Genomic DNA, 110,158 nt, shown 5'->3' with positions numbered 1-110,158 from the left:
CCCCCTCCGACCCCGCTTGGCTTCCTGAGTCGGCCCAGCTGGGAGTGCCGGTGGCGGCTCCCCTGTCCCCAAGCGCTGATGTCCCCTCTGCCACCTGCAGTGGGGATGCTGGGGGTGCCACCCCCGCCGTGTCCCTGTCCCCAGAGCCCAGGTGTCCCCATGGAGGGTGGCCCCTCAGCAACATGGTGTCCCCACTGCAAGGGAGGAGACACACGGTCAGACCACACAGAGCGTGGGGACCCTCCGGCACACACACCCGTCACCGCCGCCTCGGCGCAGGCAGGACATGGCCCAATTAGAGGTGACAGCGGTGCCCAGGGCCACCGGCTGCCTCCTGAGCGGCTGCGGCGGGGTCAGAGAGCGGGAGCCATTGGGGACACGTGGGCAGCCTTGGGGACAGGGTGCAGGGATGATTACCCCTGCCAGGCCCCGGCAGGTCCCTGGTGCTCGTTCCTCAGCCCTGATTATTGGGGACAAGGTGGCGGCCGGGCAGCAGGGGCTCGTTCGGGCCGGGGCTGTCAGCTCCCAGCTGTGAGGAAAAAGCCGCCACGAAGGCCTGGCGTGGCCACAGCCACCCACGCTGGCTGGCACCAGGGGGGACCCTGGGCCCCCTAGCTCCCTCGGGCCCTTCTCCGGGCTCTCTCCGCTGGACAGCGCTTGTGCCGCCGGTCCCCCCCGCCCTCAGGGGGCCGCCCCGGCCCGTTGGCCACGGCGGGGATGGGGCAAAGATGGCGGCCAGCCCGGGGCACGGCGGGACTACGACTCCCGTGAGGCACCGCGCCGGACGGGTGGGGCGCGTGGGGCGGGGCAGCCAATGAGGGGGGAGGTTTGAAGAGCGGCCAATCAGAAAGGAGGGCGGGGCCTGCCGGGACGTTTGAAAGCGGAGCGGCGGAAGTGGCGGGTGAGCGGTGTTGGGAGCGTCGGGGCGCTGGGGGGGCCCGGCTTGGGGGGGGCCCGGCTTGGGGGGGGCCCGGCTTGGGTGGAAGGGCCCTGGGCGGAAGGGCCCTGGGCGGAAGGGCCCTGGGCGGGCTATAGGGACTTGGGGAGGATCGGGGCTGTGGCGGGTCTATAGGAGCTCGGAGGAGTGGGGGAGAGGCGTGAGAGGGTCTATAGGGACCTGAAGAGGGGGTAGCAGGGCTATGGAAGGGGACTGTGGGAGCCCGAAGGGGGATGTGGGGTCGTTGGGAGGGGTCGGAAGGGGGATGTAGGGCGTGGGGTATTGTAAGGGCAGCAATAGGGGCACCTGTGGGGGTTAGGGAGGGGGTGGGAGGCCTTACCCAGCCTTGGGCTCCCATTCTACTGCTTCACCCCCTGGCTGACCTGTTCCTCCCCTCAGAGCATGTGAGGCCACCAGTATGTTCGAGCCCAGAGCCACGTCCTCCAGCTAGCACCGTGCCCCCCCCCTCAGCTCCATGCCTCACCATGGCGCTGAGCTCCTCGTCCGAGGAGGGCACTGTGGCCGTCATGGTGCGCGTGCGGCCCCCTGCCCCCTGCGAGCGAGAGCGGGCCGTGCACCCCATCCTGCATGTCATCGGCCAGAACATCCTTGTCTTTGACCCTGAGGAGGCCAGTGGCCCCCCCGGCAGCGTGCTGCCCACCCGTGGGCCCAAGCACCAGGGCAAAGACCTGAAATTTGTCTTTGACCGGGTTTTCGGGGAGGGGGCCACGCAGGAGGAAGTGTTCCAGTACACCACCCGTGACATGTTGGACAGTGTCCTCAATGGCTACAACTGCTCAGGTAAGACCTGGCAAACCCCTTCAATCCTTGCAAGAGCTCCTGCCCGATCTGCTCCTGGGCTGGGTGGGCTTGGCAGAGCTGTGGATTTATTTTGGAAGCCCTCAAGTAATTGGGGAGAGAGGGGAGACAACAGCAACACAGGAACGAATAGCCTGAAACTTGTTGGTGGCACCAAGCTGGGGCAGTTGCAAGAGTGGTCAGGATGGGGAAGTTCTTGACATGGAAATGTCAACTAATCTCAGCAGGTAAATGAGGGGAAGCAAAACATGAAGTGCCCTTGTAGAATCACAGAATTGTTTGGGTTGGAAGAGACCTTGAAAGATCATCCAGTCCAACCCCCTGCCATGGGCAGGACATCTCTCACCAGATCAGGTTGCTCAAAGCCCTGTCCAACATGGCCTTGAACACTTACAGGGATGGGGCACCCACAACTCCTCTGGGCAGCCTGGTCCAGTGCTTCACTACTCTCACAGTGAAGAGTTTCTTCCTTATGTCCAATCTAAACCTGCCTGCTCAGTTTAAAACCATTGCCCCTTGTCCTGTCACTACAGGCCCTGGTAAAAAGTGTCCCTTTGTCTTTCTTGTAAACCCCCTTTAATATTGAAAGGCTGTAATGAGGTCTCCCTGGAGCCTTCTCTTGTCCAGGCTGAACAGCCCCTACTCCCTCAGCCTTCCTCCACACCAGAGCTGTTTCAGCCCTTGGATCATTTTCTGGCCCTGCTCTGACAGGTCTGTGTCCTTCTTGTACTGGGGTCCCCAGGGCTGGACCAGGTGGGGTCTCATCCTGTCTTGTGGGAGAGGGTTTGCAGAGCAGGTGGTGAGAGACCTGGCCAGGCTGGAAGATCAGGTGAGCAAGAACAGTATGAAGTTTAACCAGATGATTATGAAGTCCTGCACCTGGGATGGAATAACCCAGGAGCCTAGTACAGCCTGGGGTCTGTGTGGTCGGGGAGCAGCCTTGCTGGGAAGGACCTAGGGGTCCTGGTGGACAACGAGCTAAATGGGAGTCAGCAGTGTGCCGTGGTGGCAGTGAATGCAAGTTGGATCTGGGGCTGCATCCACAGGGCTGTTTCTAGCTCAGAGACGTGGTCATCCCACCCATGCTGTGTCCAGCTCAGGTCCTTTTAGTCAAGAAGGATGTGAACAGAGTGGAGACTTTCCAAAGAAAGGCCATGGAGATTATCTGAGGGCTGGAGAGCCTGCCCTAGGAGGAAAGGCTGAAGGAGTTGGGTCTCTCTTCCCTGGAGAAGACTTGGGGGAACATCATCAGTTTTTGAGTACTTAAAGGGCAGCTACAGAGAAGATGAAGGCTTTCTGGTCACCTGGAGATAAGGCGCAACAGGTACACATTGCACCAGGAGAGTTTTCATCTCAATATAAGACAGATTTTTTACGGTGAGAACAAACACTGGAACAACCTCCCCATGGACATAGCGGAGTCCCCATGGCTGGAGGTGTTCAAGACACCACTGGACAGCGTGCAAAATAATCTCATCTGGGCTCCCTTTCCCAGAAAAGCTTGGACCAGATGGTCTCTCCAGATCCCTCCCAGCCTGTTCTGTGGTTTCATGATAACAGGGGCTACAATGGTGCTCGCGCTTTAGATGTGATGTAGAGGACAGAGGTGGGCATTATGGTAGAAAATGAGGCTGGGCAGGGGTTTTCCAGGCATTTTGAGGGATAAGAATTGCTTGTTCTCTGTTCTCCTGGGGCAGGAAGAATGGGAAGAAATCAGGTGCATCCATGGCATGAAAAGCACCTTGGTTGCACCATCCCTTCCTAGCCCAAATTGCTGTGATGGGCAGAGCTTTGGGAGGATGCTGAGTTTTGGAGTGAGATCTGGGATGAAGCAGACATGTCTTGGGGTGCTTTGGGGGCTGCTGTGCCTCTTGCAAGCTTCTCCCAGGCTGGCAGCACTGTAAAGCTGGGTCTGGAAAGCTCCTCGCCCAACGCTGCAGACCCTCGTGCCATTCGCAGGCTGTCAGCAGACAAGCAGCCTAACGAGCACATCACTTCTGCGAGGCAGGCACTGAGCAGGAGACGACCGCTCTCCTGTCTAATCATGCGATGGGCCGGGCAGTGGGACCGGAGGATGCTATTCCTGGCTCTCCAGCATGCTCTGCGAGCTGCTGAAGACTGCCTCTGTCACCGTGCCCACCTGGCAGGCACATCTCCTGTCTCTATCAGCATAAAATAACTCCAGGATCCTCATAAGAGAGAGTCACGAAGCACCGAGTGCTGCTAATGGGGAGAAGGGCTGAGGCTCTCTAGATTAGTGTGTCCTGCTCTGATGGTGATGCTTAAAGAAGGTGTTGAAAGATGGGAGGGAAAAATGAGATGAATTACAAGGTCTGGAAGAAGAAACACCTTCTGGTAAGAGGCGGGGGAATGGGGCTGCTTGGCTTGTTAAAGGGAAGATTTGGGGTGACTTGAGCATGGCCTCCAAGGGGGTGATGGTCTGGGGATTCGTTCTGAATGTCTGCTAAATTAGAGAGGCTGAAACGAGGAGAAAAAATATTGCACTAAAGGCCAGCATGGGGGGTAATTAGCTTCGCCTTGTCTCCATGAAGCCTGCAAGCAACCCCCGCTGCAGGGGTTGCTGCGGGAAGCTCTCTTCTCTGCAAGGAGTGGACGTTACACTGCTTCCATTAATTAATGATCATTTCAACCATCCACCCTTTCTCCTACCAGTGTTTGCCTATGGCGCGACTGGAGCAGGGAAAACCTACACCATGCTGGGCTCAGAGAAAAGCCCTGGCATTATGTACCTCACCATGGTGGAGCTGTACAAGAGGATTGAGGCTAGAAAGGAGAAGAAGAGCTGTGAGGTCCTAGTCTCCTACCAGGAGGTATGCTGGGGCTGAGCCATGTCCCCTCTGGCCTTGGGTCACCCTCACTAAGATTTGGGGTTGATCCAGACCCTGTAATGCCACACTTGGGGTACCTGGTGTGCTGCCAGCTGTGCCTGGTGTCAGGGCAGCCCTGGAGCCTGACTGGAAGCAGGCTCACCCACCCAGTTTGGTGAACTGGTGCTGCTGGTTTCTCCCATCTGGAGCCAGGGAATTTTCCCTGACATGGATGGGAATTTTTCTCATAGCAATGAGGGCTCCGGAGAAGCGGTGGTGCAGTGACTAGCCCGTAAACCCCTCCGGAGCTGGCCTCTGCATTTAAAGCACCGTCAGCCGCTCAGCATAACAAGGTCCCAGAGGCGGTGTTGGGGGTGACACCAGATTGAGTGTGATCCTGGGGTACAAAGCTCCTCTTCCTGCTTGACGCTGGGGAACCAAACCTCAGCCTTACATCGAGTTCCCTGCTCCAGGTGTACAATGAACAGATTCATGACCTTCTGGAGCCCAAGGGCCCTCTGGCCATCCGGGAGGATCCTGAGAAAGGAGTCGTGGTTCAGGGTCTCTCCTTCCACCAGGTGGGTATATAAATGGGCACAAGGTCTGGGCAACGCTGGGCCTACACCAGTTCTGAAAGCGATGTGTGTCCTGGGAGCATGGGTGCATGTGAAGACATGGGGGTGCTGTCTGTGGGGCTCCTGGTTGGTAGCAAATGTGACCCCAAGCTGGAACAAGCCCCGCAAAGCTGTGGGAACTCTCAGCCTGAGTCGCCATAGCTGCTGGTGTCAGGCTGTCTCATTGCCTGTGTATGGGGTGCCCTGATATGTCCCCTCTGCCCATTCTTTCCCAGCCTGTGTCAGCAGAGGAGCTCCTGGAGATGTTGGCCAACGGCAACAAAAACCGGACGCAGCATCCCACTGATGCCAACGCCACCTCCTCCCGCTCACATGCCATCTTCCAGGTGAGGGCTGGTGGTTGCGGTGTCGTTCAGGATCTATGCTGAAAAGGGGGCTAGGGAGGGACCCGTGCCAGGACCAGCATGGTGGCATTCCTGCTGCTGCTCCTGGTGTGCCCCAGGGACAATCAGGAGGGTAGTGGCTCTGAAAAGAGAGGTACGGGACTGGGGAGGCCACTAGCCTGTGCTGCAGTGGGACAGCATGTACTGGTCATGCTGGTGGCCATGTCTCCTGGATGGCCCTGTGCTCCCAGCTTGGTGTTACATCTCCCAAGGGCTGAAATTTCACTTTGTGCTTTTGACTCTTGTCGATTTAGCGTGTGGGAGCCGTAACTGAAACCTGACCCAGGACAAAGGGGATGGTTATTGCTGGCTTCTTGTGCCACAGGCAGGCTGCCTCCTCTGTCGTGTCCCCCTCAGCACTGAGCCAGGAATTATGCTCCCCTGGGGGGTCTGTAAATTTGTGCCCCTGATTTCTCAGTGCTCTCCTAGGCAAACCTGCCAGGTGATTTCAATTCCAGCCAGGCCCTTCCTCAAATTAGCAGGGCTGTCATAGCTGTGTGGGGAGACAGGGGGCTCTGACTTCAATTTCCCTCTGAACCTGGTGCTTTGCCTGTTGCTGCTTGCAGGGGGGAAGTCCAGGTGTCTGGATGCTTTCCCAGCCAGCTTCCCAGCTGGGCTTGTCAGTGGGTGCTGGATTCCTGCCTGCTGCAAGTCCATTAGCTGTGCTGGAAATCTGCCCTTCCTGCTGCTGGCTCTGTCTCCCGGCAGACAAATCGCAGTCTGGTGAGGATGCAGGACCAGTTACCAGCCTTGAGCATCAGCATGGCACCTCCAGTCCATGCAGGAGTTCCTTCTAGGAGGCCAAGGGTGTTAAAGGGTGGTAGGGGAAGCGTTTGCTTCTCCTGGGAGATCTTTAGGGATGCAGAAGGGGAATTTACAGAGTGACGCTGCCAGGTGAGTCTTGGGGGCTGTGTCCCTCCTTGCCCGCACCAGCCAGGAAGTGAGCTTGGTGCCAAAAGTCCTTGGGGGCACTACTAGATTGTGCCTGGGGGCTTGCAGCCCCCACTGGTGTCTGATTTTGCTGGCAGAATCCAGTGTCAGAGTTGGGGCTGGGGCTGCCGCCATGTGCAAGCGCTTCCCTGGTCATGCCGGGGCTCTGGGTCGGCGTGTTGCCCTTTGGGGACCTGACCAGCTGTACCCTGCTCGCTCACCAAGCATAGGAGATGCTGATTATTTTCCGTAGCTCTGTCACTTCTGGCAAGATCCCTTCCATGGCTTTGCTACTCATGTCATTGCCCAGCTTTTGGCTTATCTTCTCAATGTGCTGGGCTCCTCTTTTCCCCCTGCTCCATCTCATGGCCTGTGTGATCCTCTTTGCCGTCCTTTGATAAACATTGAAACTGGTGATGCTGGCTCCAACCAACAATGCTGTGTGCCTTGTTGAGCTGCAGCCTCACCGATCTCTGTCCCTTCAGATCTACGTGAAGCAGCAGGATCGCACTGGCAGCCTCACTTGGGATCTGCAAGTGGCCAAGATGAGCCTGATCGACCTGGCAGGCTCGGAGCGAGCTTCAGTCACCAACACCAAGGGAGAGCGGCTCCGGGAAGGTGCCAACATCAACCGCTCGCTGCTGGCCCTCATCAATGTCATCAACGCGCTGGCTGATGCGAAGGTAGCGCTGTTTGCGTGGCCCTGCTGGGCTCTGGCTCTCTGGGTGGGGTGAATGGGAGGGGTGTCATCAAGTGGTAGTGTTGCTGGTGCTGTGAGGACGGCAGCCTGGGCTGGGCTCTGAGAGGTGCCGTGGGATGAGCGTGGCTGTCCCCTTGCAACACAGGGTTCAGAGCTGAGTGCCTGAGGGCCAAAAGCTGAGCATACCCTTGATCTCTTGGTACAGAGCAAGAAAACCCACATCCCATACCGGGACAGCAAGCTCACACGCTTGCTGAAGGACTCCATTGGCGGCAACTGCCGCACCGTCATGATCGCTGCTGTGAGTCCCTCTGTGCTGGCCTACGAGGACACCTACAACACGCTGAAGTACGCCAGCCGGGCCAAGGAGATCAAGCTGTCGGTGAGGACCTCGCGTTGCAGCGGTGACCTGTCATGTGTTTGGGAGCTGCTGGGGATGTAGGAAGGAGCCTGGTGGATGGTGTGGTAGATTAGTGGGTGCCTCCCTTTTCCAGCTTGAGTTTTCCAGCTCTTGGGGTGCCACTCTGGGCAGAAAGCAGCTGAAGATCCTACAGGTGCTGTGTGCCCAGGCTTCTGCTAAAGCTCCTCAGCCCAGTGTCCAAAAAGGCTCATGTCTGGGACAGCAGGCCCCTGAGCACTGATCACGTCCACTGCAGCCATCCTGGGGCTCCCTGGGGACCCTGGAGCCTGGTGGAGGCTGAGTAGCTGCACCGCTCCAGTGTTGGGAGAGCAGTCTGTGCTGCTCCAGTGCTTCTTTAACCTCTTCCTCGTCCCTGTTTCTGCAGCTGAAGAGTAACGTGCTGAGCTTTGACTGCCACATTAGTAAATACCCTGCGATCTGTGAGCAGCTGAAAGCAGAGGTGAGGTGCTGGTGGGGAGGCTCTGTCTTCAGCTGTGATTTGCTTTGGATGCAGACCTCTGAGCTCCCAGGGGTCATGAAACCATCCGAGCAACATGATCCTTCCTCGCAGGTGGCAGCTCTGCGGGCAAAGCTTCGTGCCTATGAGAGCGCCGCCCGGGAGGCAGGGAACCAGGCGCTGGCGCTGCTGGGTCCCTTCAGCTTGAGCCCAGGGGGGCTGCCCAGGTGAGGCTGGTGGGGAGGAGGAGCTTGGTGTGACCTCCTGGTGTCCCCCATGTCAAGGAGTCTGCAGGGTTTTAGGGCTGGTCAGAGTCTAGGTGTCTGACAAAGCAGATACGCTTCTCTGCTGGTGCGCACCATCATCTTGACTGTGGTTGGGTGTAGTTACGAGCCTGATGCACCACAGCACGCAAGCACCGAGGGAAGCTGGGTTGCAAAGGCCAAATCCTCTGTTTGATCTGTCCCAAAACTTCTTATGCAAAATGATAGATTCACCAGAGGTTCCCTGGCTCAGTGGCTTCATCTCTGGCTTCTGTAGATTGGAGGAAGCTGTCCCGAAGACATGCTTGGCCCTGGATGATCAAAGGGAGAGTGATGGAGAGCAGCAGGAGCTGGAAGTTGGATGGCCTGCTGAGCTGCAGCTGGAATTGGAGGACGACCAGGTGAGAGAAGGGGTGGGCAGTGCAGGAGGGCTTGGCGTGACAAGCAGGGCCCAGACGAGGCTGGGGGGCTCAAATACCCTTGTGGGGTCCACTGGGCATGCTGGGAGAGGGCAGGAGCTCAGCCCGTCCATGGGGTCCTGGCTCAGCATGTGCTAGGCTGTGGATTGCTAACGAAACCCGTTAACTTCCCAGCTAAGGGGGATTTTGGGGACCAAACTCAGCTCAAATATGGTCTAATCCTGGTCTTTTGGGTGATTGCTCCAGGCTCCAGAGGAAATGCCTCCCAGCAGCCCCAGAGCAACCCAGCAGACAGATGCCCAGCTGACACCGAAGAAACTAAGCTGCCTTCTGCAGGGGTTACCCAGCAGCCAGAGACAGAGGTGAGTGTCCTCGTGCCATCCCCATGTGCCACTTCCTCTTGTTTGCCCGCGGAAGATGGGTTGCCTGCCCTCCTGTGTTGCATGTAGCCATCCTAGGGATGGTCTAGATGGATGTGAGACCAGGTCTTTGCTTGCAGATGACTGCCTACCCTGTAAAATAAGGGATTTGGGTCCTGGAGATCTAATCCCATGGTATAATCTCTCCTGGAAATGCCGGTAATAAAGGTTTCCAGGCACAGCAGCAACTGTGTGAGCCTTAAGTCCTGAAATTACCTCAGCAAAGTCTTTCCTCCTGCTTCAGCTCCCCCAGGTCCTGCCCTGGCAGGGGTCCCGTGGCACCATCTGCTGATGTCTCTGCCCCAAGCATCTTGGCAGAATGAACCTCTTTAGAAAGGTCTCTTGAGGGAGGCTGGCCTTGATGTGTGCCTGGATCTCTGTCTGCCTCTAGCTGAGCTAACGAGTGTCTGAGACCCAGCAAAAAGTCTGTGGATGCCGTTTGGTCCCTTGTAACCAACAGGTGAACACAGCTCAGGCTCTTCAGTAAGAGGCTTACAGCCTGGGTACCTCACAGCTTCCAAGTTTGCCCCTCTTCCCCCAGAACTCTGCTAACAGGCTCTGCCCCACCTGAGGAGGTGTCTCAGAGGTGATGCTGGTGGTGCTGAGCCTCTGGTACTGGTGGCACTGGCTCAAGCTCACCTGCTAACTGGGTTTTGGGTCTGTCTCTCTGTCCCAGGCTCATAGCCACTATCCTGAGCGTTGCCCGAAAGCAGTATTCCCTCCTGAAGGCTGCCAACCTCCTAACTCCTGACATAGTCTCTGAATTTGAGGAAATGGAGCGTCTGGTCCATCAGGAGGCTGGTGGAAGCCGGGAGCAAGCCATGCCTCCAACCAGACCTGCAGAGGCCAGTGGGGCCACCGCAGCCCAGAAGATGCAACAGGGCTGTGACGGTGAGGATTTGGGACAGTCAGTGCTGTCGCCTCTCCTTTGTATTGGTGTGTGCTGGAGGAGCTGGGGTGGGGGCAGCTCCCGGCTGTGGGCACAGGGCAGAGAGATGAGTTTTTCTTGATGTGGTGGTGAGCAGGGCATGCTGAGAGCGGCTCCAGCCCCACTTTGTAGAGCGATTCAGGGTAGCCAGCATTGCTGGCAGCCTGGGGCACGGCAGGAGCTGTGAGCAGCCCTTGTCTCCAGGGAGCTCAGCGTGTGTGTGCAAGTCAGCTTAAACGTGAGTGATATTTCTGCTCCAGGAGACCAAAGCAGCAGTTCTGATCCTAATTTTTTCTTGTCTTGTTTACTCCTCCATGGTATATTTGCCCAAGTCAGCCCGGCTGCAGCCTCCCAACTGGCAGCCTGCGTCTGACCAGGGCTGAGCTCTCCCTCCTCATCCTCAGTGCCAACGCATGAACCCAATAGTGAAGCTGTGGGCTCTGCAGACCCTGTTTTCTGGGTACAGAGCAGGCATTGCCACAGGGCACTTGCTTTAGGACTGCTCCGGTTCCTTTAGGCTGTCAAGGCGCAGGATTATTTGTGCTGGTTCTTTTCTTCTGGGTTTAATGCGGCTTGATGGAAACACATGCTAGCAAACGGCTGCTGTAGGGCTCGCTGGGCAGACTTCTGCTGAGCTGTGACAGGGGCAGAGGGGGATGCCCCAGGGTTTGGGAGTGCCTGGCAACTGCAGACAGGGAGGTGACTCTTTCTTCTCTGCTCCTGTAGCAGAGGTGTCTGTTGCCGTGCCCAGTGCCCCTGTGACACGCGCTGCCCTGCAATGCTTGGAGGAGCTTGCTTCGCTCTCCAGCCCCATGCCGATGGTTCCCAGCCCGACTAAAAAGAGGAGGAGGTCTCAGATGGACAGCGCTTCCCAATCAGGAACTCCCTGCAGCCTCAAAGCACAGATGAAATGCCAGCACAGAGGTGGGAAAGCAGCAGAGACTCCCAGGGTGACACAGAACCCAGGCAGCCCCTGTCTCGAAGAGGCATCCCAGCCACCCCCTGTCTCCCCGGTGCCATCGTGTTGCACCCCCAAAATCTGCCCGCGGACGGTCACCAAAAGCCGCGTGCCCCTGGCAGTGTCGGCTGCCCAAAACTGCTGCACCCTGCCTGCTCTGCCCATCCATGATCTGAACGTGACTTTTGAGATCTGCGAGGACAGCGGTTCACCCAGCCTGGCCAAGCCAGCTGCCTTCAGCCTGCCGGAGTTCCCTGTCTGCGAGAATGTCCAGAACCTCCTAAACAAGCAGGTTGGCCCCTTTGTGCCCAAGTAAGTGCTGCCCTGGATGGTTTATCCATGTTTGGGGGGATCTTCCCTCCACGGTCTTGCTGTCTCGGTGAATCCTTTGTGGATCACTGCAGCTCTGCTAAGAGGGGAGACGGGGCAGAAAGACACTGCCCCCGGACGGGCAGCCAGCAGGCTGAGCTCCTGTGTGAATTGCTTGCAAAGATATAAAAAACATTCCAAGAAAATCTATTTCTTCTCTCCTTTTCCCTTTGGACATGGAGGAACATCCTCCAGATAGCTTCTGGAGCCCCAGGCGCTGGGTGGGAAGCAGGCAGGGCATTGCCTGTCCTCCCAGAGAGGTTGGAACAAGGGTCAGGATTGCGCAGTGTGGGGTTTTTTGGGCTTTATTTTTTTTATTGCTGGTGCTTCAAAGAGGCTCTGGCTTCTAGAGAGCCACATGAATTTGGGGTACTGGGGAACAGCCCAACCACCTTACGGAGCGGTGCTGCCCAGGTAGCTGCTGCCACCTGTGTGGATCTCCTGAGGGTTTATCCCTGTTGGAATCATTTTCCCCTACAAGACTGCGCAGGTTTCCTGTGACTTCTGTTCCCTGCAGGTGGATGGTGTTGGCCCTGTTGCTTCACAGCCTTGTGAGAGTGGGTGATCAGTATCCAGCCCTGGCACTAACCCTCTTTCCTTGGCTGCAGAGCCAGAGTCTCAGTGTTTGCCGTGAAGGGTTCCTCCATCCCCAAGCCCTCCATCTCCAAAGGACGTGCACAGAAAAGGAGGCGAGTGGAGAGGTGAGACAGCTGCCAGCAGGCCGTGCCCCAGAGCAATCTGTGCAGGCAGCAGGGGCTGGCAGCTCCTGCCTGTGCTCCCCTCTGGGGCTCGAGCCCCCATCCCTGCCTGTGTCAGCTCTGCCCCACCTGTGACATCTGGGGATGATGGGGGGCCTCCACCCTGAGCCTCAGGGTTTAAAATGGCCCCTTTCTCTTTTGCAGCACTGCTTCCCCCTACCTGAGTGGGCTCCAGAGCTGCAGCACCCACGTCCTGAGCAACAGCCAAAGACCTGCACAGCCCTCCCGCATCCCAGGTAAGCCCAGTGCCCCTCCATGCCCAGCCAGGTGCCTGGAGAACCCCTCCCTGCAGCTGCAGGAGCGACCCCTGCCTTGGGGCAGGCAGCAAACTGGTGCTGTGCCAGCCCCATTCCAGTTGAGGGGGGGAAATACCTGGAATCGGGACATTTGGTGCTGGTAGAAGATGCTGTTTGCTGCTGCTTGGCTGTAGCCACAGCCTTGGGGAAGGGCAGTAGGTGCTTGGAGAGGGGCGGAAAGGAGGAGGGAGGTGGCAGTGCCTGGATGACCGTCAGGAGGGGATCTGGGTTTGCTGCCTCTCCCCAGGAGCTGCCTCATCTGCTTCTCTCCTCTTTCCATCCTCAGAACATCCTTCGAGCGCTCTCACCAGGAAGGGCAGGAAGAGGACCGCCAAAGGGCTCGTGGCACTTGGTAGCGCGCCCCCTGCTCCCACCCCCCAGCCAATGAAGCTCTTATGCTGATTGCTCCACCATCCACCATCCCTCCCAATGTGCAAACCCAGGTGCCAAACTTCTTCCTTTCTTTGGGAGCCCTCTCCCTCCCTTCCTGTAGCCCCACAATGCTCCCCTCAAGCCCTTCTACCCCTGAAGTCACCCCCAGCCCCTCCTGCCCAGGGTCCTGGCTGCATCCCCCAGCGTGTATACCCCCCTCGGTGCAGCCCTGTGTGTTTTTGCAGCAGATGGATCATTGCTGTTCCCTCTCAGCCCCTCTCTAATCCGTGCCGGGGTGTCGAGTGCTAACAGATGGGTGATGCTAAGAAATAACACACTCTTTTAATAAATTCTTTCGTTTCAAACCAGAGGGGCGAGGGGAGACGTGCGGCTGTTTCTTCTCGCCTCCCCCTCGCAGGGGGAGCTGGGGTTGGGTAGTGGCTCCTGTCTGAGCAGCCTGGAAAAGGCCTTTGCTCCTGGGGCTGGGCTCTGCCATGGCTTTCCCTCTTCACCCCCCATCCCCTGCCATTATGGAGGCCCTGTGGGTGCCTCCTGCCCCCTTTGCTGTGCCTGGGTGTTCTGGGTCACTTCCTCGGTGGCCGAGGGTGCAGGCAAGGGGTGGGGGAAGCTCCTGCCGCTTTGCTTAGAGGGGGGAGAGTGTTTCTGAGCTGTTTCCCCCTGCTAAACCCTGTTGCTACTACCCTTGTCTCCTTGTCCTTGTGGGATTCCCCCGTCTGGCTGCCTGTGAACGCCCAGTTCTGGGGCAGAGAGCTCTGAGCATCCCTACCTGGGCCGGTGACTGTCCGTGGCACTCCCAACCCCCATCCTGGTATGCCAGGGCTTATTTGGGCACTGAGACACTGCCGGCTGCCTGCACCAGCACCTCGTAGGCCCCATCAGCAGTGACCCAATGCGGCAGGAGTGGGACGGGGAGGGTGGACCCCCCTTCGCACTCCGGGTGTGCTGCTGTCCCACGGGGCCCAGGGTCACCGGCTCCTCCTGCTCTACTTTCCTGCCTGCGAGCGGCAGATCTCGCCTTTGTCTTTTCAGAGGCTGGAAGCTTCTAATTAAAACTTCCAGCCTGCTCCCAGTTCGTTTGTCTCATTAAGAGGGGGCCGGGGTGGAGGAAGAAGGGGGAGAGCCCAGCTCTGCCTCCCTGCAGCTGCCGGGAGTGACAGCTTTTCATGCTTTGATCCTGGCTGCGTAGGAGCTGGGAGAGAATAAATCTTTGGGGAGGGGTATGGGGGCTCACACAGGACCCCAATACGCCTGTTCTGTCCCCCCTGCCCTGCAAAGGCTGTGTGCCCCAGGGGACTTCAGAAAATATCGAGGGAGGGAGGTCCCTTGTCACCATGGGCTGTCACGCAGCACGTGTCTCCAGGGATGTAGCTGTTCTGGCAGGCTGGGGCTGCCAAACATCGTGCATGGGGTACATGGGTGCCCCAAACCCCATGTTTCTGTGGGGGAAAACCCCTGGCCCCTGTGGTGACACTAGCTGGGGACAGCTGGTGAGACATGGGAACATCCAGCATGGGCATGGAGGGTGGGTTGGGGGCTGGAGCTTCTGGTGCCTAAAGGGGGATGTGGCAGTGAGGGGTTGGCCCTGAGCGCTGCCCTGGTGCCACCAGTCCCACCTGTGTGTCCTCTCCAGTGGCTCTGGGTCCCCACACATTGCACCCACAGGGGCAGGGCTGTTGCCAGAGCCCTCCTGACTAGCTGCTGGTGGTGGCCCAGCAATGGTGGCTGTGGTCCAGCGGGGCCTGGGCACACGTCCCTGTCCCCGAGCGGGCAGGGAGCCTTTCCCAGCCATCGGCTGCCATCTAGCTGTCAGCCGGCAAGACCAGTCCCCACCCCTGTCCCCAAGGCATCCCCACTGGCACCCCAGGAAGGAACCCCTGTCCTCTGGCTTCATCCCTGCTGCCTCTTAGGGCACCCATCCTGATACCACTGCATGTCCCTTATGTCCCTTTGTCCCCAACAGCCCTGTCCCCCGCCTGGGCTGTGCCTAAGGCCAGGCTGTACCCCAGTTTGTGGCCATAATGGTGCGGCTCGGAGGGGACGGTGCTGGCAGTGGCCCCGTGCCCATCACCGCTGCCATGCCTGGATCCGTCCCCCTGCTTTTCCTGGCAGCGCGGTGCCGTGGCACAAAGACACCCCACGGCTGTGCTGGGCAGCGCCGGCTCCGGCCTCACACAAAGCCCCTTTCAGCTGCTCAGGGAAAGCCCCTGGCACCCTGCCCCTGCCCAGGGAGGGGTCCCAGCCCCCGGTCCCCTCCTGCCACGGGACAACGGGGGGCAAAGGACCCCCCCAAACTCAGTGCACGTGTGGCCAATGATGTGGCCGTGCACATGCAAAAGCCAGGCCCCCCGCGCAGGGAAGGGAACCCAGCGCCCTGAGCCCCCGCCAGGCTCCGGTAGTGACCAGCCAGCACTTTTGCAGACCCACTGGGGTGGAAAGGACTTTGGAGGCTTCAGCCACTTAATTAGCAGCCTGCCTTAATTAGCAGCCTGCCCGCGCTGCCGCACTGCCTGCAAAGTGCCTTGGCCTGCTGGGGCGAGAGGGCTTTGGTGGCTGGTGCTGAGCTGCTTGTGCCGGGGCTTGTCCCGGGGGATGCGACACGGGGAGCAGGGAGCAGGGTGGCCGTGCGTGTGCACGTCGTGTGTTCGTGGAAGGGTGGATGGGCGTGTGTGTCTCTGTTCACGTGCATGTGCACACGTGTTCAGGGAAAGCAGCATGTGTGTGCGCATCTGCGCATGCTGTGTGCATGTGTACACACATGTACGCAAGGGTAGGCTTGCGTGTGTGTGTTGCGTGTAGCGTGTGTGTGCACGTGAGCGTGGAGGGACGTACGTGCACGTGTGGACGTGGGTAGGCATGCATGTGCACCCCTGTAGGACGCCTCCTGTTGGGTGTGTGCACAGGGTGGCGTGGGGTGTGTGTGCGTGCAGACCCCCACCAGCAGCGTGCATGGGGTGTGTGCGCGGCAGGGGCTGTGCACACGTATGCAGGCATGTGTGCACAGGGGGTGGCCGTGCCCACCCACACCCACGCCTGCCCAGTGTGTGTCTCTGCCCTGAGCACCTCAAGACACTGCTGTGTCCAGGGTCGTTGTGGCGATGGGTCCCTGGGGCGCAGGTACAGCCCAGGCCCTTGCAGCGGGCACCGTTTGACACTGCACCCGGCCTCGCACCCGGCACCCATGGTGCCCCATGGCATTGCACCCAGCACCCACCCACAGGCTGCCCCATGGGTGCCCGTGGCCGCCGCTCTGCCTCCCACCCTGGCGTGTGCCCCAGGCTCCCCCCGGGCCCTGGCGGTGCCTGCCGGGGGGGGCAGGCGGTGGGCAAGGGGCCGTGCTGCGGTGCCTGGGCTGGGTGCCAGGGCGCATCCGCCCCCGCCGGGCGCCACAAAGGCCGGCTTTTGTGCTGGCCCTCTGGCTCCCTGGCTGGTGGCCAGCGCCGGGGCAGCCAGCGGGGCCAGGGGCCCCCGGGCTCCATAAAACCTCCCGGACCGGGCACATCGTGCTCACTCCTACGGCATGGAGAGCCAGCGGCCGTCCTCCTATGGCCGCCGCTTCGGCCCCACCACCCCGGTGTACCGGGTGCTCCCTGCCAGCCCCCCAGCCCGGCTCCGGGCCCCCCGCAGCACCCAGCCGGCTCCCCGCGTGGGTGCCCGCCTGGGGTTGGGCAAGATGGACTTCTCACTGGCCACGGCGCTCAACTCGGAGTTCAGGGAGATGCGCACCAACGAGAAGGTGGAGATGATGGGGCTCAACGACCGCTTTGCCAGCTACATTGAGAAGGTCCGGCTCCTGGAGCAGCAGAACAAGGTGCTGGTGGTGGAGCTGAACCAGGCACGGGACCAGGAGCCCTCGCGCGTGGCCGACATCTACCAGGAGGAGCTGCGTAACCTGCGGCACCATGTAGAACAGTTGGCCACCGCCAAGGCCCATCTGGAGGTTGAGAGGGACAACCTTGCTGAGGACCTCGGCAGCCTCCAGCAGAAGTAAGGCGCTGCCCTGCTTGGGGTCGTCCTGGGGATGAAGGTGGCCACCAGGAGCAGGGTGGTGAGGAGCACCAGCGTGGTGATGAGGACCAGGGTGGCTACCAGAACAGGACTGAGAGTGACCATTGGGATGGGTGTCACGGTGACTACCAGGACCAGAGTGGCAGCAGGGACCAGGATGGTGATCAGGGTTGTCCTGGGGACCAGGGTGGTGATGGGAGCCATGGTGGTGGCAAGGACCAGGGTAACCCCTGGGACTAGGATGGTGACTGGGGTGTCCCCAGGGATCAGGGTGGCCACCAGGACTAGTGTAGCCCTGGGGACCAGGCACTGATGGTCACCAGGGTGGTGACGGGGACGTGGGCTGCAACAGGGACCAGGGTGACCCCTGGGAACAGTGTGCGACAGTGGTGGGGGGGTGTGGGGTGGGCACACAGACATGGGGTGCGGGTGCTGGTGGCGTGGGGCTGTGTCATCCTGGGGGGGGTGTGTGTGCTTGTGGGGCTGAGAGTGGCAAGTAACAGTGCCTAATGAGTAACGGTGCCTAACGAGTAATGATGCTAATGAGTAACGATGCCAGAACGAGTAACGGTGCCTCTCTGCTCCGGCGCAGGCTGCAGGACGAAGTGACCCTGCGGCTGGAGGCCGAGAGTAACCTGGCTGCCTACAGGCAGGTGAGGGCAGGGGCCGGATCCTGTGTCCCCCATCCTGCACCCCAGGGGCTCAGCCCCCAGCTCAGACCCGTCATGGAGGGGCAGGGACGGGGCAGGGGTGAGGCAGGGATGGGCATGGACAGATGGGACAGGAATGGGGCAAAGACGGGCAAGGACAGGGCAGGGATGAACAGGAGCAGGCAGTGAGGGACTGGGGTGTGTTATGAATGGAGCAGAAAGAGGCAGGGATGGGCAGAAAGAAGCAGGGATGGTCATGGGTGGGCAGAGCAGGCAGCTCGGGAGGGAGCAGACCCGAGTGGCCAGCACTGGAGATGGTCCCTCCTGTCCCTCACGGTGGCAGGATGTGGATGCTGCCACCTTGGCTCGTCTGGACCTGGAACGGCGGGTGGGGACCCTGCAGGATGAGATCGCCTTCCTCTGCAAGGTCCACGAGGAGGTAACCCCACGTGGGGGGGGGTCCTGGGGCTCTGTGGGGCCAGGCTGACTCCCGCTGTCCCCCCAGGAGCTGCGGGAGCTGCAGGAGCAGCTGGCCCGGCAGCGGGTGCATGTTGAGGTGGACGCAAGCAAGCCGGACCTGACAGCTGCCCTGCGTGACATCCGCAGCCAATACGAGGCCATGGCTGCCAGCAACGTCCAGGAGACTGAGGAGTGGTACAAGTCTAAGGTGTGATGGGAGCCTGGCTGTCCTCTCCTGGGATGTCACCTTCTTGGGGCTGGGGTTGGATGGCTCTGCTTGGTGGTGGTGCGTGGGGTTTGGCATGCCCACTGTCCCTGCTCACGTCCCTTGTCTTGGTTTGGTCCCCGTGGAGAGCAGGGATGTGTCCCCAGTGGTGAGTCCTGTAGGCACAGTCCCTAAGGAGTTGTGTTCAGTGACGTGGCCCACGCGCACCATCCCACAGGAGCAGGGACGTGTCCCCCGTGACATCCCACAGCTCACCCCTCCCACCCGCAAAGCAGGGACATGTCCCCAGCAACACCTGCCAGCAGGGATGTGTCCCGTGTCCACTGTCCCACCGCCCCAAGAGAGCAGGGACCTGCCTCCAAGACACATGCCATCAGCCATGTGCCCCACGTGCACTGTCCCTTCCACCCATGAGAGCCGGGACGTGTCCCTAGCACCACGTGCCTTTGGCAGCACATCTGTGTACGCTGTCCCTTCCTCCTGTGGGAGCTGGATGTGCCCCCACAACACGTGCTGCGGGGGCCACAGCCCTCCCACGGGAGCTGGGATGCGGCCCCAGGACACATGCCTTTGGGGATGTCCCATGCGTCCCTTCCTGCTGTAGGAACAGGGATGTGTCACCAGCGCCACATCAAGTGCCCATCCCATGTGCATCGTCCCCCTCCTGCCATGGGAGCAGGGACGTGTCCCTGGGGACACAGGGCACTGGGGGCACATCCCATGTGCGCTATCCCACCACCCTGCAGCAGCAGGGACGTTTCTCCATGCCACGTGCTACTGGGGCCACGTCCCTCCTGTGGCGCAGAGCTGGCCCATGGCCCCACGCCGTGTGCCACCGGGGCACACCCCTGCTGCCTGGTCCCATCCCACTTGTCCCCCCCACCAGTTTGCCGACCTGACGGACGCGGCCACCCGGCACGCGGAGGCCCTGCGTGCAACCAAGCAGGAGGCCAACGAGTACCGGCGCCAGCTCCAGGCCCTCACCTGTGACCTGGAGGCTCTGCGGGGCTCGGTAGGTGATGGCTGTGGGGTGTAAGGCGGGGGGACATGGTCTCGGGGGGCTGCCACCACCATGGGGTTCCCTGGCACCCATGGGGGCCACCACCCAGTGCTGGGGGAATGGCTGGTCCCCACGGATGGGAGATGGATGGACGCTCTGGAGAGCTCCGAGCTGCTGGGAGACAGTGACTGTGGAGGGTGTCACCCCCCCTCATGGACCCCCAGAATGAGTCCCTGGAGAGGCAGCTGCGGGAGCTGGAGGAACGCTACGCCCTGGAGACAGCCGGCTACCAGGACACGGTGGTGCGGCTGGAGGAGGACATCCGCAGCCTCAAGCAGGAGATGGCCCGGCACCTGCAGGAGTACCAGGACCTGCTCAACGTCAAGCTGGCCCTAGACATCGAGATCGCCACGTACCGCAAGCTGCTGGAGGGCGAGGAGAGCAGGTGATGGCAGAGCAGGGGCTCTGTCCTGCCCCTCTCCCCATCCCAAACCATCCCCAAGCCCCCGTGGTCCCTCTGGGATGTCCGACCTGCTTGGGGACCATCGTCCAGCCCTCCTGCCCCAGCCGTGGGCAGGGCTGAGCGGGTGTGCAGGGCAGGACCCTGATGCTCTTTCCAACACCCCCATTGCTCCTGCAGGATCACTGTTCCTGTGCAGAGCTTCTCCAGCCTGCAGATCCGAGGTGAGGCCGTGGCTACGCGTGGGGTGGGGGGGCTGCGATGGTGGCACAAGCAGGGGTGGCTTCTGGGGGCTCAGTGGGAGAAGGTGCCATCTTGGCTGTCCCTACCCCATCCAGATAGACCAGGAGTTTTTCCTCCAAATCTCAAGGAACCAGGACTGCTGGGTTCTCTCTAGATGGGGGGAGGAGTGTACCATGGCCACATCCCCAAAGCTGAGCGTGTCCCCAAGGCCAATGATGTCCCTAAGACTGACTGACCACATCAACACATCCCCGGTGCCAACCACATCCCCAGGGCCAACGACGTCCCTGAGGCCAATGACATCCCCAAGGCCAGTTGTGACCCCAGTGCCAACTGTGTCCCCACAGACAACCCTGTCCCCAAACCCAATCACATCCCAAAGCCACCTGTGTCCCCATGGCCAACCACAAGCCCAACGCCAGCCATGTCCACAGTACCAATTGTTTCCCCCAGGCTAATCACTTCCTAAAGCCAGCCACATCCCCAGTGCCAACTGCATCCCCAAGGCCAACCACATCCCCAGCTGCATCCCCAAGGCCAACCATGTCCCTGAGGCCAACAGTGTCCCTAAGGCTGGTCATGTCCCCAGGGCCACCATCTCCTGTGGTTCAGGGTTTTCCCACCCAACGTGTTCCCTTTGGGCCCCTCCACCTGAGTGCAGCTGGAGGAGCCATACCCCAGGCACTGGGTCACTGCCGTGCCCTGCCCATGTCCCCTAGAGACCAGCCCAGACACTAAATCTGTGCCAGAAGCCCATGTGAAGAGGAACATCGTGGTCAAAACTGTGGAGACCAGAGATGGAGAGGTGAGAAGTCCTCATCTGTGTCACCCACGCTGCCTCCCCTCCACCCCTGCCTCCCCATGGGGTATCCCCAAGGGGGGTCACTTGTCATGTGCATGGGTCCACCATCCCTCAGCCCCGGGAGCGGCCCAGGCAGGGAGCCAGTGATCCCAGTGCCCTGAGAGCATGGCACGAGCCGGCTCTGGACCATGGTGGAGCTGAGCCTGGCAGCTCACAGAAAACCATGCCCCTCCCTGTCCCTGTCCCCGCCCCTGTCCCTGTCCCGAGGCTTGTTCAGACCCCAGGCAGGCTCAGCTGGGGAGGAGAGCCCAAGCCCGGGGTGATGGCCACTCTCCCTCTGCCTCCAGGTGATCCAGGAGTCCAAGCAGGAGCGCAAGGAGGTGGCGTAGGGTGGGCGAGCTGCAGCAGCCGCATGCTTGTAGCCGTAGCTCCGTAGGTCCCATCCGATGCTGCGAGGGAGCCCTGTGGCCGGGCACAGGCCGCAGGAGAAGCCAGCAGTATTTCAGCGGGGGCTGACTCCCTCCCTCCCACTCCTCGCCTCTCCCATGTCACCCTGTGCTCCAGGGACCACCGACACCCTGTTCGGTGCTGGCTGCTGGCAAAGCACCCGTCCGATGGGCAATACCCGGGGAGGTGAGCGGTACCAGGCAGAGCCAGGATGCTGCCGTGTTCCCACAGCACGGAGGGACCAGCAGTTTTGGGGCCGTGCCCCTGCTCGCCCTGGGTCTCCAGCTCACCAATGCCCAGGGAGAGAGTCCATCCTGTTTCAGTCTCTGTGCACCAGTCGGACAAGATGATGGTGCCAAGACCATCTATCTCCGCATCCCACCTGGCTGCCCTCTCTCTGGCCTGGGAGGTCACCCTGAATCTCCCCAGTGCACCCAGGCCCTAAGCACCTTTGGGGGGGCTGCAGGGGATGAGGTACCAGCTGGTGAAGGACATTCCCCCGTCGCTGAGCATCGGGTGGGCTTAGCCAAGAGGCACGGGCAGGAGAAATGTGAGGATGCAGAGGCAGGGTGCTGTGAGGATGGTGTAGAAGGGTGATGTAATGGGGATAACGAGGGGTTCCCAGGGATGCTGGGGTGTCTGGGGTGGTTTGTGGGTCTGGAGCAGTGGTGGGCACAGCAGGCTGGGTGGCCTCATGGGCTTCTCCTGGCACAGTGCCATGGAGCTGTCCTGGCCCCCACTGGGTGTTCCCCACCAAAGTGTCCCCATCGCTGTGGTGGGGAAAAACAGTTCCAAGGGGCTCCTGACAAGGGGTGACCCACGGCCATGCAGCTCACACCTCACGTGGGGGGTCCCATGCAGGTGAAAATGGAGAGGAGGGGAGTGCAGAGAAGGAGGAGGAGGAGGAGGAGGAGGAGGAGGGAGTTGGGGCACCCATGGGTGCTCTCACAGCAGGAGGTGCCTCCTGCAACCCAGAAGTGATGGGGGAGGACAGACGGAGCCACCCTCATGCCTGCCCCACCCCGGGCTCACACTAGGAGCCAGGGGGCCAGGGACTGGGGCTCTGCCCCACCACAATCCCTGCCACACATGGAGCCAAGCCCATCCCCTGCATGGGCATTCAAGATGGGGTTGGAAGTAATCCCTTGTCCCTGGGCCCCACGTGGCCCTGTCCCCCCATCTGTCCTCCTGTGCTCCCCCCAGACCAGTGCATGCCACTGGCCCACCCAGGGCCATCGCCCAGCCTGGCGCTTGCCCGCAGCCCCTGTCCCCGCCTTTGATTTAGCTACTGACCACAAGCGAAACCTGCCCTGGTGCCACCTAACATTGGAGCAACAACCCAGCAGCGCTTCTCATACCCCATAAGCCCTTTGGGATGAGTGCATGGCATGCCACTTGGATGCCACCCCTCTCATCCCCTCTGCCCCCCTCGTCCCCTGGCTCCGGTGCTGAGCATGCTTTGCAGCTACTGGCTCTGGAAAGGCCACTCCTGGGGCAGGAGGTGTTATAAGAGGAGACCCAGGTGCTGCCCAGGTTTGGCATCTGGGGTGGGATGGCGGTGGCCGGGGGCTCGGTCCCCTATGAGCAGCCTCCGGCTGGAGCTTTGCAGCCCACCTCACTACTGAATTAATGCACTAACACCTGCGGCAGCTTGAGATGAGAAATAAAGCTAATGCAAGCTCTGTGATTCCACGGTCATGCCTGCAGTCCACCTCTCCCAGTGCCGGGGGTTATCTGGGATTAGCTGGGGTGGCAAGGCCCTTCGGGAGCCCAAACCAGGCTCACACTTGCTGGGGGACACAAGCTTAGCGCTGTACCCCATGGCATGACCAACGCTTCATGGGTCAGCACCCGCAAGGGATTGCAACAGAGGGGAGGCAGGTGCAGGATAACCCCCCCAGAGGTGGCAGCCAGGCAGCAGGGTGGGAGAGATCCCCTTCCCGGGAGGGAGGGAGGGAAAGAAGGGACCTGCTCGGGGGTCTTCAGCCCCAAACCCAGCTCCTTCCCCGCACAAACCCAGGCTGCGGCTCCTGGGAAGCTCCTGGGACCGCTGTAGCTGTCAGGACCGATGGTGGATTTGAGATCCTGCACATCATCTGTGTGGTTCAAATGCCTCAGCCCTGCTGGGACCCTCAAGGCTGCCCAGCCTGCGGGTCAATGGCATTTCCCCGGGGAAAGCTGAAATCCCCCAGCCACAGCCTTGAGAAAGGAACGGAGATGAGCTCCGTGGGGAAGCCCTGCTCTATGCTGAGGAGCGAGTGAGCGGCCACCTAAACCCTGCAGAGATGCTATCCTCTTTGGAGGACATCTTTTGTCAGGCATAAATATCAACTCACAAGTCTGTGCCGAGACAGGCAAGTGGAAAAAAAATCCCAAACCAGGGAAATTTCTGAGGAACTCAATCGGACTCATTTGGAAATGTCTTTTCCCCCTTCAAAAATGAAAGATCTTTTTTAAAAATGGGTTTTCTCCAGCTAAGGAGCTCAAAGGAACATTGAACATTGTGAAATGTTGGCACTCAAAGTTCTCAGCAATGAAAAACAGTTTAAAAGGGTAAGAAAAGCAAGAATTAATTGGATTTAAATAGTTTGGTGGATCTTTTTAGCAGCCTCTTTGAAAAACAGCTCTAATAAATCACTGATGCTGTTCGAGATGTCTATAGAGCTGGGCCAGAAAATCTTGCAACAACTCCAAGTACTCTTTTGAAAAGGACTGTATTGAGCTTAAAACCCCACTGCAAGCCAGCGGCAGAGCCAGGAACAAGCCATGGTGGTGTGAAAAGCCCGCCCGTCCCTACCAAGCCACACCAATCTGCAGCTCGGGGAGTTTTCCACACCGGTCCTCACCATCACACTCTTGACCCAAAAGGGAGGATGAGCAGCTGCTGGCAGAATTTGGTCACATTGATTTCTAATGGTCAGAATATTAGAAATTTCTAATAAGAAAGATCCAAGATGTAAGAGTTACCCGCCGGGGCCGTGGTGGAAGTGCTGTGTCCTGCCAGGGCACCTGAACACCCGCCAGCAGCAGCGGCACACGTGGATGATGATGAAGATGATGCTGATGAGGATGTAGCTCATGCCAATGGCCTTGACAGCGTAGATTGTCTCGGGATCTTTGAATGTCCGCCTGCGCCGGTGCTGGTAAATCACGCTGAGACGGAAGCCGGCCACCATCTTGCCCTCCCGCCAGCAGAAGTAGGTGCCTCCATCACTGATCTGGACCCGCTGCATGTGCAGGTGGTTTCCGTGGTCAATGAAGACCCGCATGCTCTTGTTGACACCTATAAGGTAGCGGGAGCGGTAGAGCCGGACGGAGTCCTTGTCCCAGGCCACGGCATGCTCAGGCCGGGCTCCTGGGCACGCGATGATCAGGTCACTTCCAATGGGCTGCTTGTGAAACTGCGTGGGGACACGGGGCAGCCAGGGCTTCTCACCCAGCTTGGAAATGACATTGGAGATGGCCTGCACACCTTCCTCGGGGACCTCTTCCTTCGGGCAAGGGGTCAGGCAGCTTCGGATGGCCACCTCGGGTCTCCGGAGGCGGATGGGGCGCTGGAAATGTGCGGGAACAGCCCTTGAGCCGCAGGATGTGACGTTGGGCACAGCAGTACGATAGCGAGGGTGCAACTGGGCACTCTGCACGTAGCAGAGCCCGATCCGCCGCTGCTCGCCTCTCACCCCACAGCGATCGCATCTGGTCCAGTCCCAGAAGGTGGTGAAGAGGCTGAAGCGCTTCTTCGTGTAGTCATCCTGGACGTGCTGGCCCTTGTCCACAAAAGTCACCGTGATGTGCTTGGTGGGCTGCACGTCTACGTCATAGCCATAAAAGAAGTCTCCTTTCTTAGTGCCACACAGGTAGTGTCCCGAGTCCATCACCTGGGCTTGGAAGATGATGAGACTGAACATCCGAATACTGAAACGCTTCAGCACGTCACTGCCCGCGTGGATATGGCCCGAGTCGACCACCACGGTGCCAGCAAAGTCTGTCAGGACCGTGGTTTTGTCACTGCCCGTGTTCTTCTGGAAGTACCAGACGACAGAGAAGACCTCTTCAGGCTTGCAGTTGCAGGGGAGCTCAAAGGTCATGTCAGCCAAGTACGCGGCATTGTCAAACAACAGGAAAGCAGGACAAGCCATCCTCTTGAACACATCTCCTTTCTCTTCAATCGCAAAAGCGTGGAGAGTATCTACCAGGGAGAGGAGAAGGGCAGCTCCCAGCAGCCTCCTCACCATCGCAGCAGGCGGTCTCTGCGGTTGGCAGAACCCGCGCAGGGTTCCATCCTCAGCAGGGATGGCAGGAACCCGCGCGTGGGGTTAGCAGTGCCCGCATGGGGCAGGGATGGAGCACACAGCAGATAGCTCGCCAAAGATGGGGTTTGCAGATGATCTCCTGCCTGCAGTGTACGTGGCTGACAGCAGGGGTCAAACAGTGACTGAAATATCCCATCTCAGCCGAGTATCTGCTGGGAAGCACCCCGTCCTGCCCCGGGGCAGGCTGTCCCCTGGGACGCGGACTCTAGAACCTCTCCTGTATCCCAGCTGCTCTAGAGTGTTGGCTGTGCCCCGGACAACGAGCATGCCGGTCATTTGTGCAGCACAGCTGCAGAGGGAAGACACAGCGATGGGAAGCATGATGGGAACAAGGGAAATGCTGATGTCTTCTTGAAAGACTCACGTGCAGTAGGTGTTGAGGATTGCTCTGATCCCTTGAGAGCAACGAACACAAAGAAGAGCCTCCTCCTATGGCAGCTGACCTCTGTAGTCCAGAACAAGAGGTTTCAAACAGGGTATTTAGACTTCTACAGCCTCCCTGTTGGCTTTCCAAGGATTTGTGACTGAAGCCCCTCTGCCCAGGTAATGTCTGAGACTCCTCCTCTCCAAGTGATTGAGCAAGGCTTTTCATTCAAATCACCCTTGCCTGAGCTAATGCTGGAGCCAGTCCTGGAGGCCTTAAATGTACCTCTACCATGGTGAAGGTGAGCTATTTGCTTCCCACTGACTCCGGCCAGACCTTCAGCTCCCCTTTTAGCACTTGTTGAGCAGATGCTCAGCTTAGACCATGAACTGATGGATTGGGAAACTGATCCCAGTGGGTCTAAGAGCCCATCCTCCCAGGGTCTAACAGCCTGTCCTCCCATAACCATTCACACAACCTCTCCTGTACTTCATTTGTCCTGAGTCTTCTGACCAAACCATGGGGATTTTGCCTTTCCCCAAGTGACGGGGATGCAGGAGGCCGCTCCCATCACCCAGGACACAAGTGCAAGCCCTGAGCCTCCAGACTGCTGAAAGCACTGTGCCTGTTCCAACCAGAGCTGTAACTGTCGTGCCAGGGCTGCTCTTGCACCAACATCCTCCATCCCCAACTTAGGAAACTCCAGGATCTTTGTTGTTTTGTTTAAGACTTCAGCTCTTGGCTTTCTGCTAGTCCTCAGGTTTGCAAGTGTTATGCAAAGGCAAGAGGAATGGCACCCACAACACCTTGCAGGGACAGGGATGTCCCCAAGATAGATGCCACAAAGCCCAGCATTCAAGTGCCAGACCTCAGAGGATAATCAGTTAGGTGCTGTCCTGGTTTCAGCTGGGACAGAGTTAACCTTCCTAGTAGCTGGTACAGTGCTGTGGTTTGGGTTTAGTATGAGATAATGTTGAAAACACACTGATATTTTAGTTGTTGCTGGGTAGTGCTTGCACTAGGCAAGGACTTTTCAGCTTACCTTGCTCTGCCAGGTGCACAAGAAGCTGGGAGGGGAGGGGGCACGGGCAGGACAGCAGACCCAAAGTGACCAAAGGGATATTCCATACCATACGACGTCATGCCCAGTATATAAACTGGGGGGAGTTGGCTGGGGGCAGAAATCGCTTCTGGGGGCTGGGCTGGGCATCAAGTCAGTGGGTGGTGAGCAATTGCATTGTGCATCACTTTGATGATGTTATTATTATTTTATTATTATTATTTTCATTTTCATTTCCATTTTCTGTCCTATTAAACCATCATTATCTCACCTACAAATTTTACTTTTTTTCCCCCAATTCCCTCCCCATTCCCCTGGGGGGGCTGTGAGCAACGGCTGTGTGGTGTTTAGCTGCTTGCCAGGTTAAAGCACAGCAGCTGCCTGGTGGCGTCTACAGAGAAGGTGGGAGAGGGATGGTTATAGTCTGCCAGAGTGGCTCTACCTTTTGCTCCTCTAGCTGGGTTTTGCAACAAAACGGACCCAAGAGTTGTTTTTGAACTGAATTGAAGTGAGTCGGAGCACTGTAACGTAGGGAGAAGCTCAAGGATTCTCCCAGACCAGAGCTCCAGGAGATCTTGGTGGGTAGGTGCTGACCTGTGCTGTATGAAGGCCCCTCTGGTAGGCAGCCAAAACAGAAGTGCGACTCAATTTAGACACAGTATTAGGCAGTCCTGGAGAGTCTCTTTGTTGGACTGTTGCCTGTCAGTTCCTTCTAAATTTCAATTTATGTGGTATTTCAGCAAATCAGATAGTGTCTGAGATGGTAGGACCATGAGGTGACAGGACCTCTGAGGTTTACCCCATGCCCTGCTGGTTGGGGTAGAATAACAATAAAATAGCTGGTTGGATAGTCCTCGATATACCGTGATATCTGCACCTCCATCAGCCCATTCTAACTTCAGTGGCTGCACAGTTAAACATTGTCATTGGTTACACTTCTTAAATCCCCTGAGTGACAATAGGCAGAGATGAAAAAGGGAAGGGACTATTTGGGTTTTGGGTTCTCCTTCAAAAACACCAGCCTAGTTTTATCCTGTTCTCCTCATCTAAGAGATTCTCACAGCACCTTTCTGTGAGGACACCCTGCCCCAGAGATCACAACACAGTCCTCGCTGTAACTAACCTTTATTTGTGCAGAACTATTGCTCTGGGTGGCTCCCAGGTACAGAGAAATGGAAGGAATGCTCCAGACGTATCTGATTTAGCCATCTCGCAAAGTGATGCCAAAGTCAAGCTTTGAGCTTCTTTGGCACTCTTTCTGCATGACCTTGGTGTTTCTGCTCCTTCAGTCAACCTGGTAACATTTCATCAGCTCCATCACTATCCTTTCCTCCTCGGCTTCCTTTTGCAGGCTGGGGTCCATGATGTGGGCTTCCCTCTCAGCTTCGCAGCCGGCTGGGCCACTGGGATGGCCAGCGGTCCGATAATCCCTGATCATGCTCTGCAGCTTCCTAAACAAGTCCCTGCTGCTCTCCTTCTCTGACTCGCTCAGAAGATCTACATTTAACCCGAAGCGCTTGGTGCGCGAAAGGCTCTCTAAGATCTGAAGGATGGCATCTCTGTCTTCCTGACAGACATGCTCTGCCAGCACTGTAAGGAACTCACCCAGGAGGCCAAAGCCCAAGTCAGCCTGAAACATTCTGCCCAAGGCCTTCCCTCCGAGTTCAAGCAAAAGCTGGTATTTTTCTTTTCCGCTTTTTAAGCATCTGCGCCAATCTCTGTAAAATTCGGCAGAGGTTCCAGGCAGTTGATCCAGTTCCTGAAGGAAAAAATAGTTACCAGTTCCTTTTGTTTTGTTCCCACTTGAAGATTTTTACTCCTCCCCTTCCCTGCCCAACCTGTGGATGGCTGAATTGTTTTTAATACAGGCTTTGACAGCACAAAGGGCTGCATAAATCTTGTGAGGTGCAAAACATAGAGAAAGACAAAGAAATATCGGGTTCCTCAAGCCCTACAGAAACCAGCCAACTTCAGGGGAAAATAATGGAAGAATGGATGAGGCATGAAGCCCAGCATGAACAGAGACCAGTAGTGGAGTAACCCCAATCCTAACCAGAACCAGTCACACTGCCCAGTCTGGATCCACCATCACAGTGTGGGAAGGGGTCTCCTGGAGGCCAGTGTAGCTCAGCATAAACCTCTACTCCATCTCGAGCTCTGTGAGGCAAGTCAAAGGGGTGAGGAGATAAAAGATACAAGATGTAAACCCCAGAAAATATGCAGATGGCCCTAACACACCGTCTCATAACACATGGCATTCGTACGGTCTGTGGCAGAGAGCTTGCGCTAAATGAGAGCCAAGCTCAATGTGGCACCTCCAGATAAAAGGAAATCCTGTTTTATACAATATGTAATTGAACCGCTGAACTCATCAACGCTGACTTAACTGATGCACAGACTGAAGGAGGATTAAAACATTTAGGCTTTTAAACAGATAGCAAGAACAAGGCACAGCAACATCAGGCTGTGTCTAAACACAAAATGGAGAAGCCCTGGAGATCAGAGCCCAAGTGCTAATGGGATTAGGAACAGAACTTGCTCTGGGGACATCATTGCTCAGTGCAAGCACATGCAAAGCTGCCTAGAAGAGTTGCAAAACGATCTATAATAAACAGGCAAATGAAATTCAGTGTCAAAAAATCCATGAGAAATATCTAAGGGAAACATCCCTGGCTACATATCCAGTGACTGGGACTATCTGGCATGGGCAGAGTCCACCAGAGGGGGCAGGACAGATGTCACTCAAATCACAAATGACGTGGATAGAAAAATGTTTAGTCACTATTTCCTACAGCTGAAGAGCTACGGACCAGACAGTGAATTCATCAGGCAGCAGGTTTAAAACAAAATAGCATTTTTCCATATAATGCATAATTAAACCGTGGGGTGAAAAAGAACTGGCTACATTCACAGAAGATCTGCGGCCTGTGGCTATTAAACGTGATGATCCAGATGCTCAGCCTTGGCTCTTGGTCTCTAAACTGCAGCCAGCTGGAAGAGTGCAGTCAAGGGAGGGCAGTCTTCCCCAAGAATCTGTTACTGGCCACCATCAGAAGCAGGGTACTGGGAGCCCTGGTCTGACGCTGTGCAGCTGGTCTTAGGTTCCCACAGGGTTGAAGCAGACTCTTCTTGAAGCAGCTGGTGCAAGGACTTACCAGACACAAATTAGGGGCCAAGAGAGAACACTGTGATTATCTAAACACCAATGTTCCTGGGGACTTTGAGGGCTCGCTCACATGTAGAGATATTTCTGAATAACTCTTGCATTTTAAAATAACACCCCAATTATCTGGAGTAATTTTTAGATGTGGACAAAGTCCCAGAAAGCGCCTCCCTCACCTGGGGTATTTCCATGTCGCTGGCTTGCGGGGCCTTGGTGCGGGCTGCACGGGGATTCCACAGCACGTTCATCCTCTTACCCATCTTGTCCTTTTTCTCTAGGGGCTTCAGGTGTGATGCCAGCACAATGTTCCTGCAAGCAACAAGAAGGGGATGTGATACTTTGCAAGATCAAATATATTGAGGCTTCGAGCTGCTTCTCTGAGGCAATTTCTGAGTTGGGGCTGTATGTATAATCCAGAGGCACCTGGAGCAGCCCCTGTGAAATTCAGGAGGTTCAACAAGGCCCAGTGCAAGGTCCTGCACCTGGGTTGGGGCAATCCCCAATATCAGCACAGACTGGGGGATGGATGGATGGATGGATGGATGGATGGATGGATGGAGAGCAGCCCTGCCACAAAGGACTTGGTGGTACTGGGGGAGGAAAAGCTGGACATGAGCCAACAATGTGCGCTCGCAGCCCAGAAGGCCACCTGTCCCCTGGGCTGCATCCCCAGCAGCGCGGCCAGCAGGGCGAGGGAGGGGATGCTCCCCCTCTGCTCCACTCTGGTGAGACCCCCCGAGCCCTGCACCCAGCTCTGGGGTCCCCAGCACGAGACAGACATGGACCTCTTGGAGCGGCTCCAGAGGGGGCCACGGAAACGGTCCAAGGGCTGGGACAGCTCTGCTGTGGAGAGAGGCTGAGAGAGTTGGGCTTGTTCAGCCGGGACAAGAGAAGGCTCTAGGGAGACCTTATGTGGCCTTCCAGTGCTTAAAGGGGCTTACAGAAAGAGAGAGGCTTTTTTATCCGGGCCTGTAGTGACAGGACGAGGGGCAATGGTTTTTAACTGCCAGAGAGCAGGTTTAGATGGGACATAAGGAATAAATGTTTTATGATGAGGGTGGTGAGGCACTGGAACAGGTTGCCCAGAGATGTTGTGGATGTTGGAAGTCAGGTTGGACGGGGCTTTGAGCAACCCGATCTAGTTGAAGATGTCCCTACCCATGGGGGACATCCAGTGGACTGGATGATTTTTCCAGGTCCCTTCCAACCCAAACCATCCTGTGATTCTGTGTTTCTATCAAACAGATTGGTATTCAAATGAGATCATGAAGCATCAGAGATGGGTCAGAGGAAAACAGATTATATTGCTTGGGGCACTTAATAGGCACATCCTCCTCACACACTCAGTGTTAGCCCAATTGCTGGGACAACAAGGCAGGAATTCCCTGCAGGCTGCAGCACCGTGGTTCCTCCCAGCAGGGAACGGCTTACTCCCCAGGAGCTGGGCATTTCCACCCGACAATTCCTCCAGAGCCAGAGCCGGAGGAACTGGCAGGACATTGTTTCCTCCTGCCTTTTTCTTACAGTATGCTGAAATTTCTGTGGTTTTGGGTCTTCCAGAGGAAAGACCCTAAATTATTACAATGCCTAGGTTTGTAGCTTGCAGCGCGCTGGGTGGGTATGTTTTTGTGGACCAATTTGAATACAGCATCTTATTACACTGACATCTGCGACTGACTACAGCAGCCCAGGCTCAATGGTCCACAAGGTTCCTCTCATCCCGTGGGATGAATCCCTGTAGTTCGTCTTTCCAATAACAGGCAGATCCTTGAAGGGGTCCAGGTCTCTGCTCCTATGCTAGTGTGGGCTATGCGAGTGAAGATGCTGCACCCACAGAGAGAAGCTGCTCCGTTACCTCCCCCAGATCACTTCTACAGTTACCAATACACTGATAAAACAGCTTTAAATCACTCAGAAATCCTTTTATAGGGACTGGCAAGAAGGTTGGGGGAGAAAACACCATTTAAAGTGTTTTTGTGCCTTTCAGGGATCAGATGGCATGACTGAATGCAGACAGAGATGAAGCCAGAAATGGAGTTTGATCTAGTCCTGTATAAGTTTACCAAGGGGTGGTCAAAGTCCTGGATCCACCTACAGATCCGTCTGTGGATGTCAAGGGACAGGGACTTCCCCAGACGGATCTGTAGGTGGATCCAGGACTTTGGTAGGCGTTGGGAGTGCCCTACGCTGCCTCTGCGGAGCATCCCTGCCACCCTTGACCCACAAACCAGCTCCCAGTACACCTCAGACAAACCAGTGACGGGTTTGGGAGCATGAACACGCCGGGCTGGGTGCACAGGGACATGCATCACCCTCTTCTTCTGCATCCCCGCTGCGGCATGGGCTGTGCGGGGAGGACAGGGAGGGCAGGGCAGGCCAGCGGGGCTTGGACCATGGGTGCTGCAAATGGGGAGAGGGGACAGCATGCTGAAAAAGGGACGGTGCTCCACTGAGAAGGCCCTGGGAGTGCTGGGGGGCAGCAAGGTGACACTGAGCCAGCACTGTACCCTTGTGGGCAAGAAGGCCAATGGTGTCCTGGGGGACATTCAAAGGAGTGTGGCCAGCAGGGCGAGGGAGGTTCTCCTCCCCACTCTGCTCTGCCCCAGTGAGGCCACAACTGGAGTGCTGCGTCCAGTTCTGGGCTCCCCAATCCAAGGACAGGGAACTGCTCGAGCAAGTCCAGCAGAGAGCTACGAAGGTAATCAGGGGACTGGAGCATCTCCCATATGAGGAAAGGCTGAGAGACCTGGGCTTGTTCAGCCTGGAGAAGAGAAGGCTGAGGGGGGATCTCATCAATACCTATAAATATCTAAAGGGTGGGTGTCAGGAGGATGGGGCCAGGCTCTTTTCAGTGGTGCCCAACGCCAGGCCAAGGGGCCACGGGCACAAGCTGGAACACGGGAAACTCCACCTGAACATGAGGACAAACCCCTTCCCTGTGCGGGTGCCAGAGCAGGGGCACAGGCTGCCCAGAGAGGCTGTGGGGTCCCTTCCCTGGAGACATTCACCCCCCGCCTGGACGCGGCCCTGTGCCCCTGCTCTGGGGGTGCCTGCTCAAGCAGGGGGGTGGGACAGGATGAGCTCCAGAGGTCCCTTCCAACCCCTACGAGGCTGTGATTCTGTGAGCCTGTGCCACCCCACTGCTGGTCCACACCTTGGCCACCATGAGGACCTGCCCTGGCGCTGGCTGTTCCACACAGGAAGGGCTGAGGTCTCAGCCCACACGTGTCAACCTGATGATTTTTGGGGGGCAAATCCTAAACAAGGCTGAATTTCTGTCCCACCAGGGCTCTGTGCCAGTGGGCCATGGCCTTTTTGGGAGTCCTGAAGCCAGGTTTGCTGTCCTGTCAAGCCACGCTCATGGTCACCTGGAGCAGAAAGCACAGCAAATCAGCTCAGTCCCCACTCAGAGCAAGATTTGAGCTCAAAACCCGCTGGCTGACCTTGTCTCTTAAGAAGGCCCAAAATCGGAGCTCCAAAACTCATCCCTGCAGGTGGGTCGACCCTGTGGCAGGAGCACCTGGCGCCACACAAAGCCTTGGTGTTGCCAAAGCCCTTTGGGGTAGGGAAGGACCCGAATCCGCCCCCTTGCCCCGGGCGTCCCCCGCTGGACCTGAACTCCTCGTAGGAGGGGACGCGCTGGTGCAGGGCCCGCAGCTTGGCGTCGTTCTCCCTCTCCCGCCTCTCGTCAGCCGCCACTGCCGCCCGCAGCTCCCGCTCCAGCGCCGCGGCGTCGAGGGCTCCGTCCGCCTCCATCCCGGCCCTGCCACTGGCCGCGGGCACGGGCAGGCCAGGCTCGGGGACCCCCAGCGGGGAGCTGGGGCCTGTGGGGACGGGGGGGACAGGGCCACCTCTAGATGCAGGGTGACCCCTCTCCTGTCACGACAGCCCTGCCAGGACTGGACTTGGGCACCCCACTCCTGTCACAACTGTCCTGCCAGGGCTGGCTTCAGGTACCACACTTCTATCGTGATAGCCTTGCCAGGGCTGGCCCTGCGGACCCCACTCCTATCGTGACAACCCCGCCCTTACCCTGACAGTCCTGCCAGGGCTGGCCTTGGGAACCCCACTCCTGTCGTGCATACACCACCAGCCCCAGGGACCCTCACTCTTGCCGAGACAGCCCTGCCACGCTGTGGGCATGGATGGCAACTAGGAACCCTGCTACTATCGCGACGGCCCCTGGGCCCCCTCACTCTATCGCGACAGCCCCGCCGCCCCCAGCCGAGCTCCAGCTACCGCCGCGCGCGCCGGCGCCCCTCCCGTCGCCATAGCGACAGGGCAGCGCGGTGCGAGGCCCCGGCGAGGCTGCCCCGAGTGCGCCTGACAGAACCGGTCCGCCGCCCCAAGCGGCGCTGCCCAGCCCCACCCGCGGCCACCGAGACCCCGCCGGGACCGTCCTCCCGGCCTCGCCCGCTCTGTCCGCCCCTTCCCCCGCGAGCGCGGCGCCGACGGAGGGCACGTGGGGGGGTTCTGTCGCAACAGGCAGCGCGGGCAGCTCGGGGGCCTTTCGCGGCGGTGTCGGCGGCGCCGGCGGCGAGGGCAGCGCGGCAGGTGGGAGCGGGAGCGGGCCGGGGCCGGGGCAGGCCTGGGGGAGCCGGGGCTGGGGCGCTAAAGGTGGAGGTGAGGGCGAGGGGGGGGCCGCAGGGAGGCGGAGGGCGCTCGGCGGGCGGGCCGGGGCCCTCGGGGCGGTGCAGAGCTCCGGGGAGGGCCGGGGCCAGGCCGGGCGGGGAGGGAAGGGAAGGGAGCCCCGCAGGGAGCCCGGTAGCGCTGGCTGCTGTGGGGGGCTCGGGCAGGGTCTGCACACCCCCCGACGGCCCTCCCTGACCCCCCCGATCCCCTCCTTGCCCCAGCATGGACACCGACCTGTACGACGAGTTTGGGAACTATATCGGGCCGGAGCTGGACTCGGACGACGACGACGATGAATTGGGCAGAGAGTCCAAGGATCTGGACGAGGTGAGCGGAGGGGACGGGTGGAGGGGCAGCATCTCTCGGTCCGGGCCTCATCCTGCCCCGCAGTCCCTGCTGGAGCAGAGGCTGAGCTCTGCGGCCTTCACAAGCTGCCGGCAATTCCTTTTCCATGCCAGGCTCTGGTTCTGCAGGGAGGCTTTGTTCAGTGGTGACATTTGGCTCCTGAGGATCAGAGTGGATTTGGTTTTTAAAGGATTCAGCAAAAGTTGCCCTCCAGTTGCTGTTGTAAAAGGAAAGACAAAGTGTCCTCTTGAAGCATGGTTAGAACAGGGAGCTTCTGTAGCTCAAGCTGGTTTTGGCTTTATTTGTGTTCAGTTGAACAGAGGATCTGTATCCATTCAGTGAGGTTCTTAAGGCCCTTAGTAACATGTGCTAATGCCACAGCAGTATTGCAAGGAGCTTAGCTCCTGGATGGTGAAGGCAGAGCAGGGCTCCACAGGCACTAGAGCAGAGTGACTAGGGCAGGGAGGGCAGCAGAGGCTGCTGTGCCACAACAGGGAAAGTGTTGGAGGACCCAGGGAGCCCCTTCTAGTCTCCTGGTCCTGCAGTTCATCTGAAAGTGGTGCCCGTGTGTGATCAGGGTTGTGGTGTGTCTGTGAGCGAGGGGCGGGAGTCGCTGCAAGTGCTCTTGCTGTTTGTTTTCAAGCTGTCCCGCAGCAGGAAGGGGTGCGTTGCTTACAGAGGGCACCTCTGCAAGCTGCTCTGCTGCCTGATGTGAGGCGCTGGGGCCATGCTGGCGGGTCCCTGGCTGGGCTTGTAGCTCTATTGCGGTGAATGGCGTCAATCCTGTACATTCTGGGGTGATTGGTGTTTGTAAAGCACTTTGGTGCTGGCAGAAACTAAACATGAGCGTTGGCTGCAGCTCGAGGATGATGATGATGATGACGATATGGGGGACCACGACGAGGACCACCCTGGGATGGAGGTGGTGCTGCACGAGGATAAGAAATACTACCCCACCGCCGAGGAGGTCTACGGGCCCGAAGTAGAGACGATCGTACAAGAGGAAGACACGCAGCCTCTTACTGGTGAGTGGTAAGGAAGCAGCAAGTTGGGTATGCAGGGAGGAGACGACTTCATGGATCCTTGGAGAAGAAAAAAATAATATTCCCTTCCATTCTCCTCTGTTGGTTTTAATGACGCTTTCGAATTCTTTCTCAGCCCCAGGAGCGCATAGTCTCTTGTTTGTCTAGCAGTGCGCAGATTTTGGCACTCGAGTTTATTACAAATGCCAAACAAACTATTTCAGTGGATACCAGAAAGATATTTAAGGGCAAATGAAAAATGCATTTAAGTCATCTTATTTGATTCTTATGTAACAAATAGAATAGTTAAGTTGGAAGGGACCTAGAAAGATAATCTAGTACAACTGCTTTTATAAAAAGCTAGAGAAGCTGTCAGCTTAAAAATTGTGGTTTTGTGTGAAGAAGTCCCTGTTCCCTACGACCATTCCTGTGCCTTCTGGGTTCAGGGTCTTTGGTAACAGCGTTTATTGTTCTTTTTCTTGTTTTCAGAGCCTATTATTAAACCTGTGAAAACCAAAAAATTCTCTCTGATGGAACAGACGTTACCGGTCACTGTCTATGAGATGGAGTAAGTAATATGTAGGGGTTTTAAACGTGCACCTTGGCTCAAGCCATCTGTGCTGTGATTACTTCACTTTTTGTTGTGTGCAGGCAAAGGTAGGGAAGCACAGTGGTGTGTACTATGTGGAGGAGGCAGATTTCGAGGGGCATTGGCTTTGGTTCTTACTGATACCAGCAACAGAACTGAGTGCAGCTGTTTTGCAGATTTTGAACCAAAAAGAGGAGGAAGAAAGTACCAGACTAACCATTTTACAGATATTTTCCCCTCCATGTAATGCAGTGCAGTGCATAGTATTCTGACACTAGAATGCGAATCTTACCTTGATAGCTGATACAAAGCGTGATAATCAGAAACCCTCGTGGTGCAGATTTGCTGAAAGCAAGTTTTCTTGACTGGCTCAAGAAATATTTATATGGTCAGTGTGTGGCACACCTTGTACTGGGACATTTTGGGCTGATCCCAGTGACCGTTGGCCTGCTGCTGTCTCAAATTATTTCTGTCTGTCCTGGACGAGTTTCCTGGGGGGAATTTTATGCCACCGGTCGCACGCAAAGTTGTAGGTCAGCATACACTGCAGGTAGGTTGTGCTTCTGCTGCACTTGGTGGTGTCTGCTGGTTGTGCCCTGCAAAGCAGCCCCTGGGACACCAGGGTTGGGAGAAAACCCTGGGAAAAAGTCCAAACAAATTTGAAAACCGAGAGATAATATCTCATGCAACTTTGGAAAGGAATGAAGAGAGTTTTTTTCTTTTGCTATTAAAAATATATCATCTTAGTATCAACGCCTCTAGTCGATGGGTGGAGGGGCTCTGTATCCTCGCGTGTGTAGTGCTTCTGTATGTTGTTCTCTATTTGAGGATGAACAGATTGAGCTGCGTGAGTGTCTTGTTAGGCTCATCTTTCCATGCGCCACTTCACGGCTAGTCAGAGCGTTTTCCAATTTTTAATAGTTGTCTTCAAGTGCAGCTCCCAGAACCAGACGCAGGCAGAGTAGCAGCTCCCTGTGTGCCAAACAGACCCCAACGTGAGCAGTCCCTCTGCGTGTCGTCGAGGAACCTGTTATTTTCTGGCAACAAAACTTCACTGGAGTTTGTATTCAGTCAGTTGGTTCCTTGGATGCCCAGGGCCTTTTTGGAACAGCTGCTTCTCAGGGCTGTCCCCTGATACTGCCAGTTTCGCCGTGTTCATTGATCACAGAGGTTTTTGGTACAGCCAGATACAAACCAAAGAGCCAGCTGGGTCTTGTTTTCCTAAGCAATCCATTTTGCTCTCAGTCAATGACCTGTACTTTTCATTATCTACCACTTTCCTGATCCCCGTGTCCTCTGCTTGTTCCTTCAGTAATGAATTCCTCTTCATCCTGTTTGTTGATATAAATTATTAGGATGGGGCTGGGAGAAATTCCCTGTGGGACTTACTCAGAAACCTGCAAGCTTGATATTGATTTCCCATTTAGCCTTATTTTAAGACAAATAAGCAAGCTTTTAATCAGTATTATTATTGATTTTTTAATTTTTTAGCTCTTAATCAGAATGTTGTACGTTAAGAAGTCTACCACATCAGTGAAAATTAAATCTTTTTAAAAAGGAGATTAGTGGACAGCACTTGTTTTCTGCAGACCCATAGCAATGGGTACTCGCTTTAGAGGCTCCCATTATTTTTTAGAGGAGTTGGTAATTTAGGATCTCAATTATATTTTGGCCAGGGTCCACGCAGAAGTGACCAGCCCATCATTAGGCAGCTGAGTTGCTGATTCTGAAAAGATTTAAATTCCGTGACTGTTTCCTTGAGTCCCTGGGAACGTCACTGTTTTAAGACCTGAAAATCATAATTAATGGTCTGTGGAGCCCCGTGGCTACCTTTTAAAACTGTGTGGGGTGCTTGTTATCCATCTCTGTGATTTACTTGACTGCCTGCCACTGTTTGAGTGGAAGCATTTCATCATCTGAGTACATGGATGTGACTTTTGCTCTAATACTGACTAGAAGAGAAGAAAAATATTCAATAATATTCCATCGCTGGCAGTTTTACCAGCTCCATATCCTCCCACCCACTGCCATCTGTCTAGGACTCCAACTCTCTTGTCCTCCCCATCTGTAAAGTGGGATTCTTCCTCCGCAGGGCATTGGCAGAATGAAACTTTGGAGAGGATTCAGGGGGCACCTTGGATAGAAAGTGTAGCTGAAATGGCTCCTACTTTTCTTAGACATAGCAGGAGCCTCCAACAGTCTTTTGTGTTTTGTTCCTCCAGTTTCCTGGCAGATCTGATGGACAACTCGGAGCTAATTCGAAATGTGACTCTGTGTGGGCACCTGCACCACGGGAAGGTAGTGTGAATATCCAACGTGTGTCGGGTAGTAGTAATGATCTGTGTGTTGCTTACTTTTACCGTTGCTCTGGATCCCTCGATCTCTGCAGCAGCAGTCTCTTTCTGCTCCTCTTGCTAATGCAGTTATTTGTAGGTTCTCTTTCAGCCACATGGAAATAATAACATGCCCAACTTTCTCTGTACTGGAGGGATGGGATGGTGCTTGTAACCTCCTTTCTCTCATGGTCTGATATTTTTCAGACATGTTTTGTTGACTGCCTGATAGAACAGACACACCCAGAAATCCGGAAGCGCTATGACCAGGACGTAAGTATCCCTGCCGGGGAACATGGGTTGGCTCTTATACTCAGGGGGAGCACGACTGTATGTGGGGAAAATGTGGTTTAGTGATTAGAAAGTAGGATTGGAAAGCCAGAGCTCAGTCCTAATTCTGCCTCTGTCACTTACTTGCCGCCTTGACCATGTGGGAAGAGTTACTGTGCCCTGCTTCAAACCTAATATTTTATACCAAAATGTGATACTCTGCCTTTTGTTTTGTCTTTGCAGCTTTGCTACACTGATATATTGTTCACAGAGCAAGAGGTGAGTGAGTGTCGTTGAACACTGATTTTTATGCAGTTGTCTCGTGCTTTACTCATAGTTACTTACTGTAGGCAGTTTCCTCTTCCATTTAGCAGCTTTTCATGCCTTCCACTTTTTGATTATTGTCTTTATCAATAAGATGATCTGCTCCTCTTGTTTACCTCAGCAAGATCTCTAGTTCAACTTCCTTCCATTTCCTACAACCCTCGTCTCCACGTATGATTTTATTTATCTGAGATGATAACCTGTGTAACGATGAAAATCTATACCGGAGTTATCCCAGCATATGGGTAACTCCTATTTTCTTTGAGGGAAAGAGGTGGAAGGGGTTTGCAGCAATGACGGATGGGGAGAGAAACTGATTTCAAAATAACCCTGTTTCTCTCGTTTCCTTTGACGGGAGCTCTTAGCTGGGTGCTCTGACTCCAAGTGGTTGGGCGTGAATGGGAATCTTTGTCCTACTTGCTAAGTATTGTAGTGACCAGAACAATCCTATGAAGCATTTTCATTCTCTTCATCCTAATGCTCTCCTTTGTACTCTGGGTGATCAAATCTTACGCTTTGAGGTATAACTTGATAGCAGCAGAAGAGCAAAAGCACAGAAAAACACGCATCTTCTGTCTCTGGTGTTGCGTGTTACACTTCCTGAGCCGAAATGAGGCATGGACTGTGCAGTCTGAGCTCAGACTCACCAGTCTGAGCCAGTGTGGATGGAGGAGCTGCAGCAATCCGAGGTTGTTCCTCCCAGGGAGTAACAGGATGTCCTGGATGGATGTTTACTGCTTTCCTTTTCTTTGGTCATCTTCTACATCTTTATATAGTGATGGTTTTTTTTTTTTTTCTTTCTTTTAACTGATAACCCTGGTTTCCTGTCTTTCAGAGGGGAGTTGGGATCAAGAGCACACCAGTGACTATTGTTCTGCCAGACACCAAAGGAAAGTCTTTCCTCTTCAACATCATCGACACTCCAGGTGATTGTGTAATCCTGAAAATCCTGTTTTGGGATGCCCTTAGCTAAAGGTAGCTTGATGCGTGGAGCAGATACGTGACTGTGTGAACCAAGGTTTCTCTCATTAATAAACCCCTTTGGTCCTCGGGATAGTGCTATTGACAGGAGTAGAGCAGTGAAAACTCGTACAGTGGTGGTTAACGAGGGCCTTCAAAGAGCTTTTGTGTTCGATTGCGGTGGGATTGTGTAGCACTGGCTCTCAGAAAAACAAAGAAAGAATCTATACCCTGAAACCTCACTGATTTATCTGGAAATGTCACTTAGGTGCAATGAAACCCAGGGAAACTTTCTTTCAGAGATGAAAACCCTTGTTTTGTTTTGTGTTTTTTCTAGATGATTCCAGCTTAGTCCTGAGCCTTTAGCTAAATTCATTCTTCTGAAATCACTTCCAGCACTAACGACTGTGCAGCTGGCTTTTAGTGAGGCTTGTGTTTCTGATGAGCAGGCCTGACTGAGGGCTGATGGGGCTGAAAGTGGGTTTCACTCAAGCATATGAGAAGCACATATAGAATTGGATTTTCCAGGTATTGTGCACGGTGTGGACTGTGCTTTTCTCAAATGCTGTTGCCCCACAGTGAGACTCGGCAAGTTCTCTCGAGCCTCTGACAAGCTCCTGTCGGGGAACATAATTATGGATCAACTTGTTGTAAGAAACCAAGGCCAAACTTGGGGAAACAGGGTCTTGGGACACATCTGTTGAGTTACAGCTCAAGATGAGGGAGGTTAGAGCGCAGGAGGAGACTGGAGGGAGAGGCATCTGTTGTTCTTTGCTGAGAAGTAATCTTCCTCCTTTTCCTGAAGTACTTGCACAGAACTGTGAGAAAAACAGTAACAAATGTGAGGAAAAGTGCCTGTTAAATGAGTTGTGTTTATTCTCAAAAAATAGCATTAAAGCTGAAGCAGATCCCTATACGGAGCTCTGGCAGCTGCTCCCAGTCCCTGTCTGAGGAGGCAGCCGTCTGTGTTCTGCCTCGCTGGGTGCCAGTGACCGGAGCAAGCTGCAGAGCCAGAGGGATGGCTTTCTACCCTCTGTGCTGCTGGTGTCAGAGCTTACTCTGGTTCTCACTACCATTTTCTGTTTTTGAAGGTCACGTCAATTTTTCTGACGAGGTGACAGCTGGCCTTCGTATTTCGGACGGCATTGTACTCTTCATTGATGCAGCTGAGGGGGTGAGTGCCAGGTTCTCATAGGGGTTAACTTCAAAATCTCTTCCTATGGAGTCTTTGATCCTGGCTTAGCATGAAGGCCTGGGATGGCCCAGCTTTCTGGGGTGAAGGGCTTTTGGAGGACAGTTTGGGAAGTGATTTTCCAGCCAAAACAGGGAGTCAAGCCTCTGGCTTCTGTGTTCAGGGCTGGCTCATGTAATGCGTGTGTCCTGTAGGCTGATTATCTAACTTGTTGGCATCTCCATCCCCACGATACCTAAATTGAGCACGTTATTTATATCAGAGATGTCCATGGGGTAGGATTCAAGGAGTTCGGTTGGGTTAGCACTGAATTCTAAATTTCAGGAAGATTAGCTGATTGCTGCTGCCTGAGCTTGGGTTTTTCTGTGGAGTTGCAGCCCTGTGTGTAAGGGTCGCTGCTTTGTCTGTCACGCCCTAGATAGCATTTTGTGGAGGGCTTTTTCTAGGGGTGTTTCTGCTTGTTATTGCCTGCAGGTGATGCTGAACACAGAGAGGCTGATCAAGCACGCGGTGCAGGAAAGGCTCGCAGTGACCGTGTGCATCAACAAGATAGACCGACTGATCCTGGAGCTGAAATTGCCCCCTACGGATGCTTATTACAAACTCCGACATATCGTAGATGAAGTTAATGGTCTGATCAGGTATGGGTGTTTGGGATGATGTGCCGTTAGTGCTCGCTGTCCCTGTTCCATTGCAGGTGCTTTTCTTTGGCAGCCTAAAGACTCATGAGTTTGTCTCTTGGTATGTTGAATCATAGAAAATGGGACAGGAAGAACCACTGGAAATTAATCTCATCCAATATATTGAATGATACAGGAAGGTCCAATCCTGTGTGAATTCTGACAAGCTTCATGGGTTCAGCTCTTTTTCCCCCATTCAAAAGTAGGGAAAGCGGACATATGACTGGAGCAGGGATCTTTTGTGCTCCCAAATGCCTTAGATACACTGAGGTTGTCCAGGCTGTATGCCAAATTGTAGGCTGAGATGTCTCAAAGCTCCTAAATATTAAATTTTGCAAAACTAATAGGAACTTGCTGTCCCAACCCCTAAGCAGAGACTGGTATTGCTGTGGTCAAATCTTGGAAGACCATGCCCAGAGAGGGGAGGGACATCTTCTCTAGCTTCCACAGTAGCAATGCATCATTTCTGTGGGTTCATCTGCCTCCAGGTGATGCTCTTAACAGCATTTGTCCCTTCACTGTGTGGGTGTCTGCACTGTAGCTGATGTAACCCCAAACCAGGCTTGCACAGGAGCTCGCTTACGTGTGTCTCTGTTCAATTGCTACTTGCATCAAGCGGCTCAGAGCAGGATAGTTTATCCTGTCTAGCGTGCTTGTGAACTCATTAAAACTGTTTCGATTCAATTCTATTTGCCTTGTATTATCTTTTCCCTTGCTTCGTTGACCAACTTTGCCTTTTTTTAGGGGCAGAAAAACTCTACCTGACAAAATATACAAAGCACCTGTGCTCGTAGTGTTTTAGTTCCAGGTCTTTAAATATTTCTTTGTACACTAATGCTTTGAAATTTATAGTCACAAAATGCTGCTGACCCTGCAGTTCCGATGGCAAGCATGCTGCAGCCCCTTTTAAGACGCTGTTCGGCAGTGTAGAATCCTTGCCTATCACATACTGCTGTTTGGTGTGGGAAGCAGATTTAAGTGTCTTCCTTGGTTCATAGCACTGATTTTTTTTTTTTTTTTTTCTCTTTTCTCTAAAAACTGTCTCCTCTCAGCATGTATTCCACCGATGAGAACCTCGTTCTGTCTCCCCTTCTGGGAAACGTGTGTTTCTCCAGTTCGCAGTACAGCATCTGCTTCACGCTGGGATCTTTTGCAAAGATTTATGCAGACACATATGGTGAGGATTATCCAGAAACCTTGTGCACTTTAACATCTCTTTTCCTAACCAATTTTGTTGAGGCTTTCTAAGCCATTCGGCTTTGGCTTTCACTGCACATATATGGCCAGTATGTGCGCTCTTGAATTTCTAGGAGTTGAGAGTTACTGCAGATCTGAGCCCTGGGTGATGGACAGAAAAAATACAGTTCTAACTTGTTTTTAGCTAGATAGTTTCTCTTGATAAATGTTTCCTGAGTCAGAAGCCAATATTTTATACATACCCTTAAGCAGAAAAAACAAGTCCTGCTATGGCAGTTGAAGGCAAGTGTGTGTGTTGTGCTTTGTCTCCTTATCAGAGCAGCTCAGAAGCGAAGCAGTTAAGTTCTGCCTGCCTTTTCACAAAAGCCTCCAGAGTCTGAGACTCAGCTGCAGCCGGGCACAAGCTTGGCCCACAAGGTTTTGCACTCTTGCCCTCTTTCTTTTTTAAGAAACTGTCTTTTTCTGGCTTTGATTTAATTTTCTGTTCCCCAGGTGCCCACTCAAGGCAATCTGCCACTTGTAAAAGTGGGCCTTTTGCTTGCATTAGCCAGCTGTACAGCCAAGACTTTTGAAGTCTTACTCTGGGGAATTCGGGGTGATCTGTAGGAGCTGTGAGCAGGGGAAGAAGGATGCTGTAAAGCAGCTGGCCTAGCTCTTGCAAAGAAGTTAGCCTGAGGGAAGATGAAGTTGTAGAGGTCAGGGACTGATGTGTCAGGACTATCATGTGTCCTCGTGAGTTTGGAGAAATAAATGAGTTCCGTGGGCGTCACAGCATTAACTCAATGCCTGCGAGGATGATACCCCTTCTTTGGGGGACTGATAAAGATGCAGGCACAGTCGGTAGGAGATGCCATCCGTGTGGGGCAGACATGAGCCGAACAGGTACTTGAAGTCAGTAATATTCAGTTGTGGCCACCAGGGATTTTATGTGCAGCCACTACACTTCAAAAAACATGAGTTGTAGTAGTTTAACTGTCAAAACCGCAGCCACCGTGAAATTTCTTATGCTTGCACATCTGCCCACAGCAAAAGCTTGTTTGGAAACTGCTGTAAATTATCACTGCTGTCTTATTATTTGTAAATTCACCGTGACAGCCAAGCATTACACTTCCTTCAGCACTTGGGTATTTGGCTCTGCGCTTAGTGCATCAGCTGAAAAAGAGGAAAGAACCTGGAGATGTTCTGCAAGGCAGAAAATGCTTGTGATAAGCCTGCGGGGCAGGTAGGGTATAAGCCATTCCAGCACCTTGGCACTACGGCGTCAGGCTGCAGCGTTAACGTTTGGAAAATGAAGCAGATGTAACTGGGTTCCTGCAGCGTGGCGTCTGGCAGGCCAGGTCTTCTCAGCTCTAACCTTGTGTGTAATTGAGAGAGTTGAAATGTTCCTGAGAAGCAAGTGTGCCAACCCACGGTGTACCTGGGCTGCTGCTGTCATCTGCAGTGGACTGTGTCCTGCCCGCCTCTCTGCCTGGTCTCCCCAGCTGAGGACTTAGTTGTTTATTCAGAATTGGGACCAAGCGTCACTCACCAGCATCGGTCCAATAAATTGAATCCTCAGGGTTATTTTAAAAGCCAAAATAAAAGATTTCCAAGATGAGAGAAATACAGTGATATCTGAGAGACTTTTGTAATTTGTTTTTTCCCTTTAGGAGATATCAATTATCAGGAGTTTGCAAAGCGGCTCTGGGGTGACATCTACTTCAACCCAAAGACGTAAGAAGCCTGTTTAAATGTCTGTTAGTTTATTTGATGGCTTTTTACCTGTAAAATGTGGGCTAGATGACCACCCAAGGTCTCTTCCAACCTGAGTTGTACTATGGTCCTGTGATGGAGTAGTATCTGGGAAGGGTTGAGTCAGTCCTGTGAATCCACGTGGTCCTGAATCCCGTAAGTGGGAGCGGAGAGCCTTTTCTGGCCTTTGTTTGGAGCAAGCAGGACTCCCATGTCCGTGACTGCTTCTGGGGAGACTGGGAGGGAGAACATAACCTGGGAAAAGCAGAGGCTATGTTTGCAGCAGGGCTGCTTGCAGGCTGCAGAGTGCTGCCGCCTCATGTCTCCTTTTGTCCCCCAACAGCCGCAAGTTCACTAAAAAGGCCCCAACGAGCAGTTCTCAGCGCAGTTTTGTGGAGTTCATTCTGGAGCCCCTGTACAAGATCCTGGCTCAGGTATGTCATGGTTCATTCTCCTTCCCACAGTTCCAGGTAGGGGGAGCCAAGGCTGAACACTGGGTGGTGGGTGTCTGGTGCGTGTGGGTCTCTCCTGCCCTGTTACACAGTGGCATCTTCACAGACTGCTGGGTTTGGGGGTGCAGAGCAGTGGTGAGCAACTCTGAAACAGCTGCTCCTTGCAAATATAGCCCTATATTTGCAGTTAATAGAACTGCATTTGCTCTTTCTGTATGCTCTAATATCAGCCAAGTGTTAACTTAAACCAGCCATCCAGTTCTTGTGTGAGCTCTAATCCAGAGCAGGTCCAGAGCCCTGAGGGTGGTGGCCAGTGTGTGAGGCTGTACCTGGGAGTTATTGGCGTGGACCCCTGCAGCAAAGCAGAGAGTGGTGCTTTTTGTCTTGCAGGTGGTGGGGGATGTGGATACGACCCTGCCCAGGACTCTGGATGAGCTTGGCATTCACCTGACCAAAGAGGAGTTGAAACTGAACATTCGGCCCCTCCTGCGGCTTGTCTGCAAGAAGTTCTTTGGGGAGTTCACAGGTAAATGCTGTTTGTCTTCCCCTCCACAATCTTCCCAATACCCTAGCCTCACATCAGCAGAGGTAAGGGCTGTATTACAGCCATGGAGTGCTCGCTTGCACAGATTCCTTCTCAGCTTTCCAAATATAAAATATTAAGCCATTTTTCCCCAAGGACAGCTTGAGACGCTGCTCCCATCTTCCCCGTTGCTGTGGGTGCACTGCAGTCAGAATGGCTTTGCCTTGTGTTTATTAGAGGAAAGAAATGGACTCCATGCTGCTTAATCATGTTCTCATGAAATATTACTTTTCCAGGCTTTGTGGACATGTGTGTGCAGCATATCCCCTCCCCAAAAGTTGGAGCCAAGACGAAAATCGAGCATACCTACACTGGCGGTGTCGACTCTGACCTAGGGGAGGCCATGAGTGAATGCGACCCGGATGTAAGGAAACTCTTCTGCTTTGCTCTGAGTGTCCAAAAGCGTGGCAAATATGCCCTCCTTTCACTGCCTTGACAGGGCAGCTGCCTCCTAGACAGCCATCTGCACAGATTTGACTTCCAGCGTTTTGAAACCTCTCATCCGATACTGAAACAAATCTCTTCACTCTGAGAAACTTTAGCTGCCTGCCAGGGCAGCCCTTGAGAGAAAGAATTGTTTGACAGTGTTCAGAGAAGAACAGGACTAGGTTAGGACTTCAGGGCACATGGGAACTGCAGGGTGATTTTGTGTCCTTTTGCTGTCTTTTTGTCCCTTTCCCTTGAAGTTTGATTCTCTCTCCAAACTCTGAGAAAACTGATCTGAACTATACTGATAAAAATAACCCTACATTAGTTAGTCAGCACCTTTCCTATCAAAGCCTTGCAAAAACCTTCCTCCTCAAACAGCTTGTACTGAGCTGTCATTCAGAGTTGTCTAGAGCCACCAACGCCAGCCAGCAGCTAGTGAGGAATTTGCCCGTGACTTTTGCTCTAATGTCTGGAGAGAAAATGAATCGCTTGTTTTAATGAGTTGTGATTACCCACACAAAACCGTACAGTGGTGACTGTTACCGGATCAGCAGTTGTGGAGCGACCTTATGGGACTGAGAGCTGTGATCTGTGGAGGCTCGGGTGCTCTGCCCTGAGCTGGTTTGCTGGGTAGCAGATGACGTTTCTTCTCGTGGCCTTGTCCTGGCTGGTATTTACTGGTCCACAAGAGGAGGGAGGATTGCTCCAGAAAGGTCCACCGTAGTCGTTCCAGATGTCTCCCTACAGGGCAAGGAGATGTAAGGCTTCTAGTGCAAGGAAATTAAGGACTTGGCAGTCAAAAGAAGCATTTCTAAGTTTCAGCCCATTAATCCCTATGTATCCATGAGCCTTACCAGGTCTGTGTCTGTTTCTTGACTTTATTTTGAAAGAGGCTTATTTCTCTCTCTGTCTCTCTTTCCTGAAAAGGGTCCGTTGATGTGTCACACGACAAAAATGTACAGCACAGATGACGGTGTTCAGTTCCACGCCTTTGGCAGAGTGCTCAGTGGTACCATCCATGCTGGGCAGCCTGTGAAGGTCCTTGGAGAGAACTATACCCTGGAAGATGAGGAGGATTCCCAGATCTGCACTGTCGGGCGCCTCTGGATCTCGGTTGCGAGGTATGGTAACATGCTCCTTTGGGAGAGGAGTCACTTGGAGTCATTGCTGCCCGGGACAGGGAGGACAGCGCTGCGAGGGGCCTGCGGCTGGCAGTAGCGAGCACCGCAGTGATGCTCTCCTGCCTTTTAGGTATCACATTGAGGTAAACCGGGTTCCTGCTGGCAACTGGGTGCTGATAGAAGGAGTAGACCAGCCCATAGTGAAGACTGCAACCGTCACAGAGCCTCGGGGAAATGAGGAGGTACTGTGCATAGCTGGTATCGCTCAGTCAAGGTGGTGGAGTGCATCCCAAAAGCTCCAGTGGTGAGGTTAAAGAAACCTGCTCTGCCAAGGTGCCGGGCCACAAGAGCCCCTAAGAGAAACAGAACAGCTTCAGATGCTGTGTCTAACTCAAGTGGCCATTTAATGGTGCAGGATTTCATCTCTTTGTCCTTATCTGGTTTCAGGCTCAGATCTTCCGTCCTTTGAAGTTCAACACCACATCTGTCATCAAAATCGCTGTAGAGCCGGTCAACCCCTCAGAGCTCCCCAAAATGTTAGATGGTCTCCGCAAAGTCAACAAGAGTTACCCCTCGCTTACTACCAAGGTATTTCTGGTGTATGTATGGCTGTTCTCAGCTCGTGCTCTGGCCTATCTTGTAGGCTGATGTTCAAAAATTTTTAACTGAAGGTTGTTTTGGTGTATGTTTTCTGATGCTGTTGCACTTGATCTCATAAATCACACGGAAACAGCAGAAAACTGTAAATCCAGCGCAAAAACACATGCCTTGCTGTTCCAGGGAAGCAGCTTTCTGCAGAGCGCATCAACACTTTCTGCTAGGAAAGGCTGTGGGAGCTATCCTTGGGGTGCTCTGATCCTAACCAATTTATTTAAAGCAAATAATTGTGTAGGAGCCTGGAAGGCAAGGGCCTGTGAACGGCAACGCTGTCAGTTGAACCCCTCTCTTACTTTTCAGGTGGAAGAGTCTGGGGAGCATGTGATCCTGGGGACGGGGGAGCTCTATCTGGATTGTGTGATGCATGATCTACGGAAGATGTATTCAGAGATTGATATCAAGGTGAGGAAATGGGAGGGATTTTCCCAGCTGGGAAAGGGGTTTTGTCCCCCTATCTCAGAAGAATGGAAAAACAAACCTAACTGAATGTACAGGATGGGTTTTGTCAGGTCCTTTTAAAAGGAAAAAAGGGCTGTTAGGATGCAAAAGTAACTTTTACAGCCTGTGTCACACCATTGTGATTGAGGGCCTGAAAATCAGCTTGGAGAGGCTTGTGTGACCATGTTGCAGCCTTTTCCTGTACTTCAGCCGTTGCCTGGCTAGCATCAAATAAATAAACTGAGCAGAATTTTTCATACCTGGAATTACATTTAAATGTTCCTGTCTTGTTTGAAGGAAGGCATTAGTAACGCTGCCTGTGCAGGCCTCAGTGGTTCTTACTCAAGGCTGATTAAAACTGGCAGATGAATCAGTTTTTTCATGTAGGTGTTCAACGGTTTCGAACAGTGTCTTTAACAGCAGAAAAAGTACTTGGAAACCGTACAAACCTGTTGTTGTTGTGCCAGGTCGCCGATCCAGTTGTGACATTCTGCGAGACAGTGGTGGAAACGTCCTCCCTAAAGTGCTTTGCTGAGACACCCAACAAGAAGTAAGAGCCCATGGGCAAGCTGGGCATTGGGGACAGGCAGATGGAGGGGTTTGCTGGGGACTAGGCTTCGTCCCCTCCAAGGGGTCAGTTCTTGTGGCTGTTGTCCAGACAAGTGGCGCATGCCTGAGCTGGCAGTCTGCCCTCACAGCAGCTCTGCTGAACTCCTCAGTATCACGCTTGAGTCCCAGGGATGCTTCTGTGCTTTGTAGGAACTCTCAGAATGGGGGGAGTAAAGACAGATCCACATCCTCCTCTTTTAGCCAAATTTCCCACCTTCTCAGCAGTTTTGTGGCATTTCCGAGCCCAGGAGATGTATTGGGATCCTAGAGCAGGTGCCAAAGAGCCCGGTGCTACCTTCAGTAACTCCACAAATAATTCATGAGCAAGAGCTTTGTCTTCTCTTATTAATTCTTAATCTTGAAACAGATTTTTTCCTTCCTGCTGATGCACTCTAGTCTTACAGCCTGGCCTTGTCTTCTTCCTCCAGCAATGCATTGTGAGATACACATGTTTGAAAGACAGAGACCTGGGAGGGGACATAGGCTGAATAACCGGGATGAAATCTGGGAGCACAGGACACTTTAATGCCTGAATTCTCAGGGAAATCATGATCTGTCATCTGCTGAAGATCGCTTTCCTTTGTTCCCCTGTGGTTTCTGGTTCTTCTTGCCCTCTTTTATTCTGATATGCTCTCTCCATGGTTGGCAACTTTATTTTTGGGAACAGAAAAGTTCTAGGCTTAGATATGTGGGTGTGTGGAGTGACCCGCTGTGGTTACTTGCATTGGTGAGGTTCTCCAAGGCGACATCCTGTGTGTCAGACACGGTGAGTGCTGGCTCTGATAGAAGCATATTGCCTGGCCCATGGGCTGCCTTCTGCAGCCTGGACTAGGGCTGGACATCTGGCAGGAGGGATGGAGCCATGCTGTCCCTCAGCAATCTGCTTCTGGAGATGAGCAGACTTTGGAGAGCAGTTGTTAAGCGCCGGGGCTGTCTTTACAAGCAAGACAATAACAGCAAAGGACACGGATGGCTTCTTCTCCCTAGTTGTATTCGAGGCAGTGCACAGTCCCTGAGGTCCTGCCAATTACTCCCATTTCCATCGTTCTGCAGACTAATTGCAACTGTCTCTCTTCTCAGGAACAAGATCACGATGATTGCTGAGCCTCTGGAGAAGGGACTCGCAGAGGACATTGAAAATGAAGTGGTCCAGATAACGTGGAATAGGTATGATTAATCTGGGGAGAGCAGGAATCCACCTAGAATCAAATAATTGGAGATAAACGGGAATGGTGGGATCTGCAAGGTGCACAGTATCAGCCAGTAGCCTCTAGGCAGGGTTCCTGGGTTCAGTATTGCTACCAGCTAGTCCATGAGCATCCCTGCCCCAGCAAATGAGTTGCCCCAGATAAAAAGCTGAGACCATTTTATGCCTGAAGGAAACAGGGACGTAAATATGTTGTGAGTGCAGGTTGGATACTTGTTTCCTAAAGTTTCTTCCCTTCTTCTTTCAGAAAGAAGCTAGGTGAATTCTTCCAGACTAAGTATGACTGGGATTTGCTGGCTGCCCGTTCCATCTGGGCCTTTGGGCCAGACGCCACTGGCCCAAACATCCTCGTAGATGATACGCTGCCCTCAGAGGTGAGAAACACAAGCGGGGGGTTGTTTCAGCGAGACGTTTGTCCTGTGGTGCCAAAAGGTGACCGCTCTTTCCAGGACCTGCAGCAAGGTCCTAATGCTGTTGCAGTGCTTGTTGGTTTGCCAGATGTCAGATCTGCTGTACTTTCTCAACCAGACTCCAGACCTGGCTAGCAAATCGCCTGTTACTTCTCAGGCACTGCTATTTGGGCCAATGTCCTCAAAATTGTCAAATAATTGGCCTGCCTCTTAGAATTACCAAAATATGGACTCTCTTAATTTATAGCTGTAGATGCCAAACTCTGAAGCTGATGCTCCTGAGCTGTAAGAGGGAGGGATGAACATTGGAGGTATTGGGGCACATCGCTGCTCTTCTAGGAACGGGCTTTTAAATACTGGGGTCTGTCTGTTACTGCCTTGTGATGCAGAGTAGGTCTCTGAAGCAGTCTGTCTGTCTGTAGGTGGACAAGTCGCTGCTGGGCTCTGTGAAGGACAGCATTGTGCAAGGATTTCAGTGGGGGACCAGGGAAGGGCCTCTCTGTGATGAACGTAAGTAGGACCTGTGGAGAAGTGGAGCTAACAAGATCAATTAAATTATTCCATCACCAGCCATTCAAGTGATTTTAGTGCAGACCCTCAGGAGCCAGTTCCCTTTTTGTGGTGACAGCTCTGGGGGTGGGTGACAAGAGAGATAACAGAACCTCCCCCTTTTTCCCGGCTGCAGATGCCACCCAGGCACCAGCACTTGCTTGTCTACAAAGTAGGGCCTGTTTGCTGGCAAGCTGGCTTCCCCGGACCTTGGCTCTGCTCCTCATGTAGTTCAGGTACAGATCACTGAGCACCCTGCAAGATAGGCCGCTGAACTGTCTGTCTTGGAGATGCAGGTTTAGGACACGGTGATGTCTTCCCTGGTGGAATTAAATTTAGAACTTCTGGTGGCTCTAGGTCGTTGCCTGGGTCTTTACTATGCACACAGGGTCTCTGGGGATGCACGGTTGGTGCTGGTAGGGCAGAGAACATCCCCCTCGAGTCACTTGCTGTCATTTCTGCCCGCCCTTAGTGATCCGCAACGTGAAGTTTAAGATCCTGGATGCAGTGATTGCTCAGGAGCCCTTGCACCGGGGTGGAGGACAGATCATCCCAACGGCCCGGAGAGTGGTGTATTCCGCTTTTCTGATGGTGAGGACTACACTGTGCGTGACAAAGACTGAGCCTTGCACTGCCCCAGCTCCTGTGGGCTGGGGGAGGAGTGCAGGTTGCACGTGTGCTGCAGTATCTGCCCCAAGGATGTTGGTTTAAACTGACTCACTCATCCATTAATGTTTTCAGCGCCCTTGTGGGCTGGCAGATGGGTTTTACAAGCAGTCACGTTCCAGTCTGGCTGGAAACTTGTGTGTGTCTGCTCTCTTTCCCCTTTTTGCTACTGTTTGCCTTGCTAGGAAGGGTGAGTGTGGGGGAGAGGGAAGCATATGACTCATGGCCAGAAGGAGAAAAGCTCCTTTCAGTGTTTGACGTTGGTTTGGGCAGCCATGGGGCAGCAGAAACCTTTTCATCCCCAGTCAGGCACTGTGTTTGACTGGGGTATGCCAGTCCCTGACTCTTACTTGAACCAAATTCTGTTGGCGCTGCTGGAGGCTCAGTGGCTTGTGTCCCTTTCTCCCCACAGGCCACCCCTCGCCTGATGGAGCCCTACTACTTCGTGGAGGTGCAGGCTCCTGCCGACTGCGTGTCTGCAGTGTACACGGTCCTGGCCAGGCGGAGGTGAGCTGCTCTGACCAGCTGCCATCACCTTAGTGTCGCAAAGCAGCAACTGCTCGCTTGGGGTCTGGGTCGCTAGAGACATTCGCAGTCCTAGCACTGCTTGTAAAGCCAGGGGAGGGGGTGAAATCTGTGTGAAGTGGCAGCTGAAAGCTTCCTTGGCTGCTCCCAGCCCCTCTGCTGTGTGGGGAGGGGATGTCCAGGATTACACGCAGCCTTTGCCTTGTAACTGGCTCTTCCTGAGTGTCAGGAGAATATATAAAGGGATATGAGACCCCACCTGGAGTACTGTGTTCAACTCTGGGGGCCCCAGCATAAGACAGACACGGACCTGCTCAAGCAGGTCCAAAGAGGGCTGTGAAGATGATCTCCAGGCTGGAGTCCCTCCCATGCGAGGACGGGCTGTGAGAGTCAGGGTTGTTCAGCCTCAAGAAGAGAAGAAGGCGCTGGGGAGACCCTCTTGTGGCCTTTCAGTATATAAAAGGGGCTAATAAGAAAGATGGGGAGGGACTTTTTATCAGGGAGTGTAGTGACAGGATGAGGTGTAACAGTTTTAAACTGACAGGGCAGGTTTAGATTGGACATGAGGAACATTTTACTGTGATGGTGATGAGACATTGGAACAAGTTGCCCAGAGCAGCTGTGGGTGCCCCATCCCTGGAAGCGTTCAAGGCCGTGTTGGATGGGGCTTTGAGCAACCTCATCTGGCGGAAGGTGTCCCTGCCCATGGCAGGGGGCTTGGACTAGATGATCTCTAAGGTCCCTTCCAACCCAAACCGTTCTGTGATTCCATGACACATAGGAAGACTAATGTTCTGATGTGTTGGCAGAGGCCATGTGACGCAAGATGCTCCAATCCCAGGCTCCCCTCTCTACACCATCAAAGCCTTCATCCCAGCCATTGATTCATTTGGGTTTGAGACAGACTTGAGGACCCACACGCAGGGACAAGCCTTCTCGCTCTCTGTCTTCCACCACTGGCAGGTAAGTCCATGCCCTGGCGAGACTGGGAAGAAGGGCACGGTAGGGTCGGGCACCAGGTAGCGGCTCTCAGTAGGGCTCACACAGAGCTGGACAGCTCTGTAGAACATCTTCAAAGGATCTTGAGTTGGGGAGGCTTTGTACGCTAGCTGTTAAGTGTCTGCCAGAAGCCATCGGCTTTGTTCCAAGTCATATCACCCTTTGCCCTAGCGAGGAAGCGCTGCGTGCTGCTGCTTGCTGAGCGTAATGGTTCTTTACTGCTTGGAGAGAGGGCACCCTCATCAGGGAGAAGGGGAGCTGTTCTGGTGCGCTCGGTGCCCTGCAGCTTGGGGAGCAGAGGGCTTGGAGCAGGGCTCGGACTCATTGGCCTGCTGTAAGACATGGATTGCCACACTTCAGCTTTGCCTCTCAGAGGAAGCTTTTTAAACCTATGGGAAACAGGGTTTGGGACAAAATACTGTCCTCCTGCTACTTACCCGTCTGGGGCAAATCAAGTCTCGTGGGAGCTACCCCTGTGAGCCTGCAAAGTGCACAGCTACTTGTGCCGCAGCCAGGTAGGAGCAGCAACAGCAGCAACTGAGCACCAAGAGCTGACTTAAATGCCAAGATGTACAAGCCTGAGGCTTGACTCTGAAAAGAATACGTGTGCCTGATTTCTAGAGAGGGTTGCACTGACTGGGACCCACGTGGGTTTTTCTGGTTAGCAGGTTTTTAGAGGTCTTAGGGTACACCGGCAAGTGGGGAAGGTGGGACGTGTTCTTGGCTTGGGTTTGCAACACTATTAGGGACTTCTTGCAGGAATGATCACCAGTAGGGATGTGACAGTTTTTCTGTGCCAGGAGAACAGATGGGGTGTTGGGGCTGTCACACCAAGGCTGGGGGTGTCTGCAGGGCCCAGGGGTGTTTCCTGTTGCAGTTCAGGCTCTCCAGGAGGCTGAACCAGCCCCCAGCATCACTGTCATGTCCTGGCCCTGTGTTTCAGATTGTGCCTGGTGACCCCTTGGACAAGAGCATCGTTATCCGACCTCTGGAGCCCCAACCAGCCCCACATCTGGCCAGAGAGTTCATGATCAAGACCAGGCGTAGGAAGGTATGTCTGGGAGCAGTCCCTATAGCGTCCCTCTGTCCATCTGTACCAGCAGCTGAGCTGTTGCAGTGTTGTCCCATGGGCATGCCACGTCCCCTCTCTCTTCCCAGGGTGGACTGGTCCTTTGTGCCTCGGGTCTTCCCTCACTCTTGATCCCTCACGCTGCTGGTTGGTGCCTGTGATAGTCCCGTGAGTGACTCATCTGGCAGCGACTCCAGCCAAAAGCAGGGTCCTGCAGCATCCGCTGAGCCCTGCTCCCTCCCCAGTGCCCATCTGAGCCCTCGGTGGCCTGAAGTAGTCCATTTGTCCTGAAAAAAAAAAAAAATTCTGTGCTGGTTTAGTGAGCTGGACTGAGGCGTTGGAGGCACATCTAGGACCACATAGGGGAGCAGAGGGAATCACACTCCACTTTGGGAGGGCAGTGAGATGATATATATGCTAAACAGCAGCAGCAGCCACGCATTTGCAGCTTCCTGAGAGACTATTAGATGTCTTTAAGCTGCTGAGCAATGCCTGATCCCTTGCAAATTCTCCTGCCTCCTCTGGAGCCTGAAAATTTATCTTACTGAGGGATACCAGGGTGCTTCTGTGGGATCTCTGCCACAATGGCTGTATGAGTGCTGGCTACCAGAGGAATAACCTCTGGTTTTGCGGTTACCCTGCAGGGCTTGAGCGAGGATGTGAGCATCAGCAAGTTCTTCGACGACCCCATGTTGCTGGAGCTGGCCAAGCAAGATGTTGTTCTCAACTACCCCATGTGAACGTGCTGCTGTGGCGTGAGGGCTGACCCGAGACCTGGCCGGCAGCTGTCTGTCCTTCCCCATCCCTGCTTGCCCAGCCCTGGCTCCTGGATGCTCAGGGCACGCAGGGAACCGCTCCTCAGGTTGCTCTTTCACGGCTGTAGAAGTCTCCCTGGGCATTCGTGGACTGTGCGCTCAGGGCCTGTCCTGTATAGAGAGCAGCCCCGAGCGCTGATGCTTTTTGTATTATTAGTCTTCAGCCATTATGGCTTCCAGTGAGGAGATTTTCCCTTTGGATAGGCTCTCCAGGCACATGGGTTATCCCCGGCTGCAGCAGAGCAGCCTGAATATAATGTCAAGATTACTGAGGACTGAGCTTAAATGTGCATCAAGCATTTGAGCTTTCTGCTAACCCTCTCCTGCCTGCTGGGGGCTGTTTTGCCTTGGGCAGAGCACAGCTTTGGGCAGCTGAGGAAGGTGGGGATGCTGGCAGGGGGCAGCGCTTCTACCATCCTCCCCAGGAGGAGAGGCAAGTGTGGCTTTTACCTATTTTTGTACACCTTTTTTGAATCCTCGTAAACGTTTAACACAAACTTCCAGGCGGGGTTTAGTCTGATTGCGCTGAGAGAAGGCAGTGCTGGGAGGGGCTCTGCCTTCACCAGTGCTCAGGGCACACACTGCCCCAGTTTCCCCCGTCCTCTGCGCTATCCCACCCCCAAGGGCTGTGTCCCCCAGCCATCCTGGTTGTGCCTGCACTAACTAACTGGACAGCCCAGGACAGTCCTGTCCCACACAAAGATTTTCTTCCTTTCTCTGCTGTGTTTTCAGGGAATCCTGTCAGCTGCTTGTGCTCTGGAAGGTCTCCCGTGCTCGCTCTCCCCTGCCCAGCTCCCCACTCTGCCTCTGGCCTCAGCCCTGGGTCCACTCCCAAGCGTGCAGTGTGAAAGTAGAGCTGGTTTACGTCTTGTGGGGGCATTTACACCCTCTCTGCCCCTGGCCTTGCTCTGCTGGCATGGCTGCCCCCAGACTAAGCCTTGCCTGGGACCACCCTGATGCTGCTGTGCTGCATTTGGCCAGGACAGCCTAGTCCAGCCCCAGAGATTCGCCTCTGGGAACCTGCCCCAGAGCATCCCTGTGCTCCGAGGGGCTTGCGATGGCTGGAGGGGCAGGCAGCATGCTGGGAGCAGGAGATAAAGCTGTCCTCTCTCCCCCGACCTCCCAGCTGCTGGTGGAAAGTGGGAGGCACTGGGCTGACAGACACGGGGTAGGAAGCAGCCCCGGGAAAGTGTGTCCAGCCATCCCATGGCGTGTCGGGTCTTTGCGGAAACGGGATATCACAGGGGATAATTCGGGGCTTCTGCTGGCCAGCGGGGCTTGGAAACTGGGGAGGGGGAAGGATTTCCTGCAGCTGCCGGAGGACAAGGGCAGCGCCCACATGTGCTGCCCCATCCCATCCACCCAGCAGGAGGGTGAGCGGGGCCGGGGGCTCCAGCCCTATCTCTGGGCTCAGCCTTTCCTGCCAGTGCCAGGAGGTTCCCTATCGCCTCCCACATCTGCCCACAGCCTCACTGGCATGCATTTCCCCCTGTCCTGGGGCAAAGCGGGGGTTTAAGCCCTGCCTGGTGCAGGCACAACCTGTATTACACCCCGGCTTTGCTGCCCATGGCCTCCCCAGGGGTGCTTTTCACCTCCCAGTACAGCCCAGCACCAAGCTGGGCCCCTGGGGACCAGGCCAGGCATCTAGAGCTGCACAAGTCCGGAATTGCTCATGCTGGAGCTGCAGCAGGATCAGTGCCCGTGGGGCTGGTGGCGTGTGAGTGCTGCACAGCACGTCCCCAGGCTCGGGGGATGGGACCCCGGCTCCGGAGCCTCGGCCGCTCCATCCCTGGTGTTTTGTCCCAGGAAGGGGACATCTGCCGTTCCCCCGGGGTGGCTCTGATCCCTGGCCCAGGCTCTCCAGGGCTGCATCACAGCGCTGGAGGCTCCTGTGGGGGGCATCCGTACACCCACGGCGCCAGGTGCCCTTGCCCTCCGGAGAGCAGAACCACGGGGCTGTGATGGGTGGCTCTGGATCCGAGCATCACCCCGGCTGCTTCACCCCGGAATGGGCGGCAGGATATGGCCCGAACAGGCGTGGGAAGGAGACGGTTCTCACGCAGGCATTTCCCAGCAGCTGGAAAACGCTGACCTGTGGCAGGGCCCGAGCGGCCACGCAAGCTCTCGCAGCCGAAAACCCGGCCCCGCGCACGTGAGCTGGGATTTTTCCATGGAAATGGCTCTTCCCTGGGAACGGGGGCTGTGTGTGGCCGGACCCTGACCCCCGCTCCCTTCCCAGCGGCTGGAATTTCCCCTCACCCCTGCCGGCAAAGGAGCTTTGTTGGGTGCAGGGTACCCCAAGGGCTGTGCCGGCCTGGGTCTGCGGCGCTGGTAAACTGAGGCACAGCGGCACACAGAACTGCTTGCCAGGGCAGCCGGTGCCGGGGGCTCCATCCTTGGCACAAGCTCATCAGGGCTCAGCACCGGGACCCCCAAAGGGGGCAAATACCCCTGTCTGCAGTGGGGCTATGAGTGATGAGTGATGCTGGCCCGACCCCTCAGTCGTCCCCCTTTGGTTCCCGTCCCCACTGACTTCACGTCCCAGGGGACGCACCACCTTGAGCAGTGACCTCCCCGTGGGGTGAGCCCCAGCCCCGGTCCTGGTGTCCTTGTCCCCATCCTGCTCCAGGCAGCCCTGGCTGCAGCCCTGCCGCTAGTGCTCCTGGTGCCCTCACCCCCATCCCGCTCCCAGTGACCCTGCCCCATTCTGTCCCCATCCCGCCCCCCTCCTGCGCCCCATGTCCCTGCCCTGTCCTGTTCCGGAGGGGACCCGGACCCTCAGTCCCCCCGGCCATTCCTTGCTGTCACAAGCGTGTCCCTCTGTCCCCGGCCCGGTGCCCGCCGGCCATGGCGACCCAGCCCCCCGGGAGCTGCCTGGGCCACCTCCCAGCCCCACGCACAGTTGCTTTGTGTGTGTGTGTCCCCATTTCCAGCCCTCCCACGCGCGAAGCCCCCCCCATCCCACGCCGCTGCTCGCGGGGGCGCGCGCCGGGCGGCACGTGGCGGCGGGTCCGGTGGGGCCGTGGGGAGGACGGGGCTTTGCGCATGCGCCCCGCGCCCCCCGCCCGGGCTCGGCGGGCCCGCCGCGGCGGCGCGAGTGGGCGGCCGAGGGGCCCCGCCGCGATCGTGGGCCGGAGAGGCGCGGGGCGGCGGCGTGAGTGGGGAGGGGGAGGCGGGCGCTCCGAGGTGAGCCGCCGACCGAGCCGCGGGGGGGATCCTGAGGGGAGACGGGATCCTGAGGGAATCGAGCCGCGGGATCCTGTGGGGAGGCGGGATCCTGAGGGGACCGAGCCGCGGGATCCTGTGGGGAGGCGGGATCCTGAGGGGACCGAGCCACGGGGGGCTGAGAGGAGATGGGATCCTGAGGGGAGGTGGGACCCTGAGGGGATCCGGGCGCTCTGAGGGGACCGAGGCGCGGGATCGTGTGTGGAGATGTGATCCTGAGGGGACCGAGCGCGGGGGGATCCTGAGGGGAGGTGGGACCCTGAGGGGACCGAGCGCGGGGGGGGATCGTGAGGGGAGGTGGGACCCTGAGGGGACCGAGCGCGGGGGGGATCGTGAGGGGAGGTGGTTTCGTGAGGGGGTCGGGGCGCTCCGAGGGGCGCCCGCGGGGCCGAGAGGAGCCGCCTCCCGCCGTGCGCGGGGCCGGTCGCGTCCCGCTGCTTGCCGTGGGCCGGGCGGGCCGCGCATCCCCGCAGCTCTCCGCAGCCGGCGCCCTCGGCTTTGTCCCTCCGGCTTCCCCGGCGGCTGCGGGGCGGGGGCGCGCCGGGGTCCCTGCGGGGAGGTGGCTGCCGAGGACGGGTGTTTCTAACGCGTTTCTCCCAAGTGGGGAGAGGCAGACCCTCGTCACAGCTTTCTGGTATTGGGGAGAAGGTGCTGGTACCCACCTTCGAGGTGTTTTTACCACCTTCAGTGGTAAATTTTGCTTTTTTGCTGTGATGCTTATCTTAGTTGCAAGTAACAGGTATTTTTTTACTTTGAGAGGCACCGGCTGTCACCTCGCTAGTGTGCTCTCCTTGCAAAGCCGGCTCTACCATCCCAACTCCTCAGCCTGGCGGGACGGAGCTCTGCAGATCCCCGAGCATTCATAGCAGCAGATACTGTTGTAGCACCAGCACAAGTTAAGAAGTCAGTAGCTAAGAAAGTAGAAATCACAAGCTAAGAAATCAGTAGCTCCTTGCTCTTCTTGGCCAGATAAACGTTTATAATGCAGTTGATAGCCTGTTAACCCTGTCTCGGGCTAACTGGGGCTACAGCTGTGCGGTTTGAACTTTCTCTCCACTTGATTTGAATACAGAGCTCAAGGAGAAAAATCCGCCCCCGTATCGGGTAATGAAAGTTTTGGCCTGTGTTGGGCCTAACTTTTACCCATCATTGTAAAATTTCACAAGAATGACATTTGTACAGTTATTTTTACTGGCTTTTTTTAGCCAATTCTCTTTTCTTCTAGTGGGCTCTTTCTGACTCTTTCTGGTTGTTGCGACCTCGCTTCCAGGGAAGTACTAATTTTGTTCCGCCGTCAAATTGATTAGAAATAGGAGATAGTGCACAGAGATTTAATTAGGGCATGGATATACAGTATGGTTTCTTGAGCAACAGTTGGTGATACCGTGTTCAGCATTTTTGTTGGGTGTTAAGTTAGTATTTAGAAATAAGAGGAAGAACAAAAACCTTGCATTTGACAGACAACCGATTATTCTTATTATTTCCATGTCTTCTGCCCACTGTAAGTCAAGGATAATTAATAGAGGGAAAAAAAATCTATCCTCTTCTGTTAGAAATCTGTTTCACGGTGATGTCCAGCAAACCAGCTGTCAGTCCAGTTACCAAAGTCCACCTTTCCTCGGGTCATTTAAAAGGGGAATGCTGTTGTTTTCTGTCAAGACTTGATTAGGAAAATGAAAGGTGCCCTCCTCTGCATTTTTTATTCCTTCCAAGTATATTCTAAAGTTATCCTTGTGCTTTCCTGGGGGAACAAGTATGTTCCGTTCTATGAAGCGGGATACGTAAGAATTTTTAAAAGAAAATGAATATACAAACACACAGGTAATTTGAACCATATTGTGGCGTTCCTTATTCTCCCCATACGGCTGCAAACAGCTGAAAGTCCTGTATTTCCAGCAATCCTAAAATTAACTCCAGCGTTTCTGCAGCTCTAAAAAGGCAGGGGGACACACGCGATGTTTGTTTTCCCCCTCGCGTCGCGCTGGTGACTGAACGGATTCAGAGGGCTTGGCGGTGGGTGGGGTGAACCGTTACATATTTTCTGTGTCTGACGAATGTGCAGGCTGCTCGGCGTCCATCCTTCTCCTCTCTATGGTCAGCAGCAAAAGCTCCTCACAAGCAGATAGATGGTCCTGATGATTATAGAAGGGGTAGAGTAGTTTGCCTGCAGGGATTTCCTGTGCGACAGTGCAGGCAGGGACCGTGTATGGCCAGGGGTTTCTGACCACGTCTGCAGCTGAGGAGGAGGAGGCGAGGTAAGGGGGTGAGGGGGCTTGGAGCAAGAGCTCAGGTGAGCTGGGGTTGAGGGTGTGCTGAGAGCGGGCGGCTGCGTGCTCTGGGTCAGCTGAGCTGAGTGTGGGTGCCTGCCCAGGGAGCATTTCTGTTGCTTTTTGTAAGAAAATGATCCCTTTGCAGCCTGTTTCTCAGAAAACGGTGACTTGACTGACATTTCTGAATTGAAATGGCAAAAGATGGGGCAAAACGGATCCAGGAGCATATGTTAGGATACTTTGACACATACGTTTGAAGGTTTGTGTTTCAGATCATGTGAAAGTTGTGTTACAAGATTGTCTGGGTTTTTTCAACTGCGTTGAAAATGCATTCAGCTGCTGTTTGTTGTGGCTACTTGGGTTCATCACCCAGCTGCTCTCATCGTTGCAGTGGCTTTTAAAACTGGCTTTATCAGGTTTCAGATCAGTTGAAATTGTGAAAAGATGATTAAAAAATCTTAGTGACTGGCTGTACCCTTATCAATGTGGCCACCTTTAGTACTTTTAACACTAAAATTGTGAGTTTGTATGATCACTGATGCAGTAGACTATTGAATTATTGCTAAGAGACAACATTTTCATTTTAAAAAACTAAGTGTTAACTTATGCAACAACATGCAGTTTTTTGTTTTTTTTTTTAAAGCAACTCTCAGGTCTGATTATAAAGGAGGAATTGTCGTGAAATATCTGTTTTCTAGGTGGGTTCCGTTGGTACCAGTTCTTAGCCCTCCATTAGTGATTATTGTCTGTTATTTTGAAGCAAACGTCCAGGTCATCACAGATAATTTGCAGGTGGTACAAATATCAGTAAATAACTGAAAAATTGGGGTCGCAGGCTGGGAGCGTGGCAGCTCACTTGCATGAGTTGGAGAAGAGCCCCGAAAGGGTTGGCAAACGTGCTGGGAGTGGGGGCTCACAGTGCTCCCGTCCAGAGGGAAGGCTAAAAGAAAACTCGTTAACACTTCATGAGTGCGTTTGTGAGGACAAAGGTGGAGCACGGCGGTGATCAGGTGCTAGGCAAGTTTAGACTGATTTTAAGAATTTAGCAAAGATTTTAATACATACTGAAGACTTTTAATTGTAGACAGTGTTTTTCTAAAGAATTGTGGTTCAAAAGGTAATTGGTTTGGTAATTTTGTTGCTTAGGTGAAACTTTATCTTAAAAGGTCTTTTATGGTTTTGTATTGCTTTATAGCTGATGAGGGCAAGATTCAAGAGCAAAGTCCTTATAAGCTGTGAAATCTAATTGCTGATAGGAGTGTTTGAGATTAATTTTAACACACAGATTTTTTGTTTTAGTAATTTACTGACTGCCAGCGACTTCTGAGAGTCAAAAAAATCCCCGAAACTCCTGTAAAACATCACTTTTTGCCAGGCAAAGGCTGAGGTCCAGTGCACTTCTTGTAGTGCCTGCAATTGTACGTAGATGTAATTCAGCCACTTAAGACCAAGAAAGCAACCTAGAAACATGCTGTCAGGAGTTGTTTAATCCTGAAAGCACCTGCATTGGGTACGTTACGGACCGGGCTACTGAAACTCCTGCGCCTCAGGTACTTCTCCTGGGCGAGCTGGAGCCAGCAGGCACTCGCAGTGCGGCTGACGGTTCTCTTTTGACCAAGCCGCGATGCTGGCAACTGAGGATTTGTTATATCGTAGTGAATTTTCAGCTGCGAGCTGCTAAAGCACAACAGGGTATGTGTGAGCTGGGAACTGGGGAGCCCAGCCAGAATGTGCTCGTTGAGTTGAATTTTGTTGATTTGCCAGCGCTCCCTTTGCAATCATCAGTACTTGCGAGGGGCCGCGTGGGTGAGAAGAGTCATGAAATCGGTCTGTAGCCTCACTGTTAGCATCGAGCTGGGCAGAGAGAGGCAATTCTGTGGCTCTTTCATAATGCCATTTAAGATTTTTACTGTCTGTTTTTTAAACATTCGCAACGCAAAGTGAGTTGCGGCAGGTACCTCATTTATGCCTGAGCCTTATTGCTCAGACAGTATTCCCTGGGTAGCGGCACAAACTTGGACAATGGTAATGATCATTAAACAGTTGGAATAAAATCCTCGGCAGATAATGGACCACTTTGTTGTCTGGCCCCTCTGTGGTCCGAGAGGGTGGGCGCTGCGCTCTCATTAGGAGGGGAAGGTGATCTGTTCTTCCGACCCTGTTTCCCGCTTTTGTTTTTCATGCTGCCATTCAACAAAGTCCCTTACAGAGTTTGCACTCCAGATTTTTCTCTTTTTAATCTAGTTAATAGGAAGTAAATTATTCCCATGAAAAAGGTTCCATTAATATTTCATTAATATATTTTCATATATTTCACCTTCTCCATGTGCTTACTCTGGCTTTAACACTGCTGACCTGCCTGGGGAAACACAACCCTTCCGCATCGCTGCCCAGCACATAGGAAGACTCCCTGAATTACAGGTGCGCCTCCAAAGAGCGTTCCCTGGACCGCAGCCCGGCCAGCCCCTCAAGGGCGGCTGCGCTGCCACCTCCGTGCGGGCAAACGATCCTGTTGGGCTTTGTGAATGAAGGCTTTATTGCAGAACCCCGCAGCATTATCAGTCTTTCCAGCTGGTCTTTGCACTTCCTGTGAGCAGCAGGAGTGGAATTCCTCTGTCCTTACTGGTGCTGTGTCATAACATGCTATGCTTTTTTTGATTCAAGCTGTGGTTAATCATGGTCAAATTCTATTAAATCACATTTCACTTGCTGTGCTCAGTATTGCTCAATGACTAAATTCTGTCTCTGAAAAAACCCATACTTTGTTAATGTCTAAATTATGTGTTCGCTGGCCATTCTTCGTTATGGCTTTGGTAGGCTGTTTGCTTTCTGTTAAGAGCCACAAAAAAGAATTTATCTTCAAAATGCTCCTTGGAGGGGAAGAAGGCAATGATAGACTTCCTTTTCTGACCTCCTCGTACCATAAATATGAATCATTATCACCACTTGCACAGCACCACACGGTTCTCCCCAAATTGTGGACTGTATGCAAGATCTGGTTGGGATTTTAAAAAACTTGGCTTTCTTTTGTGTAAAACGAAGATTGAAGGTGAAAGTTCAGGGATGTGCTATGGGCTAAACTGACATACAGGATTGTATGGCTGGGCAGTTATGACATTACTGAGTATCTTCTGGTGAAGGAAATACTGAGAACAGTAAATATTGTAGCAAAAAGAAATCCCTTTTCCTTCTGCAAACGTAGATGACTTAGTTTCATACCTTGGTACTGGCCAATAATTCCTTAATGATTACATTTCAAAGAAGAACCCAGGGCTTTAAGTAATAACACAAGTTACAAGGTTTTTGGACTATAAATAAAAAGCTATATTTGGAAAAAGCAAGTAGTGTATTTATGGACAAAATTGTATTAAGGGAAATGTGATGGAAAAATTGAGTCAGATGAGCTGATGTATGAGGCATTTCCCTATGGAGTCATTGGGCTGAAAAATGTTCTATATGCCTAAACTTGAACAGATGCTTCAGAAAACAGACACACGCTGCCCCCAGATTCGACTCCCAGCCCCCCCATTTAATATTAGCAGTTCTGTTCATACCACTGTGATTAATTCACGAACCAACCTGGTTTAGTCTCTTTTCTGGGGGCTATCGGGTATTTCCAGATCATCCAGGTACTTAAGCCTGTGCCTAACCGCAGCCGAGCAAGCAACCTAACCAGCGAGCCGCCCAATTATTAGCAGGATTTCTTTCAAGCTTTACATTAGGCATGTGCTTAAATGACTCACTGACCTGGGATTTACATTTTTACAGAGGAGTGAAGGATTTTTCCCTATTACCTTGCTTAGATGAAAATCATTAGAGTCGGTCAGCTTTTTTGCCTAAATAAGGGCACGATACCGGCTTTCGACTCTTCAGATATTAGTTCCACCTTTTTAGTTACAAATTTGTCAGAAAACAATTCCGAGCGTGTGTGCCTGACCTTGTTTAAGATACTGTTGAAGCACTAAGAGAAGACATACGTTGGGGTGACCAGCAGATTGTGCCTACTGTTCTTTTTAGTGCAAATACTGTATTTGGTGGTCCTGGAGAGGTGGCTGATAGTTGCATTTTATTATTTTCCTTTGAGCACCCATTGCGGCGTTCCGCTCAGCTGTTAATTCGCTTTCCCAGGGTTATTTTATTCGCCTTGTAGGTAGCTGTGCACAGCCCTTCCTCTCTTCTAAAAATCCCCACAGCCTTCCCAAAAGATGCAGCATGTTGGAGCCGGTTGTTTCCACTTTTCTTTTCTGATCGAGCTAAACTGATGAAGGAATGTGGAAAAATGATGCCTGGGTCTAAACCTAAGGATAGCTGTGGTGTGCCTCAGGAGTGCGTGGCACGCAGGATGACCGATGATGCTCGTGGCTCAGGGTGATTGACTCCTGCTCGCGGTGACATCCCAGCGCTGGGCACTTGAGTGGTGCAGCCGTGCCAGACTCGTGTATAACAAGTCATCGTCTGTAAAGTTCTGTATCTCTCTCGTGCTTAAAATAGTAGAGGGCCCAGAAGGGCGATGTATTTTTTTGTGTGGATGGTTTCCATGCTACCTTGAGGGTGAGTTTCTGACGCCTTATTTAGCTGCAGGAAGTCTTGCTCTGTTACAGATTCAGGGACGCGGCTGACAAGTAGTGCTGCATAATCGGGACGTGAGGTTAGAGAAGCATTTGTAGGCAGGCATGGGGCTGGGTGGTAGATGGTGCGCATGGGGCTGGCCCTGATATTAATAGGTTTTTAAATGGTGTAAAAATAAAAAAATTAAGATTTCTTCATGTGTGTCTTACAGGTGTGCTGTATTGCATGCAGCAAATCTAAAAGTCTGATGATTTTCACGGTAAACATTTTTAAGTAGTTAAGAAATGACTAAATTTTTATTACAGCAGACATTAACTCACAAGAGTTACTTAGCTGACATTCAAATACATTCAAATAGTAGTTAAACTATTTTTTAAAAGGAGAAGAATTTTCATAGTGGAAACTGTGATTCCTGGGTTATTAAAATAATAAAATAAAACTCAAGTGTTTGGGAGGAGGTACACAGTAATCTTCCATGTAGCCATATGAAATGATCTCCTTTACTCCTTGGTTCATGCAAGGTCTTCACTCCTTCTGGACTGCCGACTTGAAACGTCCACCTCTGTGCTGATACCCAGCTTGATTGGTATTCCTCAGCCTGCTCTTGCTCTCTTTGCAACCTATGGCAAAACCCTATTGATCTGGGTGTCTGCAAAATCTGATTCCCTGGAGGATTGTGCTGGGCACTTATCGACAGAAATAAATCATTGCTGCCCTTCAGGTGTACCAATTGCGTGAGATTTGTCCAACAAGTAAATACTGAATACCAATCAGCTGTAACTTATCAATGATTAATAACCTGAGGTACCAACTTTTTGCCTTTTGGCTTTTAGCGGATTCATTAGCGCACCCTTGCAACAGCCTGCTGGGGAGATGCTCGCTCCTGGCTCCTTTCAAGCAGCTACACTGGTCCAGTCTGAACGTCTGCCTGGTCTGGAGTCCTGTTTCTGGCCCTGGCTCAAGCAGAAGCTGCAGCAAAATCACAGAAGCGTGTTTGAAATCCCCCTCAGCATTTTGACTGCTTTCCACCTGGAGACTTACCCATTGTCTCTTTTTTTCTGGATTTTAAGGGGCTTTCCTTCTCCAGGTTACTCCAGATTTTACAGCTCCCTTCTTTCTTTCCCCCCTTAGCCTCCTCATTTTCCCACTCTTCTTCCTACACCAGCCAGCCCGTACCTCTTCTCTGAAGGTGCTTCTGTTCCTCTCTATTTCTGTGACGGGGGATAGTGAGAGTGACCAGAGCCGTATGCGGCCGGGATGCAGGTGAGCCGCAGGCACTAACAGTGACACAGCAGCGTCTGCTGTTTGTGCACTTGTCCTTCTCTAACTCTGGTAAAATGCTGTCAGCTTTCTGGACCGTGCTGAGCGGCACCAGAGCTTTCATGGATCAGCCTGCCAGCCGCAGCACCTCCTGCTTGCTGAGGCCATCTCAGGGCACGTCTTTTTCAGTGTGAAACGGAGATTTATTTTTTTAATTCAATATATGCATCACTTTATCTACATGGAATTTAATCTGCCATTTTATTACCACGTTACTTAGTCATAAGGTCCTTCTACCATTCTTCACGGTTGCTTATCTTCCTTGCCTTGAATATTATCATCAGCATCCTTGGTCACATCCCACCCGCCTCCCTGTTGCGTTTTACTCAAAGAATGTCCTGGTCCAACACAGGTCCCAGCCTCTTTCCCTGTGAAACTCCGCTCTGACCTCCCTCCCTCACAGGAAATGACCCTTTACTCCTACTCCTTGTTATCTTTCACCCACTTGTTTCTCCGTGCAGGGACAGTCCCATTTCTGGTGTGGCCTTTTGGTATCCCTACAAGAAGCCTTTGAAGTGACACACTCACAGATCCTAAAAGTCCAGGCAGTCTGGAGCCTTTTGCAAGGCTGGAAGTCCCTTTACAGAAGCCATGCTGACGTTTTTCCCTAGTATGTCGTATTTATACAGATATATCAATGGTCCACTAATTCTAGTCTGTATAATATTGTCTAATTAGTCCTGTAGAGTGTTGGGTGTAGAGGCCTGCAGTTTACCAGGGTGTTTTTTGCAACCCTTGTCTTACGGAGTTGGCATCACTCTGGCCTCCACACACCAAGGTGATTTTAAGAAAGACTGGAGCCAGGTGGCTCTTCCAGCTCTGAGCTCTGTTACTGTCTTCATTGAATGCCACCCGGTCCTCCCACCTCTTACTCTTCCTTGTGGCTCTTCATTCTGTAACCTCCTCTCCAGTCCCTTCAGCCTGAGTTGTTTCCCAGAGAGTCCCCAGAGGAATGGGGCTTCTGGTACTGTGAGTGGGTGTGTAAAGAAGTAATGTAATTTTTCCTGTGTGACATTGTCGTCTCTTTTAGTAGCATTGAGAAATGAATGTGTTCCTGGTGGAGGCTTTCTGCAGGGAGGCTCCCTCCAGATGCCAATGGGTATCTGAAGAAGTAGCAAAGTGATGAGGGAGAAGCTGTTTTAGTCATAGGATAGATGGCAGCAACATGGCCAGCAGGGCGAGGGAGGGGATGCTCCCCCTCTGCTCCGCTCTGGTGAGACCCCCCAAGCCCTGCACCCAGCTCTGGGGTCCCCAGCACGAGACAGACATGGACCTCTTGGAGCGGCTCCAGAGGGGGCCACGGAAACGGTCCAAGGGCTGGGACAGCTCTGCTGTGGAGAGAGGCTGAGAGAGTTGGGCTTGTTCAGCTGGGACAAGAGAAGGCTCCAGGGAGACCTTATGTGGCCTTCCGGTGCTTAAAGGGGCTTACAGAAAGAGAGAGGCTTTTTTACCCGGGCCTGTAGTGACAGGACGAGGACAGTTTTAAACTGCCAGGACGCAGGTTTAGACAGGACATAAGGAAGAGCTGTTTTACAATGCTGGTGCTGAGGCCCCGGACCAGGCTGCCCAGAGAAGCTGAGGATGCCCCATCCCTGGAAGTGTTTGGGGACAGGTCGGGGGCTTTGAACAACCTGATCTGGTGAAAGATGTCCTGCCCACGGTGGGGGGTTGGGCTGGATGACCTTTCCAGGTCCCTTCCAACCCGAACCATCCTGTGAACTTGGCAGAGCAGGTATGAGTTGCCTTAGTGAGGGAATCCACCAAAGCGTCAGTGGTTTCTTATTAGGAGTTACCTTGCTAGCAGCTAATCCCTCTTTTCTTTGAGTGAACGAGGAGATGCGATACAGCAGATGCTCAAAAATCCTTTATATTAAGAATGTTTTTGCAAGTAGACCTACTCACCTCTGCATTAGAAAATGGTTGCGCCCCTTGTGCGTACCAGTGATTTAACCCTTCAGAGAATGGGTAAAGCAACCGCTGGTGTAGTTGGTGATAGATCTTTGAATACATGCTAGGTGGAATAGTAAGGCTATGTCTGCAGTCATCACTAAAGCAGTCTAGTGTGTTAATGTGTTTTTTGTCTCTGCTTTGAATTTTCCTGAGAATGTTTTATTCTGGTAATGCAGATGGGAAATTGCTTGTATCCAAACTTGCAGCATGGCCTTAGCCAGACTTGGGAGTGAACCAGGTTGTGCAGGGGCTGCCAGGAGATTCTCTTGTTGGTACAGGTTCTGTTGTTACATGCTCATCTTATTTTCTTTTAGTTATAAGAAAATTAAGGTTTTTTATCATCTTTGGTGTCCTGAATATTTTTCTAAGATCTTTCAAGGCCAGACCACTGACCTGGCCAGTGCTTTATAATCCTGTTTACACTGACGCCCGCTTTGTGTTGAGACAGTGAGTCGTCATTTCTCTGTGGTCTTGCTGAAGGGTGGTGATGTGCTGCCTCCTGGTTGGACCTTGAAGAGGACATGCACAGAACAAGCACCAAGCTCATTCAATGACTGCCAAGGTTGTATCAAGATGTGACCAACCTACCAAAACATTGAAAGCTTGGAAACAAGAAACTGGGGGAAGCTTGGTACTGTTGGGTTGCACACAATTGTGCCTGTAGTGTCTCCATGTGCCTTTCTCCATCTCCAGCAGGACCAAAAAGCAGTATATACCATAGCTCGTCCCGTGGGCGCTCTCATAGCAAGACACATGCCTGGCTTATGCAGTTTCCATGCTTTTTGGAGGCTAATCTGCCTTAAATTTGCTACTAATTGTCATCATCTGGCTTGATAATAAGTCTGCTAAAATACACGGCTGTGTAAAGCAGTCAGGTGGCAAAAAATTACCCGCCTGCTACTTTGTGCTTGATGAAGTGCACCTTTCTCTGTGGCATGAGGTGTGGTGGGAAAAGGGCTTCCAGCTTCCTCTCATGAAACAGAAGTTATTTGTGGCTGTTCTCAGAAAGAAAAAAACCAGTTGGTATGTGTGTTCTCCCAGCTGGTGTGATGGAGCATAGGGAGTTCAATCAGCAAGTGCTTCGTCTCTTCCCAAGGGCGTCTAGAAAAGTATTCAAGTCTCTCAGAAAAAGACAAGTTTGGGTTTCTTATTTCACTTTAGGAAATTTTTTTTTTGTCAACAAATAATTCACTTACTGAATTTATTTGCGTATATATATTCTAAATTTTATCTTTGGCAAAATAAAGCTGTTAGACTCCTGTTGAACTCAAGCTGGAGTAAAATCTTAATGCCCGTGTAGCAGTCTGCTCTGACTTACTACGCTCCTTTTCTCAAAACAAATCATACTTCAAACCGATTTACTGAAACGAAACTCTTCAATTATTTCTGCACTTCAGTAGCACTTGAGCGAGGTTGAAGCAGCAGGCTGGTGTGTGGCAGGAGAGCACACGAGCTTGGCTGGAAGCTTGTGTTTCTGCTGCTGTCTTGTGGCGGACTCCTTGCTCTCCGCACGGTGCTCTGGAAGGAGCGCCTGCCCTGTGCGCACGCAGCCTGTGCAGTGCGTGGCCATGTGTGTACAGGGCGCCGCGTCACTGTGGAGAGTGCGTCTGATGGTGAGGCCCTGTCACTCTGTCCTTGGCTGTAGGTGTTCCCAACACCATCCTCATAGATTGTTCTGGCATACAGGTAACCAATGGTGAGCAGATGGCCGCCTGGCGTGGCTGGCCACCATCCTCCTGAGCTCAGTGCTCTCCACCTAAGGGGATGCACAGTTGTGTAAAGTCACAAGGGTCTGCAAAGCTTTCTGGTCTTCCATCTCAGCCAGTGGAAAGGGCTGAGCAGGTTTAGCAGAGCTATTCCAAGTGCTGGATGTCTTGTAAAGCGGTTGGTGGTGAGGGTTTGCAGTGTCCACTGCCATGTCCTCGTCTGCCTTCTGAACATCCTGCCTTCTCTGTAAAGCTTTGTTGCAAAGCTGCTGTTGAAGATGTTATATGAATTTGGTACAATTGGAGGGCAAGGCGGTGTATTGTGCTAGACCAGATGACAGAGCTGGGAAAGAAAAACCTTTATTTTAATTTGGGTCAAGGTGAAACAACTGCCATCCTTAAATGTTGCAGAATGGGCGATTGGGGACACTGTGGCAGACTGTGTATGTGGTGTCTATTTTATTTACAGGCCATTCATACTAGTTTTTGAGGCTTTCCTATGAAGCAAGGGCTATCATCGTTTACTGTCATAGTATGGTGGTGCACGAATTAGGTGTTCATCCCCATTTGATTGTATCCAGCTCAGCCAAGTGAGAGCCTTTTGATGTACAGGAGCCGACAGAATTGCTCTCTTTTGCCTTCTCCCTCCTTTCCCAAAATGGCCGTGAGAGTGATATTTGGGTCAGCTGCCTCGAGAGTGTCATTTTCTTCTGACACTCATCCCTCTGAGCATACAGGAGGAGCCCCATGGGGAAATGCTGTGGTGCTGTTGGCTGCAGTGGAATCAGGAGTAGTTAAAGGGATGTTGTGGTTATTCGAATTGCTAATCATGTCAAGACAGAGAAATCTCTCTGATGCCTGACTGAAACGGTACACGAGTGAAGATGGCCCTACCCAGACCTCGCTGCCAGAGGGGCAGAGGGACCCAGGTAAGTGCACAAATGCTCTAGCCCACACCCACTGAGGCAGTTGCTCTCTGGCAGTACACGTCCCTTGGTGGCTTTGCTGCAGGTGTAGCACACAATGGCACTTGTGTGTGCTTCAATTTGGACCAGAGACCTTTTGGGTCTGTCTGGGAAAATAAGATTTTTCCTTCTTTTCTTGCTGCAGTGCTCTGGGTCTCGGTGTGGAATTGCCGGTCCGTAGGTCTGAAGTGTCAGGCAGGACATCATGCTCCCATTTCCCTTGAGTGCACAAGTTGTTTTGCTTTGCCTGGGCTCTGCTCTTCCCCCGCGTGCCTCTGGGTGCAGCCCTGCGTGATGGTGCCGGGCCTGCCCGCACAGGTGCTGTTGCAGAGTTTGAAGCGGGACGCTGTCCTGCGGCTTCTTCCACTCTGCTGTTGGCAAGCTGGTGAGCGCGTCCTGAAATGAGCTGAATCTGTGGGATTCCTTGGTAGGTGTGTGCAGTAACCCCAGCCCCACTGTCCATCGCGCTCTGTCACTTTGGAGTGGTGTTGGTCTCTTAGTACCTGCCTTTTGTTGGCAACCCCACTGCATTTTTTCCATCTTTACCCTGATGTTGCCTGTGTTTGTTAAAATAACTGCTGAGAACATGGGTGCAATAGTGATCAGTATAATATTTTTAATATTTTAATAATGTATTGTGTTTCTATCATGCAACCACAGGGCGTGCTGGGGGTGACTACACAGCAGCAGCCCATGCTTTTTTGGGCAGTTGTCCTGCACTGTGAACAGGAAGGATCGTAGGTTGCGGTATCACTTGCCAGTGTATTTCACATCCCTGTAACTTGTTCCTCCTCTATTACCTTCATTCTTACAGGAAAAATTACTTTGCTGCTGTTGTCCCAGACTCTTCTCAGTGGTACCCAGGGAATGGCGATGGGCACAGATTAAAACACAGGAAATACCACTTGAACATAAGAAAAGCTTTTATTTTTGCTATGAGTGTGGTCAGATGTAGGAGCAGGTTGCCCAGCGAGCTTGTGAAGTCTCCATCCTCGGAGGTATTTAAAACTCAGCTGGACGTGGACCTGCCAACCTGCTCTAGCTGACTCTGCTTTGGGAGATAGAATTGGTAATTTGAACTACCACCTGGCGGAGTGCTATGCATTTCTTGGGGTAACGCATATGGGTACAAGGGAACATAGAGGTTAAGCATCTTCAAAATATAAATAAGTGACTGAGGTAAAGGGGTGGTTCTGTCGCTTGTAAGAAGCTGTCACAGCATCGGACTTGTTGGGCACTTGGTGTGTTTGATCTCTGAAGTATTTTGGCAAGCAGTAACGAACCAGAATTTGGTAGCCCGAGCTAAGGAGCATGTGGTATCTTATCAAATGGATAACTAGTCTGGGAGCAGCTCCTAGAGAGAACTTCTTGGTGTTTGGGAGATGAGTGCTGTATATATATGATCATCTTGTGGAAAAGGCTGCAGGATCCACTTGGCAGGGAAGAAAGGGAACTGACAGCTCACCGTCAGGAGTGTTCTGTGGACCTGAATCCATACTGAGGCCATGCTAACCCAGCCTGACAGTCATTTCTGTTGGTAGGAACAGTCTTTCTTGAGAATACCCTCCAGATCTTTGAATCCTGAGGGTACAAATACACTCCATGGCCACATTGTCTGCAGACAGCCTGGGCTGGCCATCCAAGAGCTCAGGTTTTGGTTAAACACTTGGTCTGGATCTTAGAACAGCAGTGTTGGCTGCTTTCTCTAGCATAGCTTGAGCCTCAGATTCAAACTCTTTGCAAAAACGACCTGTCCTTTACCTATTCTGTAATTCATTGTTTTCAAGGTCCAACTAAATTACGCAGGGAAAGAGTTTTGCTGTGCATTACTGGCTCCTACATAGTGAGGAAGAAGTGCAGCGATGCAGAGGCCAAGAGCAGGGCAGGACCTGGGTCGGTAAGTTGTGCTGGGCCTGCCGACGCTGTATGAGGCCAGTTTGTATTGGAGCTGCTCAGAACCACCTGGGCTTAGTAGGGTTAAATATATTGTACAGAAATGCTTTGAAGTGTGTGAGACTAGAAAAGAGAGAGGGAATGCTCTAGAGAGCTCAGGCAGCGGTAACTCCCGGGTTGTTTTTGAGCTCCAGTGTAGCAGCTCTTCTCTGGTTGGGTTATTCCTAACCGACAGGCTGTGAGAAGGGAGAGGGGTTGCTCGTGCTGCAAGCTTCAGTCCCGGCACTGCGCTGGTACTACCAAGGTTTGGTGTGATGCTGTGTTGGTCTGACTGTGGCTTGTTGCTCCAAGGATCAAGTGTTTCATTGCAAAGACTGTCAAACCACGTTGTGCCATGTAATCTGCTGACCGGTTTATTCTCTCCATTATTGCATTTCACATCACCAGAGTGCATCACCTGGGGCTTGCTTCTGTTTCTTGATACCCTAAGGCTGTAGGACAGATCTGATGAGCAGCTTGCTCAGGTTTGCTAAGCAACTGACAGCTCTGTCCCAAGTGGCTACAGAAATGCCCAAATCGGGAGCTCACTATGCCAGCCTCCGAGCTGGTACACCTCATTCCTGTCGTTCAGAAGGGATACTGAATGCTGAGCTTGTATTAAGGGATTCAGGCTGACACAGACCCCAAAACATGTCTCCAAAAATCTCCATGAGTTACAGTGACTCTACAGCCCTGCCTCCATTTTCAACAAAGCCTGTTGTCACTGCAGGATTCTGCTCTCAGATGAACTTGAGTCAGGCTTGCAGTTCATCGTGTCCTGGTGCTGCAGCACAGTGTGTACAGGCTGCCCTGGCAGATGCTGCTCTTCCGTAGTCGGGGTCTTGTGTGCTCTGGGGCGTCTGCCCTGGAAACGCTGCTCCTGGGAGGAGTGCGGTTGCTGTAGGTGAAGTAAATGCTAGTTTGGGCCAGCACGAAACATGTCGCAATTTCATTTGAATTGTGTCACTGCAGGGGACTGTTGCTAAAATTGTCACTTGGCTTTCCGTGTTAGCGTTACCTAGAGGGCACGTTGAGGCTACTGGAGGTTCATGTCTTATCTGCAAATTCCAGTTTATCTTTAAGCTGAATGCTTGGGTGAGTACGACGTGTATGTTGATTTTCAAAACGATACGTATCTGACATCTTTATTTTTATAACAGAACAAGAATCTTACTATATCTCTACCTCTTACCCATATTTTAGTGTTCTATTTATATCCTGCATAGGTTCTGCGGTCTCATAATTCAACAAGGAATGTTTTAGACTCCAGGGGATTGGTCTGGGGAACAGTAGAACCTTGTTAAAATGCCTGGGATTTGAAGGCACCGTTCAGAAATTATTTCCAAATTGACATTGACACTGTGGCTTTTTCAAAACCATTCTCTGCTTTTTTCCATGTGAGACTTGCCAGACAACCGAGTATTTACTTGAAAAAGTGCTGCGTTGTCCAAAAGGTCCCAGCCTTTTAATTCCCAAATATTTGATAATAGAGATTAAAAAATAGAATTCAGTACAGTTGTTTTCTTACTCTTTTTCAGCTGCACAGTGCTGTAAACACTTCTGAAAAACATAGTATTAAAGTTGGTGGTGATTGAAGCCACTTGTTCACGAATGATGGGGGGGTGGTAGCAATGAATTCTCTCATCCCAGAAGATCCCCGTGTCCTTCCCCTTGTGACAGTTAGGAGGATGGACGCTGGAATTGCTGCTCGGGTCAGGAGGGCAGGTGCCATCACCGCAGTACGCAACAGGATCTGTGGTGTGCTTGTGCCTTGCTGGTGCTGGTCTGGCCACAACTTTCTCCTTTTTTGAACAGTAAAGTCTCACTCATTTTTCAGGTAAAAAAAAAAAGGAAGCCCCGTGCTTCCTCAAAAATAATTGTAAATCATGCAATTTCTTACATTTCAGTTTGAATGAATAATGCTAATTATTCATTCATCCTAATTCAAATCCTATTTTAATTAGCCTCTGGGCCCAATTTTACTTTCATGCAGCATGAAACCTATTTTGATTATCAACAGAATTGCCATGCATTTATTCCTGATTTTTTTCCCTGCTCAGCGCATGTCGTCTTAAACTGCTTAAAAACAAAACAAACCAAATATATCATTAATAAATTAATCAAATTTCATTAGCATGACATGGGAGGACATATTTTAAGGGAAAATTAGTCTCCCTGTAAATATATTCCCCTTAATAACTGCTTTTTGGCTACAGAATCTTTCTCCTACATATGCTGTTTAAGACCAGCCTTGTCTGAGGAAGTGCTGGTGTGCTGGTGAACTGTTGAAATTCGGAGAGGCCCGAGAGCTTCAGCTCCCTGTTCCCTTCTGGGAGTCAGCTTGCAGGGCTGGCAGGCATGTTCCTGCGCAGCACTTCACCTCTGCTCCAGGGACACTGGGTTGTGAGCTGAAGCCCATTCCCGGGCGTGGGCTGAGCCTGTTGCCTTCGCAGCGCTGTCGGTCAGCTGCAGTGGAGACTTCAGTTGTAGAGTCCTTCCAGCCAGAGCCTCAGAGTCACAGGATGGTTCGGGTTGGAAGGGACCTGGAAAGGTCATCCAGCCCAACCCCCCACCGTGGGCAGGACATCTTTCACCAGATCAGGTTGTTCAAAGCCCCCGACCTGACCCCAAACACTTCCAGGGATGGGGCATCCTCAGCTTCTCTGGGCAGCCTGGTCCAGGGCCTCAGCACCAGCATTGTAAAACAGCTCTTCCTTATGTCCTGTCTAAACCTGCGTCCTGGCAGTTTAAAACTGTCCTCGTCCTGTCACTACAGGCCCGGGTAAAAAAGCCTTTCTCTTTCTGTAAGCCCCTTTAAGCACCGGAAGGCCACATAAGGTCTCCCTGGAGCCTTCTCTTGACCCGGCTGAACAAGCCCAACTCTCTCAGCCTCTCTCCACAGCAGAGCTGTCCCAGCCCTTGGACCGTTTCCGTGGCCCGCTCTGGAGCCGCTCCAAGAGGTCCATGTCTGTCTCGTGCTGGGGACCCCAGAGCTGGGTGCAGGGCTCGGGGGGTCTCACCAGAGTGGAGCAGAGGGGGAGCATCCCCTCCCTCGCCCTGCTGGCCGCGCTGCTGGGGATGCAGCCCAGGGGACAGGTGGCCTTCTGGGCTGCGAGCGCACATTGTTGGCTCATGTCCAGCTTTTCCTCTCCCAGTACCCCCAAGTCCTTCTTGGCAGGGCTGCTCTCCATCCGTCCGTCCGTCTGTCCGTCCATCCATCCCCCGGTCTATGCTGATATTGGGGATTGCCCCAACCCAGGTGCAGGACCTTGCACTGGGCCTTGTTGAACCTCCTGAATTTCACAGGGGCCACTCCTCAGGCCTGTCCACGTCCCTCTGGATTGCATCCCTTCCCTCAAATGTATAAATTACACCCTCAGCTTAGTCATGCACAAACTTGCCGAAGGTGCACTCAGCCCCACTGTCCATGTCGTTGGTGGAATGACATGAAACGAGTCCTGATGCTGTACAATATGAAGGCTGGGGATTCCCCAGCCCACAGTAAGGCTGTTCTTCAAACCTGGCACTGCCTTAAAGGTGCTGTGCATCTCAGGGGTGTGGAGCATTGCTGGGAGCGTTTCACCGGAGTAACTAGGGTTCCAGCTTCCTTCATTCTTCCTGTCCCACTGTCCCTCCCTGCCACACTTCAACTCTCATCCAAACGCAGGTTTTTAAGATTGTTAGAGTAAGCTGCTCCTGCGTGGTGCCGTTCTTCCCTCCCTGACTGGTGGGAGGCTATCACTGATGAGAAAGCTGAAACAAGGTGAAATTAATCCCATGTTTAAATTCAGACCCACACATGGGCTGGGTAGGGGAAGCTCCACACATGAGGGGCCTTTCACTGTCTGTGTCTGTATTTAAAAAATAACCATGTTAAAATAACTCAAGTGATTTCCTGCAGTGAATATCTTAACCTAAAGGTGATTTTTTTCACCCCCATGTACCTGCTTCAAATTCTTCTACATTCTTTCTGGATGTCAGCGTCTGCAAAGCTTTAACTCACAGGAGCCAGCTTGCTGTCAGAGATAAGCGTTGTGTTATTTGCATCGCATATCCTGCCTGCTCTAAGGAGCCTCCTCCGCTGGAAGCGCTGGAACGAGCTTATGACAAATACAAGGAATGAAAGTCTCTCTCAAATGCACTTTCTGGCATGACTTAAATTAGCTGAAATTGCTGACATTTTGCCTTTTTCAGATGCGTGTCAGTGTCCATAGACTTTTATTTCAAACAACGGAAAATTACTGCATTAAATGTTGCCAGAACAACAAATCGGGAGACACTAAGTGTACATTAGGTGAAGGTTACTGCTATGTATCTGGGTCCTGCAGTGCATGTGTTGTAAAGCCAGAAACGTGCAGTCTCTGACGCTGGCTGATCTCACGACCGTTCCAAAAGCCATAATTCTGCCTGGAACTTTTTGCTTTGGTATTATGTTTAATTTGGATGGGTGGAACATTTCCAGTGAAAGAAAGGTTTAATGACAGGTTGTTTTGCTTGAACCAAAATGTTTCCCTAAAGACAAAGAAGTTCTTTGCCTGCTGGTGGATTCTCCCATGTTGGTGTCAGTAGCTCTGCTCTGGACTAAAACTAAATTTAGAATAAGTGACGCTTCCTTGTTGAAGAGAATCAGAGCTCCTCAGCAGCGTCACATCTCCGCAGCTAGAACTCTCTAGTCGACAGAAGTCTTGGTTATTTAAACACACGGCTGATAATACCATCTTCCTCATCCAAAGGCTGCGGTTAACCTGAGCGTTCAAGTCTGTGCGGTCGGTGTCTATAGGTAGGTTTGTCACACTGTTCATGTATATAAAAGGAGGAATCCAGGATGTGAATCCCCATCCTTCTCCTGCAGCAAGTCCTAGGGCGGGCCAGATGCCTTGTGCCCTCCAGTGGCTGTCTACTGCTCTGAGCGGCCGCTTGGCTCCACACCACGGCCAAGGGAGCCGGGCTGTGATCCACCCGCGTCTTCCTGATTATAGCTGGCGAGGTACAATAGGAGCCAACCACGGATGTGTGGTCTGCAGATAGAAAACGCACCTTGAAAAGCTGATAAGTACCTCGAAAGAATTTATTACATGTTGAGCTAGTGGCTTGTCTAAAAGTAAAGATTCAGTGTCTCCTCTTATTGAAGCCAGTGCTAGTTTCAGACTCCTCTGTTCTTAACTGCTGATGCATAAGCATTGACAGTATCTGAAAATTTAAAGGCTAGTTCCTGCTTTTATTCCAAATTTACACTGGCAACAGTATTTAATTAATTTCAAATTTGCTCTGTAGTTTACGTTTAGAAAAGAATTTGGCCCTAACATTTTTCAGTGAGTGAAAATTAACCCCTTCTTAAACTCATTTGGGTTTTGTCTCATTTTTAATTGACAAATAACAACATGCCAGCTAGCGACATGTATGTCCCGCTCCACATCCGTGCTTGGTGACTCGACTGGCAGTGCAGCTTGGTGTGAACATGGGTGCTGTGGCTCTTACCTCCGTAATCCCCACTTCCAGATGTGGGTTTCACTTGCCTTTTCTGTTCAGCGTATTGGAGACTCTTAAGGTGCATTAAGTACCCCCAGACTCGATCTGCCACCTGTTTTGACTCCTAATCTGAGTGAGCAGCTGGGAGATGCTGAATGTGTGGGTGTCTGAAGCACTGTGTCTCTACTCACTGTGACACAGAACTTAGGGTTGCAGAGCTGTACTTGGGTGCCTTTCTGAAATGGGGGTTCAGAGCGTGAAGCCACCTGCTGCAGTAAGGTGCTGCCCTGGGCCTGGAGCCCTGTGCCCTTATTTCCTGTTAAAAATGTGTTTTTTCAGCCAATCCTGTCTACGGTGTAATGGTAGCGTGGTTGCATAGAAAGAATAACGTTGGTTGTAAGCCTTGAATTGATTGCATGCTCCATTGACAGCTGCTGGATTAAGTGGTAATCCTTTGTTTATTCCCATGTTTCCCAGCTGCACAAATTGAACTCTCTAAATCTCTCACTTTTAGGCATCTTCCCAGTTCTTCAGCTGGTTTCGAGACTAATATATACACTCTGTGATGTTCAAGCAACTTTTGAAGGATGCAGACACAGGCACTGAGTGCTGTCTTGCTAACGAGGAGGTAAGATCACCCTCCCGGCTCTCGTTTGCACGTGACACAGGCCAAGGATCGCACTGATCATCTCTGCTGTATCACCACCTTGTTGAGATGCTCATCGTTAGGACGCTCACTGCCTTCCCTGTTGACTGACGTCCAGAGTAACTCCTTTCTCCTTTAAAAAAAGATGGCTGTTCTTAGTCTTAGCTGCATGTCTTTGCATAAAGCTTAGCTGAAGCGGTGGTTTTGTTTCAGTGGACTCAGCCTCTTGAGCAATCTGTGTTTTTCTGCATCACTGATAACTCTCATCTTTATTTGTCAGCCTGCAAACTTCTGTGCCATTTGCAGATTTTGTCAGCAGCCATCTTCTGGTCGAGTCTGGGGAAAATGCAGCCTAGCTGCCAGGCCTGTTCCTGGTCATGGCAGAACTTGCTGTAATTACACGCAATTGCTCTTGCTTCTAATGTGGGAATCATTTGTCAAGATCTTTGTTACTTTTAATCAACTTAATGTGGGCTTTTTTAATACTCTCTTGTGCTATTTTTTTCTCACACTGTCACGAAGTAATAAATGAAATGTCCTACACAGCCCATCCACATTGTGCCTGTGCTGTCGCCTTTTCAATGGAACATTGAATTTCACCAGAAGGGGATTACATTTATAACCTTTAATTCTGTATTGATTGCATCCCCTCGAATTTCATTGTTTTGCTGGTGAACAACTCTGTAGTTGCGTGGAAGAAGTTGAATAGTTGCAAATACTGGTTTCTTCCAGTCTCCTGGAATTTCTCCACATTAAGAATAAATCGCTTTCTTAAAAGTGTGCCAGCGATTTGTCCAATTCTGGTTTTAGGATCTTTCACCAAATGCTGTTCTGATATAAAAATTTCTGTTAATCACATTTGACAAACTAATATTTGATGCCATCAAGGACCGAGAGATCTCTTATCCCCTGTGCTAGAACAACATCAAACAGTTCTCACTGGGCTCAGTATTTTACCAGTTTTACTACTTACAGCTTCAGCTGGGCCTGCAACATCACTGGGTTTTGTTCATTGTAATACTTCACAGTGTTACCAGCTGTGAGTTTCCACTGATGGTTTTTTTACTGTTATGATTGCAAATTTATATTGATTTCTAGCTAATATATCCTAAAATTTTTGGCAGGTAAATTTTTTAAACTAGGTTTTCCTTCTACTCTCCAAAAAAACACCACAAAATACATACTAAAGTCTTTTCTGGCCCTGGAAGGGAGATTTTTAGCCTCCCTGAGGAACTGAACCCAAATCTATAGAATAGTTTGAGTACCAGGTTAGAAGTCAGATGTTCCTTAGGTCAAACCCTGTCTCTAGCCTAGGCCTGCAGGGTAGCACTGCTCAGGCCAGTCCTGTTTAAATCAAAGATAACAGCGGTTGCCGGTTTCTCAGGTTTGGCCTGGGTTATTCATTCCTGTCTGAAGACAACTGGCATTGCCCGATGGAGAGAACAGCTTCTGTCCGTGGGGTGTGGTCGAGGCTGAGATTGCTAGCTCGGGCTTTAACAGGGCTTGGCCACCTCTGTGCGGTTAAAATAAATCTGTTAGCGGTGGGACAGAGCCAGCAGCGCCCATAAAATCTCACAGGAGCTTAGCTTTTGTTCCGCTGTGTTTTGGAGACTTCAGCCTCAAGTGTAAATGTTTTTATTAACATATTAAATACAGAGCAGCCCTGTCTTTCTCTTCTGCGGGGGAGTAGCTTTGGGAGCAGGTTTTGTTTGTCAAATGGCAGTTAACTGCTGCTTTGTTTTTGTAGGGGACTTCGCAAAAGCCTGCGGAGGAGATGTAGGATCTTCAAGCAAATTCTGGTAGCTGGAGTCTCCCGATAACAGGTGGTGCTACAAACATGGCTATGTGTTGGTTATAAAATTCTTGAGTTTCCTGACTCTCTTGGTTGAATATTTGCACCATTTAGGCTCAAGCTGATAAACTCATAAATATTTGGGGGTTTTGTTTGTTTTTTAGATAAAATTACTTGACCATCATGAGTTGGAGTTTTCTGACCCGTCTGTTAGAGGAGATCCACAATCACTCAACCTTTGTTGGCAAAATCTGGCTGACCGTGTTGATTGTATTTCGGATTGTCCTAACTGCTGTGGGAGGAGAATCCATTTATTACGATGAACAGAGCAAGTTTGTGTGCAACACGGAACAGCCTGGCTGCGAGAATGTTTGTTACGATGCTTTCGCTCCTCTTTCGCATGTGAGGTTTTGGGTCTTTCAGATCATCCTTGTTGCCACTCCGTCTGTGATGTATTTAGGCTATGCAGTTCATAAAATTGCCCGGATGGTGGAACACAGCGAAGCCGACAGAAGAATCAGAAGCAAAAGCTTTTCCATGCGCTGGAAACAACACCGTGGCTTAGAGGAAACTGAGGAGGACCATGAGGAAGACCCGATGATGTACCCAGAAATAGAGCTGGAAAGCGAACGGGAGAACAAAGAGCAGCAAGCCCCTGCCAAAGCCAAGCACGATGGCAGGCGGCGAATCCATGAAGATGGACTCATGAAAATTTATGTGCTGCAGCTTCTGGCGAGGACTACATTTGAAATCAGCTTTCTCGTGGGTCAGTATTTTTTATATGGCTTTGAGGTCAGCCCCGTATTTGTGTGCAGCAGGAAGCCATGCCCGCACAAGATAGATTGTTTCATTTCAAGGCCGACCGAAAAGACCATTTTCCTGCTAATAATGTATGGGGTGAGCTGCATGTGTTTACTTTTGAACGTCTGGGAGATGCTCCATTTGGGATTTGGCACAATCCGGGACACGTTGAACAACAAGAGGAAAGAGCTGGAAGACTCGGGTACCTATAACTACCCTTTTACTTGGAATACGCCATCTGCTCCTCCTGGCTACAACATCGCCGTCAAGCCAGAGCAAATGCAATATACTGAACTGTCCAACGCCAAAATGGCCTACAAACAGAACAAAGCCAATATAGCTCAGGAACAGCAGTATGGAAGCAACGAAGAAAACATTCCTGCTGACCTGGAAAATCTGCAGAGGGAAATTAAAGTGGCTCAGGAGCGCCTGGACCTCGCGATCCAGGCTTACAACAACCAAAACAATCCCGGCAGTTCCAGAGAGAAGAAATCCAAAGCAGGCTCAAACAAAAGCAGTGCCAGTAGCAAGTCAGGAGATGGGAAGAACTCTGTCTGGATTTAATGTTGGCTGAGTTTATATGTTGTGTTTTTTCTCCTAGTTTATCATAACCAGCAACCCCTTGAATAATGGCTTCCATTAAGTAAATATTTGACTCTGCTTATTTTCAGGGATACTGTTGGCTAGTGATTCAACCTCTCAGAAAGGGTTTATATGCATATTCTAGGATTATAGAACTTTGTTCTTCTGTCTTCCAAGTCAGGAGACAAATAGGATTATTTAAATCATTCTCATTGAACGGTTTATGCTGTATGTACAGTATTATAGTACATTTATTATGCACAATTTTTTGTATTTGTACACTGGATCTCTGACATTACACTTTTTTATATTAACGAGGAGAAAGCAATGGGTAGCTCTTAGCATTTTCCTAGTTTTATTACTGTAGTCCGCAGTTTCATCATTGTTCTTCCTTGTTTTAAACATCAAACTTTCTATGCTGCGTTTCAGAAGTGCCTTGAACATGCACACAGCTCAGAGGAGCCTCCGGTTATCCAGGCAGCCCACAGGTGCCAGTCACTGAGCAGCAGAGCAGTGAAAGATTTGGAAAACATCTGTTAGTGGTGCTCTTGACTCTGTCATTTACAAAAATGATGTGCTACTTTAAAATGGAAGTGTCATGCTATAGCTGTTACGTGCTACAGGTTTTTTCGCCCTGTGGAAAATTACTTACAGGAAAAATGCACATGTGCGAGAGTGCTTGTGTTCTGAGTATGAGTGCCAGCCGTAACGCAGAGATGGCTCAGGCCTCCCTGCAAGCATTATGTCACAGGAGAGAAGAAAGAGTTCAAACTCCTGCAAACACCCAAAAAGAAGTAAACAGAAATTTCTGGATTCAGTAATTCCACATATTTATGTGATAGCTGTGGGAAGGGATGGTCTCGAGGTCTGTTGTTACGTAACGCCCCGCTCCCCAAAGGCACGAGGCTCTTACGATACCTTTTGGATAGGACTTCTGTCTTTTCCAAAGGAATCTGATTAGGTAGAGTCATGATCATTTTGTTTCTCCGTGCATTACACTTGAGGAATAACCTTCCTCCCCCCAGCCAGGACACGCGATCTATCTGTAAGAGTTTTTACAAAGCTCTTTCCGAATATCAGTGATACTGCCTTATTCCAGACCCCTCTTCCTTCCATTATGTCTGAGGAATTCAGTTCAGAGAGAGCAAGATGTATAATTTAGATTTCTGCTTGAGAGACCAGTCAGATTTGGCATTCTGTGGTTTTGGCATTAAACTTGAATTTATAATTAGAAAAAGGAGAATGTGGTATTTACTGCCTTTGGCGATGTCTTTCTGGCAAGGATACACATTAATGTCTGAGAGATGCTGATAAATGTGTATGCTCTTTGCTACTATTTATAATGTATTCAGGACCTTGCTCCGCTCTCCTTTTTTGTTAGGTTTTTGTGCATTTTAATATATTCTGGGGGCCTGTTTCAAGTGGGACTGTTCTGTTTCGAGGCTACCTCAGTCCTTAGCGCCCTCGTTACAGCCTGGTCAGGAACAGGGTTGGGAAGTGAGGCTCCGTGGAGGACACAGGTGGACCCATGCTCCATTCCTGTCCCGCGGAACATCTAGGCGTAGGCTTTACGTTAAATTTAAACTAAGGGATTACGAACACATGCTCGCAGTTATCCTCTACCCAAGCACTTGCTGAAAATCGGTATTTTGTTGAATGGTTTTCAGTCTGTTCTCACTCTGGGACGTGAGGCAGCCCAGGTGTAGATCCCAGCTCTCTCTCAGCTCTGCTTTAGAGAGGCGTAAGTGTGCGCAGAGCCCCGGCAACCCTCTGCACAAGGTCAGCGAGAGCTTCTGCAGTTCACCTCCAGCAGAGACGTTTAGAAGTGAACTTGCTTTTTGGTTGGCGGTAGCTCCTGACCATTGCTCGGGGAAAGGAGTAATCCCTGAATTTTGTGCTGAAAAGTTTCAGGGTGATGTCTTTAAGTATAAGTAAGTAACACAGGGAATACATAGCAGTTTTTTAAAGCTTAAGTGGATTTTGGGGCAGGGACAGCTAGCCAGTGAGGTGGGATGAGCTGTGTGGCGTGAGAGGGGGTTTATTAATAGTGCTCCTCTAATTAAGCAGGGGTCTGAAGAGACCCATGCTGCCTGAACATGGCCAGAGAGGCTTTCCCAGTGGAAAGCTGGGAGTGGGATGGAGAAGTTGGGTGGAAAACATGTTGTCTGAAAGTGCTGGGAAAAGACACTTGGAGCCTGGAGATAAACACGGATCTGTGGCTACAATCCACACATTATCCCTGACACTGGGGTTGTTCTTTTCAGCTTCCCAAAAGGGTTACGTTGCTCTTAACCCCTTACGGTGGTCTCGGAACAGCCTTTCACCAGCCAAATGGCAATAAGAGAAAATCCTTTCCCCGTGCTGCTCTCTACACAAACTGCAGCAATTTCTTATTAATGGCTTAAAATAAAATTGGCCCATGACAGCTGCCTGTGTTGTTCGTATTAGCCCTTTCCCAATTAATGATCTAAACCATTACCTGCTTAAAGCTGCTGTCTCAGGTCAGCCCTATGAGCTTTCACCCACACCGGTAAACACTCCCGTTAGTGTATAGAATATTCCAATCCCACAGAACCATTCTGAAAATGCAAAGTAATGGAGCTGTTTCTATTACTATTTGTTTGTTTTAATTTCAATTGTGTGTAAAGTGCACATTTTCTTTGAAACTGAGTGTTATTTGTAGAGAATGTCTGTTAAAGCTCTAAATGTTCATGTCTGTGACTGTATTCAGTTTCAAAGTATCGGGCTTGATTTTTCCTTTTGAAGAAATGATACATGCATTACTATAAATGCTCTCTTGCTTTGGCTTAATGTAGGCCATTCTGAAATGAATGCTCAGAAGAGACTTTGGGACAGAAAATACTGAACATAACTTGAGTTTGTCCTGTCATTCTCTGCTTTCGGATGCAGTTGGGGGAAAAAAAATCTATTAAATCCAGTGGATTACTCCAGTCTGAGTGAAATGGCTTCTTTTTTCCAGCAATACAATACGCTTCGAATATGCGAGTGAGGGATATTTCAATGATTTGTCTTAGAGCCACAACTTGGAATTTTTATATATTTGACCTTGTTTAGTGTAATAAAAGAGTTGGTTGGAAGCTAACTGTGCCTTTCTGCATGTGAATTGCTCTCCAGTGACAAGAACAATTGCATTAGAAAAGGAAAATACATAAACTTTGGAAGTCAGACCTTGAGAAGGGTGCCACTTAGGAGAACATGAAGATCTGCAATTATGCATATGAATGAGCATGCTGATATTGTCCAGTGAACTGTGCAGCATTAGCTGGCCTAATTTAGCTGCAATTTTCGAAGGAACATATGGGAGCTGGCTGCCCAGTTCCTTTTAAAAATTGCAGCTGAATGCCTGCCTGTTTTGCCGTCACAAAAGATGGCTTTTGTAAGTGTCCCGTGCTTTCCCCTCGCTGCAGATTTGGCCTCAAGAGTGGAAGTATGTCTAAGGAGGCATTAAGCGGTTTGCCATGTCGTGCAGCTGCAAGAAAGCTCTAAGTCAGATGGATTTGGTGGTAGGGGCCAGGAATAAAAAGCTGTTTGTTCGGAGTTAAAGAAGAAATCAGCCATATAGACACGGCAGCGCCACTCCTGCTCACAGAGCACGTTGTGTCCCAAGCCTCGGCGAGGGCTGTCATGGCAGAAATCGGTGATGGTGACCAAGGCAGGATCCAGCAGTAATAATGGTTTGTGTTTTTCCAACTGTCGGGTTCCCTGTGCATCCTGCAGCCTTCGCAGACAGGGAACAGCCCAGATGTGGTCGCCAGCTCCGTGCCCAGGCAGGGTAACGCCAGCTTGAGCCGCACGGGTTCAAGTGCACGGATAACCGAGGAGGTGCGGTGCGGCCGGGGCTCCTGCTGCGTTGCCTCGGCTGCTCCAGAAGGATGCTTAACATCGCCGGTACCTTTAAGCATGTGGTTATCTCCGAATGAGTCAATGCAGCCAGCTACGGGCACCCAGCAAAGCATGTGCTTAAGTGTTTTTAAAGTGCAGAAACTGTCATTTAACAATGAATTTGCAGCAAGAAATTCTGAAATGCTTCAGGCATTTAACCGTAGCTGAAAAAGCAGGGTGCGGTTGCAGCACTCTGCGCTCGTGATGCGCTTCTTGGGAAATGGCCCTGTAGAAGCCACCATGTGATGGCTGTGTTTGATCTTGCGCTCAGAAACAGGCCGGGAGTAGAAAACCCAGAGGTCAAAGCTGGGATCGTACGCAGTTGCCCCAGGCCTGGTTCAGTTGCTCTGTGCAGATGCACGGTGCTGCTGGAGATGCCCCTGGGTGTTTGGCATGGCCTCCAGCTGCTGCTCCGCGGGGGCGTGTCTCCCAGGGGTCCTGGGTCACATCTGCCAGCCCTGCGCGGCTGCCTCGGGTGCTTGAGGACCTCTCCGGCAGCACCACACGCCTAGACATGATCCCAGCTGATCCTTTGTGTCTCTGGGCTGACAGTTCCACCTTGTTTTCCTCTGCTATAAAGTGAGGATAACCTGACCTATTTCATACCGGGTATAGCAAGTATAAATTAGATCCTCTCTGTGGAGTAATTTTTCTGCTGGAAGCATAGGCTAAGGGTTTAATATTGTTAGCATTAAGTGTTCCTGCCTGTAGTTTAGCTACAATCTTGTAGCAACTATGCCATTCTTGTAGATTGATTTGTTGTTAATTTGCGAATTCTTCATACTGGGTGCGTAACTTGCCAGCTATGAGGTTACTTTCAAAAGGAGCTGTTTATCGAGACGCGCGTGGTTGCTCGTGGGGCGTTTGCGGCGTGCCTAATCCCTGTAACGCGGACGTGCTGTGCTTTGCATGTTGTGCAGTTACCGTGAAACAGTTCCTGAAAGACAGCTCTGTTTGCGCGAGTTAAATTACAGTCTGCAGTTAACGGTGTAACTAGACGTAACCCACCTTTCTACAGCAGCATGGAAAGGAGCTCGGGGCGTCCACTCCTTCGGGGCTTGCCATTCATTTGCTCTGTGCCAGAGGAGACTTCAAATATCAGTTTGTCATTGCCTGGAAAATGACATTTTGTTTTCTGCAGCGTGACATTATCGTTGGTGTGTAAATTCTGTGTTGATAGCTGGGGAAAAAATGTCTCAGAGGGGGGATTTAAAGGCATCTGATCAATGCTCATCGGCGCTATGGAATAGTTTCTCTACAGTTCAGATTTTGCTGTCCTCCTCCCTGTGATTTTTTTATTGAACAGGATGTTCTGGTTACTCTTTGACAAGGGACATGTCACCTGTTTGTGGACCCGAGCCTGCTGCTTCCCCAGGAGCAGAACTGAGGCCCCTGTGCCTGCGTCCAAATTAACTTGCGGTCGAATGCCCTGGGAGTTTTACACGTGACCCTTGTTCAGGTCCATGACCGAGCTGTGACTTCTGCTGCCTCATGGCCTGGATTTCCTCTGTGTGGAAGCGAGATCTGGCCGAGCAGCAGCTGGAGCTGCGAACCCCCTTCCTCTTTTGAGAGGGCGACTGCACATTCCTTGAGCCCGAGGGCAGGCGTGGGGCCGAGCCCTCTGCTCTGAAGCAACACAGACCTGCGTGTCGTCTGTGACACACCTTGCCAGGAGGTTAGGCTCGGTATTTAGATGGAAGTTAGGATCCCAGTCCCTGGGGATGAATGAAGTTTCTACAGTCAGCAGTCAAGTAGTGATATATTTCAGCTTTGTTGTGAGCGTTGGAAAGCATCGTGCCAGATTTTCGGCTTTCATCTTGCCCTTATTTAAAAACATATTGTGACTTAAGTGAGTTAATTCCCACCCCAAGTATTTCTTATCCCCAGAAATTCAGTATTCCCATATATGAATGTTTGCCAGTTATATTTTTTTCCATAGACCTGAAATCACCGGGAAATCCACTATCAGAAAACTTTTTCAGAAAGCCTGCTGCTGCTCTGATGGAAGCTGGTTTTGGTCATACCCTGATACTAGCAGGTGTCAGGATGTGCATGTGTATCAGTAGTTTTGGACCCACCTCATCTCCTGTGGCTGTTATTCCCCCAGACTTCTTGTGCGGGGAGAAGGTGAGGGGGTTTGACCCTTGATACCTGAACTTGAGTGTGATGACTCCAAGCTCTGAAACAAAATTTCTCTCTCACTTTATATTGCTGGTAGCAATATGTCTTTTTTCTCTCTGAAGCTGGTATTACAGTATTGAGCGATTCGTTGCTGCATGTATTCATATGTCATCTACAGAAAACGAAGGCTTAATGCATGGTAGAGATCCTCTGATGCCCAGAGGATGAGGAGCACCGGGACAGGAATCACCTTTCCTGGAGCTTGCTCAGCAAAGCACTGCTTTTCATTAATTGGTTCCAGTGCTAATTGAAGGCTGGTGGTCTGATGGGAACGATGTTGGATGTTTTATAACCTCTACAGCCTCCATAAGAGGTTTGGCCCTTTGAAACGAGCTGGTTTCCACTGAGCTGAGGGTGACCCTCCAGCCCAGACACAGCCCTTCATCTGACGTGTAAAGCACGACTCAGAAAATGGGGCTGATTAGTCATATTTGGTAATAAACTTGTCACCGTTTCAAAAGGTCTTTGAGGGAGCTGTTGAAAAGTCAGTTTGATTACATCAGCTGCGCGCTGAATTTCTATGGGCTTGTAGCTGGAACACACTCAGCGCGCGAGATTAACACGTAGGTTCCCTGGGAGTGTATTTTCTATACTCTCTGCGAGGAAAATAGATAACTTTGTTTATATAAACGTGCACTATGTTACGTATATGTTATATACGCAATATTATATAAATGCTCTTAAAATGAGAAATGAGATGTGGAAATGTACAGCAAGGACATTAGGGAAAATTAGGGCTGGCTTGATCTGGTAGATTTTGTGATGAGGTGCATGATTCAGGCAAGAAATGGCAACGTTCTGGATGTCAGTCACTGCCTTGTTATGGTGCCGTGTAAGAAATTGTTTGCCCAGATAAGATGGGTTCTCCTCACAAGCCGGGTAAAGTGCAGGAGAGCAGAGCCACTGGTGGTGGAGCAGAGGAGGGAGAAGGGGGAATTGCCAGTGTGGCGGGCAGAAGGAACTGTGCTCTTGGTCTTTAGACCAAGATATTTTCATATTTTCATATCTTGGTGTGAATTTTTGATATTTTTGTATTTTCATTGATGTGTGAGCAGCCTTGCCCCGTTCATTAAGACCTCTCTTCAGCCCTCCTGCAGGTGCTCGTTGTCTTCAAGCAAATTAAAGGGAAGTTCAGGACACTTCCAGTCCCATAAGAAGGTGGGGGCCAGAAGAGCTTCTGTTGAAAACAGGTGAGAATACGACTTATTGAGGAATTTTGTAGCGTGGCTGGGCAGCTGCCAGATCACGTACAGCACCTGCAGCCAGCAGGCCAGGGGAAGGCACGATGGTGGACGTGTGGCCAGGAGCCTTGCGGCAGTAAGAAACTTCTAAAGTAAAAAAAGAGGTGCGATTGTATCAAATAGAAAATGAGTCCCTTAAATAAAACGCAAGGAGCGAGGTCCGTGCAGAGCGTGACTGTGACCCTGTGTGATGTTGTCTGGCGCTCCCGCCTGGGGGAAGCCCTTGCTGCACGTGCATTGCGATAGCACCTAGGTGCTGCAGGGCAGACGGGGGCCACGGTGCCCTGTGGGTGTAAAAGTAGCCACCTTCTCCTAAATGTTAGGAGAATGTCACGGGACAGTGGGCAAGCAGGAAAGCTTTACACCTTGGTTCACCCAGAATGTGGTATTTCCAAGAAAACTCAAGCTGCCCTGAAGTTTCCTTCGTCAGCACGTCTATCAGATCACGCTGTCCCTGGATATTTCTCCTGTGGGTACTGGGGGAGGGAGGGCAGTTCATTGCTGGACCGCTGTGGGAGGGGACGAGCTCAGGACTATGGCCACCAGGCTGTGGAATGAGATTCTGGTTTAATCAGTGGCTCCGAACTGGGTTTCTTGTCGTGTTGCCTTTTCTTGCTGACTAGCTGGTTGGAGCAGCAGTGTTACATAATGGCCCCGTTGTTTTTTAACAAGAAAGCAAGTTATGATCCTCTGCAATGATTTTATGCGTTTCCTCTTTGTATGCCAGTTTTGATGGCCAGTAGGGAAAGAGGAGGCCCTTGTTAAGAAGGGAGATCCCAGAAAAACTATAGTAGCCAGTGCCAGGGTAAGGGGATAGTTACATAAACTGCTCTGACCTGGAGTGCCATGGTACTGCAGATACCCAGAGACGAGAGCCAAGATCTTGAGAGACTTCAAAGCTAATTTAATAAATTGCTGTTTTGTAGTTATGAATTTAAATTCTGAAGAAAGACTAGGAAGAAAAGCGCAGGAAAATAGGAAAACAGAGCCTTTTCTTTGTCAGATGCCAATTTAACTCCATAATCTCTGATGCTCCTGGAGTTCAACATAAGCTAATGAGGGCTTAATACCTCGCTTGCGATTGCAGTCAGGGTCAGCGCAGTGCTGGTCCCCGTGTGCTGTGCCCTGCGCGGAGGCGGGTGACGGCCGGCGCCTGTGGAACGGAGAGTTCAGCAGCTGCCATCTATCTCTGCTCTGACTGTGCTGACAAGGTGAAATGGACCCACTGGGGATTCTCAATTAAATTCTCCTGACCTGGATTTGAACTGCTGAGCTGTAAAACAGGCTGCACCTATCTTGCACGCGCAGTCCCAGAAGCAATCAGCCGTCATTTTTGAGTCACGCCTGTCTCTGCCTCGGCTGCTTGCGGGTTAAAGCTTACCAGCAGCAGAAATGTGAACTCAAGCGTTAGGGGGACTGCTAATAAAAAGCAGCGTCGAGGCTGGCCCATGCCTGGAATGACACAGTATTTGAGCTGGAAAAGACCTACAAGGCAGTGCAGTCAGCGTCCTGGCCAGCAGGAGATTGCTTCTTAAAGGGCATTGGAAATTTTTTTTGCACAGTCTGGTCATAACAGACTCAAGGAACTGGGTTTCCCCCACTTCCTCCAGGCTATTCTCACCCTCCCCCTGGAGGTCGCAGCTGCGCAGCTGAAGTTAAAGCACAGCAAAGCCTTCAATCGCGTTTTAAGACCACTGGCTGTCTTCTGGGCTAGTGAAAAGCCTTCCCTTCCCTTCCCTTCCCTTCCCTTCCCTTCCCTTCCCTTCCCTTCCCTTCCCTTCCCTTCCCTTCCCTTCCCTTCCCTTCCCGTCCCTTCCCTTCCCTTCCCTTCCCTTCCCTCCCCCGTCCCTTCCCTCCCCCGTCCCTTCCCTTCCCGTCCCTTCCCTTCCCTCCCCCGTCCCTTCCCTTCCCGTCCCTTCCCTTCCCTCCCCCGTCCCGTCCCTTCCCTGTCCCGTCCCGTCCCTTCCCATCCCTTCCCGTCCCTTCCCATCCCTTCCCGTCCCATCCCTTCCCGTCCCTTCCCTGTCCCTTCCCTTCCCGTCTCTTCCCTGTCCCGTCCCTTCCCGTCCCGTCCCTTCCCTGTCCCGTCCTGTCCCTTCCCTGTCCCATCCCTTCCCTGTCCCGTCCCGTCCCTTCCCATCCCTTCCCGTCCCTTCCCGTCCCTTCCCTTCCCGTCCCTTCCCTTCCCTTCCCTTCCCGTCCCTTCCCTGTCCCGTCCCGTCCCGTCCCTTCCCGTCCCTTCCCGTCCCGTCCCTTCCCTGTCCCGTCCCGTCCCTTCCCGTCCCTTCCCGTCCCTTCCCTGTCCCATCCCCGTCCCTTCCCTGTCCCATCCCGTCCCTTCCCGTCCCTTCCCTGTCCCTTCCCTGTCCCTTCCTGTCCCTTCCCGTCCCTTCCCGTCCCTTCCCTTCCCTTCCCGTTCCTTCCCTGTCCCGTCCCGTCCCTTCCCGTCCCTTCCCTGTCCCGTCCCGTCCCTTCCCTGTCCCTTCCCGTCCCTTCCCGTCCCTTCCCTGTCCCGTCCCGTCCCTTCCCTGTCCCTTCCCGTCCCTTCCCTGTCCCGTCCCGTCCCGTCCCGTCGCTGGCCGGGGCTGTTCAGGCACAGGGGTGCTGGGCTGCGCCTCCAGCCCATGGGCCTCTCCCCAGTGAGCAGTTGCTGGTGCGGCCCCGCTTTGACGCACAAGCTGCCCCGTCGCCCCCAGCGTGTGCCCGTCCGGCATCAACCCCCCGCTGCAGGCAGCTCCGTCTTGTTCCCATCTGGCCTTTGACTGTTGCCCCCAGTGCCATGGGGGTGCCCTCACCTGTCGCTGCAATTGCTAAGCGCTCCCTGGAGGCTCAGCTCCTCTTTTCTCTTTTCTTTCTCCCCCTGACTTTGAGGGTTCAGCGCTATTGTGGTGCACTTGGCGGAGAGATACCGAAGCAGCCTCAGCGTGCCCATGTAGGGACTGGGGCAGCTCCCTCCACCTAAAGTCGTTAACCCTCAAGGGATTTTTAAAAGTGATTTTGGATTTGACATGTGGCTTTTTTACGTGCAGGCTTGGAAAATCTGGGGTTTTGCTGATGTCTTTAGTCTCTGCGGTTGAGGGTTCCTCACTGCCCTTAGAAATCAGGTCAGTGGTGTCTCAAATTGGTCAGCAGAAGGTTTCAGCTTTGATATCTTTGTGTTTACCGAAAAGCAGAATGATACCCAGCTTTCCCATGCAATATGCTTCAAGACCATGTGTGTTTATTACCACAAATGAGCTCCATAGCTGGAGGAAGCCTGTGAGGGGAGTGCGGTCACCGCGACCTGTTGTGTTTGCAAAGCTGCGACAAGCATTTGCCAAAATTCCTGTGACCGTTCAGTCTAATCCGTTTCAGCCCAGCCTGCCCAGCTCCTCCCGGTCCACCCAAAGCTTGAGTCGCCTCCACGGCAGATGCATCGTGCCCAGCAAACCCTCGGCGGCTGGAAACGCTGCCGCTTCCCTTCCCACCGAAGCGCCTGGTTCCTGACCAGCGTGCTGGAGTGCCATTTGGGCTGGCAGCGGTGCGTAAGACGTGCGGAGCTGAGGCTGCTCGGAGACGCTCGCCACCTCGCCCTGAACTGCCTCTTCTCTGTGCACTGATTTGTGTCTTGTTTCCAGCTGGAGCCTAAATAGCAGAATTCCCATAGCGGGCGAGACAGAGCTGGCATCTGCTTTTACTTGAAATGTGCATACTCCTTTTGACCGTTTATCAGCTGTTTGCCTGCAGAATTTCTCCACGGTGACAAAAAGGTGAATTTTCCCTAAAATCTCCATGTATGAAATAAGGGCAACACAGCCTGGACTCGGAGAGGCACAGCAAGGGCTTGCTTTGGTCCTGCTCTGTCCCAGGCCATGCCGTGTGCCGGGGGACTTCGGGGGAGAGGCAGAGTGGGCTCTATCCTTCCCATCCCCTCTCTCCTCTCTGTCCCTCTCCATATCGCAGTTTCCCACCAGGAACTGGGGGTGACACGGATGAAAGAAGTCACGCTGTCTTCCAGCATCATCACTGGAGTAGAAAGCGCCTGTTGCTTGAGGACATGGGTGTGTGACCGGGGTGTTTGAAACAGGGAAGGGACAGATGGACAGCTTCTGTGCCGTGTGGTTGTGTCAGCCTTCAGAGGGTTTCCCAGCTGGAAAACGCGTGTCCTGGTTTGTGGTTGGAGTTCAATTCGGGTTCTTTATTTGCATGGAAAACGAGGACGTGGTTTCTTTTCAGCTGTGTTGCAAAGCCAATGTTATTTTCTCTTCCTTGTGATTTATCCCCCAAATAAAACTCCCTTCAGGATGACATTTCTCCACGTCACACGGCAGCGTTGCCTCCCGACCATCTGACATCTCCCCCTGCTCTCAAAAGCTGACCAAAACCGTCTAGGCTTTCTTATGAGCACAAGAGCTGAAAAACCATAGCCACTCTCCCCTTTGCGAGCTGCTGCTGATGTGGTGGCCCCCACGCTGCGGTGACCATGCTCCTGAGGATTTACTTCCTTGTGTGTGCCCTGCAAGCAAAGCCTGCCTCGTTAAAGTATAGCTGAAAAATCGCAGCTAGATGGTCGGTCATCAGCTTCAGCGACCAAAGGAGCAGCGATACAGGGGGATGCATCACGCGGGGGTTAGGGAGAGAGCTTGGCAGGTGGTCTCGGAGGAGCCCAAAAGCCGGTGCCAACCTTGCAGCCTTCATCAGAGAAGCATCTCCGCACCTGGCATGGAAATGGGAGACTGGCTTCTCCCTTGGTCGGGTGGTTAGCCTTTAGCAAGGGCCGTTAAAATCTGGCAGTGGAGGATGAGGAGTGTGGATCAGCACTGAGTGTGAGGATGGTCTCTAACATAAAACTGGTGAGTTCAGAGTGGGAGAAGGAGCTTGAGGACAGGCGGGAATGCTGCAGCATCCGGCCAGCCTGTGCTCCGCGTTGCAGGGGAGCTCTTCTGCAGGCAGAGGCATTGGGTGATGCGATGGAGGAAGCTGAAGAGGACCTGACAAAGTCTGTGATGGAGAGAAGCGGCAGCCTGGGGTGTTGAGTGTCTCTGGGCACCGGACTCTACTGCCTCTCTGTGGTCCTGGGGAGTTGGCCAAGGAGCATCCCCCTGTGCTGGGCACGTCCCACCCCACCGCGGTGTCCCCCAGCCTCCCTGGTGAGCAGGACCCTGCCCTAAGCAAGCAGTGTAGGTGCTGCATGCCCCCGAGGGGCTGCAGACCAGAGCTGGGCTGACTTTAAGTCATATTGGTTTTGCCCTCTGAACCCTGAAGGCCCTGAATAACTCTAGATTCAGAAACAGTCTGTGCATCTGGAATATTTTTGGCTCACTCATCGTGATGGTATCTAGACACCAGCCCGAAATAGCTCCTTGCTTAGATGCATCTCAACTGTGGCTGGTAGCAAGTCTGCGGCTAAAATCCTGAAGGGGTATAAAGATGTTCCTGCTGCGACAGGCTCACGGTGTCGTGGGGTGGAACAGAGCTGTTTGCCCCCAGCCTGGCCCCGGCAGGGGTGGACGCTGCAGCTGAGGAGGCAGCAAGGATGGGGAGCGGCGCTCCCGGCACAGACCCCCGGCTCGGCCCAGTGCTCACCCCATGCTCCCAGCTGCGGCCGGAGGCTCCGCCAGCATCTTCCCCACCCTGCGCCGCCTCCTGCGAGGCCGTAGCTGCAGGGGACAGAGCAGGCAGATGATGGTGATTGCTTTAATAAGATGTGCTTGACTCTTCCGAAACCAGGAAAGAGGCCCCCGCCTGGGGCTGGGTCTCCCCTTGAGGGAGGCAGCACCCTGAGGAGCACCCTGATGTGCTCCCAGGCACCCCCCAGCGCTGCAAGTGGGGCAGAGCTGGCAGCGCATGTCCTCGCCCACCCAGGCACCCTGGACCGTGTGCGTGGGCCCCGGTGCCAAGGTGCCAAATCTGGCTGCGTTTCCATGCCATGCCGTGTAGGGGGACACCAGAGCGGGTGCCTCCAGGGCTCTGCGGGGTGAGGGGCACCGCCAGCCCCTCCGGGGTGGGTTGTTGCAGCACGCTTTGCCCTGCATCCCGCCCGCCGTTACCCAGGGAAGTGACACTCCACGGGCAGGGGGACGCTGGGCCTCTCCCACCAGCACTAGGCCTGAGGGGCCTGGCAGGACCTCAGGCGGTGTCTCCCTCTGCCGCTGCTTTTACCGTCAAAGGACCCTGAGCAGTGGGGGAACACAGGTGCTGCAGCCCCTCCCCAGCCCGTGCCTTTGTCCTCAGGCTGCCTCCTCCCAGCTCGGGGCTGGGGGCTGCAGGGGCATGTGTGGCCCTGGAGCATCTCAAGGAGGTGGGAGCATCTCCTGCGCCGTCCGGTCCAGGCGTGCACGGTCTGGACTGGGGGAGCCCTCTCGTGGCCGATGTGCCGAGGAGCCCGGTTGTGCCGAGGAGTCCGGTTGTGCCGAGGAGCCCGGTTGTGCCGAGGAGTCCGGTTGTGCGAAGGAGTCCGGTTGTGCCGAGGAGTCCGGTTGTGCGAAGGAGTCCGGTTGTGCCAGTCTGGCTGTGCTGGTCAGGCCAGCTGTGCTGAGCTTTGCCACACCAGCTCTAGCTCAGCATCACCCACGCTCATCTCGTGGGAGGACGCGTCGTCCCTGCGGGCCCCTCTGGGAGTTGGGGACCCGTCCCCGTGGCCCCAGCTGCCTGGTTTTGCTCACCCCGCTGCAAGGCCAGGCAGGACCTTGCACAGAGCCAGCGCAGCCTGGGGTGTCCCTGGGAGGGGACAGGACTCTGCCACTGTGTCCCTGCAGTGGGACGGCAAACAGCTCTTGCACCCCAGAGACGTGTGAGGGATCGGTCCCCACGGTGGGGCAGGGATGGGGGCTGTGTCCCTGCGCTGGGGCGGGCGCAGGGCTGAGCACCTCTGCGGTGGGTCCCTAGGTCCCCAGCCAGGCAAAAGCTTGGAGGGACCGAGTTTGGTGGCACTTGCCATGTGCCATCAACTCTGCATGGGGGGGGACACCTGACAGCCATAAGTCCCAGTCCTTGGGGAGGGGTAGGGCAGAGTGTGGGACATGGGGAGGACGTCGGTGGGACAAAGTGGAGGGGACCAGGGACCAGAGCATCCTCACGGATTAAATGGGGGGGGGGGATAGGCCTCCCCAGCACCAATCACCCCACACCCACTACCAGTGAAAAGCAGCCCTCCCATCATTTTCCAACTCTTTATTGTAAATAAATTCTGCGACATTGCAGGAGGCTTCCCGGGGGCTGGAGCCGGGGCCAGCGAGGAGCACGCGGCACCTCCGGCAACGGCGGCTCCGGCAGTGGCGGCAGCGGCTCCCCAGCGCGTGCAAAGCGGGAGCACGGGACGCGGCGCAGGCGGTCAAGGTGGGCGGTGAAGCCCCCACCCCACGACCCAGGGCCCCGTCCCGGCTGTGGGCGGTAGCGCGGAGCGAGGCAGTGCGGGATGGCGGTGCGGCGGCGGTGAGTTGGCGGGGCGGGGGTTTGCCACCGCCGTGGTGTGCTTGTGCCCTGCCGCGCGCCGGGACGGGGCCCGCTGGCTTAGCCTGCTGGGGGGCGGGGTCTGGGGAGGGGGTTCTGCTCGCTTGGCTCTGGAAGCACCGGGTGCACCCCCCCGTCCCAGCCACGGGCCCTCCCTGGCACGTCCATGGTGGCACCAGCGGCACCGCTTGACCTTACAGCATTAAAATCATTAAGAAAAAACCCTATATTTATATATATATATTGATGTCCCCAAATGCAGTGACAATGGTGGCGTCTTGCTCTGGAACAGGGGTGGCCCATCGCTGTGGGGACCACCCTGGCACTGTGGCTGTGACAGCTGAGGGGACATTGTGGTGACGGTGCTAGAGATTGGGCGGGGGTGGGTTTGGTCCAGGCCCCTTGTGCCCAGGGTGTCCCCAGGTCCCCACGTCCCCCAGCCCATCGCCGTGGGACACCTGGCTGATAGGTTGTGCAAGAAGCCCCCAGCAAAGCCAAGCCTGGGGATGTCCAGCTACCCCCGATCCTGCTGTCACCTCCCCCCACCCTGGCACGGCAGTGCCCTGTCCCGTCCGGTGCTGCCACAGCCAAGGCACCCATGGGTGCTGCAGGCACCCAGCTGGGCTGTCACACCACGCTGGGGCCACCGCACACCTCGGCCCTGGCTGGGCTTGGGGACGCTGCTGGTCACCCCCTGCCTCCATGGCAGAGGCGGCAGGCAGGGATGCTGGGCGAGGGAGAGGATGGAAGGGACACCCTCACCCCACCATGGGCTTAGGGGTCACCCCCATACACACACAGTTACCTGGGGTATGTGTCCCTTCGTCCCGATGCTGAGTGTCACCAGTGGTGGAAGGAGCGAGTGTGGGCCCTGGTGCTCCGTGGGTTGGGTGGCCCTGCAGAGCCGCCCCATGCAGGGTGACACGTGGTGTGTGCTGTGGGGAGGGCGTGACACATCCCACCCCCCTGGCCTGGGTGGGGGGGGCACCCAGCAGCTGCCCTGGGGACAGGTGCCACCAGCCTGCCACGGTGCTGGGGTGACACGTGCCACCCACAGAGCAGCCCCCTGCCCCCCGGCCCCACCAAGGTGGGCCCTGCTGCCACCTGCTCCCCCCACCAGCACCAGAGCCACCAGTTTGGGTTCACCTGCCTGAGCTGGGGAAGGGGGGACATCCCCTGGAGGGAGAACCTGCCACCCATGGGTGCCAGTCCCCATTGCTGGGGACATGGGGGGGTCCCATGGCTGGGAGGGTGCAGCCATGACAGTTGGGGGAGGGGTGTAGTCTGGGGAGACTTGCCCCACACTGGGGGCTGCAGAGCTGCTTTTGAGGGGGGGTGTCACATGCTGGGGTGCTGACCCAGCCCCCAGGGACCCCACTCCAGACGTGGCATCTGGGGGGAGGACGGGACACAACCCCCAGGTCCTGCACGGGGGTGGGTACTGGCCTGGTACTGGGGTATACTGGCCTTGTACTGGGATATACTGGCCTGCCATCTGGGGGACCCAGGCCCCAAAGCTGGAAGATGCTGGAAGGGGGGATGTGGGGCTGGGGGGGGTCCCCGCTCACCCCCACAGGTACATTCATCCCATGCCGGGAGTGGCACCAGCCCCGGGGCAGGGCCGGGGGAGCCCATACATTCGTGGTGGCGTGGTGGGGGTCGGGGGGGGGTCCCGGGTGCCCCCCCCGCTCTCCTCCTTGGCCGGACTCTCGGCAGTGGCGCCCCATTTAATTGCTGTTAATGAGGCGCTGGGGGGGGGGGGGGGCGCGTGGGGCAGAGGCCCACACTCAGGCCCCCCCAGACCTGTAACACAGAAGTGGGGTGTGTTTAGTGTGGGGCTGTGACACGGGGGGGCACACATGGGGGGGGGCACACTGAGCTGAAAAGAGCCAGCACCGGGGGGGGCTGCTGCCAGGCCCCCCCCAACGGCCATCTCTTTTCAGCTGTGGGGACCACAGAGATGGAGACAGCACGGCCGGACACACAGCGACACGGACAGACGGGCCCGGGCCAGGGGGGCTCCCACGCCGTCAGGCTGCCAGACCCTGACGGTGACAGTGACGGTGACGAGACGATGGGGGGGGGCGGTTACACTCCCTGCTGCGCCGGGTCGTACCTTCCTCGGCGGATGTTCCTTGGGGGGGGCGGCGGGGGGAGAGGAGAGGAGCGTTAGTGCCACCCCCGTGTCCCTGCTGTCCTCCCCAGTGTGTCTCCCCCCGTGTCCCTGGTCCCACAGGCAGCAGACGTGTCCCAGTGCCAGGCAGGAGCACACACACACAGACACACAGACACATACGTGGGTGCCACCGACACAGCCGCCCCCCCAGCACCCCATGCTTGGGGACAGACACGGCCAGGACCGAGCAAGAGGCCAGGGTGACAGTGAACCTGCCGGTGACACATGCAGGCAGGGCAGGCAGGGCCAGGGGACCAGGCAGGGCCAGGGGGACCAGTTATCCCCAGCTCCCAGGGGACCACAGCACAGGTGATGCCCAGCTGGGGAGGACTGGCGGTGCGCCCACCCGGGGGTGCCCAGGGTGTCCCCAGGAGGGCAGGGTCCTGGCCCTGGCGTGGTGACGGTGCACAGAGGGGACGTGGCCAGTGACGGTGCCAGCAGCGGAGGGGACAAGCCATGCGGCGGCTGCTTACTTAAATCCCCAGCCTGTCCCCCCTAGGACGATGGCAGCCACCAGCACGGCCCCCGCGATGGAGCCGATAATGATATTGGTGCCACTGGGACCTGTGACAGACGGGACAGTGGGAGGGAACATCAGTGGGGGGGCACATGGGGACACAGCCCCAGGGCAGCCCCAGTGCTGTGGGAACCTGGGAGGGGGAGAAGACCCAGCTGTGCCCAGCTGAGCCATGGCACTGGGGGCGATGGTGACACCGGACCCCCGGGGGCTGGCTGGGGACAAAGCTTGACACCCCAGCCTGTGGGGACCGGGGACAGCATGGACACAGGGGGCCACCCCCGCCCCGCGGGGCGCACAGACCCTTGTATCGCTCCGTCTCCCCCGTCGGCTTCGGCTCAGGGATGGGGTCGTAGACGCTGCAGTCCTTCCCCGTCCACTCGGCGCGGCAGATGCACTTGCCCTCGTTGCTGCAAACCTGCGAGGAGATGGTGTCAACCCCCCACTGCTGTGACACCTCCCTGGGTCCCCTTTGTCCCCCTCTGTGTCCCTCACCCCGTGGTCAAAGCAGATCTTCCCATCCCAGCTGCCAGGGCAGGAGCTGAAGTTAAAGGCTGTGGCTGGAAGGCATTTGTGGTCGAGACACAGCATGCCGGGGCCGCAGGGCGTCCCGTCCTCCACGTAGCTCAGGTCCGAGCCGTCCACCAGCTGCACGTGGCCTCCCCTGCGCCAGAACAGTGAAACCAGGTGACATCGGGAGCCCCCCATGCAGGGCTGTCCCTGTCCCCACGGCGGTGGCACCCACCTGCAGTCCACATAGCGGTTTTGGTGGAAGAAGGTGGTGGCGGCGATCTCGCCGCTGAGCTCGCCCAGCCGGGGTGCGCCCGAGATGTTGGCGCAGAGGAGGAAGCCACAGAGGACGTCCCTGCAAGGCACCGGTGGCATCACCAGGGCAGCCGTGTGGCACCAGGAGGGAAAACGGGGGGCGGGGCTCACTCACTGCTTGTTGCACTGCAGCCAGCCCAGGCCCTCGCGCCCGCAGTTGCCCCTCTCAGTCCCCTCTACGTTGAGCTTCTCGTAGCAGAAGCGCTCAGCCGAGCCTGGGAGGAAACGGGTGTCACCCGCCTGTCACCCCCTGTCCCCCCCAACCCTGGCAAAGCCACCCTGGGGCCAGCACTTACCACGGCCCCACAGCGCGTTGCACTGCCGGTCTCTGGTTTTGCAGCGCCCGCCGTAGCATCGTCCCTGGGGAGCAGGGAGGGGGTCATGGGGATGGGGAGGGTCTTGCACGCGTGTGTGTGCGGCCACGGAGGTGGTGCGAGGACGGTGGCCCTCCCGTGCGTGTGCTCAGCCCCGGCACCACCGCCCCGGCCGCGTGGGCAGGTTTGCCTGGCCTGGGAGCCACGTGCACACGCAGCCACGGGACAGTTCGGGGTACGGGGCCCCCCGCACACGTGGCCATGGAAGGTTTGCTCGGCCCATGGCTGCAGATGCATGCGAAAACTTGTGGGATGAGGCCTGTGGCCACAGAGGGAGGGCGCATGGCACAGGGACCGCAGCGCCGGCTTGTACAGCGTGGGATGACGGACCTCAGCGCAGGGAGGGCTCGCACACCCTGGGGGCCCCGGAGGCTGCAGGAACCAGCTCCCCCCAGACCCGCACGCGTGGCTCAGCCGTGGCTGCAGCTGCTGGCACACACAAGCGCCGGGATGCTGGAGCCCACGGGGATGTGCCGGAGCCCCAGAGCCTTGTCCCGCAACGCCGGGCCAGACTCACCTGCTCATTTTCACAGAAGTAGCCATCCAGCTTGTGGAGGTTGGGGGGACACTGGGGGGACACGGAGAAGAGGACGGGTGATGCCATGTGGCCCTGCAATGCGTCCCCCTCTGTCCCCCCCAGCCCGGCTCACCTGGCTGGAGTCCCCGGTGCAGCTCTCGGGGATGTCGCACTCGTTCACGGCCTCCCGGCAGGACACGCCGCGCGGCTCGTACTGCACGCGGGGAAGGAAGCCGCCGCGTCAGGAGCCCGTGGCGCGGGAACCCCGGCAACTCGCAGGATCTGGCCACGCGGGACGCCAGATCCGGCCCCCCCGGCCCCGCACCTTGCAGCCTTTGCAGCAGAGCCCGTCGCTGCACATGGCGTCGTGGGTCAGCGTGCACTTCTTGCAGCAGTTGCCCCCGCTCTTCGCGCACTCCTGCCGGGGCAGCCGCCGGCATCGCACGTCACGTCAGCCACCGTGCAAGGCCGGCAGCCCCAGCATGGCCACGGCGAGCAGACCCCGGTCCCCACTCACCGCCAGCGAGCCGCAGTCACACTCCTCTCCCGCCTCCACAAAGCCGTTGCCGCACTCCGGAGGGTCCAGGAGCTGCCGGAACCAAGGGGAGGGGGAGCAAGAGATGCTGGGTGGTCCCCTGAGCCGGGTGCTGCTACGAGCCCCCCAAAATGGGCATCATGTCCCCAGGGGATGGCAGGACCCCCAGACCGCTTGCCATCAAGCGTGAGGGTCTGTCTCTGTCCCCCACTGGGGACACCAGGCTCAACGCCGGTGCCATTACCTTGGACATGGCAGGGGCTGGGGGAGGCCACAAGTCCCAAGCGACCCTCGGAGCCACCCCCGGGACATCACTGCCCCCCGGGACGGGTGCCCCGCGGCTGGGGGGTCGGGGGGGCTGTTACCTTCAGGGGTTTGTTGAAGAGGCAGCTGCCGCCACCATCCTGCAGGAACTGGTTGTACTCGTCGATGCTGCAGCGGGAGAACTTCCGTGGGAGGTAGTACCTGCGGGGTGGGGGACACCATCACCCCCCCGCGCTGCCCGGGTGGCGTCACTGGGCACAACCGGTCACCCAAACTGGGGCAGGACCCTCGGCGATGCCCCCGTGGGGAGAGGTGACACAAGGCCCGTGGGGAACGGTGGCAGTGCCACCCCGAGCGGGCACCCACCCTGTGTCCTCCATGATACAGCCCAGCCACGAGTCTGGACAGCGGCAGTCCCCTGGGAGGAGAGGAGACGGGCTGGGGGTGCCGGCTGTCCCACCGCCGGCTTGGTGGCACCGTGGTGTCCCCCCAGCCGCCCCCAGGTACCTGCCGCCGCGCGGTGCTTGTTCCACATCATGCCCACGTTCTGCCCCAGCGTCTGCGCCAGCGTCACCGCCATGGCCGCCACGTTGCCGTACTGCACGGGAGGGACGGGGAGTCACCGCAGGGACCCGCCGCGTTCCCGGCCTGCCCTCGGGGGCGGGTCTTGCTGCACCCACCTCGTTGACGCCCCCGGCGCGAGCAGGTGAGCAGATGCCCCCCACAAAGGCGGTGCCGCTGCGGCTGCTCTGAAACGTCCGACCCCTGCGAGGAAGAGGACGGTGGGGACGGGGGATGGCGGCTCCGGCCCCAGGGAGGTGACGCGGCCGCGGCGCTCACGAGAACAGGTGGACGGTGTCGCTCTGCTCCGCCAGCCCCTCGCGCCGGTACTTCACGAACTCGTTCAGGGTCTCCAGGGAATCTTCCCCCATCCGGATCCGGTCCTCCGAGGCCCACGTCTCCATGGCCACCAGCACGATGCGTGTGTTGAGCTGCTCCTTGTAGATCTGCAGGGGCGAGGGGATGGCACTGGGGACAAACCCCCACCCCAGGAAAAACCCACCAGGTGCTGGGGACCACATCCCCCAGGGACAACCCCCCCCCCCAGGGACAACCCCATCAGGTGCCAGGGACGAACCCCCCGGGGACAAACCACCAGTGGGACAAACCTGCCAGGTGCTGCCGATGAAACCCCTGGGTCTGTCACCCATCAGGTGCCGGGAAAAAAGCCCCAGTGGGACAAACCCTCAAGGGACCAACCCACCAGGTGCTGAGGCCCAAGCTCCTGGGTACAGACCCCACTCTGGGACAAACACCCCCAGGGACAAACACCCCAGCTGCTGTGGACAGTTGCCTCAAGGACAAACCCCCAGTGGGACAAGCCTCTGGGGGACAAACCCACCAGGAACTGGGGACCAAAACCGCTGGGGACAAACCCCTCCCTGGGGACAAGCCCTCTCTCACCATGTCAGCCAGGTTGACCACGGACTTGGCAAAGTTGCTGGTGAGAACCACAGACTTGCGGAGCTGCAGGAACTGGGGGGGCACCAAGGGCCAGGTTGGGCCGGGGCGGGTCACCCCAACCCCGGCACCACCCCTGACCCCCCACCCTGCTGGCCCCGAGACCCCCGCACTTACCAGCTGGTGGTCGTTCACCACCGCCAGCTCGATGTACTTGGTCTCGCTGTGAACCGTGTGCTGGGCTCGGCGTACCTGCCGGCGGGAGCCCATGGCTGAGCCGGCGCCGGCAGGATCCGCCTGCCAAGCCCCAACGAAGGGGCTTTTTGCCCCCTTTTGTGGCTGCCTGTGAGGGGTATTTGGGATGTATGGAGGGGGAAAAGCCGCCTGGGTGGGCTCGGGAACATTTGCCCTCTGGCTGCGGCATCTCTGGTGGGTCCCCAGGGCATCCCCGCGCCCACGCAGGAGCAGTATCCTGCAAACACGTCCCCAGCACCCACGAACCAGCCCAGCTGCACCCGCAGCAGAGCCGTGCCATGGGCGAGCAGCCGCCCCAGTGAGGCTGAGCCAGCAGCCGGAGGCCAACCAGGGGCAAGCGTCCATGTCCCCATCCCCTGCCCCGTGTCCCCGCTAACCTGCCGCCGCCGCCGCAGCTTTGGTAACCCGCCCGTGACACGTGGGTTCAGCGTGGGGAAGAGGCAGCCTGGAGGGAAGGGACAAAGCTGGCAGGGCACAGGACACGGGGCCACCGGGGCCACTGTCCCTGGTCCTCGGGGATGAGCGCTGGCTCCATGCGAAGGCTCACCCGGTTGGGCGCAGCTGGGGACGCGCTGGATGACGTGTGGCTGCAGGCCCTGCCGTGGGGAGACGAGTGTCATGGCCACGCATGGACATGACAGTGTGGAGGGGAGACCGCCACATCCCTGTGTCCCCACGGCTGTCCCCGAGGTGCAGCCAGACCCAAAATGCTGCAGTGGGGAAACTGAGGCAGGCACATGGTGGGTCCTCGTGCCGCCGCTCACCTGCCCGTGCTCGGCGCCCACCTGGGGCTCGATCAGGTAAGTGGCCCGGCCGTCTGAGAAGACCCCGCTGCAAAGAGAGGTGGGGGGTGACGGGGTGCAGGGGGCATAGCCCCGCCCCGACCCCACTTTCGTCCTGCCCGGCGGAGGGGGTTACTCACCGCAGGCCCTGGCAGCTGGAGAGAGCCACGAAGGAGCGGGGCTGCCCTCGGATCCGGCCCTGGTAGTAGCAGTGCTCCCCTGCACCCTGCCGGAGTGGGGAGAGGCAGCTGAGCCGGCCGGACCCTGCCCCTGCGTCCCATCCTGCCCGCTGCTGCGCAGGCAGCTGCCCCCTTGCCAGCACCCCCAGCCGGTGGCTCTGGGGTTCGCTGCCCGTCACCCTTGGGGTGCGCCTGGCGCCCACGGCACCCACCGCTGCCTCAGGCAAGGCTGGCAGCGCATGCCAAAGCACCCTGGGGATCACCCATTGCCAGCACCCATGTGAGGTGCATCCCCCATCACCCACCAGGGCAGCACCCCAATGCATGGGCCGGGGCCCCCCAGGGGCAGGGGGGCACCCCAACCGCACCCAGGTGGCGAAGCTGAGCTGCCGGTGGCCGCTCCTGGACCTATAAATCTGCCACCACAACCCCTGAGCTGGCGCGGCACGGCACGGCCCGGCACAACGTGGCACGGCATTGGCATGGCGTGGCGTGGTACGGCACAGCGCGCAGCTTACCGTGCTGTGGCTGCCGTTGCTGCCCGCGCCGACGTGCCGCTCCACGTAGTGGGAGGCGAGGAGGTGGCTGCAGGGAGCAGGCAGGGTGTGAGAGGCCGCGGCGGTGGGGAGGAAGATGAAGAAGAGGAGGAGGGAGATGGCAGCGGCCGTGGCCCTGCCTGCAGCACCCTCATTGTGCACCCACCCACCATCCATGCACGTGGCATAACCCCGGCATGGGACCCACCGCTCTGGGGGGGTGCTGGCGCCCCGTGGGCCCCCTCCCACCCCCCCCCATCCCCCCACCACCCCCCCAGCTCAGCCCCAGTACCACAGCTGGGACAGCTCTGCACAACCACCCGTCCCCAAGGACTCCCGGCTTCTCCAGTCCCTCCCTCCTGCCAGGGAGCAGCGGCAGCCCCACAGCGGGTGCCCCCCACCCTGCTGGGACCCCCAGGGCCACTCACTGGTTCAGCTGGAGGTCAAGGGTGAAGGCCGAGCCGAAGGCGCGCACCATGAAGCTCACCCGCGCCAGGTGCAGCCCCTGCAATAGAGCCGGAGCCGTCAGCACCCCCACGCCAGCCCCCCAAAGAAAAATAGAAATTAAAATAACAAAAAAGCCTAACCCAAATATGCAGCCTCTAAAGCTGCAGTTTTATTTTTAACCCTGAAAAATTCAACATAAAAGAAAAAGCTGGTTTTCTGCCCCAAAATCCTCACTCCTGCGGTGCTGGGAGGGCACCCGCAGCCCATCGCCCACCTCCTTGGAACCCCTATTAGGGTGGGTGGGTGCCGGAGCATCACCCCCGTCCCCAGCAGGCCCAGCTCGGCTGTGGCAGCGCCGAGCCAGCATTTCACCCGCCCTACGGCGCCCGCCGCTCCTGACCTAATTTCTGCCGGTGGCAGCAGGAGCGGCGCTCTGCGGCACCTGCCTGAGACCCGGCGAACGCGCTGCACGGGCGAGGGTCCGCCACCAGCAGCAGCGTGTCCCTCGGGAGCCGCAGGGCTTTGCACCGGGGGAAACGGCGGCCAGGAAAAGCCAAACCTTCCCTGGGGTGCCCCATCCCCTCGCTGGGGCCCCGGGCGCAGCTCAGGACGGTGACGTGGGGACGAGGACCCGTTTGCCGCTGCGTCCGCTGGGTCAGGCAGCGCAGCTGGGAGAGGCTCACCGGGGCTTTGCCAGTGCTGCCGCTGGGACCCCACGGCACCATCCCAACGCTGAATCCGCCGGGGATCTGCAGCTGCTCCATCCCCCCGCGACTCCAGGGCTTAGCGCTGCCCTAAAATCCCGCCAGCGCCAGTGGCGGCCCAGCCACCCCCCGGCGTTTCCTGGTGTCCGGTGGTTTTACTTAAATGCTGGATTTAAATCACCTTTGCGGCAACTGCAGCTCATTATTTCGCCTTTTATCCGGTGAGGATGGGGGGGATCGATGCACGCCGGCCTCCGCAGCCGCCACCGCCTCTTTGAAAGCACCAACCCCTCCCGGTGCCGGATGGGATGCGCGTGCCAGCTCCCCAAAACGCCGGGCCAACCAGCCACCGGCCCCGGGATGAAGGTCACCAGCCGGCACGAACGCACTGAGCCCAGGGTGGGGAGAGCGGCTGGGGTTCAGGGGACAGCATCGCGTGGGATGTGTGGGGCTGCTCCCACGTGGCCGGGATCCATCCTCCCTGGCACCGGAGCCACAAGCCCGTTCATTTGCAGGAGCCCTGCCTGCTGCCTGCCCGCTCCCATTTCATCTCTCCCAGCGCCCGCGTGCGCACCGCCGATGCCCACATTTAATGGGATTTCGTGGCACACATCGGTGCCCCAGTCCCCGGGGGGGATGAAGGCTCTGGGCTGGGGTGCCAGTGGCTCCGCGTGTGCCAGGGTGCGGCCACGCCGTCAACGGCGGCTGCCTGGGGATCTGCCCACCCACCAGGGGACCCCTGAAAAAGAGCGGATGGGGAGGGGGTTTCAGTTCACTTACGGGGCTTCCTCCTCCTCTTCCTCCTCCAGGCTCATTCCTGACCCTGGTATCCAGCTGGTGCTTCTGGATTTCTCCTCCTGAGCTCTGCCCCACCAGCCTGCTGGGGTGGGTGATTTGGGAGACGACCCACCCGTCCTGCCATCCGGCCCGAGGGAACCTCCGCTGCAGAGAGGCGGCCTGCGCGGCGGGGCCTGCGGCGAGGGGAGCCGGTCGCGGCGGCCCAGGGAGGGCTGGGGACACGCACCGGGGGGGCTGGGGGTGACCCGAGTGTGGCATTGTGTCCCAAAAGGGACACCTGTGTCCCAGAGGAGTTACCCAGGGCATGCAGAGAGTGGGTCTGGGGACGTGTCCCCAGGTGGACGGCTGGGGGTCATGGCAGGGGGGACACCCAGGTATGGTGGTATGTCCAGGGGGGAAGCACGGGATGGGGGGGTGCCCAGGGAATGGGGGGGACCAGTATGGGGACGCATCTGGGAGGGGAAGCTCAGGGGGCCTCAGACAGAGCGGCATGTCCTGGAGCGGACGCCCAGGGGACATGGGTGGCTGGTGAAGTGCCACATCCCAGTGGGGGGCACCCAAGGGATGTGGGGGGACCCCAGGAACGCCATTGCACCTCGAGAAAGGCGGGGGGGGGGGGGGGGCTGAGCACAGCAGCACATCCTGGGGGGGGACATCCAGGGGACAGGGAGGGCTGGGACGGGGACACGTCCCGAGGGGATGCCCAGGGATATGGTGGGGCCGGTACGGGGCCACATCCCTGCGGGAGATGGAGGGCTGCTGTGGGGACACCTCCCGAGGGGACACCCGGGGGACATGGAGGGCTGGCAGGGGGCCACCTCCTGAGGGGACATGGAGGGCGTCCATGGGGACACCCCCCAGAGGGGACACCAAGGGGACAGGAGGGCTGCTATGGGGACAGCTCCGGAGGGGCCGCCAGGGGGCCGCTGTGGGGACACATCCCAAGGGGACACGGAGGACTGCTATAGGGTCACCTCCTGGGGGACACCCAGGGGACGGGGGAGCCGGTGCGGGGACACATCCCAGAGGGGACATCTCTGAAGGGGACACGCAGGGGACAGGGGTGCTGGCGTGGGGACACCCCCCGCGGGGCCAGGGAGGGCTGGCGCGGGGCCACGGCCGGCGGGGCCACGAGGGGACAGGGGTGCCGGTGCGGGCCCCGGCGGGGCGGCAGGTGCGGGGCGGGGGCGGGGGGGCGCGGGCCCGGCCCCTCCCGGGGCGCTGCGGGGCGGCGCTGCGGAAAAATGTGTCGATGCAGCGAAAAAAGCCGCAGCGGCGGGGCCGGGGCCGGGGCCGGGAGCGGGGCCGGGGCCGGACCTACCTGCCCGCGGGGCGAGCGAGAGCAGCGCGGCCAGCAGCCAGCCCCGCAGCGCGCTCATGGCTCCCTCATAATCCGAGCGCGGCCGCGCCGGGCCCGTGGAGCCGGGCACCCTCCGTGCCGCCCGTCCCGCCGGTCCCTCCGCCCCGGGCCGGGCCGGGCAGGGCAGGGAGCGGCCGCCGGCCCCGGAGCGCCGCCCCCGCCCCCTGCACGCGCGCACGGCACCGGCCCCGCCGCGCCGCACACCCCCCCCCCCCACCGCCGCCGCCGCCGCCGCCACCGGCGCCGGCAGCGGCACCGGCAGCGCCCGCCCCGGGCCCGCCCCGCCCCGCCCCGGCCCCGCCGCCCCCCACCCCCGCCCCCCCCCGGCCCGGCCCCGCTGCCGCAGCGCCGTGGCACCCCCGCGGCATTGCAGCACCGGAGCCCCCGGCCGGCACCGGCACCCCCTGACGCCCAGACCGCCCCCGGCCCGGTACCGGAGCCCATCCCCCAGCACCACACCCCCCGGTACCGGAGCCCCGCCGGCCCCTAGCGGGCTCCCCAGCTGGGGCTGAAGCCCCCACCAGTGCCCAGCCCCTCAGCTGGAACTGGAGTGGACA

General features: G+C 54.6%; 7 protein-coding genes and 1 long non-coding RNA gene across 20 annotated transcripts; 5 read left to right on the top strand and 3 right to left on the bottom strand.

Annotated features, from left to right (window-relative positions):
- Nucleotides 1–846: 846 nt before the first annotated feature.
- KIF18B (kinesin family member 18B) lies at nt 847–13,241 on the top strand. 7 transcript variants are annotated; one of them, XM_075116734.1, is made up of 16 exons: nt 847–901; nt 1,337–1,738; nt 4,430–4,587; nt 5,058–5,162; nt 5,435–5,545; nt 7,018–7,215; nt 7,438–7,614; nt 8,018–8,092; nt 8,204–8,316; nt 8,630–8,753; nt 9,018–9,133; nt 9,867–10,081; nt 10,845–11,388; nt 12,054–12,146; nt 12,348–12,439; nt 12,786–13,241. In XM_075116734.1, exons 2-16 carry the CDS (start codon nt 1,423–1,425, stop codon nt 12,899–12,901), a joined length of 2,553 nt encoding a protein of 850 aa, XP_074972835.1. In that variant the 5' UTR covers nt 847–901; nt 1,337–1,422; the 3' UTR covers nt 12,902–13,241. The 7 variants fall into 7 exon arrangements, with proteins under 7 accessions (XP_074972835.1, XP_074972837.1, XP_074972832.1 ...); XM_075116736.1 differs by lacking the exon at nt 847–901 and having other exon boundaries at nt 1,340–1,738; nt 10,848–11,388; XM_075116731.1 differs by lacking the exon at nt 847–901 and having other exon boundaries at nt 1,340–1,738; nt 8,630–8,765.
- Nucleotides 13,242–16,409: 3,168 nt separating this feature from the next.
- On the top strand, nt 16,410–22,871 carry GFAP (glial fibrillary acidic protein). The gene is made up of 9 exons (XM_075117358.1): nt 16,410–16,876; nt 17,490–17,550; nt 17,891–17,986; nt 18,053–18,214; nt 19,119–19,244; nt 19,457–19,677; nt 19,873–19,916; nt 20,655–20,740; nt 21,085–22,871. The coding sequence occupies exons 1-9, from the start codon at nt 16,410–16,412 to the stop codon at nt 21,124–21,126; spliced, it is 1,305 nt and encodes a 434-aa protein (XP_074973459.1). The 3' UTR covers nt 21,127–22,871.
- A 1,276-nt stretch (nt 22,872–24,147) lies between these two features.
- Nucleotides 24,148–25,419, bottom strand: FAM187A (family with sequence similarity 187 member A). Its single transcript, XM_075117342.1, has one exon. It carries the CDS (start codon nt 25,417–25,419, stop codon nt 24,148–24,150), a length of 1,272 nt encoding a protein of 423 aa, XP_074973443.1.
- Nucleotides 25,420–28,031: 2,612 nt separating this feature from the next.
- DNAAF19 (dynein axonemal assembly factor 19) lies at nt 28,032–34,385 on the bottom strand. Its single transcript, XM_075117069.1, has 3 exons — nt 33,698–34,385; nt 30,261–30,393; nt 28,032–28,680 (listed from the first exon to the last, which is right to left on the bottom strand). The coding sequence occupies exons 1-3, from the start codon at nt 33,838–33,840 to the stop codon at nt 28,207–28,209; spliced, it is 750 nt and encodes a 249-aa protein (XP_074973170.1). The 5' UTR covers nt 33,841–34,385; the 3' UTR covers nt 28,032–28,206.
- Nucleotides 34,373–56,156, top strand: EFTUD2 (elongation factor Tu GTP binding domain containing 2). Of its 2 annotated transcripts, none has more exons than XM_075117061.1 (28): nt 34,373–34,638; nt 34,938–35,043; nt 35,921–36,086; nt 36,573–36,651; nt 38,895–38,970; nt 39,213–39,278; nt 39,519–39,554; nt 40,435–40,525; nt 41,651–41,733; nt 42,226–42,392; nt 43,484–43,608; nt 45,278–45,341; nt 45,703–45,793; nt 46,202–46,337; nt 46,631–46,758; nt 47,751–47,944; nt 48,075–48,186; nt 48,392–48,532; nt 48,902–49,003; nt 49,507–49,589; nt 50,729–50,815; nt 51,103–51,229; nt 51,688–51,775; nt 52,287–52,405; nt 52,893–52,987; nt 53,815–53,968; nt 54,948–55,055; nt 55,718–56,156. In XM_075117061.1, the coding sequence occupies exons 2-28, from the start codon at nt 34,939–34,941 to the stop codon at nt 55,811–55,813; spliced, it is 2,919 nt and encodes a 972-aa protein (XP_074973162.1). In that variant the 5' UTR covers nt 34,373–34,638; nt 34,938; the 3' UTR covers nt 55,814–56,156. The 2 variants fall into 2 exon arrangements, with proteins under 2 accessions (XP_074973162.1, XP_074973163.1); XM_075117062.1 differs by having other exon boundaries at nt 34,632–34,707.
- Nucleotides 56,157–58,930: 2,774 nt separating this feature from the next.
- Nucleotides 58,931–86,218, top strand: GJC1 (gap junction protein gamma 1). 5 transcript variants are annotated; one of them, XM_075116549.1, is made up of 4 exons: nt 58,931–59,074; nt 79,809–79,922; nt 81,688–81,763; nt 81,897–86,218. In XM_075116549.1, the coding sequence occupies exon 4, from the start codon at nt 81,916–81,918 to the stop codon at nt 83,095–83,097; it is 1,182 nt and encodes a 393-aa protein (XP_074972650.1). In that variant the 5' UTR covers nt 58,931–59,074; nt 79,809–79,922; nt 81,688–81,763; nt 81,897–81,915; the 3' UTR covers nt 83,098–86,218. The 5 variants fall into 5 exon arrangements, with proteins under 5 accessions (XP_074972650.1, XP_074972645.1, XP_074972647.1 ...); XM_075116544.1 differs by having other exon boundaries at nt 58,933–59,042; XM_075116546.1 differs by lacking the exon at nt 58,931–59,074 and adding an exon at nt 59,864–60,016.
- A 6,731-nt stretch (nt 86,219–92,949) lies between these two features.
- On the top strand, nt 92,950–94,738 carry LOC142067673 (uncharacterized). Its single transcript, XR_012664124.1, has 2 exons — nt 92,950–94,189; nt 94,383–94,738. It is a non-coding gene; the product is annotated as an uncharacterized LOC142067673 (long non-coding RNA).
- A 3,916-nt stretch (nt 94,739–98,654) lies between these two features.
- ADAM11 (ADAM metallopeptidase domain 11) lies at nt 98,655–109,809 on the bottom strand. Of its 2 annotated transcripts, XM_075116805.1 has the most exons (26): nt 109,563–109,809; nt 108,224–108,414; nt 106,721–106,797; nt 106,275–106,341; nt 105,718–105,803; nt 105,560–105,626; nt 105,343–105,391; nt 105,173–105,240; nt 104,718–104,792; nt 104,544–104,615; nt 103,920–104,086; nt 103,760–103,844; nt 103,587–103,677; nt 103,446–103,497; nt 103,181–103,280; nt 102,798–102,869; nt 102,606–102,698; nt 102,414–102,494; nt 102,281–102,331; nt 101,686–101,749; nt 101,505–101,604; nt 101,310–101,429; nt 101,060–101,228; nt 100,868–100,982; nt 100,521–100,611; nt 98,655–100,005 (listed from the first exon to the last, which is right to left on the bottom strand). In XM_075116805.1, the coding sequence occupies exons 1-26, from the start codon at nt 109,618–109,620 to the stop codon at nt 99,960–99,962; spliced, it is 2,307 nt and encodes a 768-aa protein (XP_074972906.1). In that variant the 5' UTR covers nt 109,621–109,809; the 3' UTR covers nt 98,655–99,959. The 2 variants fall into 2 exon arrangements, with proteins under 2 accessions (XP_074972906.1, XP_074972905.1); XM_075116804.1 differs by having other exon boundaries at nt 105,173–105,391.
- Between the last annotated feature and the right edge of the window lie 349 nt (nt 109,810–110,158).

The sequence above is a fragment of the Phalacrocorax aristotelis genome, chromosome 23, assembly GCF_949628215.1.
Source record: "Phalacrocorax aristotelis chromosome 23, bGulAri2.1, whole genome shotgun sequence".
Lineage (NCBI taxonomy): Eukaryota > Metazoa > Chordata > Aves > Suliformes > Phalacrocoracidae > Phalacrocorax > Phalacrocorax aristotelis.
The sequence above is the reverse complement of the archived record's forward strand: the minus strand, read 5'-3'. Positions and strand labels throughout refer to the sequence as shown.

Coding starts and splice junctions, on each gene's coding strand:
- EFTUD2 (XM_075117061.1), top strand. CDS start 34,939: ATGGACACCGACCTGTACGACGAGTTTGGGAACTATATCGGGCCGGAG. Junction 46,338..46,630: donor GTTCTTTGGGGAGTTCACAG/GTAAATGCTGTT, acceptor TTACTTTTCCAG/GCTTTGTGGACATGTGTGTG. Junction 52,988..53,814: donor ACGGTCCTGGCCAGGCGGAG/GTGAGCTGCTCT, acceptor ATGTGTTGGCAG/AGGCCATGTGACGCAAGATG.
- KIF18B (XM_075116729.1), top strand. CDS start 1,423: ATGGCGCTGAGCTCCTCGTCCGAGGAGGGCACTGTGGCCGTCATGGTG. Junction 5,546..7,017: donor GCTCACATGCCATCTTCCAG/GTGAGGGCTGGT, acceptor CTGTCCCTTCAG/ATCTACGTGAAGCAGCAGGA. Junction 12,147..12,347: donor AAAAGGAGGCGAGTGGAGAG/GTGAGACAGCTG, acceptor TCTCTTTTGCAG/CACTGCTTCCCCCTACCTGA.
- GJC1 (XM_075116549.1), top strand. CDS start 81,916: ATGAGTTGGAGTTTTCTGACCCGTCTGTTAGAGGAGATCCACAATCAC.
- DNAAF19 (XM_075117069.1), bottom strand. CDS start 33,840: ATGGAGGCGGACGGAGCCCTCGACGCCGCGGCGCTGGAGCGGGAGCTG. Junction 30,394..33,697: donor CCCTCCTACGAGGAGTTCAG/GTCCAGCGGGGG, acceptor TGTTGCTTGCAG/GAACATTGTGCTGGCATCAC. Junction 28,681..30,260: donor GCGACATGGAAATACCCCAG/GTGAGGGAGGCG, acceptor TTTTTCCTTCAG/GAACTGGATCAACTGCCTGG.
- ADAM11 (XM_075116804.1), bottom strand. CDS start 109,620: ATGAGCGCGCTGCGGGGCTGGCTGCTGGCCGCGCTGCTCTCGCTCGCC. Junction 103,678..103,759: donor GCGCCGGGGGCGTCAACGAG/GTGGGTGCAGCA, acceptor CCTCCCGTGCAG/TACGGCAACGTGGCGGCCAT. Junction 102,495..102,605: donor TCTGCTGCAAAGGCTGCAAG/GTGCGGGGCCGG, acceptor CCCCGCGTGCAG/TACGAGCCGCGCGGCGTGTC.
- FAM187A (XM_075117342.1), bottom strand. CDS start 25,419: ATGGTGAGGAGGCTGCTGGGAGCTGCCCTTCTCCTCTCCCTGGTAGAT.
- GFAP (XM_075117358.1), top strand. CDS start 16,410: ATGGAGAGCCAGCGGCCGTCCTCCTATGGCCGCCGCTTCGGCCCCACC. Junction 17,987..18,052: donor TCTGCAAGGTCCACGAGGAG/GTAACCCCACGT, acceptor CTGTCCCCCCAG/GAGCTGCGGGAGCTGCAGGA. Junction 20,741..21,084: donor TGGAGACCAGAGATGGAGAG/GTGAGAAGTCCT, acceptor CTCTGCCTCCAG/GTGATCCAGGAGTCCAAGCA.